The 144,179-nt window shown below is 45.2% G+C and overlaps 2 protein-coding genes and 1 long non-coding RNA gene across 3 annotated transcripts; 1 reads left to right on the forward strand and 2 right to left on the reverse strand.

Moving 5' to 3' along the window:
• Positions 1–2,229: 2,229 nt before the first annotated feature.
• On the reverse strand, positions 2,230–57,386 carry SEPTIN10 (septin 10). The gene is made up of 11 exons (XM_061168839.1): positions 56,874–57,386; positions 36,934–37,002; positions 31,328–31,448; positions 30,716–30,911; positions 23,474–23,660; positions 19,549–19,710; positions 17,855–17,951; positions 16,574–16,742; positions 9,980–10,112; positions 4,216–4,403; positions 2,230–2,375 (listed from the first exon to the last, which is right to left on the reverse strand). The coding sequence occupies exons 1-11, from the start codon at positions 56,898–56,900 to the stop codon at positions 2,360–2,362; spliced, it is 1,365 nt and encodes a 454-aa protein (XP_061024822.1). The 5' UTR covers positions 56,901–57,386; the 3' UTR covers positions 2,230–2,359.
• A 313-nt stretch (positions 57,387–57,699) lies between these two features.
• SOWAHC (sosondowah ankyrin repeat domain family member C) lies at positions 57,700–61,625 on the forward strand. Its single transcript, XM_061210999.1, has one exon. The coding sequence runs from the start codon at positions 57,812–57,814 to the stop codon at positions 58,976–58,978; it is 1,167 nt and encodes a 388-aa protein (XP_061066982.1). The 5' UTR covers positions 57,700–57,811; the 3' UTR covers positions 58,979–61,625.
• A 28,688-nt stretch (positions 61,626–90,313) lies between these two features.
• LOC133074615 (uncharacterized) lies at positions 90,314–101,561 on the reverse strand. The gene is made up of 3 exons (XR_009697206.1): positions 101,483–101,561; positions 99,855–99,936; positions 90,314–90,393 (listed from the first exon to the last, which is right to left on the reverse strand). It is a non-coding gene; the product is annotated as an uncharacterized LOC133074615 (long non-coding RNA).
• Positions 101,562–144,179: the final 42,618 nt, after the last annotated feature.

Here is a 144,179-nt window from a genome sequence, read left to right on the forward strand (position 1 = left end):
TGAAAGAGCTTGAAAATTCAGAGTCCTCGGTACAAAGATTAATGGTTGGCGGTGAAAGGCAGTTCTGTTTTACATGCTTTATGGAAGAAAATAAAACACGTCTAGCTTTATTTTGTTCCCAGGAAATTTATTAACTTCAGCGTCAGTGGATAATACCTCACTCTGCGACCCTGGAGAATTAATAAGCTTTATGAAGAGGAGCTGAGCGTTGTGCAGGCAGACCTCACTGTATTTGCATATCCTGTGCTGATTGGTGCCATTTTTCCAACAGCATTTGCTCACTTCGTGTCTCTGTGTCATGTTTTGGTAATTCTCACAGTATTTCAAACTTCCTCATCATTATATTTGTTACGGTGATCTGTGATCGGTGATCTTAATGTTACTACCACGGCTTGCTGCTTGCTGGATGGTTAGCATTTTTTTTAGCAATTATTAACTAAGGTATGTGCACTGTTCGTTAGACATAAGCTGTTGCACATTTGACAGACTAAAGCACAGTGTAAACATAACTTTTATATGCACTGGGAAACCAAAATTCATGTGACTGACTTTATTTCGATACTCGCTTCATTGGTGGTCTGGACCCGAGCCCGCACTATCTCCGAGGTCTGCCTGTACTGTAATTGTTTAAAAATGTTTTTGTTCTTTGCAGTGCAACTCTTCTAAAATAAAATCTTATGTGGAATCCCAGATATATGAAGTGAATTCAGGATTCACACTGCGGGCGTGCACGTGTGGCGAGTCTTCCTCACAGCAGAGTCACTAGCAGCCCAAGGTGACGGCCCTTCTTTTCAGCTCCGGGTCTGAGGTAGGTTTCCGTGACCTTTTCAACTAGGAATTGAATAACTGTTTTAACATGCCAACAACCACTCTGGCATTTAAAAGTAACTTTATTAAAGTTCAGGATAGCTGTTTATACACAGTTTGATGTAACAGGCTACGAACCACCACCCCTCGCAGCACATCAGTGAGCTCGCCGCGTCGCCTCTGGGCTAAGGCTCAGCGCTGCGGCACTGGCCGGGCTTGGGAGGCCAGGCTGCCTGCCCTCGGGGACTCACCGACTCTCCTGCTCCCACCTTCCAGAGGCTGGGCATTACTGATCCTGAGAAGAAAGTGCAGAGCTTTTTCTGTGATGCTTGTAACTTATTTTACTAAACTGCAGAAATGCAAAAATGGAATTTTAAGTGTTGGTCCAGGTAAGCTGTGCTACAAAATGAAAGGTTTTATTTGCAACTTACGCAAATTCATGAAAAAAATACACTGCTCAGAATCTGACATGGGCTAAGTAAAACATTCTGTTATCTGAAAAATACTGGTAATATACCTCTGTCTTAAAATAATTCAAACATATAATTAAATTCTCATAGTTCTGATAAGATGTTTAAGATCACGGTTTGCAAAAAGAAGAGTTACAGTAATTTAAACGCAGTTTAGTGAATATGTAGTTACATTTTATTTGTCAAGTGTAAATATCAGTTTCATTTAGAATATTCAAGTACAAAAAATGAAAACTTATGACTGTTAAGAAAAAGTTAGAGGCCATTAAATCGTTCTGCAAATACTGAGGCACTGAATTCAAATATCCTTTACAATACGAATTACCTAAATTTTTTATCTTTAATATTCAGATGTTCATAGTAACTTTTTTAAGAAATATTTTTAATAAGATGATTCAACTTTATTATTTATTTTCCCTGGAAGACAGTTTGAAACAAGTATGTAATATAGACTCATGCAAACAGTGTGAAGACACCCAGTTCCAAAGGTACTTATCACCAGAAAAGGGCTTATTTACCTGAGTGTTTCTGCTTTAAACATATTGTTTCATCACAACAACCCATGGACCACAACACTGAAGCACATATTATGTAATTTGATGCAAAAGCTTAGGCTCATGTTACCAGTTGGATAATTGTATGAAAAATTTTAAAGTTCTATAAAACTATTGAGCTTGGAGTTTCAGGTACATAATACATTTTAAAACATATTCCCAAAAGTTTACCTTTAGTATGTACACAAAACGTTCATCTTGGAATATGTATGCAATCAGAGCCACAATATAAACGAGTCCTGTACTTTCAAAGGCACCGACACTCTTGTCACAGCAAAGTGATAGCAAGCACTGGGCAGCAGGAGAAATGATCTCAGTTCATCACAAACCAACAACTTGAACGTCTAACAGTGAATGAGTAACATCATCCAATCTGGCTTATGTACTGACCTCATACTTTAACTGTGGCCATTTGCCAGATACAGAATAAGTGATACAGCAAGTAAAAACAGCAAGAAAATCAAAGCATACTTCTAACAGTTTAATAACTTTGCTTGTGATGATCTTCTGTGATCTGGAACCTTTGTTTTACATAAAAGTGGAGCTGGAAAGAGAAAAAAAACCTTTTGATTGGTACAATAGAAAACCATATAGGAATAGAAATCACTTGTTTTACAAAGCTTTTACAGAAAGAGCAGATGTACATCAAGGATATGATAGGATATCTAGCCATGGGACTCTGGAAAAGAAAAGAAAAAACAAACACCAACATTTCTTGAGGGGAAATTTTTCTGAGCTCTCAAACTATGGGCTTGGCCCTGATTTTGCAAACAACAGCCCATACCTTACTTCCACAGGGTGATTGTAAATGGTTTTTTGCATATGGAATAAAGTCAGGGAGTCCAAATCTAGTAACACTGGACCAAGTTGAGATGATAAGGTAAAAGACCCCTTAGCTTTATAATTCGAGGCACACTGAAAAGAAGTTATAAATTATATTTATACACTTGGTCCTATGGATCCGAGGGTTCCACATCTGAGGATTCAACTGACTGAGGATCGAAAATACAATATTTGGGAAAAAATAACAGAAAGTTCCAAAAAACAAAACTTGAATTTGCCACTTGCTGGCAACTATATACCTAGCATTTACATTCTATTTACATTGTATTAGGTGTTATAAGTAATCTGTAGATGATTTAAAGTGTACAGGAAAATGTGCATAGGTTCTTTGCAAAAATTGTGCCATTTGTATATGAGGGACTTGAGCATCTGTGGATTTTGGTATCCTCAGGGCATCCTGGAACCAGTCCCCCACAGATAATGAGGGTGGTTTATCTTTTGAAATTCAGTGTATTCATTTTTTCTAGGCTCTGGGGGTGGATACATCAACGGACAAAACAGAGATCCACTCCCTGGAAGAGCTTATGTGAAAAGATCATACATGAGAATTCCTTCTTCCCCAAAACCATAAAATCCAGAGGCCAATTAAATCCACCCAAAACCGCGTGGATTTACTTCTCCATAGTTCAAAAATGGAAAGCTGTCATCATGGGCAATGTTGTGTTCTCCTACCTTTTTGAAGGTGACTTAAAATATTCTGAAAATATCAGTCTGAAATACGATGTGGTCGTAAACCTGAGGGCCGCCCTTTGGGGCACGGGAGAACCTGAGCTCCCCACGTGGAGGGGCTGGGTGCTCAACAGAGCGAGCAAACAGGCAGAGTGACGAGGACATTTAAGTGGGAGAAGTAAAGTGAAAAAAAGAAAGGAAGAAAACCTTATTTTCTAAAACTTCGGTTGCGTTGTCTTTAACACATACCCCAGACCTACAAGCCTTGGGACCATCCTCCACCTGCTACCAAGGCCGCCCCGATACACGGGGGCCCTCTCTACCTTCCTCTGCATCTTTACGTCCACCACTCGTTTCACAAGCTCTGACATCAAAGCACAGGAGTTCCAATCGATAGCCTGGTTCCCTTATTAAAATAAAAATTCTCATAAAATCATTATCAGAATTTGTTTTAAAAAAGTAAACCTAAGAATTTTTTTTTTATCAACTGTTATGTCTATGATTCCCCAATATACAGCCTCTGTCAGGCATGAAATGTGACATAACTAACGGGGGGAGGGGGTGGTCAGCAGTTACTAGACATGCCCTGGAGTAGCCAGTGTCCCCAGGTCGCTGACCCTTACGTGTTGTAGCAAATTTTTATTTTGTTCGTTCATTCACTTCAGACTTTTACTCAAGGATGCACAGAGCACGGAACACGTGCCAGGTGCCCTTCTAGCTGCTGGGGAATCAATCAGCACAGCAAGAGGGACGAGCTCTCTGCTCTCGAGGAACTGACGTTTTAGCTGCAGGAGCAGACGGGAGTAAGGAGACAGGGTGAAGCGCCCTGAAGGTCGGGCAGTGAGACAGGCGGGGGGTGGGGGGGCGCTTACTTCTTGCGGTCCTTGTCCTTCCTCACGTTACCACCCGGGGTCATAAAGGGCTGGTTCTGGTATATCTCGGAGGTAGCTTTCTTCTTAGAGAAAGCAATTATTTCTTCTTCCAGAAGTCTTCTCTTCTCCTCAAGCCTCAGCTTCTCCTCTTGGTGGACTCTCTTAAGGTGTTCAAACTTGGCCTGGAGCTGTAAAGTGAAGTGCGGTTCCCGCTGAGGACGTGCTGGGGCAGCCCATGCCCCGGCACCTCCCCACCGCAGCCCTGCTCACGCGGCCTGCACAGCGACATGTGGAATTGCTCTAACTTTAATTTTGAATGAGCTCCCATGCAAAAAACGCATGAACAAAGCATGAACAAAACATAAAAACAGCCTCATGCACAAACCTCAGTTTTTTAAATGTTTGACCTCTTAGAGTTTTTCTTTTGCTCTACATTTTCCCCACAAAGCCCCTTCAAATAAAGTTTCAAAAATCCATTCTTAATAAAAGTGAGGGACAAATTACAGAAACAAGTTATCAAAAAGAGGGAAAAAAAGCCCTTATTTTCCAAATAAATTTACTACGTGGTAGTGAAATAGCTGTTGACTACGCTGGTGACCCTGTTTGGAAAGCAAGTGTCAATTTAAATCAAGAACCTTAAAATCTGTCATGTTTTTCCCACAGTCATTCACCTTCTTGAAATCTAAACTAAATCAAAAAGTCCTGAATTTAGATAAAAGTTTTATACATAAAAATACAGTTGACCCTTGAACCTTGCAGGGTTGGAGACACCAAACCCCGCTGGTTGAAGATTCGAGTGTGTCACAGCTCCGTAAGCACAGACGGTGCAGTCCTGTGGACTCGGTGAGTGAAAAACATCCACGTATAAATGGGCCCATGCAGCTCAAACCCAGGTGGTTCAAGGGTCAGCTGTACTTGCTGGGTTTTACACCATAATTGGGAAAAAACACCTGTGTCTCTAAGAGAGAACATTTTAAAATTCACTTACGCTAAGTACACTCAATGCAGTCATTAAAATGAGTTTTGCCAAAGTTTGTAACAGTACAACATGAGAATTCCCTGGTTTGATTGTTGTGTATCTGAAAAAAGATCTAGAGACTTTAGCAGGTTCCTTACGAATCAGCTGTGTGCCAAGAACACAAGCACAACATCTAGAATCTACATCAAAAAGATAACTTTGTTTTTGATTCTCTGGTCTGGTTAGATAAACTTTCAATTAGTATTTTCAGTTCTGGGCAGCAACCTAACATTTATACAAAAAGTAGGACTTGGTTTCCAGAAAAGATGGCTTATGATCACTGAGGAAGTCATCAGAGGCTGAGGGCAGAGAGAGCAGAGAGCTGTGCTGCTTCCTAATAAAAATCAGATGTTCCAGATACGGAGCGGGCTGGCTAGTGAGCCGGCAACCCTGACGGCAGAGTTTACAGAATAGGGTTGAAACAGATGAAGTAAGGCCCGAAGATTCTCTTATTCCTGAGGATGTCATTTCCAGAGGGATCAGTTCCTTAGTATTTGCTTATGTAAATGGTTCCTTATAAAAGAAGGAACCATGTTCTTTATAAAAAGAAACATAAATAAATCGGTGGTGTAGATACACAGACTGGCAGCTCTCTGAGCACGCGTGCACCCCGTGGATTTGGGAGAGGAGCGGGGCAGCTGGCGGGTGACGCCTGGAAAGAGAGGCCAGAGGGCAGATTTACGTTACGTGAACAGAGATACGTCTCTGACAGACACTTAAACGGAGGGTGCATACTTTATATCCTTAAATACTGAAAGGTTATGGAGTACTTCGTATATCATTTATGAGGTTGACTAAAAATTCCAGGAAAACTATGAAGAGAAAAACGTCTTAGGGGGCAGGGGGAATGTGACTTATTCACATTCTGTGGCGTTCACGGCTTTCGTCAGTGACAGTCCGCTCCACCTGCAGGAAGTGCTCACTCAAGGGCTCCAATATTCACTACGAGGTCTTTACCTCAGACACATTTTCAAGTACTTCTGTGCTGTTGAAACTACTCACGGATGCTCTGAAGCCTCTATGGCCAATGTGGTACGCTGCTGTCTCTTGTAAACCTGCTTCTAAGGACACTATACATGCTGTTGTTCAGTGATCCTTTTTAAAGTATCCATTTTAAAAAGTGAATACCAGAGACAACATTCCTCTCTTGCCAAACTAGTCAGTGTCTTTGACCTGACCTTGACCTCTGTACTTGGCTGGAGACCCGAAAGTGTCACTGACAAGCACCCAGCGCTGCGGCTCAGCTGCACCGAGTGCAAACCTCGCTGCTCGTCCTGGACTCCCCACGTCCAGGTTCTAGTGCAGCTGTACTTGTTTACTGAAAATTATCTAGAATACTTTGAGGAACAGGAGAGGCATAAATGCTAAGTGAGCAATTAACCAAGAAACAGACTTGCATATAAAATTCAGAAGTAGTAACATTTTAATGTTGGTCATGCACTTCACCTGAGGGATAAATATAAAGTGCACTTTTTCTTGTGGTGGGGAAGGGCTGTGCATCCAGAATGATGTTAACAAAAGATGCACAAAAGAAACCATTTAAACAGTATCCTGACATGATATCTGTCCTGTGCATCTCCCTACTCTAGTTACCTGACGTTCACTGCATTTTCAGCTAACTCTGTACTATACATGAAAATCAGCCAAATTCATACAAAAGGTGAATTAAGAGGTATTTGTTTACAACCATATTGCCAAGGATATTTTAATAACAAGGCCATCTAATACAGACTTAAATAACGTTTTGGGTTACCTGCCAGTATCTTATTGATGTAACTAGCTTTGAATGTCCCACTTTGCCCAGTAGAGACCTGGTTTACACCTACCTGTTGTCCAGTGTAACTACTAAAAAGCCTCCTTTCCCTCTAAAACTGCACTTAACTGACGGTAAATTATACGGCCCTCCTTGGTCCTTCAACTGATGGCTCTTTTTTTTTTTTTTTTTTTTAATTTTTGGCTGTGTTGGGTCTTTGTTGCTGTGTGCAGGCTTTCTCTAGTTGCGGTGAGCGGGGGCTACTCTTCATTGCGGTGCACAGGCTTCTCATTGTGGTGGCTTCTTGTTGCAGAGCACGGGCTCTAGGCCTGCGGGCTTCAGTAGTTGTGGCTCGTGGGCTCTAGAGCGCGGGCTCAGGAGTTGTGGCTCGTGGGTTCTAGAGCGCAGGCTCAGTAGTTGTGGCACACGGGCTTAGTTGCTCCGCGGCATGTGGGATCTTCCCAGAGCAGGGCTCGAACCCGTGTCCCCTGCATTGGCAGGTGGATTCTTAACCACTGCGCCACCAGGGAAGTCCTAACTGATGGCTCTTGAGTTAATCATCACTCATGCGAGTGAAGATGACCCCCAGACGCCCTGCACCAGACCTGACTCTAACGTACCAGCCTTGCAGGATGAAACTGGTCATGAGGGAACTTACTAATATTATTGTAATATTAATGAAACAGGCCAGTAATCTGCTTCTAAACCTATATAATTAAAAATTTAGAACTCTTGTGACAACTTGGTTTAAACTAACTTCATTAGTTTTAATATAATGTTCTTAACACGAAACCGCTTGAATCACAAAAATAAACATCTATGAAGCACCTACTGACAAATAATACTTCTCTTTTTCTTTAAACCATTTGGTCACCCTGCATTTTCAATTTCCTTTTAAACAATACGCATTTAAGCAAAATATTCTTATGTGGGGTTTTAAAAATTAAAATTCAACTATAAACCACTTCTACATCTTCTCTCCTCACTGGAGAAACTGAGAACCATGATGTATGAGAGAGAAACTCTTACAAGAGAAGCATCTACTAATCAAAAGAAAAATCAGCACCCTATTTCCTACTCATCACAACTCCTTCCTCAATAGTTGTATTTAAAAATAACTCCAGGGACTTCCCTGGTGGTCCAGTGGTTAAAAATCGGCCTTCCAATGCAGGGGACGTGGGTTCTATCCCTGGTCGGGAAACTAAGAACCCACATGGCACGGGGCAACTAAGCCTGCATGCCACAACTACTGAGCTCGCATGCCACAACTAGAGAGGAGCCCGTGCATGCGCCGCAAGGAAGAACCCGTGCACCGCAACGAAAGATCCCGCGTGCCGCAGCTAAGACCCAACACAGCCAATAAATAAATAAATAAATAAATATTTTAAAATAAATAAATAAAAGTAACTCCAAACTAGGGACTGTTTTCAAATAAGAGACTGAACAAAACAGAACACCCAAATGCAATATGAGACCTAAGATTGAATTCTGGTTCAAAAACAAAAAATCACCAAACAGAAAGCAACAATAAAAGATAATCTTGGGGGGCTTCCCTGGTGGCGCAGTGGTTGAGAATCTGCCTGCCAATGCAGGGGACACGGGTTCGAGCCCTGGTCTGGGAAGATCCCACATGCTGCGGAGCAACTGGGCCCGTGAGCCACAATTACTGAGCCTGCGCGTCTGGAGCCTGTGCTCTGCAACAAGAGAGGCCGCGATAGTGAGAGGCCCGCGCACCGTGATGAAGAGTGGCCCCCGCTTGCCACAACTAGAGAAAGCCCTCGCACAGAAACGAAGACCCAACACAGCCATAAATAAATAAATAAATAAATAAAATTATAAAATGAGAGAGTTGACCTTAAAAAATGAAAGAAAAAAAAAAGATAATCTTGGGACGAGTGGGGAAATTTGTTTGTGCACTGGGGATTAGGAGAGTCTGTGGCATTGCTATTCCTGTTCTTAGGTGTAGTACTGGTACTGTGGTTATGGAGGAAAATGCACCTGAGCTTCAGAGATGCATGAAGTGCCTGCGATAAAGTGTTGTGATGTCTACAACCAGCTTTCAGACGACCAGGGGAACACACACACTAAAGATGGCAAAATGTCCATTCTAAATCTAGGTGTGGGGAGGGACACAGGTACCCCGTACTTTCACTTTCCCGTTGTTTGAACTTTTTCAAAATAAAGATCAAAATTCAAATTATAAACAAGATATATTAGATTATTTATTTTACAAAACCACTTACTACAGGGTTTATTGAAATAGCAAGTACTATAAGGGTACTTAAAATAATAAATTTGTAGCATTAAATTACTTTACAAATAACTTCTCAGGAACTCTTACATCAGCAAGTTCATTTGTATTAACATTTCTGGCTTCTCTTAGAGATTCCTTTTTGCAGCTCATCCTTTTTGACCTTCATCTTAAATGTGGCCATTTATTTAAAAGCAGCCATTGCAGTAAAGTCTACAGAAAATACCTTAACTCAGGTAAAACTAAAATTGATCCTTGGAGAACCAGAAGCAAACCAAACGCACTGCAGACAGTTTTGCGCCCAGGCTGCCCAGACCACCCACCTCCAGGAAGCCTGACTTCAAACTCACAGGCTAGTTAACAGCTTTCAGAGTCATCTACTTCAAACAACAATCCCAAGGACTCAAAACTCTCAGAAAAGGCTTTATCAAGCCACAGCTAAAACACTTCTGGCTCCTGGTTAAGGTATTTAAAACGCTTCTTAGTAACCTAGTCCTTTACAAGTCCTCGATAAACCACTACTTCTAATGGAAGACACCTTGTTCAAAAAGGCAACAATTTTTGTTTCCAGCCTGTGCTTTTTTTGGGAAGTCTGCATCCAAAGAGTATGTGTTAAAATACAATAGCTACTTTTTAAGGAACAACTAGTTTTCAAAACCATCTCCAAATTCTTGAGATAATTATCCCCAGGTTAACAGGACACCCCAAACAAGTGCACATCCCAGCAAACCAGCGTACTTGCCTCTCTCTCAGCTTCTTTCAATACGGCTTCTTTCTCCTTCACACGCTGCACAAACAACTGCTTCATTTCTTCCTCCTTCCTCTGACGTTCACCATAAAATTCGTGTCTTTTGGCTTCGTAGGTCTCCTGAAGACTGAACAGTTATTTGTGGTACTCTCATGTTAGCAAGACGACGTCACAAACTTGCGAACACTCAGACGTCCGGGTTAGGCCCTGTGACTGTCACAGCACATGTGGCTCCAGGGAGCACGGGTCCATCTGCAGGTCCCTGCTTTGCCAGTGCTCCTAGAGGTGCTCATCTCACCCCAGACGGATCCCTCCTTCCACCTCTGTTGATTCCTCCCCTCCCCTTATTGCCACGTCCGATCACCAGGCTCTGGGAGCTCAACCTGAGACCCCGACATCACTTCAGTCCTGTCTTGTTCTGATTTCTACAGACACCGTGTTCAGCCCAACTTGATCTTTGTGCTTGTCTGCCTTCGCTAGTGGAATAATCTCCCAGCTGAGCTCTAGGCTTTGCATTCCTCTTTCTTTCATTTTGTTCTTCCTGCCACTCGTAAGATTTTTCCACCAAAAACAGAGATCTCCTTATCTTTTTCCTCTGCATTAGTTATATTATCTACAGGATAGCAGCACTTCAGAAACTTCACAATCTGGCCCAACAGACCCAATCCCCCTAAGGTTTCAGCTGTACCAAGCTAACCATTGTTCCTAAGACGTGCCACACGTTTCATGCTCCAGCCAGTGCCCACTTCCCAGCTCTCCCTCTACCCACTAGTCCTGTCCCTCGCTTCTCCAGTCTCCCCAGCTGGAATCTACTGTTCCTCCCAAGCACTTGCATGGCTCTTTGTGTATACCTCTTCCTGGCATTTACACCCCACCTGCCCCTCTCTCCTAACAGCTCAGCATCTCTGTAAGACCCAGCTATCCAGTAGAGCCCTCCAGATGTTTCGGTTTCTTCATAAATGTTCATCTAATGACAGAAACTGCAGGGAAGTAGAGCCAGTTTAACCAAGCAGAGCAGGGACTGTCCTGGAACTCCGCGGCCAGTGCCTGCCTGTCCTACTTGTGGCATTTCAGAAGAACCACAGACCTTATATCCGGCAATGCAGGGCCCTTCCATTTCAGCTCACTTGGAGAATATCCCCAAGGTTTAACAGGGAACACAGATTCACTTTCCAGCTGTGTCACAGTTAGAAATTTCTATTACTTATAAAAATATAGCTAAATAGATTTAAAATGTGATGAAATTCAGGAATTTTACTAATCTTATAACTGGAGAAATCTTTCATGGCTAGAACTGTATAAATTTAAGGAAAAACAGGGGAAGAAATGTTACACCATAGCACTTACAGCTGAGCATGAGTGTGGTACTCAGAGCATGTATTCCAAGGAGGAGCAATCCTACACGTTGTCTTTAAGAGCAAAGTTCATAAATGTACAGAATGCCCTAGACAACCACATAAATGCCTCTAATCTCGAGGCATTTTACTTTTTATAAGGCTTTTTGTTTTTCTGTGTTTGTTTTGGTCTCATTTTAAAGAAGCCTCTAAATCAATCAGGCCACCTTCGCCCACATTTCACTGGTCCTACACTGGACTGATAGCCTTTAGTGGCAAACTTAGTTTAAATAATGTATTTAAATCATGTCAAATCAAAGTTTTAAAAAGTTCTCACTAATTTACTTACACAAGCACTTGAGTTGTTCAGGAGGAAAATCAAGCCACCTGGCAAAGAGAAAAGACCAAACACTTGCGGAATAGCTGCTACCAGCAGGGACTGGTCTGGACTCACTAATTCCCGCAGCGCCATGAAGAACAAGCACTAACACTGTCCTTCAGGTAAGAAGACGACACTCGGAGAGGTAAAGTCACCTGCACAAAGGGACAGAGTTAGCAAGTACAAAGCTGGGGCTGGAGCTTGATCAGACGTGCTGCAAAGCCTGTACTCCTAACCAGCATAAATCCCGCCTACAGTGATGCCTCAGCAAAAGGTAAAGAGGAAACACTGCCCCCGCGTGTTCTGCATCCATCACACAGACGCCCACTCTGACAGGTAAACTTACAGAGCCGACTGTAAGGAAAGAGACCGCACTGTCTTTCAAAAGGTGGCAATGAAACTCTGAGAGGGCCTGCGAGGAATGGCTGTGAAACTCATACAACCACTGTTGACTGCCATGGATCTGAGAATGAAAAAGAGCTCTCCTGCTGCCGTGATATTTAATGCAGCATCCTACCCTAGTTGCAAACATCACTGATTGAAGGCAGAACTGAAAACGAAAGAGGAAGAAAATGCATCCTTGACTGCTCGTGTCCAGCAGGAAAATCGCTGGGTCCCCCTCACTCAGGATCTTCCTGAGCTCCAGGTGCAGCTCTCACAGGCCTGATGAGCTTCCACCACAGACCAAGTGCAGAAAGACACAAAGTTTATGACACAAAAAATTATGCCAAACACTTAAGAAACTCTAAAATACCACACAAATCTCCCTTCCAGACTCTTAGGGCCCAGAGCACTTCAGTGATGGCAAACGAGACTGGTTTTGTTCATCTAAAATAACTTGGGGATTTGAGGTTTATAAAAGCATGTTTCATGTAGTTTAAATAATTAAACATCAGTTAATTAAGACTACAGGGGTACACATAATGCCAACCCCCTGGACCTCATGACAAGCATGAGATCAGTGTGGGTACACGGGGACACGAACCATGACTCAGCACAGCCATTCAAGTGAAACAGAGATGGAGCCACTGCGCGGCTGCAGATAGAAAGGCCGGGCCATAAAGAGCAGAGCGCAGCCTAACAGGCTCATGTAACTAACTGTTCTTATTGATAGATACAATACTGAGGGACAGATTTTACATGCCAACCAAATTATAGTGACTATTGTTGTACACATCCCAAATTAAATGGGAAGATTCCTAAGAAAACAGAATACAAGTTCTTAAAACCACACTGGTGAAACCTTCCTAGACCTCAGGCTATAAAGAACTACAGGAATTTTATCAAATAATTTATTCACAAATGAGAAAGCACCAAGAGGAGAGAGATTTTGCTGCGCCTGACCCAAGGAATCCCATCTCATCAGGACCGCAGGCCTGGGAAGGGCAGAGGACCGCCAGCTCCTGGGCAGGTGGGCAGGGCCTCCCTCACACTGAGCTTGAGCCCCGTCCTCCTTGCGTGTCCTCTGCGAGCAGCCTGCAGCCACTGCGCCTGCCCACTGTAGCCTGGCCTCCGCTGAAGAGCCTCCTTTCCCAGTTTTCCCATTCTTCACCTGTCCAGTGGGCAGATGCTCCCCGGAGTGAAGAAATGCGAAAAAACGGCTGTTCTGAGAGTGCCCGCCCACCATCTCTCTCTCCTGTTGTATTATTATTCTGGTTACCTTTGGAGAGCTACTCCTTCCCACGGGATGCATTCTGGTGGGACAGGCCGTCAGACTCACACCCACCCAGCCAGGACACGGGCACATGTCCTAAGCTGGGCCCGCTGGACATCCCCCTTCCTGGAAGGAAGGCTGGAAATGGTTTGTTCATGAATGAAACTGGTTTTCTCCCTTCAAATCTGCAAGCCCTGGCCTGTGCTGTCCTTTTTGACTCAGATGGCGTGTCCTCGTTATTGTCGAAGAACGGTCAAGGGAGCAATTGGACTGTATGACACTGCCGTACTTCCACAGCAAAACCCTCTCACCTGCAGCACGGCCACCGCTCCCTCCCTTCTCGAGACCCTCTTTGCTTGGCTTCCGAGACGTGACCCTGCTGGTTTCCTCCTTCCTCTACCCTAGGCTTCTCAAACCGCTTCTGTCTGCTTCTCCTGCTGACACACATTCAGCGGACTCAAGGCTGTTTCCAAGGCACCTTTCTTTCCAAATGTACTTCTCTCTCCAGGCATCTCACCCATACGCAGTATTCAATTAACCACCTCTTAGTGCCTGTGACTCTGAAGTTCATCCCTTTGGCCCAGCCCTCTCCTCTCTCCTCTGAGCTCCAGATAAACAGCCAAAGTGCCTACGTGACACTGTCACTTGGATGTTTCAGAGGAAACTCTAAGTCCCCAGGCCCCAACTGAGCTAACAATCTCCATCCTGCCCCACAGAACAGCCAGTGCTCCTCCAGAGACACTGCCTCATGAAGGGTACAGCTACCTGCCGAGCTGAAGAAACCACTGATCCAGGCCAGCAGAAGTCTTCGTTTGGCATCTTCTGCTCCTTTACCTCACTGTATCTGAACAGTCACTAAGTTCTTCCAATGTTATCTTCCAGATGTCTCTCAGACACACCCAGCTCTGTCCTTGCTGCTGGTACTTAGCTCCTCAGCACCTCCGCACACCCTCTGACCCCTCCCTCACACTGCAGCCAAGAGTGATCTTTTAAATGCAAATACAGTATCGGGATCACTGCTTCACAGTTTGTGCCTTTCCCTGAGGACAAAGACCAAATCCCCACCAGGCTGCTCTGCTCCTCCGATCTTCCTGCAGAGACTTAAAGATGCCTTTCTCTCTTTGCCTTCCAGGTCTCTGCGTAAGTCTCCTCTGTTTTCCCCAGGTAGTAAAAGCTCAGAACAATACGTGCCTCAAGGAAGTCTTCCCTAATTTTCCAGATTAAATCCAGATGCCCTCCCCCCATGATACACCACCTCTCCTTTCGTGCACATTTCACAACCATAATTCATTGTGCAATTAGTTGTTTGGTTTTGGCCTCCCTCCCCGCGAGAATGTAAACCCCATGACAGCCAGGACTATATCGTCTCATTCAGTATTACCTCACCAGCACTTAGCCTAGAGCACTGCAAACACCAGATGCAGTATTATTCACTGTTGACTCCAAAGTATCATCTCAGCCTTCACTTCTCCCCAAGCTCCAGATTCATTTATGAAATAACCTACTCTAAGTCTTCACCTGAATATTTAATAATCAACTTAAATGTAACATGTCCCAAACTTCTCAATTACCCACCAGGAAATCTACCCCTTCCCCAGTCTTGCTCATAACCATAAACATCACCACCGTTCACCCAGTTTCTCAGGTCGAAAACAGTAACTGGAGCCACCACCCTGGATTCCTCTTTCCTTTACATCCATATCCAGACCATCAAAGAGTCCTGTTGACGTCACCTTCCAGTCCCATGTGGGGACCATGCTTCTCACCACCTCCACCACTGCCACGCCAGCACAGGCCTCTGTCTGCTCGTACTTGGACGCCCACAGCAGCCTCCTGCCCGGGCCTCCTCACCCCACCAGCCCCTGTTCACCACACAGGGCAAGAGCATCTTCCTCTCTGCACCCACGGTGCACACTTAGCCAGTGACCAGCAGGAAGTGTCTGCTGAAGGGCTGAGTGGGAATTTTCATTTAAATGCGATTCTTCGGCTCCATACCCGGAAACTGTGAACCTGCATTTCTGAGTCCTCCACAGGTGACTGATGACCAATCCACCAGGCCCCTGAATCCCTCTCCTCCAGCACACAAGGCTGCCCCGCCCGCTGTCACTCAGGATCCGCGTCTCCTTCAGGCACGTGGGGACCCCTCACCACCCACAGACTTGAAAGAGCGAGAAGTGAAGCCTCCTGGGAAACACGAAGGGAAGCCAATGCTAGGTGCTTTCTCTTCAGCAGAGAAAATCATCGCTTCACCAGAACTGGCCCGTAACCAGAAGCACAGCATGCCCGAAATTGGTGAGGAGGGTGAAGTACATAGAATTCTTAATTTATTACGCTACCAGAGCTAAAACACTCATTAATCTGTAGAATGGAAAAACTTTAAAGTTGAGCCTCATCTATTATTAAACCTTCCTGAAGGTCATGTGCAGTGGCAGCTGGACCCAGCGCTCCCCCCTCCTGTGGTGTTTGGTGCAGACGCGGCCCCAGCGTTCCAGGGAACGGCTGGAACGTCAGTAATGAAACGCAGAGGAACCCTTGGTCCCGTAACAGATTTAGAACAGCGTTGGTCCTGAGCAAAATCGTTTGGGAATGTGACATCAAAACAAATCTGATTTAGTGTGTTAAGGATCAGAGTTCCACCTTTACATATTTTAATGAAAAAAAACAAAAAACAAACACCTCGGGAAGGTAGCAGCATATAAAATTATGAAGCAAGTTTAAAACAACGCTTCACGCTCTAACCACTGAGCAAGTTACGATTCCTGTAACTTTATGGTAATATTTTCAGTCTCATCTCTGTCTCCCGACAAGAACTTTCATGCTTCCTTTACAAGATATTTTCCTAAGTGTAGTCATTCCAAAACTTTCATCAGGATAAAAAACAACAGCTTTGTAGCTGACTTAATATGATTCATAGTCCAGGTTTTTAAAATAATAATCAATACACTTTCACCTTCTTCACATAAATACAAAAATAAAACCAAATAGTGAGAGATTTTTCCTTTGGTTACTCACTTCACCAGATGCTGAAATCCTGGGCTTCTGCCCTATGTCCTCCCTTCTACTTGAACTCCCTGAGTCGGATAAGGACAGAGACTTGCGAGAGCGGCATGGAAAGCAGAGTCATTAATCGTAGCAGGTGGCTCTACGTCATGGTGTGGGAGACTCTCCGTCATCCTGGGCAGATGGAGAGGCCCACCCCACCTCCCTCCCTGGCTGCTCACCTGAGCGGCTTGTTCTCTGGGCCCATGTCGGTGAGGCCCATCTCCTCCAGTTTGCGGCGCCGGTACAGCTCGTAGTGCCTCGTGTGTGTCTCGTCTCGCAGGTCCTCCATGTTCGTACAAATGAGCATCTCCCGGAGCTTGACAAAGTCACAGTGGTTTTCATTTTCCACTAGCCGGAAAACAGAAAACAGCAACACCGATTTTTAATCCTGACATATAATTAGTATTTGTTGAATGGACGAGTAAATGAAAACACATTTGAAATAACCCAAACAGTGAAATGATCAGTCTGATTAACAGCTACGGTTGTTTCATACAAGTAACCAAGGAAGCAGTTCTTGTATTACACACACCGAATTATAGGCGATATGGATTAACAGAGGTTTGCTTAAATTTAGTAGCCAAGGATAAACAGGAAATAGGAAAGAAATACATTCTGTTCTGTACCATATGCTCCGATCATTTCACTAATATTTTGTTAGCAGTTTATAAACCGTCCTCAGGACATTTCACATACCGCCTGAAAAGAGTATGTAATATTTTTTCACTAAAACTTCAAGGTGGTAAATTCTGCACCCTCGAGAACACCATCTGTGCCTGCTGTAAACATCAAATTCTTGTCACACGATGCCGCATTTGTGATCCTGAGTCACATGTTACTGTGACCAATAGTTTTTAAGTACAATTATTACCTTTATATTTTCTATACATTAAAAATGTTAAGTTTTGTCAATATTTTCCACTAATTACAAAATTTGTCAATTTAAAATAAAGCAGCGCTGGGAAACCAGTACCAGCGGAGGTGATCCGTTCCCCATCATGAATGAATGACCCAGCCAGTGCTAAGTGCTTACGCATCGTAGAGTCAGATAAATGCTAAACATTTTTAGTTGGCTGACTGGTTTGTTTGGGAAATAGTTGGCAATACTTTGATGCGTAAAAATATATAAATTTACAAAGTGGGTTATTGTGTCCCAGAATTACCTAGTACTTAGTTTACGTACTATGTTTAAACAATACTATTTACACTCAAATTTTGTTCAAAGTACCCGACCAGTGCTGCCCGCCTTCTGAACGTCCTGGTGCACCTGGGCTGGTAATGTGATCTAAGACAGGAAGTAGGGAGGCTGTGCCTGGCCTCTGCAGACGTGGCTAAAACAGAACAGAGCCAACCCTTCTGACAGCCAATCATAACCCAAAATCAGCATCACCTCCTAGAACGCATTAAATGCCACTTTCAGGCTGTCAGGCAGCACACATATCCTCGTTTAGCTCCTTTACCTTGTACGATGCCCCAAGGGTACTGGCGAGCTTTGACCATCTTATTTCCAACTTTCACCTCATCCATACTTCCTACCACAGCAAACGGCAAGTGTCCCTGGAAAGGAGACAGGACAGCAATCACATCTCATACCAGTAAAAACAGAGAAGAGAAAATTTACTAAATAACAAATGTGTTAAAGCCAAATGATCTGCTGTGCCTCAGCTTTTAAAACGTGCCCTGTGAACATGTGTTCACAACTGTTCACATGTATGCCAACTGTTCTACAGAGTCATCTTCAGGCCCTAGAGAGAGAATTATTTACTGAGCATGCCCCACACGTATTCCTGTTTTGCTGCAAGAATACAAAAACAATTCTAGCACAGGTATCATTTCCCTCATTATTATCTTGGTCCTAAAAGAAAGATAACGTTGAGGAAATCACACACACACACCCCCCCATATAACCAAAGTATATATATATAGTGTATATATACATATATAACACTAATATAAAATAATATTTAAGTCCCAAACTAATGCTAAATACAAATGTTACAGAAATTTAGAGGAGGGAGAGGTCTCTTTGGGCAGGAAGACACAACCCAAACTGGAGACGGATCAAGCAGAATAGGAAGAACTAGCACAGTAAGGAGAAGATTTTGAACAAAGATACAGCAGCTGGATTTAATGGCAGTGAGTAGACTGTCCTGTCTGAAGCTGAGGATTAATTTACGGGAAAAGTCTAATGTAAACAGTATTATGTTTAATATTTAATAATTGACAATATTTAGTCTCTTAATTGTACCCCTCTGAAAACTTATTCCAGGTGGGCACAAAAAACAAAATTAGATATAAAGACAACACACAGGAATTAATATCACTTCCTTTACATTAGTCAGCTTTCTATATATTTAGTTTAAGTATCTTAATATGAACAAAGTATGAAAAAATCAGAAAAGCAAAAGGGGAGAAATGGAACAAACAGCGACTGAATGTCACTGTGTCAGTGACAAAGTGACAAAGCTGTATCCTCACAACCCTTAAGACAGGTATTATTAACCCAATTTCATAGATAAGTTAACAGTCTCAGGGAGGTTAATAATTCCCACAAGAACACATGGTAAAGTCTGACTCCAAAACCCATGATCCGTCAAAATACAAAGTATTTAAGAAATTTGGTAGCCTCAAGTAACACAAAGAACTTAGTCATCCTCAATCATATTAAGTTATGTATAATTAAGATATACTAAATATATTTTATATTAAAATATAAAAAAGTTATGTGAATATTTCATATGTACCTGTGACCCTGTAAGGGAGAATGAGCTTCAATACCAGATTAGAAAGCTCTCCTTAAAGATTTTAAGATCCTAAAGCATTCTGAGGGAGGCTGTAACGTCTTCTCATGTTCTTAAAGACAGGACAGAAAGGAATCTTTCTAAGGCAATTAAATATGGTTCCACAAAAGATGAATCCCGGTCTCACAGATGTATCACTTCATTTAGGTGAAAGTAGGGAGGAAAGAAAAATGCTCAAAAATATATTCTCATTATACTTTTCCAACTCTAGAAAATAAAACATTTCCCTGTACTGGACTCTTTCAAAATTCACCTTGTTTTGGAAGACAGAAGTGAAAATACATTAGTAGCAATGTTACTTATAAATCACTTTTTTCATATGTAAAACAAATAATATTCAGTTAAGAGCTTACATTCATTGAAGCATTGATTTTAGCAATAGTTTCATCATCTGTTGGGAACTGGTATATCTGAACACCATTGCTGACCAATTCACTCATGAGCTTGATCTTAAACTTCTGTAATTCAGTTTTAGAAATTGCATCTGCTTTGGCAATCACTGGTATAATGTTCACCTATTAAGAATAAAGAGAAACAAAATCTCATGATTGAGGATTTATTTTTCAATCCTGAAGTTTTTGCATTCAAAACCACTCAGTCCCTGACAAATTTCCTTGACCTAGATCAGAGGACGGGCAAACTACAGTCCACTCACTGCCTGGTTACATGAATAAAGAGTTACTGGAACCCAGCTAGGCCCATTCATTACACATTACATATTTCCTATGGCCACTTTCATTCTATAATAGCAGAAGTGAGTAGTTGTATCAGAGGCCCATGACCTGCGAAGCCTGAAGTATTTACTACCTGGCCCTTCACAGGAAAAGCTTGCCGACTCCTGACATAGCATCACTGGCTTCATTTTTACCAGATACTCATATACAACCACTCCTACAAATGCTGGCCTTACAATAACTGCTTTTAAAAAGCAGAGCTCTGGCACTTCCCTGGTGACAACAGTGGTTAAGAATCCGCCTGCCAATGCAGAGGACACGGGTTCGAGCCCTGGTCCGGGAAGATCCCACATGCCGCGGAGCAGCTAAGCCCGTGTGCCACAACTGCTGAGCCTGTGCTCGAGAGCCCTCAAGCCACAATTACTGAGCCCACGTGCCACAACTACTGAAGAACCTGTGCTCCGCAATAAGAGAAGCCACCACAATGAGAAGCCCGCGCACCGCAACGAAGAGTAGCCCCCGCTCACTGCAACTAGAGAAAGCCCGCGCGCAGCAACGAAGACCCAACGCAGCCATCCACCCATCCACCCATCCATCCATCCATCCATCCATACATACATAAATAAATAAAGCACAGCTCTTATAAAGTTCATCTTTCGTCTGAATTCAGGTTTAGAAATCTCACATTTTCTTCTCTCAGTCTCTGACAATTCCATCATACACAAAATAAATAAAATGTAAGCCGTGAGCTGAAATCAGCTGCATAATTCACTAAGAATTTTTTATTTCTTAATACTCTAAGCACTAAGTAATCAGGGTGACTGATCTCAGCAGACCTACGGAACAGGCCAAGGGCCTCCTTCTGCCTCTTATTTAAGCAGGTCCCTTTTCCCAATGACTTCATCTGACCTGCACCCCATTGTCAGACTCTTACCCAGATGTTGAAAGAAGGAGATTTTACGAATACCAACTAAAAACGGTCACGACTCAAAGGAATAACTTTCTCAGCATTATTTTTTTTAAATTATTTTATTTTATTTTTGGCTGCGTTGGGTCTTCATTGCTGCACGCGGGCTTTCTCTAGTTGCGCCGAGCGGGGGCTGCTCTTCGTTGTGGTGCGCGGGCTTCTCATTGCAGTGGCTTCTCTTGTTGCGGAGCACAGGCTCTAGGCGCACGGGCTTCAGTAGTTGTGGCACATGGGCTCAGCAGTTGTGGCTCGCAGGGCTCTAGAACGCAGGCTCCGTAGTTGTGGCGTACGGGCTTAGTTGCTCCGCGGCATGTGGGATCTTCCTGGATCAGGGATCAAACCCGTGTCCTCTGCATTGGCAGGCGGATTCTTAACCACTGCGCCACCAGGGAAGTCCCCCATTCTCAGCATTATTTAAAAGTCCTATCACTGGCCCGAGAGGAAGAGATGTGGGGTCCTGAAGACCGACTGACCTGCAACGCTAGTTCTGTATGATTAATGTCCCCACCAAAGAGTGATATCTCCACAAATTCAGGGGTTTGTAGGTTTTTTGGGTTATTAGTTTGTTTTTAGTGAAAGACTTCAGGCTAAGTAGTCATGTCAAGAGAGTGAGCTATCAATGTAATTTTCAGAATGAAAGTGAAAACTAAATATCATAATTCCTTTTCTATTCTTAAATGTATTTTTCTTCTCCAATTTCACACTGATTAACTGTGTACGTTTGGATTTATTGGTCTTAAATACGTTCAAAAGGAGGTAAAGATTTTTCCAACTATCCATGAAATAAACTTTTCAGCAATTGTGGGTAAACAGCTTTGAAGATAAATTAGTCAAAGTATATAAAAATTTGATGCCAAGTTCTTTATTTCGGTATCATAATATTGATACATAGATATTCAATAAATTATGCCAAGTTAGTAACTTCTAATTGATTCCACTATTAATAGCAGAAGCAGGCCAGTGTACATACCTGACGTTAAGCTTTTTGATTGTAGCATATGGCCTGAAACTGACCTTTGCTGAGGCATCTACTTCAAAGACATCCATTCGAATAAACCCACTGCAGCTGCGGACATAGCTACTGGCTACCATCAGGTAAGGAACCGGGCAGCCCTGCCTGGAGGACCCCCCTTCAGAAAGCCTAGACGGCTGAGCCTAGAGCGACCTGCCTCTCCCTTCCCAGCCCCAATTCCCACGCTAGTGCTTTAAAGTCACCACCAAAGGGGGAACCTGTGAAACCCCAGATGCCTCACCCTCAGACCCTGACAGAGGCTGAGCCCAGGTTCACGATCCCTCCCTCCCTCCCTCCCCACTTGCCCCCACCGTGTGGCCTCGAGTGTGCTGTGAACCCTCAGGACCCGTCGGAACAACCCTTGCTCCTCAGAGTCCCCTGATGCTTGTTGCTGGTGTGCATCCTGGGACCCTAAGAACCAAGAGGGCCAGCCCAGCCACGACAGTGGCCCTGGCGGAGGGGGACGTGTCACCACCCGCACAGGAGGTAACTCTCCACGTGGAGGGAGCCGCGGAGCCTTGTAGTAAGAACAAGACACACTGTCGATTTAGTCCACCCTCACACCTGCCTTCGAGGTAGATACTCTCCTGGTTCTGGTTTGAGAGGCAGGGAGACGGACGCTCGGAGGGTAGAAACCTGCCAGGAACAAGGGGCGATTAGGTGGCACAGCGAGTACTGCAGGCATCTCTGCCGCCACCAGACAAGCGCAGCCTGAGACAGAGCTGTGCGCTCTTGGGTTTACGTCCCTTGAGTAAGATGGGTTTCCTGTATCAGACTCAACTATGAAAACAACCGGCTAAATGGTTAGAACATCCGATCAGGTGAACAGACTCTCACATGAGCTTCCTCCGGGCCCGTCACAGACTGGGGACTGCGGTGCTGGTCAGAAGCCAGCCCGTCTCTGCACCGATGCTGCACCCACTGGCCCGCGTGCCTTCCACACCGACTTCCGTACAGAAAGCAGCAGTGGCCAGATGCCCTTGCTTTCCCAGTCCTAGCTCACGAAATGCTCAGCCAGGTAATGGAGCTGCATTCCTCACACCATCAGAGGTCACAGGAGAACCCTGGAGACTTTTTTAGTATAAGACAGTAGTCTTTAACTATCTTTTAAACAAATAAAAAAAATCTGAAGTGAATTAATTTGTGGATACTATTTTTTACAGCTCCCTGAATTTATACATAGCTCATTGGCTCAGAAATTCAAAAATAGGTTTTCTGGATACGGTTGAAATAAAAATGTAATTTACTGTAATATGCGGTGAGACTTTAGACCTTGATCTGCACCAGTGAGCTTCTTCTCACTTAATAGTGTCATACAGTAAAGTTAGTGTCAAACAAATTCTATAGTTAAATGAAAATGAATACCCATATTCTGGCATGCAATTTAATCACTAAAAAAGGACTAAAATTTTATGTTAATGCTTTTTCTTTGCATCTCATCTCCCAAACTGCATTTCTCTGGAAAATATCCTAAAATTGAAAATTATCAAATGTTTTTAAAATGCACAGAATAAGAGTTATGACATATGTACATAGCATAAAGATATTTTAATAGTTCCAAGTAAATGAACTTGGAACTATTAAAATGAACTGAAGCACGATGGTTGGTCCTTTTCCAAACCCACCTTGCTGTCCAGGCTCTTCATGGTCAAGAGATCCAGTGTCTTCAGAGAGTGGCCTGTCGGGGAGATGAAGTAGAGGCACACGTGGATGCGAGAGTCGTGGTAGTTAAAGAGGGAGCGTTTGATTTTCAGCTCTTCTTGGAGATAGGCCTCAAACTGAGCATCAATGTAGTCAACAATTGGTTGGTAGCTGGAAAAACAATTATTTAAATATTTAATACAATATATTCATGATACCTTAATAAGGTATATGCATAAATCTAAAGTTTGAGATCTGTATTTTCACCAGTGAACAGTTACTATCTATGCTAAACAGATAACTTAAGTAATAAAACAATGTGCAAACGTGCAGGTACAAAGGCAGTACTTTGAAACCATCAGAACAACCTGTGCTTTAAACCATTTTATAGAAACAACACTGAACGTACACTAATTCCCTCTCACACTCATTCACACACTGGAGCCCTTCTGGCACGGCTTCCCACACTTGCCAGGCTGCTGAAGGAGGGTAGGCGTCTAATTGCAACCAAACTGGACATGGCATATTATTCTGCTGAGAGAAGGCATGAGTATCAACAACTTAAAAGATACTTAAGTCAAATTCCATGACTCCCTGCTTCTGAAATCGGATCGTGAGGCATGGAAAGCATTAACGTAGTAAGGAGGAAGGGCACACCCACGTGGAAGCGCCTAACTGGTGACGCAGGCATGACTTTATTCTCATTTACTTACAAGCAAGGGAAAGCCCGTCGCAGCCGACACGCGAGTCCTTGCCTGGACCCTCCTCCCGCCTGGCGCGCCTGCCCCCACAGCTGTTCCAGGCTGTTCACCCTTCAGGGTGCAGCTCACAGAACGATGCACTGCAGTCAGTAGTTTGTGAATGGTCCACTTCATTTTGGTATGCTAAATCACCGCCTGTGAACCTCAACTTTCTATGCGTAACTATTCTCATCAGGCAAATCTGGGCTTCCAAGTGAAAAAAGCAGCACACGGATCCTCTATCAAATTCCCTGGACACCTTTACACTTATCTCTGTAGCCCCCAAACGGAGCAGTAACTGTGCAGCTGAGGTAGTAATAAATGTGCACTCAGTGGAACGCCTGGGCCTGCCAGTCCTCGAGGATCATCACCTTCTTCTTTCAAACTCATAGAACTCCTGTTGTCCCCAGGCAGACGGCACGCAGTTGGGGACAGAGACGGGACCTTACGCTTCTGTGCTCTCCACACAACAACACAACGGCACACCTTCACCACATCAGATGTACTATTGGGAACACCATCCTTGAGAAACTGGTCTAAATGTGACCCAACGTGATGCCATCCCCAAAATAATAAAACAGTAAAAATTAATCTGTAAGTACATATTTAACATAAAATTTCCAAAGAAGCTTCTATTAATGACTTAAAATAGATCAATTAGAAATAGCCATAAACATTCCTCTATCTGAATGCTTTGCATAATGCCTGTCATAAATGAGAACCATAAACATTTTTTGTTAAATAAATAATAATATTAGAAATTCTTCCACAGTATTTTCCTCTAGGCTTCCGTTTCCAGTACATTACAGGTTCAATCTTCAATGAAATGAAAGACACTGGCTTAAAATACAAAAACCACCTCCTTTTTCAAAGTACTCATAAAGGGTAAGGAAGTAACCACGTCAAAACCGAAGAGAGTAGAAACAGGGAGGAGAGCAGAGGACCAGAGCGGGCTTGGTAAATGGGCCAAATTCAGCCACGTTCCTTTGTTATTCATAGTCTGAGGCTGCTTTTTCGCTACAAGCAGAGTAGTTTGGACAGAGGCCGTAGGTTCTGCAAAGCTTGAGATATTTACTCTCTGGCCTGGTACACAGAAAAGGTGTACCAGCCCCTGCACTAAAAGCATCAGTGCTAGTTTCATCCGGAGGCCAGTTTGTCAATGTGGTTCTTCGGCTTTGCTCCCGAAGGATTTGCGGGACAAGAAGGAAGAAAGCAAAGTCCAGGTCCACACAGGAGACTGCCTGCCCACACTGGGCTGAGGTCCTCAGATCTATACCTTCAGTGCAGGAATGAGCTAGAAGTAAACCCGCAGTTCCTCCCCTCTCCCCAAGGATCCGAGGGAAGGTTGCCCTAGCACTAAATGAAGTTGGGAAAATAAACGGAGAGGGAGAACCAGCCTCAAGAACTTGTGGCCACGGGGTCAGCCCTCGCACGAATCCACGGCCCGGGTTCACACATGGCCTCTGATTCTGAGAACCTCAAGCCACGAAACTAGGATCCTGAGTATTAACACCCGGAAGGACCGAATGTAAGCAAATCCAAATCTGTTCTGAATATCTCTGCAAATAACTTTTCAAAGACCATGAGAACTCTAATAAAGAAACAACCAAGCACATAGGGGAGAAAAGGCACAATGAATAAGAACCAAAGGAAAAAACAAACATCAGTACAATAACTGCAAAATTGCAATGTACTGGAATTATAAGATATAGTTACAAAATAGAGACAAAAGAAATAGAAATAAAGGCGAACTTGAATATACATGCTGGGAATAGTAAAGTAACAAAAAGTGATCCTACAGATATGAATATGAACCACACAGAATGTACAGATTTGAAAACTATAATAACCAGAATGAAAAACTCATGGATTAGTTTAAAAGCATATTGGACACAGCTAAAGAGAGAATCAGTATACTAGAGTAATATACTGGATAAATCCAAACTAATTATCCAGAAAACAATAGAGAGAAGAAAAAAAAAAAAGATAAAACTATGGAAGAGAGATTAATAAACACAGAAGACATAACAAGAAGGTCTAACATACATTTAACACCGTTTCAGAAGGGGCAGAAACAGCATCTGAAGAGATGATGTCTCAGATTTTTTAAAAGAACTGATGATACTGTTCAGACTCAAGAAGTCAAACAAATCACAATCAGGATAAATTATAAATAAATAAAAACCTAGGTATATCATGGTAAAACTGGAGAACAACAAAAACAAAGGTCTTAAAAGCACTGGAGGAAAATAAGGAGGATACTCTTAAGGGGAAGACAGACTGACAGCTGCCTTCTCAGCAGTAAAAACAGAAGCCAGGAGACAGTGGAATGGTACCTTCAATGGGAGGAAAGAAAATAAATGCCCACCCAGAATTGTATACCCAACTAAAATTTCAAGTATGAGAGTAAAACAGAAAATTTTGGTTAAGAGGGTAGTAAATACTGGCTATATAAAATGATAATAATAATGTCTTGTGTGGTTAGGAAAAAGAGAAAACATGACAGGGTGAGTTGGCAGGGTGGGGGGGAGGTTAACAGAGTTTAACTGTTAAAAATTCCATTTTATTGTCTATTTGTATCATCGAGGACAAGTGCAAATATTAAGTAACCTTAAACCTTGATTAGGTTAGAGATTATGTTTGTAATTTCTAGGGTAACAACTACAAGAATAGAAATCAAGCAAGAAAGGAAAAAGAAACATGGAACTCGCGACAAACAGAAAACTCAAAATAAAATGGTAAATTTAAAGGTAAAATATCAGTAAATATATTACCTGTGAATGGACTAAGCACACAATTAAAAAATAAATATTGTCACAGTGGATTTTAAAAAAGAAAACCATATGCTTGATCAGAAGCACATCTAAAGCACAAGAGTACCCAAAGGCTGAAGTGAAGGAACAGAAGAACACGCCTCCACAAGAAAGTGACGTCTGACAACACAGAAGCCTCACAAGAGGAAAACGTTGCTACATAGTGATAAAAGTGTCTATTCTTCAGGATAAAAGAAAAGAAAAAATTAAAAGTTAATTGAAATTGGAAATATCAATACTACATATCAAAATTTGTGGGATGCAGCCACACTTAGAGGGTAAGTATGGGTAAAGCCATACTTAGAGGATAATTTATAATCTTAAATACATAAGGCTGAGAATCAATGAGAAATCAGAGCAAATTAGATCAAAATCCAAAGAAAAGTAATTACAGATATAAGAGCAGAAATTAATAAAATAGGAAAAACAAGAAGTATGAAATTGATAGGATCGACAAAGCCAAAATTTGAAAAGACCAAGTAAACTTACCACACTTTGTCGAGGCTGACCAAGGAGAAAAGAAACAAGCACAAATAACCAGTACCAGGAAAGGAGGTTGTAGATGTCATTACAGATGATGAAGACAATGAAAATATATTAGAAGAATATTATCAACATCTTTAAGTAAATATATTTGGGAATTTGGATGAAACAGATTCCTGGAAAATTGTAACTTTTCAAAACTGTCTCAAAAAACAACTTCAAATTGTCCTATAATCATTAAAGAAAATTAATTAATAACTCAAAATCTTCTCAGAAAACTCCAGGCCCGGATGGTTTTACCGGCAAGTTCCACCAATCATTCCAGGGAAGAATAACTCTAATCTTACACAAATTTTTCCAAAAAACAGAGTGAAAAACTCCCCAAACTCATTTTAGAAGGCTAACATAACCTTTATTTAAAAAAAAAAAAAAGGATAGTATAAGATACTGGTTGAAAACCCCACTTATAGACATAACATGCAAAAATACTAAAAGGAAAAAAAAAAAATCAGATACAGCACAATATAAAAAGAATACCAAATGGTATCCAAGACTGCCAGATTAATTTACCAATAAAAAGTCAGTTACTGTAATTCATCTTATTAAAGACTAAAGGAGAGAAATTACAATCTTTTCCACAGAATGCAAAAAAAATCTGATAATAATACGTATTCATGATTTTAAAAAAACAACTCTACTAATAATATAAAGGAACTTCCTTATTCTAACTGAAAAAAAGAAAGCAGCATAATTCAGGGCAAAAAGGAAGCGGTCCCTCTGGAGTCAGGGCAAGGCAACGATGCCCACTATCCCCACTGACTCCAGTGGAGTACTGCCAGTCCCAGTGCAGTCAGGCATTAAAATGCGGGAAAGGAAATAAAGACCACTGTCTTCAGCCATGCTGCTGGAGGAGCGGCAACTGGAGCCACACCCCGCCCCCGCCCCCGCCCCCACCCCCGCCCCTGCCCGGACAAAATACATGGAAAGGGGGTTTCAGACACAGGAAAACAGGCAGTAAGAACGCTGATCACTGGGAGGGAGACGAATGAGGGGAGTCTACAGCCTCCCAGCCCACTGCCTGCAGACAAGTTTCTGGGGCCCAGCACAAAAGAGGGCACAAAGCCTGGCAGACCCACTGAGGACGGAGGAGAGACAGGCGCTCAGGGAGGCCAAAGCACTGAGACTTCACCAGAGGGCGCCGGAGAGAAGGCACAGCACCCGCCCCAGGAGAAGGCACTGCCCTGGGGGAGCCCCTGGGGAAGAAGTGGCCTGCAGGGCACGTGAGGGGACTCAGGGCTGTGGACATTTCCTATAACTGTCTGTGGTGGTGGGTAGGAACTACACATTTGTCAAAAGTAACTAAATTGTACACTTAAGCAAACAATGCATTGTATTATTCTATGTAAATTATACAGCAATAGGGCTTCCCTGGTGGTGCAGTGGTTAAGAATCCGCCTGCCAACGCAGGGGACACGGGTTCAATCCCTGATCCGGGAAGATCTCACATGCCGCGGAGCAACTAAGCCCGTGTGCCACAACTACTGAGCCTGCGCTCTAGAGCCCACAAGCCACAACTACTGAGCCTGCGCTCTAGAGCCTGTGCTCCGCAACAAGAGAAGCCACCGCAATGAGAAGCCCGCACACTGCAACGAAGAGTGGTCCCCGCTCGCTGCAACTAGAGAAAGCCCGCGCGCAGCGACGAAGACCCAACGCAGCCAAAAATAAAAAAAAAATAAATTAAAAAAAAAAATTATACAGCAATAAAACTTATTTAAAAAGAAGAAACAAAAGAATTAGAAAGGAGGAATATGCCATTATTTGCAGATTATACTATTACATACATAGAAAACCTAAACAAATTTAGAGACGAGTTATTGGAATTTATCAGAGAATTCATCACAGAAGTGGCTATATGCAAGATCAATTATATTTCCATACACCGAATAGAAAATGAAATATTTGTAAAAGATACCATTTACAAGACCATCAAAACTACCAAATATCTAAGAATAAATGTAAGTGATTTCTATACAGAAAAGGCCTTTGCCTCCTCCACCGACCTGCTTCCTCCAGAAAGCCCACAAAACTGTTTCCTGAAACCTAAAGCAGAACACCCAAGTGTTCTGAACAGGCTAACACATAAAGACAGTCAATGATGCAACATATTTTCCCTCTAAAGCAAACTTCTAGGACCTAGGAAACTACCTCTAATAATGAAAATATATAACTTTCAAAAAGGAGAAAGAACAAAAAGTCATTGCTTTGCCCCAGTCTATTTCCTCCTTTTATAGTTTAAATTTCATATAGAATCTATAATCAATCTTTATAATACCATAGGAGGGGCTTCCCTGCTGGTCCAATGGTAAAGGCCGCCTGCCAGTGCAGGGGACACAGGTTCGATCCCTGGTTGGGAACTAAGATCCCACAGGCCGCAGAGCAACTAAGCCTGCACACCACACTACTGAGCCCACGCACCTCAACAAGAGAGCCCGCGTGCTGCAAATTACAGAGCCCACGTGCTCTGGAGCCCATGCACCACAACTAGAGAGAGAAAACGCGCACGCTGCAACAAAGAGCCTGCGTACCGCAACTAAGACCTGTCACAGCCCCCACAAAAAATAATAAAAATAAATACCTAAATAAATAAAATTTTTAAAAAAGAATAATTATAATACCATAGAAATAATGACAAAAATAGTGACCTAATATAAAATACAAATAAAAATTTCATTATCAAACCTTTCCTGCAATGCTTAATAATGTACCTGGCTAATTTAGTTAGAATTTCACAAAACAATTCATGCACCATGGATTTGGCGATTATATATTTGCCATATATGCCTTGTTTTGTTTTGTTTTTTTTCTCAACAAGACAAGTCTTGCCTGAGAATTAGTTAAAATCACTTAATATACACCAAATTGTCATATCAGGAAATAACTAAAACTATTTTTGCTGAAACACACATTTAAAAAATGTGATTCAAATTACTCTAAAGAAATTAGACAACTGGGTAGAAAAATGTCAATTTGTTAACAATAATAAAATATTGCTTAATTATTTAAAAAATTTAAGTCTGGGAGGAAAGGCATGGGTTTCCACAGTTGAAAATCAAATCACAGCACATAGGACAAGAAGGCAGATATCCTGAAATAAGAAAAACCTATTTTATTACAAGAGGAAAGCATGTACCTCTCTTCTTTGTTTATTTGGTCACCAAATCCCACTGTATTCACGATGGTCAATTTCAATCGAACGTTACTTTCCTGGAGTTCGTATGTCTGTGCTTTAAGTCTAACATGTGGGTAAAAATGTGAGGATTCATGGTCTTCAAAATTCGTATTAAATAATGTGTCAATCAGCGTTGATTTTCCAATTCCAGTCTCCCCTGAAAGAAATGCAGGGACATCTTCACAGGTGCACAGGATGGATGAAGAAAAACAGAACAGTAAATTCTTACAATGGTTTCACGGATCCCAAATATTTCAAATACTTCAAAGGCTGGATTGTCCCTGAAATACATACATGCGAAGGCTGGTCCACTGAGTCACCAGCAGAGCATAAAAATGAATCACGTGTGCTAAGTTACTCAGAACTCTGAAGAAAGCACTGAAATGTTTAAAGAACAAACAAAAAGTTTAAAGCAGTACAGCTAAGAAAACCAAAACTGATAGAATTTAAATAACTGAAAAAAAATCTGTAATCATGATCTTAAGTTGCTAACGTGGGCACCACGCTGCTCATGACAAGAAGGAAGTGAGCACAGGAGCAGGAAGGAAGAATCTAGGGGGGCTGGGCACTTACCCACGCAGAGAATATTAAAGCAGAAGCCTTGCTGAATCGATCTGTTGACTAGCTGATCAGGCAGACTCTCAAAACCAACATGGCCAGACATGGCTAAAGAACGAGTATTTTCTTTTTTTTGCTGAAAGGGAACAAAAACAACGGCAACAATTTTTTAAAGTTTTACTAAAACAGGATATAGGCACATTAGAGATAAACATAATTTATCAGAAAAAAAATTAAAGGCTTTTTGATCATTATACCTCCCCCAAGATACAACTGGTTAAGTTTGTGAGAAACCTGTGTCCAGACCCTCAAAACACGTATTTCTTATTATCTTCCTATGATGAGAGTCCAGCACTACTTATGACATAAAAATATTTGATTTCCCAAAACAGGAAAATACTCAAGTAAACTACGGCATAATCATTCACAAAATGAAGTGTGTAAAAGTCATGAAAGATGTTTTTGATAAATGTTTAAGAACTTAAATTCTCACATTAAAATGTCAAGTGAAAGAGGTACAGTGTGAAATTACAGATACAGTTCCAGTCCCCAGTAACGGCAGAGTAACTTATGTCACACCCACCTCCTTGCTAATAACAACTACAGTCAGTTCCTTCGGTCACTGAGACACACACATCTGCTAGCTTTTCCCGAGGGCAGACCCCGGTCACTGCCGCACAAGCAGACAGAGTGCAGGATGGAGGTGAGAGTCTCACTGGGGTCAGAAGCCAGTGGAGGCAAGGGCAGGCAGGTCAGCTGAAACCTCAGAGGGAAAATCCCAGAAAGGAGGGAGTCCAGCCTTTGCATACACACCCTCAAATCTTTGGCTGAGTGCTGACTGCACACGTATAGGGGAAATGGGAACCGGAAGGAGCCAAACAGAGTTTCCAAGAGGGCCAGCCTGGGGAGCTTGAATTTAAAGTCTGTAAGTTACAGGGGCTCAGTAAACACACAGAACCCTAGATGGGCCTCATTTTAGGAGTGAGGATCACATCCCAGGAATCAGAAACCTCTCTAGTACTGAAGGCACAGCTGAAATAAACCTGCCATAACACAGATCAGTGTGAGCAGCCAGTGACTTAACTGCGCGCTAGATCAAAGGCCAGCACTCCTCAGAAAACAACAGAGGCCAGCGCCTCTACAGTGTACCATCCACGACATCTACTATACAGCCAAAGCACTACATAGGAAGAAGCAAAAAAATGTGATTCATAGTCAAGGAAAAAAACAGTCAAAGAAACGAGATCCACAAACGAGCCAGATGTTGAACTAGCTGATAAGAACTTAAAAAGAACTCTGATAAATATGTTAAAGAAGAAAAATGTGCTCTTTTTCTACAGGAAAAAGAGATGCATATAATGGGTGACGTGACAGGGAATTATAAGAGAAACGTGAAACCGCTCGACAACAATGAAAGGCAACAAATGGAATTCCTAGAATGGAAAAATGCAACATCAGAAATTAAAAAGTTATTGAATAGTATTAACAGCAGATCAAACAATGGAAGGAAACTTTGTTCAATATCATTATCCATGCTAAATATCTATTTATCCAAGCTAAAAATCTCTCATAGAAAAGATAAAACTATAACAGAGCCTCAAAAAACTGGCACAATATCAAATGGTCTAACATACCTATAATCGGAATGCCGGGTGGGAAAGAAATGGGAGCCAGAGGAGGGAGGAAGGAAATGGCTAAGTAATAGTGACTGAAAACGTTCTAATTGTTTCGGCATGAACTCAGAGATCCAAGAATTCTAGCAAACTACAAACGAAAAAATCCAAAGGATCCCACAGCCAGGCACATCAGAGCAAACCATCTACATGTAAGGATGAAGAAAGCTTTACAAGCAACCAGGGGTGGGGAGGCATATTACAGACAAGTAAAACATAAGACGTGCACCAAAAGACGACAGAACAGCACCAGTAAAGCGCCAAAGAAGAAGTGACAGCCCAGAGTTCTGAATCCAATGAAAACACCCCTCACAGGTGAAGGCAAATGAAGACAGCTACATTTGCTAAATGTACAAATGACATTTACGAAATGTCACGACCAGAAATGCTACACGACAAGAAATGCTAAAAGTTCTCCAAGAGAAAGGAAAATGACAACAGACGGAAACTCAGATCTACAAAAAGGATGAAGACTGTCAGAAAGGTAAAAATATGGGTAAACGTTAAGAGAATTTTTTGCTTGTTTTAATTTCTTGAAAATATAGATTGACTGTTTAAAGCAATAACAACAGTGTATTACAGGATTTATGATACATGGAGAAGCAGGATGCATGACTGTGACAGCACAAAAGATGGGAAGGGGAATGGAGTTACACTGTCATAAGGTTTCTACACTATACAGGACGTGCTGCAACACTGAAGGCAGTGAGTGATAAGTTAAAGCCCACATCAATTACTGTTTAAAAAAATAAAAGACCAAACAGGGTTAGCTAGTAAGCAATCATAAAAATACTCCATTAATCTAAAAGGAGGCAGGAAAAGAAAAAAAAATGAAAGAACAAATGGGACAAATGGAAAACACATGGCCACAAATGTATGGACACCAAGGGGGGAAGTGGTGGTGGGATGAACTGGGAGGTTGGGATTGACATGTATACACTAATATGTATCAAATGGATAACTAATAATAACCTGCTGTATAAAAAAATAAAATACAATTCAAAAAAAAAAGTAAAAAAAAAAAAACACATGGCCAGTGGGTAGACTTAAAACAGCTGTGTCTATAATTAAACAGAAGTGGTCTAAGCCAGCTAGCTGTCCAACAGGACCTTCCATGACAATGCTGAGCTGCCAACAGGAGACACCAGCCACGTGCAGACACTGAGCACCTGCAAGTAACGCATGCAACCGAGGAACGAACTTTTAAATTTTATTTAATTTTAACTAATTTAAATTTAAATAGCCACGTGTGGCTAGTGGCCACCATACTAGACAATGTAGGTCTAAACTTTTCAATCAAAAGGAAATTGTCAGACTGGATAAAAGAGCAAGACCCAAATATATACTGTCAATACAGTAACCGACACACTGATGGTAAAATTCATATGGGAAGGCAGAAGACTTAGAACAGCTAGACTGTACAAAAGAACAAGCTGAAGGACTTACAGTACCTAATCTGAGGCTACAGTCACCAAGGAGTGTGGTATTGTGACAATCTATTATTTACCTATTTGTCTACTTAATCAAAATTAAAAACTTAGAGTCATCAAGGAATATGCAAGTCACAGACTGGGAGAAAATAGTATATATATGACAAAGCACTTGTATTCAGAATACATAAAGAATTTTGTAAGATTCAATAACAAGACAACCCATTTAAAAAAAAAATGGGTAAAACACTTGAACAGACACTTCACAAAAAAGATAACAAAATAGCCAATGAGCAAATGAAAGAGTGCTCCACATTATTAATAGTTATCAGGAAAATGTGAAGCACAACTACAATAAGATGCCCCTGAAGAGCCACTAAAATGGCAAAAATTTAAAGGGCTGATAACATCAAGTGTTGGAGATGATGAACAAAAACGGGAACTCTGATAAGTTCGCTGCTGCAAATGCAAAATGGCACAGCCGCTCTGGAAGGCAGGCAGTGGTTTCTTATAAAGTTAAATACACGTAACTGCACAGCCAGAAAACCCCGCTTGCCAGCACCCAAGATAAAGAGCACCCATCCACACAAGGACTGACGCACGGATGGTCGTAGCAGCTTTCCTCCAAACAGTCAGAAGTGGCAAGAAACAAGCAAAGGTCCAACAACTGGCAAATGGATAAACAAGTTGTAGTGAATCCACACGATGGAATCCTGAACGACTGACACATTCCACACGTGGAGAAATCTCAGATGCTAAGTATCTAAACAGTGATTTATTCACTGTGATTTGAGTTTCAAAAAGAAAAAATCTTTTCATATATGCTCATATATATATGAATATGGATGAAGATGTCTCAGAGGGTAGTGACAGACTATTGGGAGTGGACCTGGAGGTGTAGGTGAGAAAGACGAGCTTTTCACTGTATATGGTGGGAGAGTTCCCACGAGGACCCCAAGACTGCTGGCACCGGGTGTACCCACACCTTCTGGTTATTCAAACACTAATCTAGGTGCTGTGGTGAAGGGGTTTTACAGATGTCATTAAGGTCCCAAATTAGTTAACCTTAGAAAGGGAGATTATCCGGGGTGGACCCTTAAAAGGGACAGAGGATTTCCGAGTGGAAGGGATTTGAAGCATGAAGGGGCCTTGCCTTTCCAGTTCCCCTTGCTGTATGGGTCGCAAGGACCTAAGAATGATCTCCAGAGGCTGGCAGCAACCGGCCAGCAAAGAACGGAACTCTGCCGACAACCTGGAAGAGTTGGGGGTGGGGTGGGGTGCGGTCCCAGCTGGGAACCAGCAGCCGACCTCCTGCACGTGAGGCCTGGGTGGAGAAGCCAGGGAGGCATCCTGGCTCTCCCGACCCGCAGGCTGGGAGCTAATCAACAGCTGCTGTTTCAAGCAGCTCAGTCCGTGCCATTTGTTACGGAGCAACAGAAAACTAGTCCACGAACGAGTTGTGCTCTTCGAGTCCCTTTTACCAGGTAAGCCTGTTATCTCTGTGATTTAAAAAGAAGAGAGAATGAAGAAACACACTATGCTTCCCAGCTGGCCGTGAGAGCGTTCAAGAGGATTAGAACAGTACTTGTGAGAGTTTCTATCGGAGAAGCACGAAAGTTGAACTAAACGGCCTATAGAATCCCTCCTGGTTCTAAAGCACGTGATTTTAATGTCATGGAAATAAAAGAAGCTTTTCAAAAATGTGGGAGTGGTCAGCATCATTTAATGAAGAAGAGGGGCTGGAGAAAATGAGGACTAAGCAGTGAGCACTCAGTGCATCAGTCACTAAACAATTGCAGTAGTTTCAGCAAAGCAACGTGTTAGAAGGCAGATTAAGAGTAATTCAAAGTCTGCGAGGTGATAAAATAGAGATGGAACAGACTACAATCACCAATGAGAGAAGAGAGATAAAATGATGGCAGCTCGGTGGCCAGCTCGGTGGTATCAGAACTGGGGGGACCTCAGCACATGTGGGGAGGCAGGCGCTGCTGGAGCACGGAGCTGAAGGAAAGGGATCTCGTGACCCGTGCTCACGGTTAGTTTTCTCTTTCAAAACACGGACAACTCACCTCGTTCACCAAATTAAAGTTACTCCCTCTTTTTAAATATAACTTTTAATACAAATTACCCAAACGCATCCTGTGCAGGCACTCAGAAGGCCCTCAGAAGCACTAAGGTCTGACCTCGCACTCAGGAAGGCTCTGACAGGGCCGTCCTGTGGCGTCCCACCCTGTCATCACCAAGGTCTGCGAGGACGCCCGCTACAGCAGTGCCAGGTTCCCCCCGCCTGCCGTGGCAGAGCTGGAACCTGCATCTGCCTAACGTCAGTCAGGGTAGAGACGCTGTGGACAGTCGACAGTGATGCAGTTCGTCACTGATTTTTAACTTGGATCAACATAACAGTTCATTCATATTCAAGGTAAGTACCAACAAAAGTCTGTCAGGTCTCTCAGTAGTTATTCTGAAACCACAGAGGCATCCAGAGTACAAGGTGGGTCTACTTAAAAGATATACTCACTTTCTCTTCATTGTCAAATACTTGTGGGGACATATGAGCTGTTTTTGTTGCCATGTGAGACTGAAAGAGCTGAAAAAGAAAACACAGATATTACTCCAAAAAAAACCTATATCTAAGTAATGTACTTACATTAAAAAGGAATTCCAATATTGTCATTATCACCAAGCTTTGACTTGTAATCTACACAAGTGACTCATGTTTAAAACTGTGGTTTTCTTGCTGGAAGGATATCTGCACAGGTAAGTAATATGTGATAGTCAACACATGATACACATTATTGCACTTAAACCCGCACACACAAAAATGTAAAACTTATCATGTATAGAACCTCTACCACATGCCCATCACCATGCCAGCTCACGGAGTACGTGCTCTTATTTGAGCCTCAGGACAGATCTGAGCTACACACATTACCACTCCGCGGCCTGCATGAGAAAATTAGGATTCTGAAAGGTTAAGTAACTCACCCTAAACCATACAAGCCAGTAAGCTGTAGGCACAGGTCTACTCTGACTGCAAAGCTGGTGTTCGTTCTACTGTACCAAGTGTAGACCAAGTACTCAGTCACCTGTATGCAGGGAGTGGGGAAGACAGTACCAGAGAAGCTGTGGGAATTTAATTTCCGAGCAACCGCCTCAAGGGCACTGCCGCCCTACTCTGGAGGGCAGTGCAAGACACGGAGGAAACGTGGCCTTTTTAAAAAGTAACAGGAACGTGGATGTAGTAAGAAAAAACGCAAACAGTGCCAATGAGAACACAGAGCAGAATAAGTACGTTCCCTTCCTCCCCTGACTCCCTGCAGCCTCGGCAGTGCTCTCCCCAGAGGCCACCTCCTGGGGGTAGAAGATGCGCGTGGTGGGAACGTGCAGTCTCTTTGGCTCACAGACGTGGCACATAACCCATGCTCTGCAGCGGGTGTTTCCTTTCCACTTAATCTATGGTGGGGGGACTTCCCTGGTGGCGCAGTGGTTAAGAATCCGCCAGCCAGTGCAGGGGACACGGGTTCAAGCCCTGGTCCAGGAAGATCCCACATGTCGCAGAGCAGCTAAGCCCATGAGCCACAACTACTGAAGCCTGCGCATCTAGAGCCCGTGCTCCGCAACGAGAAGCCACTGCGATGAGAAGCCCGCGCACCACAACAAAGAGTAGCCCCCGCTTGCTGCAACTAGAGAAAGCCCACACACAGCAACGAAGACCCAACGCAGCCAAAAATAATAAATAAAATAAATAATTTTTAAAAAAAAGGAATCCACCTGCCAATGCAGGGGACACGGGTTCGAGCCCTGGTCCGGGAAGATCCCACATGCCGTGGAGCACCTAAGCCTGTGCGCCACAACTACTGAGCCTGCGCTCTAGAGCCTGCGAGCCACAACTACTGAGCCCACAGGCCTAGAGCCCATGCTCCGCAACAAGAGAAGCCACCACGATGAGAAGCCCGCGCACTGCAACTAGAGAAAGCCCGCGCGCAACAATGAAGACCCAACACAGCCAAAAATAAATAAATCTGTGACTCTGTTTAAAAAATAAATAAATAAAAAATGAACACTCCCTCTTAAAAAAAAAAAACCTCTCTGGTGCAGGCTGTTTCGGCAGAACGTGAGCTGCCTCACTCCCTCTACAGGACAGCGCTCTGTTCTGTAAACTACACAACATGAGGATGCACTGTCTTCAACTACAGTGAACTACGCTGCAGTGAACAGCTTTGCCCACACAGGGGACGGGGGACAGACCCTGCGGCAAGGGAGGGGCGTGTCTGGCGCCTCGAACCGCCCCTCCCCCCACCCTGGGCTGTGAACGCAACGCCACACAGACACACGGGGCACATCGGGACTGCGTTCTACACAACGCTGACGACCCCCTTCCTCTAGTACTTTCTGGGTAATGTAAGCTTTTGAAGACTGGCCCTGGGACTTAACAGGACACGTAGCGAGTCCAAACCCTGAGCAGCCAACTGAGCGCACTGTGGCGACAGGTGGCTCTGGCCAGTGGGAAGAGGCCCGTATAAGAGCACAGCCGAGGCTCAGGATGAACACACAGGCACTGGCTGTATTTTTACCATTTAAAAAGTGAAAAGCACGTAATGATACGAAGCCCACCAGAACTGGCCTAGTGTGGTTTTAACTGTACAAACACCTCCCTGACTCCCCCCAGCCCCTGTTCTGAGCCAGCACAGAGAGTGAGAGCACTGGGAAAAGAGAGCAGTGATCACGGCCACGCGCACAAAGAGGAAAGACAATGACACTGCGCTGGGTGGGCCAAGAGACGGCCAAGCATCAGGCGAGGTGGCACAAGGTGGGAAGACCCCTGAGCCCCGGAAGGGAGGCCGGATTTCTTATCTGGATAAAGTGAACGGTGAGGGGAAGTTTGCTGGAAACACAACGCTCATCGTCTCTGCGAAGTTACGAAGAGGCGAGAAGCCGAGCAGGGGTAGACGAGTTGCGGGCTGAGGCCTGGAGTGTCCGCCTGGGCTGGGACCTGCTGTCGGGACCCAGGCGCCCCCGAAGCTCCGGCTCAGGGCCCCGCGCAGGCCAGGAGGGAAAGCGAGCAGAGCCTCCGCGCAGCCATCCGCTGCCGTCGGGATGGGAGCGGGTGCCACAACGTCTAACTGAACTTCATAAACTACAGAACTCTAATGAAAATTAATCTTTAAAAAACTACAGTAAGAAAGTAGTTTTGGGGTTTTAATATAATGGAGAGCATATCGAAATTTTTGTGAAATGCTGCTTAGGAAGCAGTTTCATTGATGTGTAAAATTTGCTTAGAAAAAATGATAGGGTTTGTACTCCTTTATGATTAAACTTTAAACTTTGACTAATAAAACCAAGGTTACACTTCTGTCATTTATGTAAGTTCATATCAAATATCCACTTTTGTTTATTCATTTCCTGTGTTTCTGAACACCTGCCAAAAAGCTTACTTAAAATCTCTGTGGATAAATATTTTGATCGGGAAGTAAAAATAAGTCACATAAAAGTATTATAAATAGTTGTTTTTAGTATTTTCCACTGATACTACCTGACTAGTCAAATTTCCAAAACACATTTTAGAATGAAAACAGTTTTTAATAAATTAACATTATTGAAGGTAAAATAACAAAGGGACAAGAGTTGACCCAGTCCCTCTAGTGGCAAACACTAAATTTAAAAAAAACTGGAAGTGGAATTCCAGTCTGCTCCACCACTGACTAGCTTCTTAGCAAATCCTATGCTGGGAACTGGGTCTCAGGAGGAAAAGACACGGCCCTGGATCTTAAGAACTTATCTCAGAGAAAACACAAGCTCATAAAAGGCAATCAAATCTCATTCCAAGGCACCAGGGAAACTAACAAAATCACCATCTACATTGGAGGACAGTCAGTAGCTTTTATTTTAAATACAAGCATACATCATACATACACAAACACACATGTATTTAAATCCCTACACCTACATCCTAGAAAGAAAAACTTTATACAGTACTTTTAACTCCTGCCAAAGTCTAACACATTTTTTAAAAGTTGTAGTATATAACGAATCACAGAAAAAAATGCCAGAACATTTTGGGGAAGATCAGGTTCTCCACCTTCTTCAAAATATCAGTTTGGGGAGTATGGGCAACGCAACAGAGGCTGCACACAATCTGTCCTGGGGTCCCTTGGAGACAGGTGGTAGGTGACCTTCTTCCTCCCGGTCAGTTATGGGGAAAATTCGGTGATTCACAACGGGACCCTAGATTTCCTGACAACTCTTCTGACTCGCCTGGAAACAGTCCTGTAATGCTTCATCACCTCTCTAGGTACAACAGTGAGCTTTGGAGGAACAGAATTATGACTTGGGTTACAATAGTTTCATTTTAACTTCACTTTCTCACAGTTTTTATCTTTGTAAAGCTAATCCAAGAAATAGAACCACAGTTTTCAAATTGTCCTCTGGTACTGCTTGGAGTTCTTTAGGCCAAAAAAAAAAAAAAAAAAAGTAAGAGAGAATGAAGAGCAGCGAGGTCAAAATAGTTATCTGGGACTATTTTATGGGTTTCAAGAGACCCGCGTTCTTTGGCTTAAAACAATACTTTGAAAGAGTCCACAGATGCATTATTTAAAATCATTTTATTAAATCTTCAGCTTAAGTAAACTTTAAAAATAAAGTTAATATACTCATCTAAAATTTTCCTAAAAACAAGTAGTAAAGTTACCTTATTCAAATTGTACAGAAGTTGATTCTGGAAGTGGATACTAATTACAACCAGGGAAAAAAAGAAACAATCCAATTGAATCAATAAGACTGGGCACTGTCACGAGAAGCAACATGCTGGCCTCCTGTCCCTCCAAGACAGTCTTGGTCGAGGGCAGCTTAGGGTAGGCCAAGTTCCATCAAAATATCACTTCAATTTTACCACCATCTCCAATAAACATAAAAGTTAAAGGGTAACTACAGAGTCTCATATGCAGCCTCAAAAGATCATCAAGATGGGAAAATTCTTGATAGTAATTCATATGAAAAAGAGTTAGGGATTTTAAGCTCAAAAAAAACCCTTACAGTAGCTGCTTCAGATACAAATGCAATCTTATTTTGAAATTACTTTCCCCCACTTAATTAGAAAAGGAGTATTTTATATTTATTACAGGAAAAAAACACCCTTTCTAATTGTGTCACTTTAATAACACTACCATGAACACTCCTCCGTGGCAGCCAAACGGTGTGCCCCGCAGATGTCCCTCCAACAAGAACTGCCCTCTGGCTACACAGGATGCAAGGAGCTGACGGCCTCCAGCAGCTGGGCCTGCAGGACTGGACCCACACCACGCCTTCCCAGGAAGCCCTAGCCGAGGCCTGAGCGCGGCGCAGTGTCAGGACCTGGGCTCTTCTGCCCCGCGCAGGCTGCCCTGGCAGGCACTGGGCTGGCCCAGACTCTGCCGGATCCGCATGGCCTCTGAGGGTCTCTCTCTGGATTCTGCTTCCTCCCCTTTCTCCTCTAGGGCGTTACCCTCCCCCACCCCATGCCCCCGCCCCAGTCAATCTCTAACACTCCTGGCTCTTCCTTGAGGACCCCACACACACCTGTACAACCATCGATCACTGTGTACATCTATCTGATAAGTTTTCTCACAAGAAATCCCTAGAATGTAATTACTGGTCAGAGGTGTAAACATATTGCCAAACTACTTACATTTCCAAAATCAGTATAAAAATAAAGTATCACTTCATTATATAGTCATCAATACAGGTGTTAACAACTTTTAAGTGTCAATCTGTTAGGCAAAAACTGAAATCTTAATTTGATTTCTGGTATTCTGAACATTTTTTTTCAGGTTATTGGCCTAAAAAGTACATAGTATATTTTCATTCATCACCAGTTCACATTTTCCCATTTGCCTGTTAGGGTATTCCTTTTTTATTTCTTATTAACGAGAGCTGTTGGATGTAACTCCATGCTTGTCGTGTGTATTACAAATGTCTTTTCTGGATTTGTCACTGATCTTCTCGGTTTCCATAGAGCTCAATCTATCAACCTGTTCTATTACGGGTTCTTCCTTAAATGTAAAGCTTAGAAAATCTTTCCACACTCCAAGTTTTTTAAAAACATGAATCTAAATTTTTTCCGAGTTCTCTTATGGCTTCATGTCTTATACAGAAGTTTTTAAGCCTTCTAAAAATTACTTTCTAGTTCTGTGTGAGGTACTTTTCCCCAATGTTGTTGGCCTGTTGCAGCATCAGGGGACAGCAAAGCATATTCAAACATCTATAGTCTGTTTCATGGAGATGAATCTCCCAAGGGAAAAAGCAGGACCCATGAATGAACTAGAGAGGCTGACCTGACACAGCAAAGAGAAACTTCTGAAGGTCTCAAGCTGTCTAACAAGATGGGATGGGCTGCCCGGGAAGGATTCAGCTGCTGACCCAGGCAAACTGTGGCGCCAGTTCCTGCTCTGATCTTCTAAGATCGCTTTCAACTCAGAATGTATGACCTGTGAGCAAGCAATGAGGAAAAGTATGTGATGTGATGGAGAATGAAGGATGAGTCATGGGAAACTGCAAGTACAGACAAGGTGGATTAAGGAAAGACACAACACAACCACACCTAGTTGATAGGGAAAGGCTTATTTAAATGAAAAGTAGATGGTTTGCATTCCAGGGAGAGGAAGTATGTCCCAGGCAGGCTAGGTGACAAGCCAATCAAAGTTGAGAAGTCAATTACTTAGGACAGGGGAAAGCAGAAGAACTCGTTTAAAGGACTTAAAATTGACAAGGAACATTTGGGGAAGAAAAGAATACTGAAGAATAAGTGGGAAGTCTATCAATATACATTGCTTTTCGTTTATTCCACAAATATACACAGTATTTACTAAAAGACCTACATTTTCAGGACCCCAGGCATTTGAGGCTCAAAGGTGAATAAGTCATATCTTTGCGGTTTGAATTTGAGCACAGGTAGGAGACGTGCATACAACTATGGACAGGGCACAGGAGTGGCTCGTGGTGAAATGACCCCCGCACGGTTAGAGACGGCACTGCCAAGAAAAGGCTTGAGCTGAGCCTTGAGGGAGAAATAGGAATTTTCCTAGCAAAGGAGAAAAGGATGTAAAGGAGTCAATGTGTGCAAAAGCATGAATGCACCCCTGGCGTGGCTGGAAGCTGCAGTAAGTGCAGTGTAACCTAAGGCGGCTTCAGTTTAAGTGCGAGGAGGACAGCAGAAGGCAGCAGGGCGGGACATTCCCTCAGCCTCCCAGTGAGGCCAGGAGCACCTCCACGCCTTTCAGACAAAGGGAAACTGATAGGCCGCAGTGCTTAGCAGGAAAGAAGATTTGAGTTTAAGGTTCCTACGGGCCCCCGGATCCCTCAAGGAGCTTCCACCTAATGACCGGAATCTTTAGTCAAGTGTATAATAAATCTAGGGTAATTTTTACAGGGTTATTAAAAACAAATACAGTGATAGTTCCCATTTCTTTTAAAAAGTGTCCCCTGATTCCATAAGACTTGTACTCTTCCACATTTATACGAGCACTAAAAATCCAGCCCAACTCACTAAGCCAGTCAGGTTTACTTTTCAGACAGAACATAGTTAATACTATAATAGTTAATACTATACTGCTAGTAACAGTTTAGAAGTTATTACCCCATTTTTGTAAGTCATAAAAAGATAAATCTTCAAAAGGAAGGATAAAGTTGCATATACTAAGAGTCTGTACTGAAATACTGGCTACAGGGAATATTTTTACAAAGATTAGAAGCAATAATTATGAAAATTAAGAGAAATTATATGTGATATTAACTGGCAAAAAAAGAATATAAGATTTTGTTGACACCATGGTTACAAGTAAAAATTATTTATACATATGAGCAAGCATGTATAGAGTCTGATTCTAAAGGGAGGAGAATAAATATTTCCTATTCTTCTTGATATCCATTAATATTATCACTTATGTGAATTTAACAAAGACTAATGTAGAAAAAAGAATATGTCTTCCTCAAATATCTATAAAAATGCATTTATTTAACAGATACGAATTAAGTGCCTCCTATATTCCAGGAACTGTCCGAGGCCCTGGGGCTGAATAACTTAATAAAGTAGAAGAAAAAAAATTAAGTCATTATGGAGCTTCCATTCCAGTTAGGGGAAGAAAGGCAAAAATCAAAGTGAAACACATGCTATGACGTGATAGCAGAGAATAATAAATGCAGTAGAGAACAATAAGGCAGCAGAGGGGGATGGGGATAGGAAACGAGGAGGAGGCATGGGGTCCCGGTCAGGGGCACCGTTCTGAACAGGGTGGTTGCAGGGAAGACGGCAGTTCAGCGAAGACCGGAGGGGGCACAGGGAGCAGAGCAGGTGAAGGGGCGCCTGGAGGAAGAGCATCCCTGGCAGAGGGAACGGACACCTGCAAAGATGTGGCAGCTGTGTGCGCTCTTGGGTCCCCGGAACAGCAAGCAGGCGAAGCAGCAGAGGGAGGGAGAGGCACAGTGGTGCCGGACTTCACAGGGTTCCCATGGCGTACTGAAGAACTTGGCTTTGAAGGGCTTTTAGCATAAAGGGACGTGAGTTATCTTTGTAGGAAAAGATTCATTACAGCTACTGTGTTGAGAGGACACTGAAGGATGGCAAGGCAGAAGCAAGGAGACAAGGTGCAAGGCTACTGCATTAACCCATGGCAGTCTGTTAGTGGTGGAAGAGGTGAGATGTGGGCACATTCTGGATCCACCTCGACAGCAGAGCCAATGGAACTTGCTGAAGGCTCAGTGTAGAATGTGGAGCGATGCGGAGAACGGTTCCAAAGTTCTGGGCTTGAACAACGGGGAGGAGGGAGCTTCCCTTCCTGGAACTGGGAAGACTGCAGAAGGAGGGGTTAAGGAAGGCAGCTCTCCTTGGAACTGGAGATGCCTGCTGGACACTCAAGTGAAGGTCCTGAGTAGGCAGCAGGGTGCTCGAGTGGACAGAGCAGAGATACCCGGACTGGAGGTGACAATTCTGATGTCACCCATACACGGCAAGTCCTCAGCGCTGTGGGACGAGGTGAGTCACCCTGGGAGTGAAGGTGCTTAGAAAAGAGAGGCCTCCCAGAACGGAGCCCTGGGGGGACTCGGACTCTTCAAGTTTGGGGCACTGGGAGCAATCAGTCCAACTGACTGAGAAGGAACAGTCAAAGAGGGTGAAAGAAATCCGGAGAAGTATGGAGTCCTGGAAGAAAGCGTTGGAAGAGAACGAGTACCACTCCCATTCCTTGACCGACCGTGTGCGGCTGCTTTCAGGACACAGTGTACACAGAGACCCCATGGGTCGCAAAGCCAAAAATGTTTACTGTTTGACCCGTTAAAGAAAACGTTTACCAACCCTCGACCTAGAAGGATGAGACGGTGAATGAACGAGGAACATGCGGTACAGTCTGTCGGCAGCATCAAGGCCCCTTGAGCCGAGTGGTCACGACATGAAGGAAGACCACTCAGCACGATGCTCCTCCATCGCATTCAGCTGTGAGGACGCAGGAGCGGAGTCCGGCACCGCTTGACTGCAGGCGGCGTGGGTTTGCCGGGGGAGAACGATGAAGCGAGAGAGGCGGCTGAGACGTGCCACGAAGGGACAAGAGGGCGTGGAGGATGTGAGGGGAAGGGAAAGGTGGCGGGATGAGAGAACCGTGGGACCGGGAGCACCTGGTGGAGTGAACAGGAAGAGGGGAGGCATGGTCAGACTGAGATCTCAGGGGTGCCCTTACGGATGACGACAAGGTCAAGGTGCTCCCCACTAGAAGGCGAGGCTAAAGTAGGACACTGAAGGAGAGGAGGCGGGAGGCTGAAATCGGCCGCGATCACACGGGTCACTCGCTAGAGATCCATCAGGCCCTGCGGCAGGAGGCGTTTCAGAGGTGGCTCAACAGAGGCGGTGAGCATACAGTATGCCAGCCCCATGAGAGTCAAAGCCTGGCACTTTCCAGGATGAGAGTGAATGATGGGGAGTGGCGACCACCTCGCCTCGGGGCTCTGTGCTGCCAGGTGTCCATGAGCCACAGGAAGCTTCCACACACAGCCCCCCACCGCCGGTCCCCTCCGCCCTACGTCCCCCACAGAGGCTCCTCCTGTCCAGTCAAGGAGCTTCTGTCTGAAGAAGGCAAAGATTTCCTAGCTACAATACCAAAAGCATGATCCACAAGAGAAAAATGATAAACTGAACCTAATAAACTAAAAAACTTCTGCTGTTCAAAACACACTGTTAAGAGAATGAAAAAACAAGACACATACTTGGATAAAAGATTTGTAAATCATTTACCTCATGAAGAACTTATGTCAGAAATATCTACATATTTTTAAAAACTTGTACAACTCAAAAGACAATAACTCAATTTAAAAAAACAGGAAAAAACTGGAACAGATGCTTCACCAAAGATATAGGGATGGCAAATAAGCACATAAGAGGCTCAATATCCTTAGTCATTAGACAAATGTAAATTAAAACACAAGGTATCACTACATACCTATCAGAATGACTTAAAAAAAAAACTATCTGGCAAGGATGCAGAACCATCGTTAGTGGGAATGCAAATTTTGGCACAAACATTTTGAGAAACAGTTTGGCAGTTTCTAAGGTTAAAACACACTTACCGGGCTTCCCTGGTGGCGCAGTGGTTAAGAATCCGCCTGCCAATGCAGGGGACACGGGTTCGATCCCTGGTCCAGGAAGATCCCACATGCCACGGAGCAACTAAGCCTGTGCGCCACAACTACTGAGCCTGCGCACCTAGAGCCCGTGCTCCGCAACAAGAGAAGCCACCACAATGAGAAGCCCGTGCACCGCAATGAAGAGTAGCCCCTGCTCACCGCAACTAGAGAAAGCCCACGCACAGCAACGAAGACCCAACGCAGCCAAAAAAAAAAAAAACAACACACACTTATACTCAGCAATCCTACTCCTAGATATCAACCCCAGTACAATGAAAACTATTATTCAAATAAAAACCTGTATGTGAATGTATGTATGTAGTAACTTTATTAAAAACTGGAAACAGCGCAAATGTTCTTCAACTGGAAAATGGATGAACAAACTAAACTGTGGCCCATCCACACAATAGAACAGCACTTGGCAATAGAGGGACATGAGCAACGTGATGGATGAATCTCATAGGCACTGCTCTTAGCTAAAGAAGCCAGCTCAAAGGCTATGAGAATCCCATATGCATGACGCTCTGGCAAAGGCAAAGCAATAGGGGCAGAAAAGTGATCAGTGATAGACACTAGGAGGAGGACTGCAAAGAAGCACCAAGGAATGTGCGGTGGAGGATGCTGGAACAGTTCTCTGTTTTTCATTGTGGCTGTGGTTACATGACTGTATGTATTCATCAGAACTCATGAAACTTTGTACTAAAAAAGTAAATTTCACTGTGCATAAATTATAGCTTAATAAAAAAGTTAATAAAGATATAACAAAATTTTTTAAGTAAAAATAAGTAATCAATACATGGGAAAGCAGTAGCTAACAAAAACAGAATATCTGAAGACAAACCAAATGATTTAGATGATACATGTATGATTATTTGTGAGAAGCAATAAAAAAGAAAATATTCAAATATGCAATGAGAATAAAACAGTCTCTCCAATTGTTCAGATTACAATTAAGTATTAGGTTCTTTTGGCTCTCAGAGTCATGTGGAAACTGGAAATTATAATTCTTTTCCACACAACAGAATCTCTGTTACTATATGACAAGCAGCCTATCTTTTCCCAAAACAGAAAGCCCCTAGAAATTGTCTCAATGACCGAGGTCACAAGAGAGAAGGGTTAACATGACATCAGTGTAAATGTATGGCTTAAGAAGGCTGCTGGGACTTCCCTGGTGGCGCAGTGGTTAAGAATCTGCCTGCCAGTGCAGGGGACACGGGTTCGAGCCCTGGTCCGGGAAGATCCCACATGCTGCGGAGCAACTAAGCCCGTGTGCCACAACTACTGAGCCTGCGCTCTAGAGCCCGCGAGCCACAACTGAGCCTGCGTGCCGCAACTACTGAAGCCTGTGCGCCTACAGCCTGTGCTCCGCAACAAGAGAAGTCACTGCAATGAGAAGCCCGTGCACCGCAACTAGAGAAAGCCCGCGCGCAGCAACGAAGACTCAATGCAACCAAAAATAAATAAATAAAAAATAAAAATAAATTTAAAGAAGAGGGCTGCTGGAGCTAACTGCTTATGGTGGCAAGAGATACAAAGGTCGGGAGCACTAAGCAACTGCCAAAGCCATGTGCCAGGGCCCGGGCCAAAGAGGCACCAGCACAGCAGGAGCAAAACAAGAGACAGTCTGTTAACAAATTTTGAGAGAGTTAACCCTCAACCCCCAAAACGGAGATAACAGTACTCGGCTCATGGAGTCGGGAGGAGAAATGTGATAATGCAAGTCAAGCACTTGCCCCAGTGAATGCATGTTAGCATGGGGAGCATTCAGTTACCCCAGTGGTGTCCCATACAAAAATATACCTTGAATACTTTAGTGTTTGCAAAGATCTTTAGAGATTACCAGACCACTAAAAAAGTAAAGATTCATCTAAAGAAGTTGAAAATAATGGTTAAAGTTTCCTTTAGTTTTTAAAAAATATGCATTAAATTTTAAAGCTATTTTTTTCATGATTGGCAAATACAATTGAAAGGCATCTCGTGATGTTTTAAGATTGAGTATATATGCTGAGTCTGAGATGAAGAATCTTCCTGCCTAAAATATTACTTCTCTGCTAATCCATGGCCATCTCTTCCTTTAATACTAAGCTCAATATTGAGTTTTGGCAAAAAGGCCTCACTCTTTATATAAATTTAAAGCTAGTACAAATCACCATCTCACATATAGGTTGTATTTTCCAAAAGTTCATTTTAGTAAGCTTTTTGGATCTAGAATACAGTTTACATAGCAACAACATTACAGTTAAGGTCCTGAGTAGGTTCACAAATGCCTTATTTAACCCATAATGTACAGACGATTTACAGTCTTAGACTAAGTTTTCAAATCCAGCAGCAGACAAAGTACACCTGTTGCCCTATTCCTAGAAAAACTAACTCTAGATCATGCATTCTCAATGGGGGTATCCCCCCACCACAAAGGTGGTAGAAATTGGTTCTTGGGGGACCAAAAAAAAAAAAAAAATCAGTGGTTTGTGGACCTCCAAAGCTCAATCAACCCTATCTGAAAAAATTTATTCTTTAGTACTAAATTCCTCTCATTAGGGAAAACTTAATTAATTGGATCAATTAATTTAATAAGACTAATTAAATGTTATTAATGAACTAAATTTGATTTAAATTTCATTTTTCTCCAGAAAGGGCAATAATGAAAAATGATAATTACTGCTCTAGACAAAGACTGAAACAGGCCACGTTTGCATGCAGCATTTCCCACCTTCCTCCGCAGCCCTCTCCACGCTGCCCTGCGCTCCAGTCTCTTCACCCAGGTTGGTCCTAAATCAACTGCCCACCTGTTTTCACTGCTAATCAAACTCCTTTCTCCGTTCCCCAGTTCTCACCAGGGGTTAGGAAAGTGACCTCTGACTAACTTTCCCTAAGCTAGTTATACTTTCACAAGAGGAGACTTGGTGGGGACAACTCAATGCCTTTGTTTCTGAAGCCCTGAGTCACTGTCCTGCAGACTGAGCATACCAGCTCCCAATTTGCCAATGAGGACAGTTTCCCACTTACACGTACAGGACGGCCCCAGTTAACAACTCATCTTAAAACAAAGCTCCTTTATAACAAAGACATCTTTTAATGTTTGAAAATCATTCAAGCAATCCTGGCTTAATTAATAACGCAAAGTAATAGTCCAGTTAAAAAGTATACACTTAACTAAGCGAAAATAACACTGTGCACAACTACATCTGTCCATGAAAAAACGAGTACAGACCACTCACAAAACATTTATGGTATCCATCAATATACTCTCTACCTAGCATTTCATTACTTATGGCCTCTTTCTACACATATCAATCACACTGTCTGATGAGAACAAAAGGACTCCTCACTGTCTCCATAAACATGGTCCGAATAGAGGGCAGGATTAACCTTGATCCGGTTCTTCAGAGGAGAGTGAAAGGAGACCAGAGAAGACGTCCCACAGTTCTTGCACCTCATCTTTGGTAAGCCCTGTGGTTGTGTGACGCTAGGCTGCCTGAAACTGGCTTGGCGGGGCCAGGGACCCCATCACACCTGGCAAGAACCTGCAGGACCAGCCCGTCCTCCTGGTCCCTCCCCACACACACATCTCAAACAGAAACTGCCTCTTCTCCTTTCCCCCAACCGTAACCCCTTCTTATGCCTCACGATGCATATTTTATTTTTTCAGCATATGTCATAATTTTAATACTTCAGTTGTTTTACTCAGGTCTGACATCCCAGAAAACAACCCTATTCCTCCTGTATAATTTCTACTTCTGGTAATAAGCATTTCTGAAACACATCCTTTGTGAACTAAATGATTACCACGCAACCTCTACCAAACTGCCATATGCTTACATCTCCATCTGTCAGTTGTCTCAGGCCTAGATGTCAGAGTATTTAGGATTGTTTCAACAGGAAAAGATTCCGGATGGCCTTAAATGGAACACGGCTGAGAGGGTGTATCTTTACCCCTCTCCCATAACAGAGGTTCCACAGCCTCAGCCCTCCATGTTCATATGGCACAGCTGCCACTTCCGCTTACTTGCGTCTCCAAGCATCTTCCCTTGTAACACAAAGAAATGGGAGTGAAATTCTGACACCTAGGTTCATTTTCCTCCGCTTCATTTCTCCCAAAGGCTGCATTTCAAAAATCTTTCACATGCTCTGTTTGACTCTACCTTCCTTTTGTAGTCTCAATACCTGGTTCATTTTTTTAAATTTGCCCCAACAATTTAGTTATTCCATAATTTAAATTTTTCTAGTGTCAGAAAAAGCAGACTGAAAGAAATCTGAAAATTCTAGAATGTGGTCAATCATGGCTCCTGAGAGAATATGGTCACCATGTTTCTCAAAACAGATGCTCCAAACACATGGTCTAAAAGTATCCTGTCCTTGGAAAGACACCTGGCAGTGCTCCAGAAAACCCAGGGCTCAGAGCTTCCCTAAGCTGGTAAAAGTCTAACCACACACCTTCATTTGCCTCTGACAGGGAAAGCCTGCAGATAGCCAAAAGGGAGCCTGTACATCCTGTGGCATTATTTAAATTAACCAAAACAAATGAGGAAAAAGAGGCCACCAAAACACAATTCTGGACAACTTTAAGATTAGCACACAAAAGTTCACCTTTACAATGACTAGTTCTGGAACGAATCACATAGTGTAAGGAACTTTGAGTTCTACTGTATCTAAACTGCTTCAGCTAGATCCTCAATGAAGAAATCTCCGGACTTTTTGAGAAATACAAAGAAAGGAGTTAATTTCAAATAAGTGTAACTGCCAAATACAAAATTTCAAAGACAGGAAGAACACTCGAGCAAAATATGCATATTTACTAAAAGTAATAATAAAAAATTGTAAGCATACTAAATCATGATTGGTTTTAAAGGTATTTAAAATGGTAGTTTTTAATCTTGTGGTTTTGTTATTGAGACTGTGAGCTGCTTATTTCTGTGATCTTCAAATCAGTGGTAGACAAAAATTGGAAAAGGTGTTAAATAAAATTTTACAATAAAGCATCATCTAAATCAAACTTCCTCCCAGATATGATCAAAAGAAAGTGTAAAAATTATTCTCATTGAAAAAGCCTTGAGAATCAGGTATTTTGTACCAGGAATACTTAAAATCTTAAGCAGAGAAAATTAATTTAGTATGGTTAAAAATAAAGGGCCAGGGACTTCCCTGGTGGTGCAGTGGTTAAGAATCCACTTGTCAATGCAGGGGCACGGGTTTGAGCCCTGGTCCGGGAAGATCCCACATGCTGCGGAGCAACTAAGCCCGTGAGCCAGAACTACTGAGCCTGTGCTCTAGAGCCTGCGAGCCACAACTACTGAGCCCGCGCACCTACAACCCGTGCTCCGCAAGAGAAGTCACCTCAATGAGAAGCCCGTGCACTGCAACAAAGAGTAGCCCCTGCTCGCCGCAACTAGAGAAAGCCCGCACACAACAACAAAGACCCAACACAGCCAAAAATAAATAAATAGATAGATAGATAAAATAAAAAATAAAGGGCTAATAAATATTCTTGAGAAGAGTAAGTCTATTCTGTAGTAAACTATAAAAACTTAAAACACCCTCTTCCTCCTTTCCCACACACCCAAATAAATAAATAATCAATACAAACAGTTACAGTCTGGAACTGTGTTAGGATCAAAATCAGCCTGGAAAAACCTCAAAGGCTTGGAGGAAGGTGGAGCCTCATTAGAACATAAATGCAGACTAATAGCTCCTGGCTGCCCATAAGAATTTATAACTGATGTGTGTAACATTCAACAAGAATAAAATGATTCAAGGTGAACATACTTCCCATATAAAAAATATTCAACACCGGTCCTCAAAGATGTATAATCATGGCTACGGAGGATACAAAGAATATTACAGGTTGCTTTTCCTGAAGACAGATCATTTAATTGAGGGGGTGGGGGGGAAAATGCAAGGTTCACTAAAATTTAATTGATGTGAAAAGTTAAGTAACAATACAAAACATAAGTTAGGAGGTATTGCGAGGAAGCACATGACTAGTGGCAAACAAGCAGTACGACAGACTGCCACAGGTTAAAGTGCTCTGGGAAAGCTTCAGAGAAGATGGGACAGGAACTCGGTCTTTCATTATCTTATGATGATTACAGGACCTGGACCAGTGGGAAGGGATGTCTCTCCAGATCAGAAACACTGAGGCGGTAATTAACTCCAGGACATAAAAGAGAAGAATTAAAAGTCACAACTTCAAGGTAGAAAGTAAAACAAATAAAGGAAGCTTCTAAGATACAAAAATTATCCTCACTGAATGATAACTGAAAAAGAAACATAAGAGTTCAAAAGTATAGCATCTGAAACAGGAAATGACAGAGGCAGATTGAAATTGAAGAGATCTGGACACCATTTAAAAGCTTTGGTAAGGATAGTCTGAAGAAGCGGAAAATTATGAGTGTGTTTCTCAAGAGACAGGAAAAGGTAGTCAACGTCATGACAAGATCCACTATCAGAGTCAGCAATAAATAACTATACAGTCAAGATCTCTTGAATCATAAAACTTATGCAATTACTAATGGGGGACATGTGGAGACAGTGGCAGGCACAATATGGCCAAAAGCAAACCTCATCATCACTAGCTGTGATTCCTTGAGCATGCACTAAACCTCCCTGAGTCTTTTTAATACAACCTTTGAAAGTCAGTTTCCATTTACAGTTATTACAAAATACTGGCTATACTCCCTGTGTTGTACAACATATCTTTGAGTCTTAATGTCCGCTTCTATGAAAAAAAAAAAAGGTCTGAAAATCTGAAGAGTTTCAAGTGAGATTTAACACAGAGCTCTTTAAAAACTAAAGGTAGAATGAAAATGAAAATACAACATACTAAAATCTGTGGAACACAGCTAAAGCCCTGCTGAGAGGGAAATTCATTAACACCATGTGCCTATATTAGAAAGGAGGAAAAGTCTCAAATCAGTGATCTAAGGTCTCCCCTCAAGAACTTAGAAAAAGAAGAGCAAAATAAACCAAAAGCAAGCAAAGGAAATAAAGATAAGATCAGTAATCAGTTTATTGAAAATACAAAGATAATAGAGAAAAACCAATGAAACAAAGTTCTTTGAAAAGATCAATGAAATTGACAAACTTCTAGCAAGACTGACAAAGAAAGGCAGAAGACGCAAATTACCAATATCAGGAATGAAACAGGAACTATCACTACAAACTGAAGAAATCAAAAGGATTATAAGATAATATTATGAACAACTCTATACGCAGAAATTTGACAACTTGGAAGGAATGGATCACAAAACCACACACCATCACAACTCACCCAATGTGAAATAACATGAATAGCCAGATAACTATTAAGGAATTTAAATTTGTAAGTTTAAAAGTCCCTCTCCGTAAACTAATATATAGACTTAATGTAATATCTATCAAAATCCCAGCAAAATTCTTTGTAGGTAGACAAGACTATTCTAAAATTTATAATGAAAGGCAAAGAAACTAGAATAGCCAAAAATTTTTTTGAAATATAAGAATAAAGTGAGAAGAATCAGTCGACTGTATTTCAAGACTTGTTTATATATCTACAGGAATCAAGACTGCATTGCTAACAGAGACCCCAGAAAGAGATCCACACAAACATGCTCAACTGATTTTTGACAAAAGTGCAAAAGCAATTCAAGAGAGGATAGATAGCCTTTTCAACAAATGCTGGAGCATCCATAAGCCAAAAATGACCCTTGACCTAAGTCTTGTATCTTATACAAAAATTAACTCAAAATGGGTCATAGGTTTAGATGTAAAACAAACTATAAAACTGTTAGGAAAAAAATAAGAGAAAACCTTTGGTATTTTGAGTTAGGCAATGGATTCTCAGACTTGACTGACACAAAGGTACAATCCATATGACGAAAAACTGATAAAATGGATGTTATCAAAACTTTAAAAAATGTTTGCTCTGCACAAGATTCTTTAAGAGGATGAAAAAAACCCCACAAAGAATGAGAAAAAACATTTGCAAACCACATAGCAAGGACTGGTGTCTAGAATATATATTTTAAAAACCTCTAAAATCAGCAGTAAAAAAGAATCCAATTAGAAAATGGGCAAAAGAAATGAAGAGACATTTCACTGAAGAGAATATACAGATGGCAAACAAGCACATGAAAAGATGTTTAACATCACTAACCATTAGAAAAATGCAAGTTAAAACCCCAATATATCATTACATACCTATCAGAAGGTCTAAATAAAAAAACAGGAGCACCAAGCGCTGGGGAGGATGTGGAGAAACTGATCTCGCATACATTGCTGATGGGAATGAAAAACGGTGCAGAAACTCTGGGAAACAGTTTGGCAGTTTCTTATGAAACTAAACATGCAACTGTCATGTGAATCAGAGAACTGACGACTTACATCTTCCTCATGTAACATTACTAAAGCAGCTTTATTCATAACAGCCCAACACTGGAAACAACCTAGGTGTCCTTCAAACAAAGTGTGGTATATCCACCCCCTGGAATACTACTCAGCAATTAAAAGGAACAAACTAATGATACTTGCGACACCTGAATGAACCTCCAGAGGACGCTGCTGAATGAAAAATATCCAATCCCCAAAGGTTACACACTGGGCGATCCCATTATATAACAGTCTCGAAATGACAAACTCATAGAAATCACAGACTGCAGTAGTTGCTAGGGGCTAAGGAGGAGGTGGAGTGGAAAGGAAGCGGCTGTGGCTACAAAAGGGCAGCGAAGGGCCCTGGGGCGAAGGAGAGCTCTGTCCTCACACAGCAGTGTCAGCGTCCTGGGTGTGCTCTTCACTGTGGTTGGCAGCGTGTTGTTATTAAGGAAGACTGGGTAGAGGGTGCTGGGGAATTCTGTTACTTCTCACAGTTGCACAAGAATTTACAATTATCTCAAAAACTTTAATTAAAGGTAAACTTATTGCAAAATAAGCACAGCAACTGACAAGAAATCCACCATCAATTAAATGATTAAACTCTCTCCAGCCCAAGTTTAATTCTGAAGACTGAACTTCACTCTGAACCAAAGAGTTTAAAACACATTTTCCTCACCCACACGTGCACACAAACACAGCAACGGTAACAAGGCAGTCCAGACAGGAAAGCTGAGACCTCCCTAACGACAGGACACAGAGGAAAGAGACCTGGGCTGAATCAGGACAAAAACCCTCCTCCAGGCTCTATCAAACTGGCTGTGTGACTTGGGAACATCACCCAACCCCTCAGGTCCCCACAAGCTAAACTTTTAATCTGGGAGACTGCTTAGACCAGCACTTTTCAAACTTTTTGGTCTCAGGCCCCCGAAGAGCTTTTGTTTACAAGGATTACGACCACTGATATTTATAGTATCAGAAATTAAAACAAAATTTTCAAAAGGCAAGTGGTCCTTCCACAATGTATAGCGTCTGGAAAACTCCACGGCACTCACAAGAGAATGAGAGTGAAAAGGGCAAGGAACAGCTTGGAATGGCCGAGGACACAACTGTGACCATCCCACGGCTTACTCAAATGAGATCAGTGCATAAAAGGGACTTGAAAGGTACAGAACACTGAACAAATCAGCCACATCAGTTCTTTTAACGGAAAAGGGCGCCAAGGCGGGAGAAAAAGGCTCCAATCCCAAGGAGGTCGATACTGGGTAAAATGGGGGGCTTCTGAAGGCCAAGTCCAGTGGGCCAGCCCGCCACCGGCCCGCTCTCGCGCGTTCGGGACCGTTACAGAAACCGCCCCCGCTTCAGACTCAACTTCGGGGAAGACGGGAAGCCCCGCGAAGCCTCGGCCGCCGGGAGGGGCCGTGGCAGGAGGGCGGGGGTCCCGGGGAGGGGGGCGGGGGATCGGGGACTCACCAGGTGCCGCGCCACCTCGGAAGACATGGTCCGGGCGGGGCTGGGCGGGCGGAGGGCCAGCGAAGCAGCTGCAGCCGGCCGAGTGGCGCGTCCGGCGGCGGAGGAGCGCTGGGGGCGGGACGGGACGGGACGGGACAGGGCGGGGCGGGCGGGAGGGAGAAAGGAAGGAGCGGCGGAGGGGGGTCCGGCGGCCTCAGTGACGTGGAGGGCCGGGCGGGATGGCGCGGGGCGGGGTCCGGTCGGGAAGGGAGGGGAGCTGAGGGGAGGGGTCCCGCGGCCTCAGTGACGTGGGGGGCCGGGCGGGATGGCGCGGGGGGCAGGGGTCCAAGAAGGAGGGGAGGAGAGATGAGAGGAGGGGTCCAGCGGCCTCAGTGAGCTAGGGGGCGGGGCGGGCCGCGCGTCTCCACCGCGCCCAGATGCCGCGCGCGCGAAGCGGGCCCGTCACAGGAGTGCCCGGACCTTTTAGAGAACGACCAGTTAGTGCCGGGGAGGGAATGGAGCACACTCGGGACATGAGGAGAAACACGCGCGGAAAAGCGGCCGCGGCTTTTCTGACCGCCGGGGCGGGGCTGGAGCACAGATTGCGGCCGGAGCGGGCGCCGGAAGTGGGCGGGGTCGGGGCGTGTCCCCTGGCAGGAGCGGCCATTGCGGACCGCTCACGGGCCGGAAGTGGGTGGAGCCAGGGCGTGTTCTCCGGGGAGAGCACTGATTGCAGCCTGCGCGGGGACCGAAAGGGGGCGGGGCGGAGAGGAGCGGGGCCAGCGGGAGCGGTAAGGCGGCCAGTGCGAAGGCCGGAAGTGGGCGTGTCCGTCCGGCGGGGGCGCGTCCGCGGGCGCGGCCGGGGGGCGGTGGCGGCTAGTGAGGCAGCTGCGGCGCGCGAGGAGCCTGAGGAGGGGCTGGCCGCGTCGGTCCGGAGCCGGCCAGGTGCGCGACCGCGCATGGAGGGTCCCGTGGAGTGCGGGGCCCGGGACCAGGCCGAGCTGGAGCAGCCCGTCGGGGGCGCCCTGGGCGGGACGCCCGAGCAGCGCGCCCGCTGCCGCCTCAGGGAGCCGGGGCACTCGGCGGCAGACCCCGCCGACCCCTCCGACCCCGCGGACGGCGCCCCGAGCGCGCCCCCGGGGAGGCGGCCCTGCGGCGGCCCCACGGAAGAGGGCGCGCGGCCCGAGGTGCCTGGCGATGCGCCGCGGCCCGGCCGCCCTGCGACCCGGGAGGCGGCGGGCGGCTCCCCGCAGCTGCGGCGCGGCCCCGGGGGCGCGGACGGCGCGGCGGCAGAGGAGGAGGGCGCGGGCGCGCTGACGTTGGACCCGCTGGAGCACGCGTGGATGCTGTCGGCCGCCGACGGCCGCTGGGACAGCCTAGAGGGACTGCTGGCCTGCGAGCCCGGCCTGCTGGCCAAGCGCGACTTCATCACCGGCTTCACCTGCCTGCACTGGGCGGCTAAGCACGGCCGGCAGGAGCTGCTGGCCCTGCTGGTGCGCTTCGCGGGCCAGCACCGGCTGCCGGTGAACATCAACGCGCGCACAAGCGGCGGCTACACCGCGCTGCACCTGGCGGCCATGCACGGGCACGTGGAGGTGGTGAAGCTGCTGGTCGGGGCCTACGACGCGGACGTGGACGTGCGCGACTACAGCGGCAAGAAGCCCTCGCAGTACCTGAGCCCGAGCACCGCCGAGGAGATCCGGACCCTGGTGGGCGCCCTGGACGAGGACGAAGCCGAGAGCGCGGCGGGCAGCGGGGGAGGGCGCTGGAGGCTCTCGAGGGTGCTGCCCTCGACCCTCATCTCCGGCAGGCTCTCGCACGCTCTGGAGGACGGCGGGGACCACCACCACCACCACCACCACCATCACCATCACCATCACCTGGCCGAGGGATTGGCTGCGGGCAAAGCGAAGGAGCCGGGTCGCAAAGCCTCGGGCAGCTCTAGTGGGCGGATGAAACCCAGACTCAACAAAATCCGCTTTCGAACCCAGATCATCCACACCACACCCTCTTTCAGAGACCCGGAGCAGCCCCTGGAGGAGGGGGAGGACGAAGAGGAGGACCGGTCTTTTAAAGGCCACTCATCCTCATTCAAATTGAGACCCAAGTCCAATGTATTCGGGTAAAAATGATTTCTTTTAGAACGTTCTAAGACTTGTTTGTCGTCTTAGGAATAGGGTACTAGGTGTAGACAAGGAAGTGAGACCAGAAAAGACTTAAGCTAAATGCTGCATTCTTACTTCGGGGGGTTGGAAAGGATGGGGAGGAATTCTCCTTAGCAGTATGGCTGCAGTGGATTTCCAAGCGATTCCTCAAACCTTGACCTAGGCCTCTTTTCCCCCTGCCACCTTTCTGCGCTGGAGTCCCTGTTTCTAGGGACTGAAAGTGTATCTAAATCAGGTGCTGAGATGATGATTGAGGGTCCCTTTGATTGAAACATTGCCGGATACCATGCAGAGTAAGGAGCATTGCACATTCGTATCTGTTTTTAATAGTGGCGACTCTTCCAAGAGCAACAGGAAATGCAAATTGTAATGAAGCTGGTAGTGTTTGTAAGTGTGAACAAACCGACATACTACCCTGTGTTTTTACTAATTGCATTTGTTTTTTAAGATGCTACTGAAGGTCAGGTCAGAGTTGAAATGCACAAATACTAATTAGAGAATAATGTGAATACAATTGGGAATCTCTTGGTACCCTACTTGTAAGTAGTGTTCACCTCTTTTCAAAAGCAATTTCAGCTTTGGTCACTGAACTAAAGAAATAGGCAGCATTCACTTTTGAGTTAATCTGTTGTGTGGTTTCCTCTTAATTATCTCTAATACCACTGCACTTAGTATTAAGGTACATTATTAATAACTACACACATTTTTATTTAAAGAAAACACTTTTAACAACCTATGGTACTTTTAAGTAAATATTGCCTCTGGTTCTGATTCTCACTAACTTGTTTTGCTTTTCCAAAAGTCTGAATTTGTCGGAGTTTTTATTCTGGGGGTCATTTAACCGTTGGTTCTACTTGGCATGACCCTATTTGGCAGTGCTTAGAGTTGAATTGCCTACAGAAACTATTTCTGGTTTAGATTATTAACAAAAATTGACGTAAATGTTAGTGAACTGATGCTTCTGTGAAGTAATTATTAAATGAACTTAATGATTCTCACATAAGGTACACTTTTTATTTTACTAATGAAATACATTCATAGTCTCAATACTTTGTAGCAATGTTTTGCAAATGTTTAAAATACTCAATCTTTTCAATTTTCCAGTGTTTCCTTGAATCTATTAGAGACATGGAGTGAAATTATTGGAAAGCTGGCTAGTAAATCTACCCAGTTAAAAATAGCACTTTATAAAAGGGAAAAGAAAATAGATGGGACTATTTCTATATTTAAATGCTGCTGGCTATTGAATCCCTTCACATATAAGTGAAAAAATATCGGTCATTACAATTAAAGACTTGTTTAACTGTGGTTCTTAACTATATTTCGTTCAGATATGTTAGGGTGAATGTCTTTATAATTATTGTTCAATTTAACTCACAGGCATATTAAATTCACTTGTAACAAGATTCAAAACGACTTGTGGGAGACTAATTCCAAAACGTCCTTCTCCCTTGGTCTTTTTGGTCTCATAGTTGCTGAAATATAAGTATTGCAGCCTGTAGTGATGACAGAGTGAGTTAACAGATTGCAGGGTGAATGAACCAATACATGAATTGCACAGAACTGCAGTGTTTAGAGAGTTCTTAGATCTTTAATTTCCAAAGTTGTAGAAATTTGTAGCAAGTTGGTCACACCTCTCTAGACAGCAATTGATTTCGTTTAAAGACTAACGAAAAACATTCACATAAAATATGTAAACTATTGTCCATTTGTGTGCCTTTACTTTTGTTTTAGGATTATGGAAGTGGGATATGTACATTTGAGAAGCACTTTTATCCATACATGTGGGTGAAAATCTAATTTTGTATAAATCAAAATTAGGTTCCTTGAAGGTGAAAAGCAGTCATTTGTTCCGGATCGTACACACATTGCCTGTATCTAGTGCGGGATAAGTTGTAACTTCTCACTGAGTCATCGGTTTCAAGGACGTGTGAAGCCAAAGTGAACCATAAAAACACTGTGGAACCACCTCCCCGTTCCACTGAACAGTCAGTGTTAATCTCTCAAATGTGTATGTTAGTGCCTAATTGCACAGAATCTATAATTTGCTAGATCTTTAGGGATTGAGTCAATACTTAACTTGCTTTTCACATTAAAGAATTCAACTTTTCAGATAAAATATACTTTAAAATTTCAAAAATCATTCCTGGGGGAACTTCTAGCATTCCTTGTCATGATGTACTTGTGTGCAGTAAGTGCAGCATTTTCAGCTACTTAACTCTGTTCCTCTTATTTTTTCAATTTCTAAATTGAGATTATAAAAAACAAGTGATTTGTGTAATTTGATGTTTGTGGAGTTGTGGCTACCATTAATGGAAATATGCACGCCAGTTACTCAGAGGTCGTTGATGTGAAACTGTGGTTAGAAAATCCAGGTGTGTCGGTGTGTTTCTTACAGGTGCACTGGACACTAGTGAATTTGTCACAGCTCTCTTCACTTTTATGGTGTATAAAGTGCAGCTAGCATATAAAACTTGAAAATATGGCACTAGTCTATTCATGCCTGAAATCTTGGAGTCCAGGATGCCTTGTCTCTTACTTTTCAAATAAGTGAAACTTTGGGAGTTTAGAATGTAAAATTTGTAAAGTTTGTTTTGTCAAAATAAAACGTTCACACTAGATTTTTCCTCTGAATTGTCTAAATCACTATAGTCCTTTATATTTTTACCTGTCTGGGGTTTTACATTTCGCACAATGCTTTTTGAAGTTTGCATCTATTTGATCCTTTTTCTATCCCTTAAATCACTGGCCGTATATCCTTAATTTACAGATAAGGGAATGAAGGTTGATGCTGTTCAGGGTCACAAAGTCAATGGCAGTAAGATCTCAAGACTTGGTGCTTTTCCACAACATTATCTTTTCTGCACTTTGAATTGCCAAATTTTGGCAAAGGTGCTGCAGTTGGGCACCAGCGGTGGAGGAATCAGCTTGGGGAGAGGGTAATACCTCTACCACTACCTTAAAAAAAAAAAAATTGCAAATGAAGGGACCGACAAGGGATTAATCTCCAAAATATGCAAACAACTCATAGAGCTCAATATCAAAAAAAAAAAAAAAAAAACCAATCAAAAAATAGGTGGAAGATCTAAATAGACATTTCTCCAAAGAAGACATACAGTTGGCCAAAAAGCATATGAAAAGATGCTCAACATCACGAATTATTAGAGAAATGCAAATCAAAACTACAATGAGGTATCACCTCATACCAGGAAGAATGGCCATCATCAAAAAATCTACAAACAAATAAATGCTGGAGAGGGTGTGGAGAAAAGGGAACCCTCTTACACTGTTGGTGGGAAGGTAAATTGGTGCAGCCACTATGGAGAACAGTATGGAGGTTCCTTAAAAAACTAAAATAGAATTACCATATGACCCAGCAATCCCACTCCTGGGCATATATCTGGAGAAAAGTGTAATTTGAAAAGATACATGCACCCCAATATTCATTACAGCACTATTTACAATAGCCAGGACATGGAGGCAACCAAAATGTCCATCAACAGAGGAATGGTTAAGGAAGATGTGGTACATACATACAATGGAATATTACTCAGCCATAAAAAAAGAATGAAATAATGCCACTTGCAACAACATAGATGGACCTAGAGATTGTCATACTGAGTGAAGTAAGTCAGACAGAGAAAGACATATATCATATGGTATCCCTTGTATGTGGAATCTAAAAAGAGGGGTACAAATGAACTTATTTACAAAACAGAAATAGAGTCACAGATGTAGAAAACAAACATGGTTACCAAGGGGGAAAGGGGGGGGATAAATTGGGAGATTGGAATTGACATATACACACTACTATATATAAAATAGATAACTAATAAGAACCTACTGTATAGCACAGGGAACTCTATTCAGTACTCTGTAATGACCTGTATGGGAAAAGAATCTAAAAAGAATGGATGTATATATGAGTGTAACTGATTCACTTTGCTGTAAAGCAGAAACTAACACAACATTGTAAATCAACTATACTCCAATCAAAATTAATTTAAAAAAATTTTAAAAACCCATGGCTCAAGCACACACCAGCTACCAGAAACCCTCCCTTCCCAGACTGGAGCTTAAGGAAGATGGGAATGCCTTTTTCCATTTTCTTTAATATCCATCAAGCATTGGACATTAATGAATTTATTTCCTCATCAAGGTTGCCTTTGATCTTTGTTTTAACCAAGTTCAGCAGGTGGCAGAGGGACTTGTGAATCTTTGCTGTAACTGTCCGCCATTGGTCCCTCTCAGGAAGATCCTGCTATGATTGCTGCTGGGGCTTTTTGTTGTTGCTGTTAATTTATGACAGCTTATAAAACAAGATAAGTCTAGTTTCTGCTTCTAGAATGACTTCTTTCCTTAGAAGTACGTATCTTAAAAGGATTCATTGAGTAGTCCCCATGAAGATATCTTTGTAATTTTTCCTAGTGAAAGAGTATTTTTTGTTTTGCTAAATACATGGTATTATTTAGAGTTTCTTGTAAATCAATCCTAAAAGTACTTGGGAATTTGCTGCAAACCAGTGTTCCTTCAATGATGAGTCAAATAGTTACTATTAGAGGGCTGGAAGGTGACCCTTCGTGAATCTGTTTTTCAAGATAGAGCAGCAGTGTTGTTTGCAACACTATCAGATTTTTTTTTTCTGAAGAATACTGCTTTCACGTTACCAAACTTTTTTCTCCTCAATCTTCTCTTCAAAGGTCAGTTTTGTCTCAGGAAGTGACTTCCCCATTCAGCTAATAAAGTGTCTGCTTTTCCATATTTATCGGGGAATGAATGACAAGTGTCCCCACAGGCACAATGCCTGGCATGTCGAAGGTACACAATAAGTGTTTTGTTTTAATGGAAAACTCTAAGGAGGTTTTTCATAATGTTGCATCACATGGATAATTTCAACAATATGCATTCATTCCAACTGAATAAAGGTAAGAATTTTTCCTACAATGTGGCTCTACTGCCAGCCAACCCCTGCATCTGCAGCCTAGCCCAAGGAACAATCTATTCCAATCCTGGAGGTAAAATCGGCTTTATTAGGATTTTACATTGTAAGCAATTTAAGAGATTTTCAACAGTAAATTTGATTATAAGAAGTTTTACCTTACAAGTTTATTCAAGTACATAATCCCTAGGAGAATCTGCTTTAACTGGCTTTAAATATTCTAAGTATTATCATGCATACAAATGACTACTTATTCTGTGAAACCATAAAAAGCAAGAGAATAGGGAGATGAAATTTATTTCAGCTTAGAGAACTTTCTAATAATCAGTTTAAACATGCCATGGACTGTCGCATAAGGTAGAACACTCAGCCTTTGGAAATATTTGGTCAGGGGTTACATGAGGACCTGAAAAGCTAAAACAGATCATTTTCAAGCACCCCTGTGACTGATGCGGTATTGAGAAACACTGCTCTAGGCCTTCCACTCTGACCAAAGTTTCAGCCCAAATTTGGCTGACTTAGAATGAAGTTTAATAGTAAAATAGGATCGTAAAAGTTTTTTGTGTTTTTTTTTAAACCAAACTTTACGCTGCTCTGATCAAAGAACCTGGAAGTGCCTGTTAGAATATTCTTCTGGGTCTGTAAGAAACTTTGAGCTAAATACTCTAGAAAGATAATTGAGAATCCTTGAGATTTGTCCAGAAGTTTCCAATATTGATGAATGTGATCTTCAAGTTTTGTCTTCAACCATTCGGGCTGCTGAAACAGAATCCCATAAACTAGGTGGCTTGTAAACAACAGTTACAAGTTGAGTTTGTTTTTCACAGTTATGGAAGCCGGGAGTGCAAGATCAAGGCCCCGGCAAATTTGGTGTCCAGTGAGGGCCCGCTTCCTGGTTCACAGACGGCTGGCTGTTCCCTGCGTCCTCCCGCTGTCGCGTCAGAGGGTCTCTGGTAAGGGCACTAATCCCATCATTAGATGAAGCCCTCCAAAAGGCCCCACTTGCTCACACCATCAGCTTGGGGTTTGGGTTTCAGCACGAATTTTGGGGGACACAAATCTTCAGTCCATGACAGCTTGCATTCACCAGGCAGTTACTTGGTTGCAGTCAGCAGTTCCACGCCCTGCTGCAGGCTGAGTCGGCACCGAGGGGATTGAAAGCTGGCCGAGGGTGTTCTTCGGCTGTAAACACCGTCAGTTCTCCCAGGAGGCAGGCTGTGTACGCCAGGCAAGGTTTTAAGCACTTTATGAAAAGTAAGCTGTTTAATTCTCCCACCTCCCCCCGCCCCAACTCTAGCATCTCCGTTTCGTTGATGAGGAGTCCATGGCAGAAACTGGCTGCTTGCCCAAGTTCACAAAGCGAGTTGGCAGCAGAGCCTGGCCTTGAGCTCAGGCAGCTGGGCGCCAGGCCACGCGGGGACCACGAGCTGTGCCACTTCTCTGGGAGCACAGAAGGCAGGGCTACCACCCTGTGATGCAGAGAGCGCAGTGTCCCTGTGGAAGAAGAGACCAGACAAACCGCAGACAAGCACTAATGGGCGAGACAGATTGGACTTGCACACTTAATATTGTTTCCACACAGGGAAAGAATAGAACTGGACTTTTGGGTGTTTGGTCCTTTCCATCTCACCTAGGGTAAAATTCATCTGCGGTGGGAAAGAACATCTCCTTAGCTCCCAGTGGTGGAGTTGCCAAAATGTGCAGGGTGTGGTTATGTTTCTCTCTTTCCTCTCCCCCAATCTCCACCGACTTGTCTGAGCACTTGAGCTCTAGTGGAAGGGCCCATTCTGCATAACCCTGGGATTATAGGTGGACCTGGAGGAGAGCCACCAACACGGCAACCACTTTCCTTACCATAAATTTCTAAATTTGTAACCCAGTAATTCCGAATTTTGGAATCTCATTTTGGAATAGGCAGACGCTTGCCTTTGCTCTACTACAAAGGGTGATGGTTGAAGATGGTTGAATGTCTTTAAGAACATAATCTTTTTTTTTTAGAAGGTAATTTTCTCTTTTTTTTTTAATAGATTTAATTAATTAATTAATTAATTTAGTTTTTTGGCTGCCTTGGGTCTTTGTTGCTGCACGCTGGCAGCAAGCTGGGGCTACTCTGCCTTGCTGTGCGCGGGCTTCTTATTGCGGTGGCTTCTCTTGTCGCAGAGCACAGGCTCTAGAGCGCAGGCTTCAGTACCTGTGGCCCACGGGCTTAGTTGCTCCGCGGCCTGTGGGATCTTCCCGGACCAGGGCTCGCACCGGTGTCCCCTGCGTTGGCAAGCGGATTCTTAACCACTGCGCCACCAGGGAAGTCCCAAGAACAGAATCTTTAAGGATATCTGCTCATTGCTTGCAAACTACTCTTAAAAAATGAGTTGCTACAACTTTGATACCCAATTAACTATGCATGAACTTCAAATGAATAAAAATGCCTTGCTTTAATTTATTTACTATTTTTATATTTTAAAAAATGTATACTCATGGACAGTTAGAAGAAGAAAGGGCGAAAAGTAAAGACTACTCATTTCTCCGCCACTTTCATCCCCGCGTAACTCCAGCTAACGGTTCCTTCTATACTTTTGGGTATTGGACTTTAATTCAGGCTGGCCTGTCTCCCTGATTTAAAATGATTTACCCAGTTTTTGCTGGGTTATACGGAATGCAGACGTTGAAGAAGTGAGAAAAAGCTGGTATTGGGCTTCCCGCCCCGGGGCGCCCTTGCAGCAGGAGGCGTGCGCACGCCCGCCCCAGGGCTTCCGCCACCGCCGCCCGCGCGCCGGCTTCCGGCCTCCGGCCTCGCTTCCGGCCCCTCGCCGCCCACAGCAGGCCCCGTCCAGGCCCGGCACCCTTCTCGAGCTGCGCAGGCAGCGGGGTCGCTTCCTGCCGCTGCCCCCTCCGTGCCTCCGCCCCCAACCCTGAGCACTTGACAGTTTGCCGCTGCGCGCCCCCGGCTCCCGGGGCCCTGGTTTTCTGGCCCCTGTCTGTTCCCAAGGGCAGATGGCTTCGTCTCGCCCAGCCACCCTGAACGTGCTTCCTCTCAGCAGCTGTTTGAAGACTGAGGAATGAACGGCTCTTCTGGCCACCTGGCCCTCCCGCCGTCTATACTTTGCCCACAACTTTCGGATCTTCAAGAAGGGGATGCATCTGGAGCTGCTTTTCCTCAGACCTGTGCTGCGTGGCGCTGGTGGAGAGCTGCTAGGAGGTGAGTCCGGGGTCTGTTTGAGGCCATGTTGTCCATTTAAAAGCCATCCCACCCTGGTTATCTTCCCCAAGGCCTTGCCCAATGCCTGTTCCTGGGAAAGTTCCTTCCAGGAGAGGTAACGCGTTAACCTTAATCGCCACTAGAAAACCGTGCATTCCTTGATCAAAAAGCTGGAAAACTACCTTCAGAACAAATTTAGCGTCCTGAAAAAACTCCACAGCAAGATTGGTAAGGTTGGGGTGGGGAGAGGAAAGGAGAAGGGAGAGAGGACCCAGGAGAGCCTGAGGTGGGGAGCCCTGGATGGCGATCTTCTCCTGCGCCATCTTTGTGCCTGTTTAAGTCTACAGAAATATGACGGTCGCCCTTCTGTGCACCATCAGGGCTCGGCGTCCCCTGTCAGTCTGCAGGCTCCAGGAGGGAGGCTCTGCATCCCCTGCTCTGGCAGCTGTTTGCATCAAAGTGTTCAAAGGAGACCATGGGGGCCTGGATGTGGTCTGAGGCCAAGATGAAAACAACGCCTCGGTTCAGCCCATCCTACAAAACTGTTTTGCGGGAACCTCCCCTGGGGATGTTCCTGGCGGTCAGCTCCTCCTTCCTCCCTGGCGGGGATAATAGACTCTGCACCGGGTGACCCTTCTGCTTGCGGCGGGTTCCACGCACTTCCTGCCGTCTCTTGCTTGAACACAGGCATCTGTTTATTCAGGTGTGGGCTGTGTTGAAATTAAGCCCTTAACTAACTGCGGAGCAAGTGAACAGAATAGAGGAGTATTTAAGCGAAATGTTGCTGGGGGCGAGGGGGACTTTAAACCACCACCATGTGCCTTTCGTTCGAGGCGAATTCTGCCACTAGTGCAGGGTATTGAGGAGGGAATTCCTAACACCAGTGGGAAGTCGGGCAGGCTAGACCTTGAGGTCATTTTAATTAGAAACTTGTGTGATAAGAGATGCTTATTCTCGCGCTCCAGAAACCTAGCTGCAGGTCACGCTCAGTGTTCGCTAACCCCTGGATCTATGTTGAAGCAGACATTTGTCAGCCTAGTTTGAGTTTGCTAAATAGAAATGAATTGCACTTGTAACATCTTATAATTCAGATTTTTCATCAATTCATGTTGATCTCACCCCCAATTAGTATTGCTTTTAGTATTTTAAAATACTTACTTAGATATAATTGACTCATGAAAAATCTAGATTACTTTCTCCTTGAAAGTGACCACTATTTCTTTACAACTGGAAAATTGATCTGCCATTTACTTGCCATTTAAACGTAGGCAGCTATGTATTTTGAGTTTCAGTAGTTCATCTATAAATTGGAGGTGATAAATCCTGTATGTACAGCCCATCACACTTAGTGGTTTTGAGATTCAAATGATATACCGTGAGGACGGTTTAAAATACTAAATCAAGTACTGACCACATCACAAGTGGAATTAAAGCAGGAGTTCTTTTTCCCTCTTTTCTCACCAAATCAGGCTGTTTTCTTCCTCTTCTAAAATCATAAAAAGGCATAGGGTGATGTATACCAAATTAAATCTGATCTTTACCTCTGGGGAAAAGGAGAACGAAATGGAGAAACTTAACTGTATCTATGGAGTTTTGTTTCTTTAAAAACATCTGAATCAAACATAGCAAGATGTTTAAATATGATAAAGCTGGGTGATGGGTAGACATTTACGATATTTTTCTATATGTTTGGAATATTGCACAAGGGAAAAAAGAACAAGACAGGCATTCTTTGGTCTTCTGTGTCATGGCACTTCCGTTCTCCCTCACTGTGCTGCTTACCTGAACTCATTCACGATAAAAATCTAAGTGATAAAGCATGACTGTCCCTGAGACCCGGCGAGATTGCACGGAAGAGGCCACGGCAGGAGCACCAGCGGGCAGAAGGGGAGTGGGCTGGTCTGCAGGCGGTCACACAACTCCACTGCAGCCCTGTCCAAGCCTCACGTCTCTCCCACTCACAGCTACGCCTGTCAGACCCGCAAATCTGGGGATTTTACTTAGACTGGCTTCCAAACTGCTGCTCGCAGGTTAGGAAGATCAGAGTGAGGTGTGGGCTACAGTGCCGTGTCACCCACAGGCAGGCTGGCCGTGGGGTTCCTCCGGGAGCAGAGTCTTGGTGTGGTCCTTAGCCTCGGGATGCTAGAGCCGTGTGGAGGCACCCATCCCTGGTGTGGACGCGGCTGGGGCAGTGCGGGCCTGGATCCACAGCTGAGGCAAAAACCCAAACTTCTGTATGGAAGTGAAGAAAATGCTTACGGAAAGCACTCAATTCTATGTATACACCGATGACTTTTCAGTAAACTCATCACAGCAGCTGTGTAACGGGTCACCCAGAATGGGACACAAGGCGACACCAGCCCTAGAAAACCCTCTCGCGCCCCTTGCAGTCACTGCCCTCCTCCCAAGGGCGACCCTCTCCTGGCTCGTGACTCTGATGACAAAGATTCATTTTGACTGTTTTGTACTCCTTGTGACTGACTTTTTTGCTCAACAGTATTTGTAAGATTCGTCCATGTTCTCGCTTATGGTGGCAATTGTTTATTCTCCTTGCTGTGTAGTTGTGTGACTGTAACAGTTTCTCTCTTCTCCTATTGATGTCGATGCGCGCTTCTGTTCGGGGCCTCGTGAGCTGTGCTGCTGTTTGCGGGCGGCTGTGTGATGTGAAGCGCTGGTCCTGGTGCGGCGGCGGCGGGGCCCGACTTCCTGGTTCTCCGTCTTCCGGGCGGTGAAGACGGGGCGGCCCCATGGTCCTCTGTTTGGTGGTTTTCTGGGAGGGTCCTCAAAGCACGGCCTGCGGTCGCCCCCTAACACTCACGAGGCCCGGGGGACGGCAGGGGTCCCCTTTCCTGGTTTCTGTCACAGGCAGCTAATCACTAATCATTAAAAAAGGGTGTTTCCTGTTTTCCCGAATGTGGCCACATCGGTTTACATGTGTACGCTTCCCTCACTTATGTTCACATTCATATTCTCATACTTTCTGCTAAACTCATCCTTTTTCCCCCAAAGCTGTCTACCTTTTTTTTTAATGTGCTAATTATTTTATTGTTTTAAATTACATGGAATAGATTTTCTTTCTTTTCTCTTTTTTTCTTTATTGACATATAGTCGATTTACAGTGTTGTGCCGATCGCTGCTGTACAGCAAAGTCTGTCTGCTTGCTTTATACCTTTTTCTGTTTCACACGTTTCACCAACATGACGACGTGCTACCTTTGCACAGCGGCACAGCTCAGGTGGTACATTCAGTCTACTTTTAAACCGTAGATGTTTTTAAACCTTGAAAAATTTAAGTGAGATCATTATTCCTTTCCCTCTAGAGGAATCTCATGTTCTTGGCAAGCAAGTTGGCAATTATGTGTCCTACTAAATATAAATCCTACTGATTAGCTACTAGCAAATACAAACATTACTTGCCCTAAAGTAGTTTTTTGAAAAATAAATTATATTGATTTTTTATTTTACTGGGCCTTATTTCCACAAGCTTGAAAAATGATAAATCTCTACCTTAATATAAAAATTAGCTTTATAAATATTTACTAAATAGAGAATTTATTTTAAAATCTCAATCCCACTTGGTCCTAATTTGAGTGTTAAGTATGAAAATATTTGTATAAGTGTGTATGTGTATATATATATTTTTGCTGATATTTATTCATTAAAAGTCATTCTGAGCTCATACAAGGAGAGCAGCAGTGTGCTTCCCGCGTTGAGGGAACAATGATCCAGGGTCCCAGGCTCTGCCCTCAAGAGACCCAGTCAGAAGTGAACCAGAACATGCCCCCAAATAGCTGCAGTGCAGGAACGGGTAAGAAAAACATCTATGTGGCTTATACAGACAAGGTGATGCTCAGATTTACAATGTTGACTGAAAACAATTACACGACCTGAAAGTTGAGAGTTCTGTTTTATTTGGCAGATATTCTTAGGACCTCAGGCCCGGGAGGCAGCATCTCAAGTAACCCTGAGAGAACTGCTCCAAGGAGGCGAGGGGAGAGCCAGGTTATATAAAAGTTTTGCAACAAAGGACAGGTAGTCTGAACATCAGAAGATTATTGTTAACTAAAGAAAACCAGATATCTCAGTGAATTTAGCACTTTTCTCTGTATGGGAAGATGCAAGAGTCTGGGCTCACTGAAATCATTCCTTTGATACGCACCTCAGCTCTCTGGGGCCAGTATCCCCTGTTTTCACATCCCGAGTTTCCTCAAGGCTCACCAGAGTGGCTGCAGTCTGATGGCTGCTAGATGGCAGGTATTCTTTGTTTCCTTCCTGAGTCCCCTCAGGGCTCACCAGCTCATGGTTGGAGGGCTGCAATTGCTGATGACTGTGACATCCTTTCTTTACTGATATGGCGGGCAATATTTTATTTCTCAAGAAGATGAGATCATTTCCATCTGGAGGATCAGGGGAGACTTGTGGGGTAACAGCTAAAGATGTATAAGGATGGAAAGTTTCCAAGATTAAACACTTGAAATATATATTTTGAAAATACCCTGAGAGCACTGGTTCTCTGAAGGTTGTGTGAACTGTTGACTCGTGGTCATCGTCGGATTGCAGGTACCATCTCTTCCAGCTCTTGCTGTCCACATATGATGTTAACGCAAGTTCATGTGCCCGATGTACAGTGAGGCCAGACAAACTGAAACGTCGGAGTGTGGAGCAGAGAAAGGTTTATTGCAGGGCCACGCAAGGAGACGAGGTGGCTCTTGCCCTGAAAAGCCTCGAGCTCCCTGAAGGGAGTTGGCGGGGGGTGGGGGTGGGGTTCGCAGGGTACGTGATCCGCTCGTGCACGATTCTCTGATTGGCTGATGGTGAGGCAGCAGGGTGATGTCACAGGGGTCACAGTATCAGTCCTGAGGCTCCAGGAGGCCTGGGGCTGTGCGCTCATGATCATCAAGCAGTTCTTCCATTGGTGGGGGGGGGGGGCAGTTCACATCTGCAAAACAACTCAGGAGTGGCATCGACTACTGTTATCCAGGTACTTCAGAGAGGAGCTAACGCAGAGGATATGGGGAGGGCCCCAGAGGGTCCTGCTCGGTTACAGTCAAACAGCTGAGGCAAGGGACAGCCATGTTGCCACAGAGCTGAGACTCAGACCTAAGCCTGCAGAGTTTCAGCTTAATACTATTGCCTCCACTTAGACTATTTTCTGTGGTTTGGATGAATTACCCTTTCTTATAATGGGGTATTTTGAGAAGTCATTCGTAGTCCGAAATCTTTTTAGAAAGTGAGCTAAATATACAGATATCAATTCATAAGTTTGATGACATCTGTCATAACTTGCCAAATCCTTAATTTGGGAAACCCTAGATGTATGTTGACTTGTGTCCTAAGTCCCACCACTGCTAATATGAGGGTTGAAAATCAAGTGCTCAGGAGAGAAGCTACAAGTTCATTAAGGCATTGGTGATCATTTTTGCATAATAAAGATTGTTTCTGGTCTTTGTCCTGGGTTCCTGGCATGAACCTCTAAAATCCCTTGAAATTTCCTGAGTGATAGTCTTTGTTACGCTAATGGAGTGACCCCTGGTGGGTCCCTAGACAGGTTCAGGATGGGAGCTGGTCACCAGAAAGACCAACCCTGTGATTAGAAGGTTGGGACCTTGAACCCACTGACCTTTGGGGGAAGGGATTGGGGCTGGAGATCGGGTTCGGTCACGTGACCAGTGATTTGCTCAACCCTGCCCACATAATGAAACCCCAGTCAAAGTTCTAGACGGACGCCCGGGCTTCCCCGTTTGGTGTGCAGGGAGGGAGAGAGGGCACAGAAACTCTGCATGTGGGACTCTCCCTGATCTTGCCCCCATGTGTCCTTTAAAGTAACACTGCCCTCCTAAGTCTCACGCTTCCTGAGTTCTGTTAGCTGTTCTAGTGAACCGTCAAACCTGGGAGGGTCACGGGAGCACCAAGTGTGTGTGGGGCAGCCTGTGGAGGACCCCGCCCTGAGCGTGAGGCCCACGCTGACCCCTGTGGCTGGAACTGGGTGTGGGCAGCAGCCAGGTGGGAGGAAACAGGTGTCACGTTATCTCTTCGGTACGTGCTGTCCAAGGTGAAGTACACAGGCACCATTTTGGATTTCTTTCCATTCCAGTTCCTTTCGGCTCCAAAATCTTAATAAGTTGCCATAAACTTATTGTCATTCCTTTCTACTGTGCGCACGCTCTGTGGAAGCCGGGGCGGGAGAGCTGCGTCAGGGCCCTGGCAGGAGTCGGAGGGCACATTCAGCTAAAGTTTGGGGAAAGACTTTCGAGTGAAGTAATGATTTTTAAAAGAATAGACAGGAGGAAGGGAACCAGCAGGGAAGGCTGAGGCTCTCAGGGAAGCTGTCCCCACCCTTGGGCCTGTGGAAGAGCTGCCCCCCGGGCCTGCCCCCCAGAAGGACATGTCACTGCCGTCCAGCCCTCGTCTCCCTCCTGCAGCGATTCTCAGGGGCGGGTGGAGGTGAAGACAAGGCTAAAAAGGAAACTTGGCTAGAGCATGAATCTGGGGGCAAACGGATGGTATCTAACAGCACAGAAAATGGGTGTCGGACTCAGCCTAAGAGACAGCTAGCTTCCCAGACTCCCACCGACTGGCTGATTTTCAGAGTCAGCGGACGTGTGCTTCTCCTGTAGCTGAGAGTTGATTCTATTTAATTCTCTTAAAAATCTAGTTTGTGCAGCAGCTGATACCATATGAGCGCCATTGTAGAAATACGGATTAACTGGTGGTTTTGATTGCAGTTTGTCACCTTTTCCGGGAAGTTTTTGGTGAGCTGGCTACATTATATGTTGCGCGTTCCCTGTTGCGTTTCCCCTGTGATACTGTGATTCAGTTTTTCTACCTGCCTGTTTTCCTACTGCATGGTAAGCTTTTTCAGGGCGTGGATTTTCTCATGTTCCTTTCTGAATAGTCAGCACAAAAATGTAAGCAAGTAACAAGAGACTGTAAGTTGAATAAGCTTACTTGAAAAATAATTAAAATGTTCATAAATAAAATGTATAATAATTGAAATTTAAACAAAAAATAAACTTAACGGACAGCCTTACACCAGGAGAGGAAACAATCAACTGGAAGACACATTTAAAGAACTTTTCTAGAATATAGCTCAGAGACACAGATTTTATTTTAGTGTAAAAAAGAAGTTAAGACCCAGAAAGGATAGGATGACATCAAAGGTACATGCATTTAGGATTTCAGTAGGAGAGAATAGAGAGAAAGAAGAAGCAATATTTAAAGAAATAATGGCTGGGAATTTTCCCCAGCTGATGGAAAAACACCAGTCATTGACCAGGAAGTCCAACAAACCACAAAAACCCAGACCTAGAGACATACTTAAACTGACGAACATGAAACAAAGAGAAGACATTAAAACAAACCAGAGAGAAAAGACAGATCATCTCTGGAAAATGGACAGTTAGGCTGAGAGCTGATGTCTTGATAGCACAGTAAGCGCCAGAAGGTGGGGGATGATGGCTATAATATTAGTTATTTGCAAATAATATAAAGTCACAGCCACAAATGAGAACCCATGAAGAAATAAAAAACTGGTGTCCATGAAAAATTAATCAGTCGATCTAAGAAAGAAATGGAAAATTTTATTCGAGTGAAATTTGAGGATTATAACCTGGGAAGAACATCTCAGAAAGCTCTGAGAATTCTTCCACCCATTAGAAGTCAAGGCACAGTCAAGTTTTTTGAGACAGAGGGCTGTACATCAAATGACATTACTTATTTATTTATTTATTTAATTTTATTTTATTTCACTTGGCTGCCCCGCGCGGCTTGCAGGATCTTCCCGACCAGGGATCGAACCCAGGCCCCTGCAGTGAAAATGCGGAGTCCTAACCACTGGATCTCCAGGGAATTCCCTTCCAATGACATATCACTGACAGTTTACATAATCCAGATCTAAGCACAGTCGTGGTGGGCCATGTGAGCGCTTACAAGATCAAGACGGAATGTTATCTTTTAAGGAGTTGTCTTGTTGATGCTGGGAGAATGTTACTCTTTATGGTAGAGCAGGTATTTCTGCTGATGGGGAGCTTTGGTGGATGCCTAATGCAGACACATGATGCACAGTGAGGGGAGAGAGGAGGCCAAAGGGCAGGGAAGAATTTTTTATGTTTAAATTTTTCTTGTCTTGCCATAAAATATGAATTTTATTTCACACTGGTAAACAATCATGATCATCTCTTTCTCATTAAATATTGCATTGCTGATACGTTTACTTATTTTGTCATCTGCCAGCGCCCACTTGCACATAGGCTATGGCAAGAGCCTAAATGTCATTACCAGTTTATGGAGAATCCTGAAACTGACGATGTTTTATCCTGAGTTTTTCTGAAATTGCAAAAAGAACAGTTTTTGATTGTTTGTGATCTAGTTCTTTAATCCACTTTACACAACTTCAGTGTTTAGCAGAAGCGAGATAACTATTTGGCATATCGTATTTTAAAGGTTTTTTTTTTTTTTTGATGTGGACCATTTTTAAAGTCTTTATTGAATTTATTACAGTACTGCTTCTGTTTTATGCCTTGATCCCTTGGTCCCGAGGCATGTGGGATCCCAGCTCCCGGACCAGGGATCGAACCCTCATCCCCTGCACTGGAAGGCAGAGTCTCAACCCCTGGACCCCCAGGGAAGTCCCTCAAATTTTAATCGTTTATTTTTCAATGATCCGACCTTGTCAAGTGGTGGGTGAGGACGTTTTACCCACTGCTCACCGGTGGAGCCACACAGCACGTCCTGAGAGGGAGCTGCACCTGGACTGGGCCGTCTGACCCTATCTGAGCTGAGGAAGAAACGGAGATGGGGGGAGACAGTGGAAACCAAAAGGGAAGACGGGTGGTTCTCACTCCCGTGGTGGGTGCCAACTGGAGGTCATGCCCTTCCCTGCTGCTAAGTCATAAACGTGGATGAGACCCAGTCTCTACTCTCCCTACGACTGGAAATTGATACGTAAACAAAGAATCGTACTACAGTTATTACGAATCCGATGATAGTTTAGAATTCTCATGGTTTCTTATCTCACTGAGAAGGGCATACCAAGATACAGTTTTCCTGTTAACAATTATTATACATCAACTCCTGATACGATGCACTAGAAAAACACATGGCGGCTATGAAATCTCTGCCAAAGGTGCATGACCTGAACGGAGTCATTAGGAAACAGCTGACCAACCCAAATGGAGGGACTTTCTACAGTGTACTGAAATGTAGTCTTCAAAACTGTGAAGCCTGTGAAAGACAAAGACTGAGAGCTGTTCCAGATTAAAGGAGACTCAAGAAATACGACAGCAAGTGCAGCACAGGAGCCAGGCTTTTCTTTTGCTAAAAGGACGTTATTGATGCCGAAAGCTCAGTTTCTGTGTGCACTGGTGCTGAATCAAATCTTGGAGAGAGTTTTGGGTGAAATAGAAAAGGAGAGCTTTATTACTTTGCCAGGCAAAGGGGGACACAGCGGGCTCCTGCCTTGAAAAACTATGTGTCCCCCTCCTTGGAGAAGATAGTGAGAAGTTTTATAGTAATTGTTCAAAGAGGGTGTGGTCAGCTCTTGGACATTCTTCTGATGGGTTGTTGGTGAGGTATTCGGGAGTCGGCATCATCAACCTTCAGGTCCAGCTGGTCTGGGGTCTACATGCTTGTGGGCAGCATAACTTCGTTAAGTTAATCGTTCACTTCCGCCACCTGCAGGGGGTTTCAGTATCTGCAAAACAGCTCAGAGATATTGTTGTGTCTCTCTGTTGATGGGGAAACAGGACCCTGCCCCAAGGCTGCTCTTGACTGTTTGTTTCTCCCTGGTCTCACATCCCTTCCCTCCCCTAATTAACAACTGCTTGAATCTGCCCATTGGAACTCAGGGAAGGTCACGGGGGCTGGAAGAAGTCTGTCTCCTGTGATCAAAGAAATGAGGGGGGGGCCTTCCCTGGTGGCGCAGTGGCTAAGAATCTGCCTGCCAATGCAGGGGACACGGGTTCGAGCCCTGGTCCGGGAAGATCCCACATGCCGTGGAGGAACTAAGCCTATGCGCCACAACTACTGAGCCTGCGCTCTAGAGCCCGCAAGCCACAACTACTGAGCCTGCGTGCCACAACTATGAAGCCCGCGTGCCTAGAGCCCGTGCTCTGCAATGAGAAGCCACCGCAATGAGAGGCCCCCGCTCACCACAACTAGAGAAAGGCCGCGCGCAGCAATGAAGACCCAACACAGCCAAAAAAAAAACACAACATACTACTATTTAAAAAAAAAAAGAAGAAAAGAAAAGAAATGGGGGACACAGAAAGGCTTTGTGCCCAGGAGCCCCACAGGGCCCTGCTCAGTATCATTATTAAGCTAAATTGGCCAAATCTGAATAAGGCCTGTAGATTATAATGGTATTGTGTGATGATAATTTCCTGGTTTTGGTCTTTGTTCTGTGGTTATGTAAGAGACTGTCCTTGCTTCTGGGAAATACACACTAACTATCTGCACTTAAGGACATCATGTCTGCAACTTACTCTCATGTGATTCAGGGAAAGAAGCAAGAGACAGAGAAAGTCAGGGCAGGTGTGGCAAAATGTTAACATTTGAAGAATCAGGACAAAAGATGTATGGAAATTCTTTGTGCTCTTATTGCAACTTACAGTTTTTTAAAAAAGGTAACAGAATAAAACTATTATTCAATGAAACTATTATTCAACTATTATTCAAACTAAGATAAAGCATTTCAGGTATTGGTAGCACTCACTAGAAGCAGGTTAAGTCCATTTAAAGCGGAAGACACTGGGTTGCTCTCTGAAAACATGAGATTTAATATTCCCTGGAACTTCCTTTTTTATGTCCCATAAATGCAAACTCAAGTTCCAAATTCCTCACCAGGTGTGCAAGTCATGTGTTTGGACTGAGTGTTTTGTTATTGTTTTTCCTGAACCTGCTTTTGAAGGCACCTCCAGAGTGGGACTAAGCCACCTGCCAAAGGTAACAGTGACAGGACTGGGCCTTCTGTGCAGCCTCTTCCATTGACTCGTTTAAAAATCAGTCCAGGGCTTCCCTGGTGGTGCAGTGGTTGAGAATCTGCCTGCTAATGCAGGGGACACGGGTTCGAGCCCTGGTCTGGGAAGATCCCACATGCCGCGGAGCAACTAGGCCCGTGAGCCACAACTACTGAGCCTGTGCGTCTGGAGCCTGTGCTCCGCAACGAGAGGCCACGATAGTGAGAGGCCCGTGCACCGCGATGAAGAGTGGCCCCCGCTTGCCACAACTAGAGAAAGCCCTCGCACAGAAACGAAGACCCAACACAGCCAAAATAAATAAATAAATAATAATTAAAAAAAAAAAATCAGTCCAGTTAGACTTAGCTTTCACAAATGTGTTAATCAAATCAATTCCTGAGTCCCCATGTACTGTATAGTAGGTTTGCACAGTGATAAAAAAATGTTTTAATGGAATCTCAGCAACAGGGTTTCCTTTGTTTAATTCTCATTTAGATTCTTTTTAAAAATTTTTACTTTCTTTTTTAATTGAAATTTATTTGACGTATAACATTGTATAAATTTAAGGTGTACAACATGTTACTTTGATACATTTATACATTGTAGCGATAATTAGCACCTCTATCACATTGCATAATTATCTTTTCTTTTTAGTAGTATTTCAGGATCCCTTTCCCAAAAGCAGGTAAACTCCAGCCAGGGTGGAGCTGATGACTCACTGCGGTCCACAGCAGGGCTTTTTAGTAGTAGTTGAACTTAAGAATCATTTAGTTCTTAGCAAGACTGATGGTTATAATACGCTATTGCTGTCTGTTAGATTCTTTTAATGGCTCATTTATGAGGGCTTGGTCTCAGCTACTAGGACTGGTTCTCCTAAAAAGCACTAAACTGTTAAAAACCACTAAAACTGTTAAGAAACAGTTCAAATGCCTAGGGTGTTGCATTGTTGAGATGATGTTCTCGTAAGACTCCCTGTTTCTTCTGCCAGCCCTCTGCGACGGTGTTTCTTCTGCCAGCCCTCTGCGACGGTGTTTCTTGCAGTAAATAGAGGCTGGAGACTTTTTCCCACCTCCAGTGGTGCTCCCGTCATGTTCCAAACAGAGCCTGGACCCAGAAGATGACGCTGCTGGCCAAGCCCCTTCCCGGCAGACACAGAGCAACCTAGCACAGCACCCCTGGGTTTTCTCTCCAATATTCTTGGAAAGTAGAGCTTGTTGCCCAACGCTTAGGACGCTTCTGTTGTCACATCGACCGTTCACGTCAAAGTGGTTTCATCTGCAGCATCTCTCCCTTTGTAGGGATTCATTCAGATTTTTTCAAGTGCATTTGTTCTCTACCTTCTGAATTGAAAGAGTATTTGTACTCAGTGATGGATTTAAGCATTAGGCCAAATCTGCTCGAAGAAAAAACCAGACATTTCTCCAGAGTCTTCTGTAGCCTTCACTGAAACAGTGATCTGACTTTGGAAACTCTGTGAGGGAATCAGTTGTAATCTAGAGGCTCTGACCTGCCTTTTACAAAAGGTCATTCATGTTTTCTAACAGTGCAAGGTTAAGAGGGAAAGAGAACCCAAGGAACTTCCTGCTCTTTTTGTTGTTGTTGTTATTGGGGATGTGTGTGTGCCAAATCCAGCCTGATGGCTGAGCTTTTTTTTTTTTAATATAAATTTATTTATTTTTGGCTGCGTTGGGTCTTCGTTGCTGTGTGCAGGCTTTCTCTGGTTGCGGCGAGCAGGGGCTACTCTTCGTTACGGTGCGTGGGCTTCTCATTGCGGTGGCTTCTCTTGTTGTGGAGCACGGGCTCTAGGCACGTGGGCTCAGTAGTTGTGGCTCGCGGGCTCTAGAGCGCAGGCTCAGTAGTTGTGGCGCACGGGCTTAGCTGCTCCGCGGCACGTGGGATCTTCCCGGACCAGGGCTCGAACCCATGACACCTGCATTGGCAGGCGGATTCTTAACCACTGCACCACCCGGGAAGTCCCTGTTTATTTTTTTAAATTAATTTTTATTGGAGTATGGTTGCTTTACAATGTTGTGTTAGCCTCCACTGCACGACAAAATGAATCAGCCATTCACATACAGATATCCCCTCCCTTTTGGACTTCCCTCCCATTTAGGTTACCACAGTGCACTAGGTGAGTTCCCTGTGCTAACAGCATGTTCCCATCAGTTGTCCATTTTATACATAGTATCAGTGAGGAACTTCCTGCTCTTAAAGGGCTGGGAATTTTCTTTTTTCCTGCCCTCTATTTTTTTCTGAAAGGGTGCATTAAGCATAATGGAGGGTTCACAGGAATACTTAGGAATTATATGATTCCTTGTGTTTTCAAGGCCCGAATCTCCTTTGGTGTTTAATCTTTCCTCACAACAGCTCTGAACAGGAAGCATGTATTACAGGATCCCTTTCCCCAAAGCAGGTAAACTGCAGCCAGGGCGGAGCTGATGACTCACTGCGCCCACGCAGGCCTTGTCTCCGCAGTCTGTTCCCACCCCCAACTCCCGCTGAGGGCTGCTCCTGTGAATCGGTCCCACTCGGCCCTTTCTACATGGGGCTTCAGATGCCTGCTCTCTGTTTCCATCCTGTATGACTGCTGTTTACTGAACAGTTATTCCAAGTCCTCAAGCCTAGAGACTGAAGCATCTGTTTTTCTAAATCATGCCCAGGTGTGGCGGGAAGGACTGACTCAGACGGCGCCCGTCCACACCCGCCTGCATCCTGCTTCCAAAGCAACCTGACAATCTTATGACACTTAGAGGCGGTTACTTTTATATGGGGTTTACCAATGGCTAGAAATTGAGGCTAAATCTTCTAGAATTACCTTAAAAATAAGATGGGGAAGAAAGGAAATACTCGGGATGCCTAAGAAGTATTTAATATATAACTGGAAATAATGGCTTCCAAACATGGGTTCAGCTGGGTATACACCCAAGAGAATTGAAAGTAGGGACTTGAAACAGGGATTTGCACACCAGTGTTTATAGCAGTGTTATTCACAATAGTCAGAAAGTGGAAGCAACCCAAGTGATATCAGTGGATGAATGGATGAACATGATGTGGGCTATACAGTGGAATATTATTCGGCCTAAAAGGGAGTGAAATTCTGACACAGGCTACAACATGGATTAATCTTGAAGACATCGTGCTAAGTGACATAAGCCAGACACAAAGGGACAAATACTGTATGCTTCCACTCATGTGAGAGCCCTAAAGGAGCCAGAGTCACAGAGCCAGAAAGTAGGATGGTGGGGGCCAGAGTCTGGGGGAGTGGGGACTGGGGAGCTGGAGTTTAACGGAGACAGAGTGTCAGTTTTGCAAGACGGAAAAGTTCTGGAGGCGGAAGGTGGTGATAGTTGCTCAACAATGGAACGCACTTAATGCCGCTGAATTGTTCACCAAAAAACGGCTAAAATGGTAAATTATATATATATACTATACTATACTATATTATATATATTTATCACACTAAAATAATATGGATTAGGGAACAAAGGGACAGCAGTCACGTAAATGGCGGGGTCAGGCTTTCCGTTTCTCAAATAACCTTTCTTTCTCTTCCTTTGGCTATTTGAAATACATTTTAAAAAGGAATTCAGATTATTAAAGGGAACTGAGTATTGGCCACTTAATGAGTGATTGAGGGTATTTCAGCCAAAATGTTCAGCAGTATTTCAGCTGCTCTTTGGCAGCTGAACATTTGGGGCAGGCAGGAGTGTTCTGCCGTAAGCAGGAAATAAAAGCCCCTTGTGTTTGAACCAGATGGCACTTCACTTAGAGCCTGGGGGAAATCTGCTGAAGTTACCTGCTAAGGTCATAAGATACCATCTTCCCACGCTAAGCCCCAAGTGTCCCGAAGGCTGTCATCAGGGACTTGTTCTTTCTTCTGGGCAGACTGCCTCACTTCTAGCTTTGCTTTTTCCTCACTTTGCTTTCAGACATCATCATCTTTTTTTTTTCAAAGCTCTACCGCTAGCATCTAATTGAGTGATTACAGCCACTTAACGAAACCATATTTACTAATCACCTGCTGTGGACCATAGTGCTAAGTCTTCAGTGTGTACCAATAAGTACAAGACAAGGCTTTTGGTCTCAGGGACTTACAATCCAGGTAAGGAGGACAGTCACAGGCACACAGAAAGGTAACTAACAGTATCGGTGCTGAAAGTGAGATATGTGTTTATGGAGGGGTTGTGTTGAGAAGGGAAATCACGAAATGGGAGGTATTGAAGGAGACAGAGCCAGGAATAATATGCCTGGAGGGATGATGGAAGGGTTGGTCTTAGCAACAGGACAGTAGGATGCATGTACTCCAGGTCTGCAATCTGCATCTCATTTGGGGAGACAAAATGAGCAAAAAGTGTTTACTACCCAGAAGTAGAAGATAAGGTAGGAGATGGGAACTGTTGTCTAAAGATAGTGGATCCTGAGAACTAAGACATCAGCTTGTAGGAAATGGTTGGCTCTGGGTGGTTTTTATGTTGTTGCTAACTTTGCATTTTGGAAAATGTTAAAAATAGAAGGTATATGAACCCCAGTGTCCCCACAAACCAAGTTCCACAGTTATCAACGTTTTGGTGAAACTGTCTTTCATCTATTTCCCTACCCACTTTCCCCATCTCATGTTATTGTGAAGCAAACGCAGACATCAAAAAAAGTGTTCATAAGCATTGTTGAAATGTCTAAAATTGCGTCTGGTAATTCTGTAATATAAATTTGCCAGTTTTCTACAGATAGTAAAAATAAAAGAACTTACTGTGCTGCCAGGTTACACGTCACCAGGGTGTGTGAATGTGAAGGACATGGGCTTGTGTAATTTGGAAATTCCTGGTCCTCTATGAAATGTTTGGATTTTTAAATTCTTACTAAAACTCAAGATTGAAAAGATGCGTTTGTGTGCACGTGCACACACACACAATCACAATACTGTTACACCTAAAATACTGGCAAGAATTCCTTAATATCATCAAATACTCAGAGTGCTCAAATTTCTCCAATTTTCTCATATTTCTAAATAGTTTGGTTGTTTTAAAAATTAGGTTCATGCATTTGAATCAGTCATTATGTCTCTTAAATCTCTTTTAACTGATAGGTACCCCCAGTTACCCATCAACATCTTTTTTTTTTTTTTTTTTTGACGTTGAAGAAACTGGGCCATTTTTGCTGTCGAGCTCCCACAGTCTAGATTTTGCGAACTGCATCCCCATGGTGTCATTTAACATGATCTTCTGTCTCCTTATTTCCTGAAAATTGGTGTCCTATCTAAGGCTGAGTCACACTCAGGCTCCATTTTGGCAAGAACACTTTTCACAGCAGACCCACAAGAGCTGTTGTTTGTACGTAGCGGGTGTGGAAGATCAGTGCCTGCCCGGATCCGTTATGTCATTAAAGGGTCAAAATGTTGACCTTCTAATTGTGTCATTCCTGCTTCAATTGTTAGCTGGTCTACTCCTGTAAAAGGAAACTTCTTCTCATCAATTATTTGGTTACCCTGAGGTATATAGTTCATATAGGAAAAGAAGGGTACATGCCTGGGTTTTCCCTTTATTTGCAGGTTTTCCAAACAACAAAATGGTTTCCTAGCATCTTCCAGAGGCGACCAGTGATCTGTACAAAGACATCATGATGAGCTCTGAGCTTTAACACATTTACTGGGCTTCTGCCCTCTGCAATTATTTCTTATGCTCTAATTTTCATATTATAAGCTAACTTGAGAGGGTTTTTCTGACCTTTGATTGGCTCTCATATTGGCTGATAGCACCTTTGACACAACTCTTCTTTTTCCCAATATGACAATATCTTCCAAGTTCCTTGGTACACTGTCTTCCGCATACCTGGAATCGGACATTTCTCTAAGGCAGCCTAGTTTTTTAGTGAGAAATGCTGTAAGGACCTCTAAGGTGCTCACTGCTCTTGGGCTTATCATTGTTTCTAGGTCTTTCAGAGGACAGTGCTACAGAATTCTTTTTTTTAAAATTAATTCATTTATTTTTGGCTGCGTTGGGTCTTCGTTGTGGTGCCGGGCTTCTCATTGCAGTGGCTTCTCTTGTTGAGGAGCATGGGCTCTAGGCGCGCAGGCTTCAGTAGTTGCAGCACACGGGCTCAGTAGTTGTGGCTCGCGGGCTCTAGAGCGCAGGCTCAGTCGTTGTGGCGCACGGGCTTAGTTGCTCCGTGGCATGTGGGATCTTCCCGGACCAGGGCTCGAACCCGTGTCCCCTGCATTGGCAGGTGAATTCTTAACCACAGTGCCACCAGGGAAGTCCCAGAATTCATTTTCAGGAATAAAATATATTACTAGCTGTAAGACTTAGATCAATAGGATTTACTTCTCTGAGCCTCTGTTTTCTCATCAGCAAAGTAAAGATGAGTGACCCCTGCCATCTCATAGGCTTGTTACAGGAATTTAACAAGGTAGCACATGCTGCGATTAACTCAGATGTCCCTCTGCACAGCTTGGAATGCAAGTCACAGGCTGTAGTTTGATTTTAGACCAGTTGTGCATAAGCTCTTATGTGCTCTTGGAAGGTGATAGCCTCGAAGTGCAGTCTATCTCCTTCCTTTCCTTCCTTCCCCTCCCTCTTAGTGCACACAGGATACCCCTCATAATAGGGGTCCTTAGGGGAGTCCCATCGACCTGTCTTCTTTGGGGTGCAGCCAGCAGTGGGTGGATGGGGGCTGGTGGTCAGGAAGACGTGAAGGCTGAGAGCACCTGCCCCGCCGTGGCCCCTCCTAAACGCAGAACTACCACCTCCGTGTCCCCAACTTCTCGCTGACCAGTGCTCTCTTGACAGATTTTTCTTAAACTCTCAGAACTCAAAAGGTCGTTTCATCATTTTCCTAAAATATGCGAGGGATGCCTGGTCCACTCTTGTGAGACCCGGATTTTTTGGTCCTTGCGAAGCAGCTGGCATTTTCTCTTTAAAGTAGAAAGTAAAAGCCAGTGTGATGCCTTGTACAGCCCCTTTCCAGCAGAGGCCCTGCTCCAGGAGGCCAGCACAGAGCCAGGGGCTGCTTCGGGGGTGGGTGAGGGCCAGACCTGGCCCCTCAGGACAGTGTCTACTCAGTACGTGATCCCAGCAGGGAGGCAGGTGGCCTGCGGTTTTCAGACACCTCATCTCCAGGTCTCAACCCCATCCCTTATCTTCAACCCATCCCACCTACTGTGTAGGCTCTGGGCTTTGATTCCCAAATAGAATTCCCATAGAATCTGTAAAATTAGAGCACCATTTCATTAATTTTGATTTGGAGTTCTGAATTTTAGACTATTTAAAATTAAGTAAGACACTTGAACCCACAGATCAACCATAGCTTCACTAAAACTGGGGCAGTAGACACTGTACCCCTGGGTGAGGCACTAGGAGGCTTTCAGCACCACTTATGTATAGTCTGCTGGAAAAGATGGAACCTAGTCTCATCAAGCCTGTAATACTAACTGCCCCTTATAGGAAATGGCAGGGACAGTGAAACAATGTAAATGACATCATGAGGATGTCATCAATCAATCCAGAATGTGGGAAACTCCAGAGGACAAGCGACCAGGTCCTCCCAAAATTAATGGCGTAAAAAGGGAAGGGAAGGATGGTTACAAAAGAGACTTAAGGGACAGATTAGCCAAATAAACTATGTGGAATTTGTTTGAATCCTGATTCCACTAGAGCGATTGTAAGAATAGGTTCTTAAGACAATATGTACAATATGAAAAAAACTTAATTTTGTGACATATGATAATAGTATAGTGGGTATGTTTCTTAAAAACTTTTTATCAGTTACAGAGGCATACTACAGTCTTTATAGGAAAAAAGGCATGATATAAGAGATTTGCTTTAAAGTATTCTGAAACAAAACAAAGTACCAGTGTTTGTGGGGAAAAAATATAAAAATAACATGTGCAAGATGTTGATTTTTTGAAGCTGGGTGGTAGGTTTAAGTAGGTTTATTATATTATTCTCTCTGCTTTTTATATGTTTAAAACTTTCTATAATAAAAAAGTTTTTTAAAGCATAAAAAACAGTAAAAATAAAAAAGTGAGAGAGGGAGAGGAAGGGAAGCTTTCACAATATGGTCTAGGTGGAGACAGAGGTGCCTTGTACTCTGGTTCTATCAGCCAGATGGCGAGAATTGATGAATTCGGGGTATATTTGAGGGGAGTAGAGAGCTGTTTTCTAGTGGTATTAGGAAAGGGGTGAGGATGAAGAATGTCACCTGCCTTATCAGTAAACAAAGTATGCTGTGGTCATCAAGCCACCAGCCACTGCAGCCGCCTTGACTGTGCACCCTGAGGAGATTCAGGATGGAGAAAAGCAGGATATTGGCCCTAGATCCTTAAGGTGCACATCAAAGGAATGATTTCAATGAGCCCAGACTCTTGCATCTTCCCATACATAGAAGAGCGCTACATTCATTAACAGTAATCTTTTGATGTTCTGACGACCTGGTTTCTGTTGCAAAAGCTCCTATGTATCCTGGCTCGTTCCCCCCCACCCCCAAACCTCGCCAGCACTGCCTTGCCTCTACAGAGAAGTCCCTCAGAGCCCTCTGAGAGGCTGCATCCCGGGCTTAAGTCCTCAGAAGTCGGCCAAATAAAACTTAATTCACAACTTTTAGGTTGTGCATTTGTTTCAGTCGACGGGGGGGAATTGATTATGATTCCTCAGTTTTTGGCTGCGGCTGCCGGAAGGATGGCCATGAATTTGTTGAAGAAAACTGGGAGGTGGAAGAGGTAGGCAGAGCTCTGAAGTTCGGTTGTGACCGCACTGAGTCTGAGATGGGATTAGAAATCTCGGTCCCCAGGTGGACATCCAGCCCTGGAGCTCAGGGGAGATACACACTTAGGACTCATTAGCCAGTAGATAGCATTAAAACTAGGGGATTGAATAAGTTCACTAGGAGAGAGCATGGTTAAAGAAAAGTAGTTTGTGTTAGAGCTAGAATTTTCCAGAATCTCTAAGATGAATACTAAGAAATCTGAGGCAAAAAGGAAAATCAGTCTTCTGCAGTAACACATTCAGACCACAGGAGCTTTGTGTTGGCTGGTGTCTGTACACCCACAGGCATCGGGAACTCTTGCTGGGAAGTCACAGCAGTGCTGCCTGGATGCAGCCTGGGGTGGAATGTAAGCCTGCGGTCATCACTCCACTTTCCAAAGAAGCAGTGCTGTCATCTAAACCTGGACCTTGTTTCCTGTCTGCTTCCCTGGCTGCTTGTCAATATTTGATTTTCAGATCACAGGACCCCGTATTGCCAAACCCCAAGCCTGTCACTTAAAACAAACAGAAGAGGAAGTCAACAGAAACCGCTCTGATCAAACTGTTGACTTGGGAAACTTGTCCTTGGTTCTTTGCTCCTGCTGGTCCCCGCCCACCCCTAGGGAGAGCGATGCAGTGCTAACTGAGCAGCTTTTGTTTGTTTCCCGACTGTGTGGCCCCAAAGGACAATGCCGCATTCACAAGCCAGTGGGACCCCAAATGGCAGTGCAGATGCCAGCAGCAAGGTTACTGTTCAGTCTGTTGGCAGACTTCTCCCTGGTGCGTGCCTGCACGGGCTGTGAGTTTAATTCCCTGACCACTGTCTCTGAGCCTTGACTGCCAGGAGTGTAGGGTCAGCCTTCCAAGGTAAAGAACTTTAGAGGCGATTGGAGGAAGGAGGTGGGGTTCACGTTGCAAATCCTCACCAGTTTAGTCGGTAATTTCAGCTCCTTCTCCTAGAGCAGCGGGTAGTCTATGAATTGGCCAAGTGGGCAATCAGCCACGGTCAGTGGGTGATGCCTCAAACTCACCCTTTTAGCCAGAGATTTCCTTCTCTGTGTAAAGCCATTAGTAAGTGAGACCGTGCCTTATTAAAATAAATCCAGGTCCCCCCAAGTTTCTATCTGAAAGGAGACCTTCCAGGTGAGGATGGTGGGGAGGTGAGGAGACAGCTAGGGCTGGTCATGTAGACAGAGACAGAAGACACGGGATGTGCAGACTTGGAACAACGTTCTAGGTCCTGGGAGTTCCCCCACGAGGCTGCCTTGAGTTTCGTGATCTACATGCCTGTCCTTATGCTCAAGTCCTTTTTTCCCCCTTCAGCTGGTGTAAGTGGATTTCTTTTTTTTTTTCTTTTTTTTTGGCCATACCACGTGGCATGCGGGATCTTAGTGCCCCGACCAGGGATCAAACCCGTGCCCCCTGCAGTGGAAGTGCAGAGTCTTAACCACTGGACCGCCAGGGAAGTCCAGATTTCTATTACGTAGAGTCAAAAAGTCCTTGATGCAGATTTGGTGAGTCAATTAGGACAATGGGTGTCACCTCACACTTCTGAGGCCACAGGTGCTCCTTGTGCTGGCAGGGCTGGGGAGGAGAGGAGACCCCAGTCTCAGAAGAGGCCCCAGGTATGTGGGGAGCCCTGCGGGACCTGCCAGGGACAGCCAGCAGGTTCAAACCTCCAGTCCGTGCACCAAGCACAACCATTCTGTTTCATGGCTTTAGTGGGAACCCCTACACCACAGCGCGGGGCTTCTCCACGTTCAACGCGAATGTGCATCACCTGGGAGCCTTGTTGAATGCGGATTCAGTAGGTGTGTGGTGGGGTAGACACCCCTAACTCCTAACCAGCACCCAGGTGACCTAAGAGTAGAGTCGCCTGGCCAGGTCACCTTGGCCCGGACCTGCCTCTACCCTGATTAGAGCCAGCAGGTTTCTGCTGCTTCACTTAGAACCATGCTTGTTAACTGCTACTTTCACCCCATACACAAGAAGGCAAGACACAGTGCTCACCATAAATGAAAGTCTTACGGCTTTTGTTGAGAACTAGAAAATGAACACCTGACTGCCTAAGCATTCAAAAAAGGGGGGGATGAGAGTTCCCTGGCGGTCCAGTGGTTAGGACTTTCACTGCCTTGGTCCTGGGTTTCAACCCTGGTAGGGGAACTAAGATCTGCCAGCTGTAGTGCGGCACAGCCAAAAAGAAAGGAGGCAGGGGAGGGAAGCTTCTTTCAAGCTGGGAACAGAAAGCTTGGAGATGGCTTGGAGAGGAGTAATTTACCCGTCTCCTTGCCTCAGCACAGGAGTCCTAATGATCAAGGGTTCCTGAAAATGGTGCTTGAAATGCATCACAGGGGTCCAGTGTTTAAAGATATTGTGAATTTTATACTTACCTAAAATAATTTTTTTTTTTTTTTTTTGGTAAAGCATCTGACTAATTCCTCATTTATCTGTTCTAAAATTCCAAGTTTTTTTATATTCCATTTTCTGAGAGCTGAATTCCAGAACACAAATTTCCTTTATGGAAATCAACCCCCTCGCGTGTTTACTTGGGCAGAGATGAACTTGGGGACCCGTGACAGCCCACGGGGGCTGTGACCCCGCCCTCACAGCATGTCACACTGATGTGATGACATGACATGCAACCGTTTGTTGCAAAACAGTTGTGTCCTTTTCTTAGGGCAAGGCTGCAGTGATCCTGAAGCTTCCCGGAACAGTCTCGGTTCTGGATGTTCCTTGCAGGGCACTGCTGTGTGTGGCTTTGATTTTTCAGTTGATTCACAAACATTTGTGCTTGTTTGGATTTTGTGGGACGCAAAAGTCAGGGAGATGATGGAAATTCATTATACATTCTAGTGGTGTGACAGCACACATGGTAGCAGCCAGGCTCAGGAAACAGCCTAAACTGCACAGACTGACAGTGGGAATTTGATCTGGGGAATTTGGAGCAATGTCTGAGGAAGCCCACAGAACATGGTGGAAGGCAAGCTGTCCCAGACATTAGCAATTTCAGGAAAGGCAGAAAGGACATTGAGAGGGGGTGAATCCAGGTGTCCAAGAGCAAGGACCACCATGTGAGCTGGAGCCACCGGGGCTGCCTGGTGGGGCTGGGGCCCTGGGGGAGGAGCTGCCCAGCCAGAGCTGCAGCACAGATGAGACACAGCCAGAGGAGCAGGGGGGAGGGGGAGGAAGGGGAGGGGAGGGGCCCTGCCTCCCTCCTCCTCCTGCCAATCTCCTGCCAGTACCTCCCCCTGTCCAGTCCTACCTGGGAGCAGACGGCAAATAGCTGGCACTCATTTGTGGCTCAGCATCTGTTCTCGTGTATTCGCCTGTATTTAACTCCTGTTTGATGACGTCATGGGTCCAACCACCAGGATTCGCTCTCCTTAATGTACCCTCTCCCGCCAAGTGGAGAGACACAAAGTCCCAGCAATCTCTGGATCCATCTCAAAGTCCAGGATCTCTGGTGATGCACAGCCCCTTCTGTCAGATCCAGATATGGCTTCAAATGTGGTCTATGAAGTGCACGGGTTAAGTACCACCCATTTTCCTTATCTAAAAGAATAAGCAAGAGGTAAAGCAGAAATATAGGTGCGTGTGTATGTGTAATTTTAACACTTACTGACGTGTTATATTTTATATTTATTTATTCATTATATTTTACTCTTTAAAACTACTACAGTTCTCATTTCTGTAACTGTCATTGGGTTGATATGGTCACCTTTTTGTTTTTCACCCCCCATTCCAAGTTCCCTTTGCCATCGTATGGTTGACATTCTCTAGCTGGTGGGATGACAGAAACGTTTGCTTCTGAGTAGTTCGACGCGTCTGTGGTCCTCCCTGTAGTTTTCCCTTAGATTTTACTTTGGGACATGGAAGTATTAAGAAGGACCCACTAAACCCCTGGACGCCCCAGCTGGTCGTCTCTTGTCCCCACGATCTAGGGCCAACCCCCTGTCTCCAGGGAAAGCCAGCTCAGCATGTCCCCTTCTCTATCTGCCTGGTGGGTCAGTGGTGTGAGGAGCCCCGAGTAGCCAGGTCTCAGCGTGAGTCAGCGGCACCTCGTAGCCTCTGACGAAGACTCCCCCCCTTGACAACCAAGAACTCTAGGCCTCCAGATCCAGTTTTCAAGGCTGGAAATGGTTTACCAGGTGATGGTGAGAGGGTCCCTATCATCTCTACCCTGACCCCTGCACCTGTGAACCCTGCTGTGGAAGAAACAGCACATATACCCTCCTTGGCGCAAAGCATTCGGGGGCGGCACCCAGCCTTGCTTCCCAGCTGGTTCCCTAACCAACCATTTATAAGACTGGGCTCAGGCAGGTCCGGGAGGTTAGGGTCCCATAACAGCTCCTCCTGCTGCATCGCCCGCCCTCCCTCAGCCCAGACTCAAGCCCTCGTGGAAGCTCCTTGTGTCCATATGAGAGGACATGAAAGCCTGGCTCTGGTTTACAGGTGCTTCTGCACAGCCCGCTGGACCGGCACGGAAGGGACTGCGGCTGCACTCAGACCCTCTCCAGGGCCTCCCTGGAGGACAGCGTGGAGAGAGAGCTTCCCAGTGGACGGAACTGTGAGCGCCGTGCCCAGCTGGAGAGAGAGCCGGCCGTAAGGACCTGCACTGGTTCGTAGATGGCGGCTCATGGCTTGGCCGGTTGGTTGGCGACTCTGGCAGGGAGCCTGGGGAGTGGGCAGAGCACGGTGATGTCTGTGTCCCCTGTGAGAGCTTCCAACGGCATCCACTACAGAGGAGGCTTTCAGAAGTCAGGTGAACAAGATGACATTAACGTGTGACTGTTAGCTCCCCACGCCCCCACTTGCTCAGTTGGCCCCCTGTACAAAGTGGTCATAGCGACAGGGATGAAGGCTGTGCGTATGGACAACCCCTCCCCAAGGCTGGTCTGGCCACTGCTGCTGCTGAGCGCCCAGCCTGCTGGTGGCAGAGCCCACGCTTCTTCCCCGAAAGGGCGCTGCTTCCAAGAGGGGGTGGTGACAGGCCAGCTACGTGGTCGTAGGTTGATTGCATTAGACCCCTTTCCTCCGTGGACAGGGTGCCAGTTTGTCCTCACTACAACAGACAACTCTTCTGGCTGTGGACTTGCTTTCCCTGCCTGCAGTGCTTCTGCTAACCCCACTATTCTTGGATTCAAAGAATGTTCTATTTACCATCATTGTATACTGCAAAACCTTACTCTGACCAAGGGACTCTCATGCATCAAAAGAAGTCAGTCATTTTCACTTGATGGTGATTCCTGCTGTGCGTGCACAGCCGTGTGGCTTGGTGGCTCACACAGCACCCAGTTCATGATGGCAGCTTGAGTGCCTGCTGATCTGGTGTCCCCTGGTCAACTTTTCAGTCTCTAGACAAGCCCAAGAGGAAACCTCCAGCTGTTTCTCAAAAGCATGGATTACAGTTCTTGGTAGAATAAAATCGATGTGCTCTGGGTGGTAGAAACAGGGGTCTTTTGGCTTTCCAGAGGTTCACGTTGACATATTTCAGTGCTGACTCAGCCCTCAAAAGTCTGGTTGTTTCCTTTCCTAGATGTACAGTCACCTGGTAACTGACTGTAAGGTCAGGTCCCTGTGGGGAGGGCTCCGAGGAAGACTCAGATTATTATATTTCTGACAGTGCTGAGGATTCCTTTCTAAGAGGACCTGGCCTCCTCTTCATCAGGGTTTGGGGCTCCTGTGAGCTGACAAAGGTCTGGGAGTCGAAAGAGAAATAACTTCCTTTTTTGGTCACTCAGTCATGCTTCTGCTGACCTAGAACTTTTCTGCTTGTGTGGATGAAGTAACCTTGGTAGGGTGCCCTTCCATTTCAGAGGTGACTGTGATCTCTGCAGTTCAGACAGTCTTCTCCCCTTTTGCACATCACAGTAATTGCACCCATGTGTCTGCTGGACCCATTGCTGCAGGACCCCGCCATTCCTGCTGATCAGAAAGCCCATTTCAGTGCAGAGGCTCCCGCTGTCATTCGCACAGGGCCTTTCAAGGCTCCTGGTTCTCTACTCACCAAAGCATTTCTCAGAGCCTTAATAAAGGGGAGTCTCCAGGTCCTCCTGGGAGACAGTCAGGTGGTGAGGAGGTGGGCTGCACAAAATAATTTCTTTTCAACTTTCTCATATTCCTAAATCTTTGGATTCCTTCCTTGACATTATCCCAGGGCAGTTCTGGCTTCTCTTGTTAAATGTAGACTACCGTCGGGCCCACATTTCAGTCAACCAACCAACCAGATTGTTAGAGCCAGCACACAAAGTCCAGGATCTTGAATAATAGTCCCCATTATCCAGTGCAACATTTCTTTCCATCGCAGGTGACCGTGGACATAAACTTAACAAAATCTTGAGTTGTTTTGGTTTATAAGTTATCTGGGAACAGACCTAGGATGCATGGGTCCGACTGTAACTATGGGTTTGGAAGTAATGAGCAGAGGTGAAAGTAAGTCTTCAGGAGGATAGGCATTTCCTTAAAAGACACTTACCTCAGGTGAGTGGCCTCAGGTGCTGTGGAAGGCGTGTTGCTACTGATAAGGAAGTCTCTGTGGATTTGGGGTACAAGGTTGTCAGACTCTTACAAACCCATCCAGATGTCCTCATCTCAATCTCAAGGTCCTACGTGCCATACTAACAATTTCTAACCCTTCACATAAGAGACTTTACAAGGCTGAAGGCTGAACTGTCTTGTGATTCAGAAGCTTGCACGACTAGATTTTGGGTCTAGTCCTCAGCCTGTGATATAAAAATAAGAAATTCTGTTAGGGCCTCCATGGGAGTTCTGTTTCTTTGACCAGGCCTTGACTTGAGCCAAGAGTTTAAAGCCCTGAGCTTAGCTTTTTTCTCTTCCTGAGCCCTGTAGTGCAACATGAAGAAACCAGTCCTTCTTCACTTCTACCCTTACCATCATTGCTACCGCCATTACTACCATCATCAACATTACTACCACCATCACTACCCTAACTATCATTGCTACTGCCATTACTACCCTAACCACCATTACTACCGCCATTACTACCATCACCGCCATTACTACCGCCATTACTACCATCACCACCATTGCTACCACCATCACTACCCTAACTACCATTGCTACTGCCATTACTACCCTAACCACCATTACTACCGCCATTACTACCATCACCGCCATTACTACCGCCATTACTACCATCACCACCATTGCTACCACCATCACTACCCTAACTACCATTGCTACTGCCATTACTACCCTAACCACCATTACTACCATCACCACCATTACTACCACCACCACCCTAACCATCATTGCTACCACCATTACTACTACCACCCTCGTTACAACCATAACTATCAAGTATATTAGCTACTTCATGTCCCAAAGTCTTGCTTTCCACTGGCCTTTTACCTTGAGTCAGCACAGATGACATTTAAGCTCAAATAGGTAAGCAATCACAGAATTCCTGAATCTCAGAATTCCTGGGGCCGCTTCTGGGGTCAGCCGGGAACCCATCTGAGCCCGAGCAGACACGTTGGTGGCGTGGTCATGGGGTGCAGTGTTTGTCCTTGATGATGAGCTAGCTGTATGACCTCTCTGGGAGGCTCTGGTTTGTACCCTGGAGCTGTGTCATTTCTGTCCCACCCCACTCCTCTGAGTGGCCGGGAGCCGTACATCCCGACTCCCACTGCTTCCAGCCACAGTTCTTTGGAACTGGGAGGACACCGGAGCAGCAGCTTATGAATGGCTGGCAGTGAAGGGCTCTGCCCAGACAGAGTCAAGGCTCTCATTTGAGAATTAGGGTGAGGCCGGCCCTGCAGCTCCTAGGATTGGGAACGTTTGGGGTGCTGAAGAAGGAGAGGTGACACATTCGTAGGATGAGAAGCGTAGAGGTGGAGGCTGGGGAGACTGTCAGGAGACGGGGCTTCACCGGGTGCCACCCTCCCACCCCACCTCCCACCCCGCGTGCATGGGTTCCCTGAGGGGCCCCTGTAGCCTTAATTTAAATCGAAAACAAGCAAGCAAAAGCAAAACCAACAAAACAAAACCCTGCCTTTCACTTGAACTGTTTGCATGGTCTTGGCCTGGGGAAAAAAGAACACCTCTGGTGGCGCAGTGGTTGGGAATCCGCCTGCCAGTGCAGGGCACACGGGGTCGAGCCCTGGTCCGGGAAGATCCCACACGCCGCGGAGCAACTAAGCCCGTGGGCCACAGCTACTGAGCCTGCGCTCTAGAGCCCGCGAGCCACAACTACTGAGCCCGCGTGCCATAACTACTGAAGCCCGCGCGCCTAGAGCCCGTGCTCCTCAACAAGAGAAGCCACCGCGATGAGAAGCCCGCGCACCACAACGAAGAGTAGCCCCTGCTCGCTGCAACTAGAGAAAAAGCCCACGTGTAGCAACAAAGACCCAATGCAGGGGCTTCCCTGGTGGTGCAGTGGTTGAGAATCTGCCTGCCATTGCAGGGGACATGGGTTCGAGCCCTGGTCTGGGAAGATCCCACATGCCGCGGAGCAACTAGGCCTGTGAGCCACAACTACTGAGCCTGCGCGTCTGGAGCCTGTGCTCCGCAACAAGAGAGGCCGCGATAGTGAGAGGCCCGCGCACCGCGATGAAGAGTGGCCCCCGCTCGCCACAACTGGAGAAAGCCCTCGCACAGAAACAAAGACCCAACACAGACAAAAATAAATAAATAAGTAAATAAAAATTAAAAAAAAAAATTCGTTAAAGACCCAATGCAGCCAAAAATAAATAAATAAATAAATTTATTAATTTTTTTAAAAAGGGAAAAAAGAGCACCCCTAATACACTGTTGTGTGTATCTAGACTGGAAAAAAACTTTTCAGAATCAGATAGCTTATGGTTCAAATTCATGGCCTTGGGTGGCTTAACCTCCCTGCACCTTGGTTTCCTCAACCGTAAAGTGAATAATTCTGTTTGGAATGCCCTTCCAGACCTACCCATGTGCATTTGCCAGCCCATTCTTCAAAGTAGCTCAGGTGATACCCACAGCCCTTCTAAGTCCTATGGCGTCACCGGCCTCTGTAGATCCATCCTACTCCACCTCGTACACGCATTTACATGCCTTCCTATCGGGGCCGCGTCCAACCTTCCTTTTCCCCAGCAAGCGCAGCAGAGAGCCTCTCGGGGAGCAGGTGTGGAATGAGTGAAGCATCCACAGTCCGTTAGAGCCACTTTCTTTCCTTTAATTTTCAACTCCTTTTCTTAAAAGTAAAATCCCAAAGGAAGCCTGGCTTCATTTGTTCAGGTGCCTAACATATACAATCATTTCTGAAGTGTATCTCATATGATCATTAGTTAGTAATTGTAAAGTTCATTTACCCTCTGGCATTAATTAATGTCATGTGAGTCTTCTGGGTTTTCTTCAGCTCAAATTTTAGTGAATGAAGAATAAAGCCTGAAGGGGATGGAAAGAGATAAAACATGGTCTATGATTCTGTTAAGAAAATGGAAAGAATTTAGAAAAGTAGGAAGATTCATGGGAGGAATCAAGATCCCCAATGGAGAAATAAAAAGGCAGATGGTAAAAATTAACTATAGGCTGAGGTTGATCTTTGGTCCCATTATTTCAACATTGGGGCCAAGAAAATCCGTGATGTGATTTGAGAGAAGAAGTCATTTCAGCTAAATTAGAAACACCCTCTGGATAGCCTGCTCTCATGAATGGTCCAAAGCTAGACCTCACCTACCTGGTGACGGTTAATGGCCAGCTCTGTGGGGACACGCAGGCACCCTGCATCTGAAATGCCAGACAGATGTCTGTTAAGTGGAACGGGACACACCCACCTTCTTTCTCTATATTTCCATAGAAGGAACATCATACATGTGTGCAGAGGGGTGTCCAACTTGAAATAAATGTTTAAATTGGTTATAACTTCATGGCTGGTGTGGGTGACTTTTAATAACTAAGAATGGCATTGTATTACAGGAGAGGAAGAATGCACTCTCAGAAGGGAATCCAAGTTGACTGAGGTCTCCAAAGGCATGATTAGCCGCGTTTGTCATTAGTCACTTGACGTAAAGTCTTACCCAAGTTCATAACTTTGAAATTAGCACAAATCAGAATTCATGTTGTATAAGCTGATTCGCCCTTTCTCTCCTGAATAAAGTGATTTCATTTCTAACAAATATAAATCAGAATCGCACTGTTCTCTCCTTATTTAAACAGACACCATGATATCTAGTGCTAAGATTCTTTGAGAATAATGTTGAGTCACAGTGAAAGGATCGTATTAAAGCTGTTCAAATATTGAGCAATGGGGGCTTCCCTGGTGGCGCAGTGGTTAAGAATCCGCCTGCCAATGCAGGGGACACGGGTTCAATCCCTGGTCCAGGAAGATCCCACATGCTGCAGAGCAACTAAGCCCATGCGCCACAACTACTGAGCCCATGAGCTGCAACTTCTGAAGCCTGCACGCCTAGAGCCCATGCTCCACAACGAAGAGTAGCCCCCGCTTGCCGCAACTAGAGAAAGCCCATGCACAGCAATGAAGACCCAACGAGCCAAAAATTAATTAATTAATTAATTTAAAAAATTATGCTTGTGAGATTCATCAACATCAATGTATGTCTCTGTAGCTGGTTTTCATGGCTGTCTAGTATTCCGTTGTATTCCACAAATCATTCAGTTGTCCGTGGACACTTGTGTATTTCAGTTTGGGACTGTTATAAATAATGCTGCTCTAGATATTCCTGTCCATTTTTCAGCCTGTGTGTACACACGTTTTAAAAAAAAAAAAATTTATTTATTTATTTATTTTTGGGTGCGTCGGGTCTTAGTTGCCACACACGGGGTCTTCGTTGTGGCTCGCGGGCTTCTCTCTAGTTGTGGCGTGCAGGCTTAGTTTCCCCATACATAGCATGTGGGATCTTAGTTCCCTGACCAGGGATCGAACCCACCTCCCCTTCATTGGAAGGCGGATTCTTAACTGCTGGACCGCCAGGGAAGCCCCTGTGTGTGCACACTTGTGTTAGATATTCCCAGGAGTGGAGTTGTTGGGTCACGGGGCATGCACATTCCACTTTAGTCAGAAAGGCCACTTTTCCAAGGCAGTGGCATCCGTTCACCTTTACAGACAGTGCACGAGGGTTCTAGGACCCCCAGCCTTGTTTGCACTCGACGTGGCTTGGTGTCCTTTCTTCATTTTAGCTATTCTGGGAGTAAAGTAGTAGCTCGTGTGGTTTTAATTTGCGTTTTGCTGAAGGCTAGTGAGGTTGAGTGCCTCTCCATGCATTTATTGCCTGTTTCGGGTGTCTGTTTTGTGAAGTGCCTGTCCGAGTCTTCTGCCCAGTTTTTCTGCTGGGTTGTCTGCCTGCTTCTCATTAACGTGTTAAGACTATGTTGCAGATACTTCCTCACGCTCTGTGTGAGATACCTTTCACTCACTTAATGCTGCTCCATGGCGGTGAGCGCAACCATCCTATTTTATTAATTAATTAATTAATTAATTAATTAGGCTGCACCAGGTCTTAGTTGCAGCATGCAGGATCTAGTTCCCTGACCTGGGATCGAACCCGGGCCCTGTGCATTGGGAGCGCAGAGTCTTAACCACTGGACCGCCAGGGAAGTCCCCAAACATCCTATTTTAAACATTAAATATTGAGTCACTGTACTTGAATTTAACAGAAAAAAAACTGAAGTAAAATGGAAGGAATTGCTGAATTTCAGATAGATGTTTCCTCGCCATAAAAAATACTAGTTTCTAAAATAAAGCTGCTAAAATTAAGAAAAGGGTTTATGGAAAGCATTAATAGGCAGCGGTTATTTTTGTTTGTTTGTTTGTTTGCTTTGGCTGCACCACGCGGCATGAGGGATCCTAGCTCCCCGACCAGGGATGGAACCTCCACCTCCTGCGCTGGAAGCTCCAAGTCTTAACCACTGGACCGCCAGGGAAGTCCCAGCATTTATTTTAAAATAACTCTGTTATAACTTTGGATAGTATCTACTAATGCCTTGATTTGAAGGAGGTTAACTTCTCACATTTCCTTTCCTCCTCTCTCCCAACCTCCTGAGTTTGCCAGCTTTATGCTGTCGAGGTTTACATTTTCTTCTGAAACCACACTTTCTACCGTGGAACAGTCTTCACTGTGTTTACGTGGAGTCATCCTCTTTGCCAGTCTTTTTACCGTGGCCCCTCCCTCCGTTGATTTTCTATTTTAATTCATCTCTTGGTTGGTTACACTTCATTTTCAGTGACATTTTTAAGTGCCCTCAGGTGCCGATTTCCTCTGATGCTGGAGAACGTCTGCTACCTTCAAACTCGAAAGACGAGGTGGCGAAGCCGTGACCCGAGTACGTCCTGCAGCGTCTGCCCACCAGCGCGGGGCGCAGCCTGCCCGCCTCTGCGAGGGCTTTGAAGGCTGTGTAGGAAAACGGTCCCGCGGATCGCTGGCCCTCGGGCACCCCTCAGGCTCCAGGCAGCAGCCCTTCCGCGTCACTGGGAGCGGACTGCTTGGTTCCTATGGGAACGCAGGCGTCTGGGCGGGGCAGGGGGAACCACAGGGGCCGAGGAGGAAGCTTACGGCTGCTTCTCCTTCCATAAACATTTACAAACGAGGAGGTTCCTCCACGGAGCAGCCGTCAGGGTCCTGCTTCTTGTGCGGAGTGCCCTGGAGGACCTCCGGCAGGCTGGAGGGACCACGCTGCATGGCGCTCCGGCCCCCTTCCAGCCCTGGTCCCCCCTCCGCCTTCCTCCTCCCACCCGTGAGGCCCTGGGCGCTCGGGTGAAAGCGGGGCAGGCTCTTCCTCAGCATCTCAAGGCCCTTTGCGGGACGCCCTTCCCCAGCATTACCCCCTTACTGGGCGCGCTCTGCCCTGCCCTCCCTGCCCAATTCAGTGAGTAACTGCTGAGTGCAGGTTAGCTGTGGTTCTCACAGCGAAGCAGGGGATCCGCAGGCGGGTGTGGGCAGGCACATCCGACACACCCTGCCCGGAGTCCGGGCCCTGCCACATCGTCGCAACAGGACAGATTTTCTGCCTATTCAGCACAGCCGGGGAGGAAGCACAGGTTTTGCCCTAAGCCCTGAAATTACCTTTGTCAGAGCAGAAGCCAGAGAACTGACGTGATGTGAGAGGCTCAGGAAATTCCAGCTGAAGGAGAGGTCGTGAGCCTTCCTATGGAAAGAAAAGCATTTTTCCTCCTAAAATAAGGAAGCCAGCAAGCTTTCACCAACAGGAGCACAGGCACACTGCCTTAGGCTCCTCGGTGTTCATCCTGTCTTTGCAGGGCGGCTGCTTCTCCTGTGAGCCCTGGAGTCACCGCCCACAGTGGAGGCTGCCCTCTGGGCATCTGGGGACTCGCGCCTGCAGAGACGCGGCCTCGTTTCTTTGGCGTCTGTCTCTCTCATCTTCTCTGTGAGATCTGAATCTGAGCAGAGGGGGCCGTTGTCTTTCAGAAGCTAAGATGTCATCTCTGAGTTTCTCTGCCTCTGCTCTGCTCCTCACTAAATGGGGCCCCATCCCTTTATGGCACATTCTCCTTTTCCGAGGCAAACACCCCGATTTGCAGACGGCCTTTGCGCATGCCCTTCTCATCGGCACCCGCGCTCCTCCATCGGGAGCTCTCCTGGGCGGCAGCCCCTCTGGGCACCTTCCCTGACTCATCCCTCTCCTGCGCTGCAGGATGGCTCACAGGACAGCAGGCCCTCACGGCCCCAACACCTGGATGGAGCACTCAGGTGCCGTCACCCAGCTTTCAGACTGCACCCGGGCCCCGCCCGAGGTTTCTTTGAATTGGTCGTCTCAAGGTCAAGCCTAGCCTGTTTCCAGCCTTGGCCCCACGGTCTGCTCTTTCTCTCTGTGATGTGGCTCATCTTTCACCTCTGCCCTGATGTCAGCGTGTAAGAGTCAAGGCCTGTCCTCTCCGATCACTCCTCCACGGTAACAGCGAACTGAATTCTGCCAGGATCAGCAGAAAGTTTCCTGAAGGTTTATGGGTCACAGGAAGTGCTTTTAATAGCAAAGCACTTAAATCCACATGGCTCTTGAGCTGGGCCTCAGCCAGGATTTTCGCAGCTGAGCTCCCTGTCCTCCCTCCCGTTTCTTCTCCTCTTTTCCAGGAACTCCCTCCCACCCCTGGACTCTTCCCCAGGCAGCCTCCATGCCCACGTGCACCAAATCCTGACCCAGAAGTTTTACCAAGTCATTTCCCCAGATAAAGTCAGTTTCCTCCCAATGGAGAACTCTGGTGTCAGCTGTGTAGATGAAGCAGCTTTTATTTCCTTACCAGAGCAACTGCTACTCTATCGTATAACTATCCATTTCTGTGTCTCCCTCTGAAACCAGGCTGGACTCTCCTCTTTCGATCCATGCATCCGCAGCACCTGGCAGGGGGACTTGTAAGCACCCAGTAAGTCCAGCTGCTGAGAGGCAGAGAATGGCTGACCAGAGGACAGCCCTCCGGGGATGCACCCCGGGGTTCCTGTCCAGCAAGAGCCTGCGGCTGGGGATGAGGGGCTTTGGGGGGATGTGCAGCGTTGCCTAGCAACATTTCCTCACTCTCCTGTCACTCAGAACGTACAGACCAAACGATTCTTAGGGCAAGACTAGCTCTTTGATCTCACTTAAAAATAGGTACGATCTTTCCTTTTGTCTCCGCTCAAAATCCATAATTCTTAAAGGACCCCAAGGGTGAAAAGTATTGAGGATCTCAGATACTTACACCCAGGAATCTACTTCATCAGAGGGTTAACTGTGTCAGAGGATATTGGGAGGCCATCCAGGGGCCCACAGCCTGTCTTCCGCTCCCGGAGGGACAAATCCCGTCCGTGGTGGCGGGTGTGCTTCCGGCCTGGAGTTGAACCGAGTGCTCACGTGGTCTGGCCTGGACCGGGACAGAAATGCCTTCCGGATGGGCTTACGCAGCCCAGGAAGAAAACATCCAGAACCTTCCTGCGAACTTAAGTTCCTTGAAGATTTGCATCGAAAATGTTGCACATGAGTCAAAAAGTAGTAAGGAATGACCAGATTTCCCTGGTGCCGGAGACACAGTGAACACTTGGTTTTTCCTTTTCCTCTTTCCTTCGGGCTCCCAAGGGAGCCTGGACCCAGGCTGCAGAGTGGGGCCCAAGGGGCTCTGCGGGCTTGTGGGTGCAGGGAAGGCCCCGCTGCCCCGTAGCCCTGGAGCTGCAACCCACCGAGAGCGGGACCCCCCAGGTGGACCTGGCACAGTAGGAGCACAGCCTGTGGATAAACCTGGAACCTTCCACCACTCAGCTCTCAGCCAGCAGCTGCCGAGGGCCCGCCCTTTGCTGACCCGGGAGTGACAAAGGCAGAGGTGCCACCACACTCGGTCTGGTCAGCCGCACAGCCTCCGCGGCCGGTCTGTTCTGGAAACTGGCTCGTCGCCCCAAGGGAAGTATAAGGGTAGGTCCCGTGACACAGCACTTTCATCAGCGAATCAACACATAACCTTGTTTTATGTGCTTCTGTTTAATTCACACTTTTTTTAAAATTAATTAATTAATTATTTTTTGGCTGCGTTGGGTCTTCGTTGCTGCACATGGGCTTTCTCTAGTTGCGGCGAGCGGGGGCTACTCTTCATTGTGGTGCGCGGGCTTCTCATTGAGGTGGCTTCTCTTGTTGCGGAGCACAGGCTCTAGGTGTGTCGGCTTCAGTAGTTGTGGCATGCGCGCTTCAGTAGTTGTGGCTTGCGGGCTCTAGAGCGCAGGCTCAGTCGTTGTGGCGCATGGGCTTAGTTGCTCTGTGGCATATAGGATCTTTCTGGACCAGGGATCGAACCCGTGTCCTCTGCATTGGCAGGTGGATTCTTAACCACTGCGCCAGCAGGGAAGTCCCTGTGCTTCTGTTTAAAGACACCTTATTTAATATAAATTGTTGATTCATTAACACTGAACTCTCAGTGACAGCCCCATAACTCGGGCCTGAACGAGACTCATCCCACACGTGCATCTTCTCCCTGCAGCACATCCCAGCCTTGCTGCCCTTAGAAGCCCCAGACAGCACCCCAGCAGCATGCTTGGGGCCGTTTCCAGCAGCATGAAATGTGAAAAACATGTGGAAACTAAATAGGCCACAGAAAGGGCACTTGCTGACAGTGTGACATGAAACAGAAAGCAGAGCCCTGTTTGTTTGACCTCAGCTGGGAACGTGCAGACAGGTGACACATTTCTCTCCACTCTGAACGTGTGCACAAATGCCCACGAACACACGGTGAGCGTTAATTTTGGGTTACAAATTAGTTTTGGAGAGCAGGTAAATTCACAAATACAGAATCTGTGAACAACAGGATCGATTGTGTATGTATGTATGGATGTATGTGGCATATCTATCAAAGTGGGACGTCTATGCACACATGGGTACATGTGACAACCGTATGCATATGTTTGTCTGTCTTTAAAAAGTAAAGCTTACACTCTTTGTACCACCCACCTCACGACGAGGAGGCATGGCCCTAAAGGTGGCCTCCATCAGCGGATTGGAGCAAACTTCTGGTTACTTGGTTTTCCGAGAGAAATTTCCAAATCTAACCGTCCCACACCATCTCAATCAGACTAACCCTGCTTGTATCCTGACTTAGTGAAACAGAATCGGGTTTCACTAAGTCCTAGAGCCCAGGAATGTGAAGGCGGATTTTATAGTTTTCAAAGTTCATAGTTTGAGAATCACCTGTGAACGTTCCCAGACAGTGGGAGACATCAGCCTGGAAACTTTTTCTGACCCCGGGGGCAAGAGGCAAGCCACAGCCCTTCCTCCCCGCCCCCAACTTGTGAGCAGATGAAACCAGTCTGAATTTGGCTCCGGGAGAGAAGAATGTGTAGGACTGGGAAGACAGCCGCAGCTCCATTTGGAGCTGGGTGACCTGTGTCACACACAGGTGCTAACATTCACTTCCCTAAGGAACTGGGCCAATTGTCTGACTTGGGCATAGTCTAAGAAGACACAGCCTTTAAAAGACACACTATGAAAATTCTTTTTCATTCATCAACTTTTACTACACTTGACCTACCAAAGTGACAGTTATTTAAAACCTGTTTTAAAGAGTTCTCCAGACTTTTATTTTAAAGTGTAATGTAGGGGCTTCCCTGGTGGCGCAGTGGTTGAGAGTCTGCCTGCCAGTGCAGGGCACACGGGTTTGAGCCCTGGTCTGGGAAGATCCCACATGCCGCGGAGTGACTAAGCCCGTGTGCCACAACTACTGAGCCTGCGCTTCTGGAGCCTGTGCTCCGCAACAAGAGAGGCCGCGATAGTGAGAAGCCCGCGCACCGCGATGAAGAGTGGCCCCCGCTTGCCGCAACTGGAGAAAGCCCTCGCACAGAAACGAAGACCCAACACAGCAAAAATAAGTTAAATAAATAAATTAATTAAAGTGTAATGTAAAAAACTGTATAAAGAACTAGATTTTATAATGGATTTGTGAATAAAATACTCAAGGTTGTTCGCACTGAATAAATACCTTTTTGATAGTTATATTCACAAATATGCAACTATGTGAACTTTAATTAGCAGCTCTCTTCTTTTTTCTGTTTTTCACTGGCTTTTTACTTGGTGCTTTTACTTGTGTTGCACTGATGGTCTGTGTTCTGTGAACAAAGTAAATTAACAAGTTTTAACAGTATTAGTACTAGGAGCTGATTTTTGCCAACTATGACAGAAGAATACTGTAACCTTGAAAGGCATCCAAACAGTTTTACAGACCTAATTCTATAAACCTCAGGTTGAAGAAACCCAGAGAGCAAGCTTCTAAAAAGTCTTGAGTATATGTATACATTTGAAAGAAGTGCCCTCAGCTCCAAACCATCATTATGTCAACGCGGCATAAGCGGGGTGGCACATTCTTCATTCACCCTTCAATACGTTCACCAAAAGTCAAGTGCAAGAGCAGCATTAGTAATGACCAAACTAGCAGCAACCTGGGCATCTGTCGACAGTGGAGCGGGCACGAGTGCTGGAACATCCGCGCAGCGGGGACCGCACAGCCCTCGGGTCGGGAAAGAGACACCCCGTGGAGCTCTGTTCGCACGACACGGAGGAGGGGGGGACAGGCAAGCCCCTTCGAGGGGCACTGAAGCCGGGGAAGGAGAGACAGGAGGGTCTCCAAGTTTCTGGGCGTGTTGGATTCTGTGCTGCTTGTCCCTGTGTCTGTACCTCGTGAAAACTTCCTTTAGTTGTGTGCTTACTTATGCACTTTACGCAATTTGTATTACATTTTAAAAAAATTTATTTATTTTATTTATTTTTGGCTGCGTTGGGTCTTTGTTGCTGCCCGTGGGCTTTCTCGAGTTGCGCCGAGCGGGGGCTACTCATCGTTGCGGTGCGCGGGCTTCTCATTGCGGTGGCTTCTCTTGTTGCGGAGCATAGGCCCCAGGCACGCGGGCTTCAGTAGTTGTGGCACGTGGGCTCAGTTGTTGTGGCTCGCGGGCTCGAGAGTGCAGGCTCAGTAGTTGTGGCGCACGGGCTTAGTTGCTCCGCGGCATGTGGGATCTTCGCAGACCAGGACTCGAACCCGTGTCCTCTGCATTGGCAGGCGGATTCTTAACCACTGTGCCACCAGGGTAGCCCCTGTATTACATCTTATAAAAGTTTACTCAGAAAAGAAAAGCAGGGCTGTGAAGAAGTGTGTGGCTGGAAGCAGGGATCGATGTCAAAGATGGAGAAAAATCAAGTGGCATTAAAGAGGAAGGGGAGGAAGTCAAGGACTGTTCACTGTGACGATTTTGAAAGGTGAAACACAGAAACTCTGTAACTCATAGAGGCTGACCTGGAGAGTCATAGCCGGGGTGCGGGGCCCTGGCGCCCCAGAGTGACCGCAGGGGCCCCGCCGTCCTCCATCGTGTGCTCGGGGAGGCTCGCGTGGCTGTGGTCTGCTTCCCAGGGCCACGTCTTCATTCGTTTGGCCGTCAGAGGTTCACGGAGCTCTTCCTCCTCACTCCTTCCATCCACCTCAAGCCCAGTGGAGACAAGACCTCCCTGGGGGGATGATCTCTTCTGTTCTCTGAGCAGAGATGGCCTTTTTCCCAGTGCTTCCCAGACCTGCCTGTCCTGGGTCTTAGGATCACCGAGGTGCTTGCCAAAAACATGCTCCCAAGGCTGTTTCCCGGAGACTCTGATTTGGTTGGTCTGGGGTGGGATCCAGGACCCCAGGCTCTTTTTCCAATCAGACAAGTTTAGGAAACAGTGCTCTGGTGCAAAGGACATTCTTTGGAAAAGAATAAACACATTACTGTAAATAGTGAGATGATGTTTTGAAAATAGTCCAAGATATTGTAATGATTTTACAATTTCCTGTAGGGGAAAAGGAGAAGGGGAGTCCTGCCAATGCGTGCAGCGGTAAAGTTGCTACATAAAAATACAGGCTGCCCAGTTAAACTTGAATTTCAGATAAACGATGAATAATATTTTAGTAAAGTATGCATGAGATGTCCTTAGACTGTTTATCTGAAATTCAGACTTAGCTGGATGCTCGGTATTGTTATTCGCTAGATCTGACCACCATCCAGGAGGGGGTTGAGGACCCCGAGGACGGTTGCTGGGGCCATTGCAGAAGGGAACCGGCAGGTTGGGTGGGGTCAGAGGGGCAGTCAGAGGCTCGTATGATGACGGGAACATTGATTGACTGTTACGTAAGCACTTCACGTTATATAGTGGATTTACCGCTTCCCCTAACCTATGATGTCAGGTTTATCCTTATCCCCCTTTTACAGATGGGAAACGGGGCAGATAGCTGTAACTTGGCCCAAATCGCAGCAGTGAGGAACCCAGGCAGTGTGATCCGTGCCCTTGGACCAGCTGCCAGCCTGGTCGCCACCAGGGAGAGGCCAGGGTTCTCAGAAATGGGGCTCTTCACCGTGGGTGGTCCCTGCCCCGGCCCCGTCCGTCCTGTGTTCGGCTAATACTGACTGTGTACCTGCCGTGTGCTGGCCCAGGGCTCACAGTGGTGGGACGGGGGTGCTGGTTCTAGAACTTTGTCAGAGATTCTGAGCTCTGAATTCCCCTCCCTCCGTGGAAGGTGAGGGCCCACTGGTCTGGCTCCTCTCTCCCCGGATCTTTCTCAAACCTCTGGCTGCCTTGCCCAGGGCTGGCCACCCTCCCGTCTGCTCCCACTGTGTCTCATCCATGTGTGCTCCTGCCACTGACCTGAGAACTCAGAGCAACCCTTGGTCAGGGAAGCAAGAGGCATCGGCCGGCCCCCTCCCCCGGGCAGTCTGAGGACTGAGGAGGGTCCCTGGAACCCACTGAAGACCTCACAGTGGGCGTCAGTTTGGGACAGAGGCATGTCTGGGAGGACTTGGTGCCCAGCAGGAGGCTGCCCATCCCCGGGTAGACGTTCCACCTTTTCGGAAACGCGAGACATCCTCCTGGAGCGGTGGTCTTCCCAGTTTCATCCCTGCCTTTACAGCAACTGGTCTTCCTTCACCCTCCCTCCCCCCAGCCCCACCCAGGCAGCGAATGAAGGCACAGCATTAAAACGTGACTCTTACAGGATCGTAATGAAGGAAACACAAATCACAGCCGTGGGACTGTTTTTCACGCGTCAGACTGACGAGCATGCCAGAGGTGAGGGCCCGCAGTGCTGGTAGTGATTGGAGAGGCAGGTTCTCTCACACCCGGGAGAGGGTGACCTGGAACACATTGTTGGAGGGCATTGTGGTAACATCTATGAAAAGTAGAAGTACACACACCCTTTGACCCTCTTGGAGGAAGTCACCATACGGCATAACCCAAAATATCTGCCTAAGGGTATTTACTGCAGCACTAGGTGTAACAGTAAAAAAGCCAGAAACGATAAACCTCAATGTCTGTCAATGTGGAAATGATTAAATAGTCTGTAGTTTCTTTGCAAAATCAAATTCCACTTACTATTAAAAGGAATGAGCTAGAAAGCTCCCCAAGACACCTTTCTTCTTTTCTGCATCTGCCGTTGAGGAATTCATCCCACAGTCACCATAATTACAACGTTCTGGCCACAGTGCTGGGGAAGACGCAGTTAATCCCAAGAGCCTCAAAAGCAGACACCGGGAAAGTCAAGGAAGGTTTAGAGACATGTGAAAACTGTGTGGAAACTGAGAGAAGTGAGGCGGTGGTTGGAGGTGGGTGAGGGGACCGCAAGATCCATTTTAAATGGGAGAAACTTGAATATGGAAAAGCCAAAGGGAAGAATTCAGCTGCAGTGTGCTATTAAGTTAAAAACAATAGCCACAAATGTGTGTATACACACATATCTGTAGAGTGTAATAGGGCATGTATAGTTTGATCCCATTTGTGTAAAAGTTTAGAGGCTAGTCATGATGGTATATACATAAACATTTTCTGGAAGGACACATAAGAAATTATTAATATTGGTGACCATTGTTAATTATTAATAGTGGTAACTATTATTATCTTTGGGGAGAGCTGGTGGGGTGGAAGAGAGGTGTGATTTTTCTTTTTATTTTATACTTCTGCACTCTCTTCTTCCTCCCCCAATCAAAATTCTAATTTTCAGGGTGATTGATGTCATCTTAGTAGGAAGAGGAAAGCAATTCTAGTGAAAGGAATCCAAGGAACCCAAGCTAAGAAGTAAAGTGTAAATAACCCCCAGTCACCCCAGTAAACTGTGCTGAATCCCAAAGCGGGGGGAATTTTGGGAATGTGGCCCATCGCTCCCCTTCCTGGGTGCTGGTGTCACTGTGACTTGTGCCCAGATGAGCATCCAAATAATCCGGGATCAGCTGCAGGGTGGGGTTACCTGGGGACCTTCAAAACCACTAATGAGCTCTTACCACACCTGATCAGGTAAACTCATGGGGTGGGGCCCAGGTGGCACTCTTTTGAACACTTGACTCCCAACCCAGCTGCTTGTGAGAATCACTTAGGGGGTGAGAAATATTAACATCTGTATCAGTCTACTCGGGAGGCTGTAACAAAATGCGACAGGTTGGGTGGCTTAAAAACAGAAATTTATTTTCTCATAATTCTGGAGGCTGGAAGTCCAAGATCAAGGTGTGGGCAGGGTTGGTTCCTTCTGTGGCCCCTCTCCTCGGTTTGTAGGCGGCCATCCTCTCCCTGCGTCTTCAAATGGTCCTCCCTCTGTGTGTCTGTGTCCTAATCGCCTCCTTGTATAAGGACCCCAGTTTTACTGGATTACATTCTGCCCTAAAAACCTCATTTAACTTGGTCACCTCTTTAAAGGCTCCGTCTCCAAATACAGTCACATCCTGAGGTCCTGGGGGTCAGCTTTGACATACGAATTTTCAGGGGACACAATTCAGCCCATAACACTGTCCAAACTGCATTTTAGGCCAGTTAAGTCAGAATCTCTGGAGGTGGACATGAGCGTGTTTTCAACCACAGATGAGTCTGATGTGCAGCTGAGGCTGAGGTACGCTGACCCACAGGGGGACAGGGTGACAGGGTGACAGGCGCAGGAGGTGGGCTCAAGGGACCAGCAGGCAACCGCACTTTGTAACCGGCAGGTGTGTCCCCAGCGAGAGCCTGGATGGTGCTGCTTAGTGTGGCCGTCGGAATCGAGAGCTATAGCTGTCCCCCCACCAACTGCGTCTTTAAATCCATTTTTTCATCTCCTCCGAGTTTGGAATTCAGTCTTGGAGGAGCTCAGTGAAGCGTGCTCTTAATCAGAATTACCAGATCGAATTCCCTGAGGCCAGAGTGATCAAAATATAAGTGAGTTTCAGATAAGCTAATGACATCACTGAAAAGAGCCAGGGCACGTGACAAGTCCAAAGAGTTGACTTCCAGAAGGGAGGTGAGGAGGCCATACCCCAGGCAGCGTGCCCCTGCCCCGTCCCATTGCTGCCGAGCCCCATGGACCTGTCTGTGTGAGGATGTAGTGCCAGGAATCGGGGAAGAGGCTAATGAGGTGAGACGGACCCTCCCAGCGCAGAGGTGGTGATGCCATCACGTCAGGGAGCTAACCCAGCCCCAGAACTGCTCCACCTTTGAACTTGTTGTTAGAGGACGTAAGACATTTCTTAGTGTTTAAACTGTTGACCTGGGATTTTGTTTCTTGCAGTCCAGAGCGTCCTAACCTGACACAGCTAATTACTGCCAGGCAGTGGTTCTCAGTTACAGCGGCTGAAAATTACACCCACTTGGTAGCTGTGAAGAAAACAGAACAAAACAAAATCCCACTGATTTCTGAGTTCCACATCCAGAGATCCTGATTTAATTGGTCTGGAGGGAAGTAAAGGCACTGGGAATTTGAAAGGTGGGATGGGGCTGAGAGCCACTACGCTAACGTCAGGAAATTTACACGAATGGGGATCCAGAAGCTGCCTCGGAATCTTTCAAGCCAAAAGCTGAGCAAAGATGGGGTGAAACAGAATGTGGGCCTGTGCCTCTTGTCCTGGACTGCTGTCAGGGCCGAGCAGGAACAGCTTATGCCCGTGCGGTGGGCAGTCCACAGGGAGCTGCCACAGAGCTACCTAGGGCAGGTGTGGACCCAGGATCTGGATAAAAATGACCTCATTTCCTTATCAGTCGGAAGGGCCAGTGTGTGTGCTCCGCGTGTGCAAGTGTGTGATACACGTGCGTGTGTGTGTGTGTGTGTGTGTGTGTGTGATACACATGTGCATTGTGTGCGTGTATGCGTGTGTGCATGTGCTGGTGATGGGGAGATGGGGTTTGCACTTTATTTGGAACTGGGGAAGCACAGGCTTTCAGGAAGAAAAACCAGGGGGACTGAAGGCCCGACCGTGGTGTGAGCCTGCACCAAGCCTGACCCCAGGTGGCTGGTGTGGGGTTGTGTGTGCGTGGAGGGGCACTGAGGTCTCCCCCCTCGGCAGTGAGGTGGGCTCCGCTCCTAACTCTGAGACCATGGGATGGCTGTGTGCCGCCTGCAGACACAGCAGGGATGGGGACACACAATGGGACCTTGGGGACGGGAAAAACCAACATCCCAGAAACAGCTCTGGGCGGGGGACCCCGTCCCTGTGCGGTGGGAGTGGAATTTTCACTGTCAGTCTAGACGGTGGCCATTGCGGTCAGTGGGATGTCGACCTGTAGGTCAGCGGCGGGTCGTCATCAGGAGGACCCGGCCATCTCATTTCCTTGGCCGACTGCCTCTAAGGATTGTGACCAGGACAGATCACCCTTCCTTTATTTTCCTAGTTAAATAAGAAGCAAACAGTGCTTTCTCTTTAACTATCCCTTTAAGGGTTGCCCACGGGATGGCCTGGGTGAGGATGGCCAAGCCTGACTTTTGGATGGTGATGATCAGGAAGGGGAGATTAAGTCATTCGATTGTTGGAAAAGTCCTGAGTGGCAGTCTGGTAAAACGTGGAATAACATCGTCCCCGCCCTCAGAGAGCTTATAACTCGTTAGGGAAAGCGGACTGCGATGGAGAAGGGTACCAGGAGTGGTTAGAGGTCCAGCTGTGTGACCCTCAGAACAAAAGCCCTGAGCTGGGGCGCCTGGAGGGGGAAGCAGCTTCCCGAGGAGGCCAGACCGGGGGGGTGACAGGTGCGGGGACTGGGCCAGGGGAGGACGGCGGGCGGACAGCCTGCAGGGCCACGGGCGGTGCGGTGGGCGTGGGGTGGCCGGGATGCGGAGGACTTGGGGGCCCAGAACCGGGGCCCCAGGGAAGGTCAGACACCAGCTCACACGCCCGAGGCCAGGCAGCCCCTCCCTCCGCTGTGTCCGGACTGGGAGAGGCCCAGCCTGACCTGCAGAGTCAACATCGCTTCCAGAACATTGACCTGGTCACCTCTGTGTCCTGTTAGGCTGTTGGCCTCGAGCCCTGCGGTCAGTGAGCGTCCTCCCGGAGTGCTGGCGGACTGAGCGATAAACGCACGGCTTCCGGGGCGGGACGCGGCTGGCTGGCTCCCGTCCACGTCCTGACCCCTGGGGCCCGGCTGGGGGACCCTGCTGGGGGCCGCAGTGGCCCTTTCCCTCTGAGTAGAGACCGCTTCGTGTTCTTCCCTGTGTCTCTTCGCGATAAGTGCCAGGCCCACAGGGGGTTAAATTCAGTAACCTTTCACTTCTTCCCCCAACTTTATTAGAGACAAAACTATACATATTTTTAAGACATCATTTTTTTGAATAAGTAAATATATACATGAACAAAATTGTAAAGTTACAGTTTTGGGGAGAAAGAGAAAAGCAAGCTTCCTTCTCTCCTCGGCTTTTCCTTCCATCTAGTTCCCTCAGGCAACCACTACTAGGCTCCTTGGGAACCCTGCGAGAAACATTCTGTGCTCATGGGCTTCTGTGCACGCGTGTTTTTCGCGCTATCGGCATTACGCAGTGCTCGCGCTCAGCACGCCGCTCTCGTCACTTACCAGACACCCTGCGGCTTTCCTGTATGGGTGCACCTAATCCTGCTGCTTTCTTCTTAACAGCCGTGCGCTGGTCCACGTGCAGAGGCACGTGATTTATTCAACCAGGTGACCACTGGGGAGCTTGTAAGGGCAGACGACGTTACACTGAGTAGCTGTTAAGACATAGTTTTGTACTTGCACCAGTGAAGGCTAATCACTGAAGAGAAGTCCTGGGTCTCAGGATGTGTCTCTTTCAAATTTGGGCAGTTAGCGCTGCATTGCCTTTGTAGAGGCCACACCAAGTTACGTGTAGTTTGCAGAAGCCGGGCAGGGTTTTTGGTCTTACCAGGCCCTCATAGCGCTCTGCTCGGGCTGTGAGGGTGGGACCCCTGAAAGCCCCTGTGGCTCGACAGGCTGGCCAGCTGGCGGGACGCCCCTCCCCACCCCCGAGACCAGCAGTCGCAGGTCGACGGGGTCCCAGGGGCCTGTCAGGCTGGGCGCCTGGGCGCTGGGTTCTGGTCTGTTCGTGGGAAGGGTCACCTCAGGGTCACAGAACAGGGGGAACCGGTTCCCAGGGCCGGGAAGGGACGGTGAAGGAGGGAGGAGGATGGGAGAGGGGTGACGGGCCGCTGGCCAGCGGGGGAGGGGGGGAACTCGGGAGAGCAGATCAAGTCTGGGCGGGGGGAGCGTAAACCGTGGGGGGAATTTGGCGTTTTAAAATTCCTGAAGAAATATCAACAGAAGAGTAATTTTTTAGAGGGATTCGTGGTTAATTTTGTGAATTTTGGAATTTCCTTGTCTCCCAGCCTCTGGCCGTCACATCTCAATACTTTTTTTTAGATGGTTTCACCAGTTTTGCTCAGTCCCGTGGTAACTGGGTGTCTGTCTCAGGGCTTTTGCGGTGTTAGGGGCAGCCTATGAGAAGGGTTCCAGGGGCCCTGGAGTTTTGCTAGAGCAAGTCAAGGCCCTGAACCAGTGACCTCCGGACGGCTGTGAGGAGGCTGAATGGCTTTTTAGGAGAAGTCGCAGCATCAAGCTCAAATCTTATTAAGCAAACCGGTTTCAGTGCTTAAATGTAAACACACCCATATGTGAGGCAGATAAGGCCTGCTTCGTTTAACCGTAAACCTGCCGGTTTGAACAGGAAAGAGCTTGTACCTGGGCTGCGCCTGTGTAAGGAAAATTGCTCACAGGCTCCTCCGTGTTTTGCAGCCGACGGCTACCCTTTAGAAGCAGCCTCCCTCCCGCCCAGGACGTGCAGCCCGTGTGCCTGGCCCCCTTTAGGCTCAGCACATGCGCTTAAGTTACTTGCTCGGCTGTTTGTTTACATTGGTTTGGACTCCAGAATGCTTAGTTTACAGGGGTCACAATCCAGAATTATCATTATTTACTTTGCTGCTTTCATTGCCCCGGCAGGGGTTCCTTCAGGTCCACTACCCCTCCTCACCTTTCCTTTCAGCAGCACAAGCTAGTTAGGGTCATCTGGTCGTTTCCTTGCCCCGTTCCTGGAATCAGCCCCATCTCCAAGAAGCCCTGGTTCCGTTTTGTGGAGAATGGTGTCTCTGTCTAAGTGTCTCTAACATTTCTTTTCAAATCCATGTAGGACAAAACTACGGGTTAGCACGTAAATGTAAGCTGTTCATCTTTACCTTGCATTGCTAGCACTGGGGTCAGTAGGCCCGGAAGAGGGCAAGGGTCAGCAGGAAGTCACTCGTGGAGAGATTTTTAAGTAGCTGTAGCATATTTTCAAACCTGCTTCTCATTAGCAGTGACAAAATCCAGCCACACCCTGGACTTGGCGGCATTGCCTCTTCCCTCTCCTGCACTCGGGTCCGGTAAACTCTAAAATTCCTTCCTTCTGAAAGCCCTCTCTTTCCCCCCTCCCCCAATCTCTGCTCCATTTCTAAAAGTATGTTCTTGTACTTGCAGGGAAATTTGATCCATATGGGCTGGATCATCTACACTTAACTCATAAAAACTGCTCTTTTGTAAGAGTTATCCCACCGCCAAGTGTCTGTGAACAATAAAATGTTTTCCCAAGAAAAAGTGACAGCTGAACTCCCAAAATTCACCCTCTCTCCCTGACCTAAAATTTCGTTCAATTTAACCAGCAGTTATAAAGTGTCCTAATCTGTATCGGGTACGTATTGGGGTATAAACATAAAGGCCATCTGGTTCCTGGTCTCCAGGAGTTATTAGGCTAATGAGGGAGAGAAATGTGCCGATGACAAGACTCTTACGGAGCTGAGGATGGTCCTGGCACAGGTGACAGAACCTCAGCGGCACTTGAGGCTGGCGATGAGCTAAGGGTGAAGCAGCGAGCAGGCGACTGAGCCCCTCCGAAGCCCGGCCGCCTGGCGTCCGCCTGCGGCTCCCCAGCAGCAGGGCACCCATCGGGGACCACACCCTGAGCGCCGTGCGGGAGCTGTGCCACCCCGCCTGGCTTTCCTCCCTTCACCCACCTTCCTCCTTCCTGCACACGCCGTGACCAGCGGGTTCACAGCAGTGCCTTTGCGACTGTCCCTCCCCAGCTCAGCCTTGGCTTCGCTCTTTGCCTGACTGTCGCACCAGAGCGGGGCCCCACCCCAGGGCGGACGGCATCTGGTTCTGCAAGTTTTACAATGTTCTGAGCCACCAGCAGTGTCTTGCTGCAAGGCAGGTTCTTCACAAACAGCCGAGCAGAGGCCTGGGGTCTAAGCGTTACAGCAGCTCTGCCAGAAGCCCAGCAGATGTGTTTAAAGAAAAACAGACCTACTGTCCAGCAGCAGAACCAGCCACGGTCAGCTCCTGATGACTGGGAGAGAAATTTCCCTGAAATAACACCTGACAATGGTGGTTTCAGCCTAAAGGCGGGAACCTGGGGGAGAGCCACCCAGGGGCGTGGTCCTGTGATCAGTCACTGCTGAGCGGCTCCGGCAGGACGGCGCCAGGCGGGGCCGGTTTCCAGGCTCTGCTCTGAGCTGGACCAAAGCAGGAATGCTCAGTTGACCTAACACTTGGCAGGGCTACTGTGCCTTAGGCTGGGACCAGTTCAGGTCTGGAGCGATCCTTGTGGAGCACTTTCCAAGTTCTGCCAGCCCTGGAAGTGGGACTCGTGGCTTCCTCAGTGATCTCGGGTCCCAGCCTGTGGCTCCTCCTGCGCTTCCCCTGCCTCTTGGTCAGGGGGCGGGTGGAGATGGGGGCCAGAGCAGCCCCAAGGAAAATCTGTACCGTGAAACTGAGCCGTGGTGGGTGTCCTGGGGAACACAGCCTTATTTCTGAAGCTGAGTCCCCCGAAAACTGAGTTCTCCTACTGCCTTTATGATTAATCTCTCTGTCCATAACTTTATTCCCTTTCTTGTCCCCTCTGACCTCAATCCTGTGCTCACTGAACACTAATCAACCAAGGTCAGGTGACTAAGGTTGCTGGCATTGATAAGATCGTACCTAACAATCGTACTAAGGAAAACTGCTGGGACTTCCCTGGTGGTCCAGTGGCTAAGGCTCTGCACTCCCAGTGCAGGGGGCCTGGGTTCGACCCCTGATCAGGGAACTAGATCCCATATGCCACAACTACGAGTTTGCATGCCACAACTAAAGATCCCACGTGCTGCAATGAAGATCCCGCACATGGCAACGAAGATCCCGAGTGCCGCAACTAAGGCCCGGCAGAGCCAAATAAATAAATTTAAAAAACCCTGCTGCTGTCGATATATCATCATTAACATACACACTCAGGTTGTTTCTCCAGGGCAAGATGAGCTAACAGACCCCTGAGCCATGAGCCACCGGAGACATCTTGACCCCTGAAACCATGATTAAGTAATGTCACAGAAATGTCACAAGATGATGAGCAATCCCAGCCTCTTTGTTCTTCCCGTTTAAAACACCCCCAACTCAAAGACCAGGCTGGAGTGGAACTGAGGCTTGTCTCCCACTCCTTTGGTTGGTGTCCTGTTAATAAATCCTTGCTGCAAACTCCTGTCATCACAGTTTGGCTTTCTGCACTGCAGGCACAGGAGCCCTTGCTTACTTACAAATCCACCCCCAACCTCAAGCATCCTGGAGAGTTTGTGATCAGTTTTCAATTTCCGCCTCTCAAGCCCAAATCCACCTCCTGCAGGCTTACTGCCCCGGGGAAAGTGGCCTTTCTCTTCTGGATCAGGTGCTGGTCAAATGCGGCCACAGAAAAAAGCCAGCACCATGGCAGGTGTTGTACAGCCCCACCTCTGTTTGCATCCGGAACAGGCATATCCACAGGGACGGAGAGAGAGTCTGGGTGCCTGAGGCTGGGGGTTCCAGTGAAGGGCTGTGCAGTGTCTTCCTGGGGGTCGGTGCACAAGTCTGGGCATAGACCAAAGCCCACTGAACCGCACACTTCAGAAGGGTGAACTTTATGGCATGTGAATTACATCTCAGTAAAAAATGTGACAGCAGAACTGAGAGACACACAATAGAAGCTGAGCACCTCATGCTGCTCTCCTTGTGGGAAAGTCCCTGAGTTTTGCTCTTGCTTTTGGCTCAGCTGGAGGCTACTGGCCACGTGGGAGAAAAGCCTACAACTCAGGAGGGACGGGGTCCCTCTCCCTGCGCTGGCTCTTTGCCCTTTCTTCTTCCCTAAGTCAGAACCTGGGTTTCTCGGAAGCTGTGAAGTGGCTGCCTGAGTTAATTCGCCTCCAAAGCTGCAGCACAGGGGCTCCGTCTGTCCTTCAAGGCCCTTTAACTCCCGTCGTTCATCCAGGTTTGGGCCAACTTGTGTGCGACTCACTGCTCTGGGCACTTGGGATACGTCAGATCTTCCCACGGTAGTCAAGAAGACAGAAACACGGTAAACATTTAAGAAAGTAAATCATGGGGCATATAAGAAGGTGTGAAGTGCTAGAAAAGAGAAAAGCAGAGCAGGGTAGGGGGTTGGGAACACAGGGTAAGGGTGCAAGTTTAAACCACTGGGTGGGCAGAGCAGACCCACTGAGAAGGTGTCATCCGAGCAAAGAGCACGAGGAGACCCGAGAGAGCCCTGCAGGGAGCTGGGCAGGAGCTGTCCTGCCGAGGCTCGGCCCCAAGGCAAGAGCTTGCCAGGCGGCTGAGGTGCAGCCAGTAGGCAAGGAGGCCAGGAAGCCGGCAGAGGGCACAGCTCAGGGAGGCACCACAGCTATTAACTGTGTCTTCCTTATTCTGTGTTTTTGATGCTTTGACATCTTGGGGCCTTGCTGACCCTGGAGGGACTGCTCCTCCCAGGTCAGCTCATCCCCAGAGACAATAAACATGCAAACCACCCCATTCAGAGCCCACTCCCAGCCCCTCCTCCATAGACTCTGACCGTCCAGGCCACTGCTCCCCTGGCCTGCTCACCCCGAGGCCAGGAACCAGGAAACTCGGGGCAGCTTATTCAGTCATTCAAACCTCCCAGTCCCTACACCATTACCAGCCTTGCCTGCACCTTCCTGTGGAAACCACAGTAAAGGCTCTTGGCCACATTTTCCCATAGAGGCAGCCTCCGGACTGGCCCTGGGGCTTCCCCACATGGCCCTGTGTGGCGTGCCTCCTGACTCTAGGGAGCTGTCAGTATAAAATCTTCCTTCATGGGGCTTCCCTGGTGGCGCAGTGGTTGGGAGTCTGCCAGCCAATGCAGGGGACACGGGTTCGAGCCCTGGTCCAGGAAGATCCCACATGCCACGGAGCAACTAAGCCCGTGCGCCACAACTGCTGAGCCCACGAGCGACAACTACTGAGCCCACACACCTAGAGCCCGTGCTCTGCAACAAGAGAAGCCACCGCAATGAGAAGCCCATGCACCGCAACAAAGAGTAGCTCCCGCTCGCCGCAACTAGAGAAAGCCTGCGTGCAGCAAAGAAGACCCAAAGCAGCCAAAATTAAAATTAATAAAATTAATTAAAAAAAAATCTTCATGACAGTGATTCCCATGTCTATGTGTCTTACCATGCCTCATGAAAACAAATCCCGGGTCCCCTTAGAAGACGGGGTCTTTGGCTGCTGCCCCGAGAGAGATGCGACCCCTGGGTGGTTCAGAGCAGAGGAGGCTGTGGCGGACATGCTGGTTGCTGGGCTGAGAAGAAACTCAGGTCTGCGTCGTCCTGGTGATGACAGTGGTGCTGGGCCAGGGTAGGGGCTGCAGAGGTGGTGAGAGATACAGACCAGATGCGTCGTGAACGCAGAGCCTGCCCAATTAATGTGAGGTGTGGAAGAAAGAGGAGTCCAGGTGACTCCAAGTTTTGCCCTGAGCAAAGGAGGGATGGCACTGGCCTGAACTGAGATGGAGCAGGTTTGGGGAGGAATTTAGCTCTGGGAATGCTGCCTTGGAGAGGAATATCAGCTCTCCAAGCAGAGATGTCAGGTAAGCTGCTGGATACACGAGTTTGGAGCGTGGAGGACAAACTGAGCTGGGTGTACTTGGGAGTGGCCAGCAGGTGGGTGGTATTTCAAGCCACAGGATCTGAGGAGACTGCCCAGGGAGAAAGAGGGGTAGCCCCGGGAAGCCCCAGGCCAGCCCAGGAGGACTGGGGTGCAGTGTCGGGAGGCCACCTGCATCAGGGAACCAGGTGTGATCACCTGTGTCACATGCTGCTGAGGGGCGAGCACTGAGAACTGACCATGAAATTTGGGAACACACAGGCTCTTGTTTTGAGTAGGTCGCGGGAGGAGAAAAATGGCAGGAAATGAGAGGACCAGGTGTGGGAGGACTCACCTGCACGTGCCCTGAAAGCTCAGAGCAGGTGTGGCCTCGGAGAGACACGGTGACCCAGGGGAGACGGGCGAACCTCGCTGGGGCCGGGTGATGTCTGCAGAATCTGAGCCTCGGAGCTGGGGCTTCAAGGAGGAGGGATCATGGTCTGGAGTGAGGAGCCCTGCCCGGGTCGTCCCAGCCAGAAGAACCCACGTGACTCCACAGTTGCACAAGCTACTGGGACTCGGTGGGACTGGGACTCGGTGGGGCTGTGACTCAGCTGGTGGCTCTCAGGATAGCAGGGGTGTTCTACCTTCCAGGCTCACTTTGTCCAGAGGAAAATGAATGGGTTGTAAGGGTTGAGGAATGATGGACTGAGGCCACGGAGGGACTATTCTGACAGTTTCATCGAGGAGGTTACTTCCTGACTTGTGACTGTTCTGGTTAGAAAGTGGGATAATCATTCACACTCCAGCGATCCCAAGATCACGGAAGCAGATAAAGACCCAGAGAAATCAAAGGCAGCCTCTGTCCTTGCGGTGCCCAGCCCATTGCTGGTGAGTGTGAGGCCCAGGAAAGGAGGGAGGGAATTTTTCTCCAGCCTGGCTGTAGAATCACTCTCCTGATTGTCTTTCTGCTGGTACAGGGGTTCAACTCTTCCAACGTATTTTAAACCAGAGACAAAAGGCAGCAAACACGTTGCAGAGAACAGGGAGGATGGTCCACGCGAGATGAGCATGTGTGCAGCGTATCCTTGCCTGAAGGAGCCCCGTCAGCTCTGAGAGCCGCCCTCCTTCCCTCTCACTTCTGTCCCTTCCTTGACCCTCCACCCTTGCCCCTTTGCCTGCTCTTGGCTACTGCGTTTCCCCCTCCTCCTCAATCCACAAGTTAGTGCGCTCACCACCAAGAAACACGCATTTTCTCAGTGGGTGTTCTGGTCATGATTCAAGACGAAAAATTGGTGTTTTCCTTCAAGAAGTTCAAAGTGGTTTTCAGGCTTCAATCTTTTCACGACTCGTAATTATCAGGACTATCTCCAAGAGGCAGAAAGGAATGCAGAGATGCTAATTGTCGGCTGTATATTTATTTATTCATTTATTTATTTATTCTTGGCTGCTTTGGGCCTTCATTGCTGTGCGTGGGCTTTCTCTAGTTGCAGTGAGCGGGGGCTACTCTTCGTTGCGGTGCGCGGGCTTCTCATTGCGGTGGCTTCTCGTTGTGGAGCACGGGCTCTAGGCACGCGGGCTTTAGTAGTTGTGGCACGCGGGCTCAGTAGTTGTGGCTCACGGGCTCTAGAGCACAGGCTCAGTAGTTGTGGCGCACGGGCTTAGTTGCTCCACGGCATGTGGGATCTTCCCGGACCAGGGCTCGAACCCGTGTCCCCTGCATTGGCAGGCGGATTTGTAACCACTGCACCACCAGGGAAGTCCCTCCCCCACTGCCCATTTAATCATCCTTTTCTCCTAAAATGCAAAGCTCTCTGGTCTCATGGTTTTGAAGTGTCAAAAAAATATCTAAATGTTCATGTGTAAATAAAGCAAACAAAAACGTCTTGGTTTGAGCCTCTCAGACAAGCCAGGCTCTCCATAGCTCTGTGCAGGGACAAAGCTGAGCTGGGGTGTCCCATTGAGAGTAGCTCAGGGCAGCCCTGGGCATCTGGTACCAGGCACCAGTGGTGTGAACACCCTTGTGCGAAGGCACTTAGGTCTGGGCTTAGAAAAACCTCCTTGGCATCAGTTCTGAGAAGCCCTTCTTTGTGTCTCCAAAGCAAGACCTCAACCCCTCTGATTCCTGCAGACGCCCATTTGCCTGGGACACTCTCAGTTTATACCTGTCCTCTCGGCTCAGTTATTAATAGCATGCCTCTCAGTCTAAGAAGGACCCCAGTTCAGAAGAACATTTTACAGCCACCACACTTACTCCTCACTGCCTCCCTGGGTCTGGAGGAGGTGGTCACTGCTGACGTGCTTAAGTCCACTGATGGTGAAGAGAGAATTTATTACAAACCCTTGGTTCCACACGTTGACCTTGAGAACACATGCAGGATCTCCAGGCCGTTTGCCAAGCCTCCTGCAGGATCACAGGACCGTTGAGGCTGGGGTGGGAGATTTGTGACCATCCATGCTCACTGTCAGAGAGAAATCTGTGGACCCCTGGCTCTTTGCCCACCATTGCCACCAGTCCCTCCCCAACCTGAAACCAAGCAGGACTCTGTAGGGCCTTCCCCCGGTGTCACCTGCCTCTTGTTTATAGAAAAGCTTTAGCCTCCTAGACCTTCCCCAAGTTTCAAAGAGCAAATTTAACCAGAGAAGTGAAAAAAAAAAAAAACAGAAACAAAGGAAAGCAGTCAAGCAAGACAAAATAATAATAGTTTAGCCATAAAACAAAGTCAAGCACCTTTAGTTCCTCCTCAGGGGCTGTAGATAGTAATGTCCTTGAGCTGTTCTGCAGATACTAAAACCCCCACCAGGTGGAGGAAGTTAACTGCATGCTGCCCACCAGCACGGAGACCCCAGACCGGCTGGAGCTTAAGGATTGATAACGCTAACCCCTGTGACCTCACCTGGTTACCTCACCAAGCCACCAATCAGAAAATTGTGCACGAGCTGATCACATACCCTGAGATCACACACTGTCTTTAAAAAACCTTCCCTGAAAGCCATCGGGGAGTTCGGGTCTTTTGAGCATTAGCTGCCCATTCTCCTTGCTTGGCCCCTGCAATAAACTCTGTACTTTCCTTCATCACGACCCAGTGTCAGTAGACTGGCTTTATTGCACACGGATGAACAGACCCAAGTTTGGTAACAAACCCAACTCCTGTTAAGTATCACCTAACGAATTCCAAAAAAAGGTAGTTTTTTAAACCTTTTGTTATTTTCCGAAAATAAAATAAGTGCTCATGGCAAAAAATTATAAAAGAGATAAAAAGAAAACAATATGTTAATAATCACCCATAATCTACATTCTATAAGACAGCTGGGCTGGAGTGTTCCAAAAGTCACTGTCATGGGGAAAAAGTGGAGTGATTGTTTCTAGATTGAAAAAGATTAAAGATTACCTAGTAAACAGTTGCAGTTGGTTTGGGGGGACATTTCGAATATGGATAGGTAACCATTATTATGGGGTTATTTTAAACATTCTTAGATGTGATAATGGAACAAAAATGTGTGCACACACATGCACACATACACACATGCACACACAAATATGGCAAAATGTTAACTTGTGGTGAATCTGGTTAAAGGCCATATGGGTATTCATTATACTGTTCTTTTAAACTTTCTTCCTCATTTGAAAAATCTCAAAATAAAAAGCCAGAGCTATATCCACCCATAACCATTCCACTGAAAGGTAGCCACCTTTTTATATATTTACATATATCACAGATATGTTTTAATTAAAATTCAGTTACATGTACATAATTTGGTAACCTCTTTAGAGCAATGTCTACATTTTATTTTTAAATAATTAAAAAAAATAAAATTGAGTAACACAATTTTGAAATCTCTTATTCTGACTCTTTATTGTAAGCATTTTCTGCCACTAAATATCTGTAGAAAACATAACTCTCAATGCTGCCCAATATTCTGCCATGTGATTATGTCATAATCTACTCGACCATTTTCTGATTTAGTTGGCTCCCACACTAATAAATAACTCATTATAAACAACTTCACATAAATCTTTGTTTGATTTTGTTTATCGTCTGTACTTGACAGAATGCAGGTGGCCGGTGTCCTTTCTAAACCCATGGTAGAGTTGCCTTTATCAATACACAGTTTCTTTTTTTTTTTCCAGAACAGTTTAGATTTATAGTTAAATTAGGAAGATTGTACAGAGACTTCCCATACACCCCACACTCAGTTTCCTCTATTGTTAACATCTTACACTATTAACATTTGTTACAATTTATGAACTAATATCGACATATTATTATTAACTATGTCCATAATTTTTTTTTTTGATTTCTCTACTTTCTCCCTAATTTCCTATGTAGTTGGCAGGACTCCAAGTCTGCTCTGAGCTGTGACAATTTCTCTCAGTCATTTCTTCTTTTTGGTGGCACTTTTGAGGATACTGGTCAGGTATTTTGGAGACTGTTTCTCAGTTGAGATTTATCTGATGTTTCTCTCTCTTTTTTTTAAAAATAAATTTATTTATTTTATTTATTTATTTTTGGCTGTGTTTGGTCTTCGTTGCTGCGTGCAGGCTTTCTCTAGTTGTGGTGAATGGGGGCTACTCTTGGTTGTGGTGCGCGGGCTTCTGATTGTGGTCGCTTCTCTTGTTGTGGAGCACGGGCTCTAGGTGCATGGGCTTCAGTAGTTGTGGCACGTGGCTCAGTAGTTGTGGCACGTGGCTCAGTAGTTGTGGCTCATGGGCTCAGTAGTTGTGGCTCACAGGCTCTAGAGCACAGGCTCAGTAGTTGTGGCGCACGGGCTTAGCTGCTCCGCGGCATGTGGGATCTTCCCGGACCAGGGCTCGAACCCGTGTCCCCTGCATTGGCAGGCAGATTCTTAACCACCACGCCACCAGGGAAGTCCCGATGTTTCTCTCTTTATTAAAGTTGGATTTTGAGTTTTGAGGAGGAAGGCCACAGAGGTAAAGTGCCATTTTCATCACATCATATCATATGAAACGTACATTCTATCAACATGACTTATCACTGTTGATATTGACCTCAACCACGTGGCCAAAGAGAGTGTTTGTCAGGTTCCTTCACTGTGAAGTTACCCTCCCATCCCCTACCCTTTCCACACTGTCTTCACTGGAAGGAAGTCTCTATGCAGTCCATCCTTAAGGAGTGGGGAGTGAAGCTTCACCTCCTTGAGGGTGGAATATCTACATACAATATTTTTTTATTTTTTTTATTTAAAAAATTTTTATTTTATAATATATTAGAGCATAGTTGATTAACAATGTTGTGTTAGTTTCAGGTGTACAGCAAAGTGATTCAGTTCTACATATACATGTATCTATTCTTTTTCAAATTCTTTTCCCATTTAGGTTATTACAGAATATTGAGCAAAGTTCCCTGTGCCATACAGTAGGCCCTTGTTGGTTATCTCTTTTAAGTATAGTAGTGTGTATAAGTCAATCCCAAACTCCCCATCTATCCCTCTCCTCTCTTCCCCCTGGTAACCGTAAATTCTTTCTCTCAGTCTGAGTCTGTTTCTGTTTTGTACATAAGTTCATTTATATCATTTTTTTTTAGATTCCACATATAAATGATAGCATATAATATTTGTCTTTCTCTGTCTGACTTACTTCACTTAGTATGAGAATCTCCAAGTCCATCCATGTTGCTGCAAATGGCATTATTTCATTCTTTTTAATGGCTGAGTAATATTCCATTGTATATATGCACCACATCTTCTTTATCCATTCTTTGTCGATGGACATTTAGGTTGCTTCCATGTCCTGGCTGTTGTAAATAGAGCTGCAATGAACATCGGGGTGCATGTATCCTTTCGAACCATGTTTTTCTCCATATATATGCCCAGGAGTGGGGTTGCTGGGTCACATGGTAGCTCTATTTTTAGTTTTTTAAGGAACCTCCATACTGTTCTCCATAGTGGCTGTATCAGTTTACATTCCCACCAACAGTGCAAGAGGGTCCCCTTTTCTCCACACCCTCTCCAGCATTTATTGTTTGCAGATTTTTTGATGATGGCCATTCTGACTGGTGTGAGGTGGTACCTCACTGTAGTTTTGATTTGCATTTCTCTAATAATTAGCAATGTTGAGCCTCTTTTCATGTGCCTGTTGCCCATCTCTATGTCTTCTTTGGAGAAATGTCTATTTAGGTCTTCTGCCCATGTTTGATTGGGTTGTTTGTTTTTCTTGTTGTTGTTGAGTTGTATGAGCTGTTTGTATATTTTGGAAATTAAGCCCTTGTCGGTCACATCATTTGAGGAGCTTTTAAAAACTGATGATGCCTGGGCTCCAAGCAAATGGAAGCCAAATCTCTCTGGGGGGTAAGACCTGGGTATCTGAGTCCCACAGGTGATTCTAGCACCATGAGGGCTGAGAGTCACTCTCTAGGCAGCGAGATGACGCAGTTCCCCCACTAAACTCAAGTTCTGTGAGAATCTGGCATCCCAGGGATCCAGACACTAACTGATGCGGTCATGGTATAGAGTTCTGATGGGATGTAATCCATCATCTAATCCAGTCTCTCTAGTTTTCAGAGGTGTAACTAACCCCAAAGATGTTACGTTCTTACCAAGGTCACCTGATTTTGCTCTTGTGCCCAGATGATTGGGGAGATTCCTTAGTCTGGGACCCTGTGCCAGGGGACTGTGTTCCCTCCCCTTGACTGTCACTAGACCAGCCCCCAAAGAGGCGGCTGTTCCAGGACAGGTCAGGAATGAGCTGCCTTTGCCTCTCCTGCCCTGACCCTGATACCTCGCTCACATTTGATAAACACCCGTCAGGTTACACACACTGGCCCAGGAGGGCTAATGCAGATGCAATGACATTGCACAGAATTTGCCACCCTGATCAAAATGCCGGCTGCCCCAAAACAAAATGGGGGAATAAATGCCTGAAATATTAATTTCATTACTAGTACTTCTTCACAAAGACTTTTGAGTGGATGCTGGATGATACTTGAAAGGATATTTAAGTCCTGCTGCAGAAATGGGAACTTTCTTTTTCTTTTTCCTCACTTCAGCTTTTTCCCTTTGCTGCTTCCTTTGAAAGAGGCACAAGCAAACATGTTTCTTCAGCAGCTACAAGCTGTCATACCAGAAATTCCACCCCTGAGGCTTATGGAACATGAAACGTGCAATTTGTTTCCAAAGCACAGACTCATAAAAGCAACAGATTGTGCAGGGACACACTGGTAAGAGTAGCTGACCTCAGCAAAGACCCATCACAGAATGACTGCCCAGCGGGCACCTTTTCTAGCCCGCTTCGTCCCAGAGGTAAGAGCAGTGTTGACAAGCTAGAGCCAGACCCTGGATGGAGCTCACTACCAGTGCTTCCCCCGCAACTATCAGTCACCTTTATTTTATTCTCCATTTTTTCAGTATGTACTTTACTTCGTATATAAAATCTATACCCCACAGTAACATGTTCTGGGCACCCACTGGCATCCCCTAGTCTCGCGGACGCAGAAGACATGGGCCACCATCATAACTGAGAGTCTCCTTGGCAGCCAGCCAGCCCGCCTGGTTCCTGCCGGGGAGGACCGCCCCCAGCTTATCCCAAACTCAGCCTTTCTCCCAGGGCCAGTCTCACCATGCAACCCATTCAAACTCAAGAATCGTGTGCAGACAGTTAGCTTACCGAGTGACCCTTTAGAGGCAACTGCCATGTTGTTTTCCACAGTGGCTGCAGCTTTTTACTTTATTATTTTATATGGCAGAAAGACATGGCAGATTTTGGATACACCCCATTTTGTTTATCTTTTCACCCGCTGATGGATATTTGAATTGTTTCTAACTTTTGGCTATTGTGAACAGGATTGCTATGAATATTAGTGTGCAATTTTTTGTTTGGACACATGTTTTCAATTCTTTGTGGTATATATCTAAGAGTGGAGTTGTTGAGCCATATGGTAATTGTATTTTTATTTTTTGAGGAAATCACAAGCTATTGTACCCATAGGCTGTACCATTTTACATTTCCACAAGCAATGTGTAAGGGTTCCAATTTCTCTACATTGTTGCCAACATTTGTTATTTTTAGTTTTCTTTATTATAGGCATTCTAGTGTGTTTGAAGGAGTATGGCATTATGGTATTAATTTGCATTTCCATCATGACTAATGATGTTTGATATCTTTTCATGTGTTGTTGACTATTTGTATGTTTTATCTGGAGAAGTGTCTATTCAAGTCCTTTTTGCATTTTAAAAATTGAGCTGTTTGTCTTTTTGTTGATGAACTGTAAAAGTGTTTGATATATTCTGGGGAAAGACTCCCATCAGATATATGATGTGGAAATATTTTCTTCCATTGTGTGGGCTGTCTTTTTACTTTCTGGATAGCATCTTTGGTACACAACTGTTTTTAATTTTGAGGAAATCCAATTTATCTATTTTTTTTCTTTGTTGCTTGTGTTTTGGGGTCAGATCTAAGAAAATTGCTAAATCCAAGGTCATGATTATTTATCCCCATGGTTTTTTTAAGAGTTTATACAATCATTCCTTGGTATCTGTGGAGGATTGGTTCCAGAACACCCTGTGAACACCAAAATCTGTGGATGCTTAAGTCCTTTATATAAAATGGTGTAGTATTTGCATATAATCTAAGCACATCTTCCTGTACACTTTAAATCATCTCTAGATTACATATAATACATATTACAATGTAAAAGATATGTAAATAGTTGTGAAGAAAACAAAAATACTATGGAAATAATTGCTGGCATGTGGCAAGTTCAAGTTTTTTTTAATGGAACTTTCTGGACGTGTGTTTTGTTTTGTTTTCTATCCAAAGCTGGCTGAATCTGCTGATGTGGAACGCACAATAAGGAAGGCTGGTTTTCCATCTTTCCTCATTGCTCTGCGTAGAGGTTCCAGTACAATATTGAGTGACAGTGATGAAAGCCAGCATCATGGCCTTATTCTTGATTTCAGGAGTAAACCTTTAGTTCTTCAGCATCAAGCATGACGTTTGCTGTGGGTTTTGTATAATGTTCTTTATCATATTGAACAAATTTCCTTTTACTCTTACTTTCCTGAGTGTTTCTATTATGAAATAGCATTGGATTTTGTTTAAAGCTTTTTCTGCATCAACTGATATGACCATGTGTTTTTACTTCACGTAATTATTGTGGTCTGTTACATTGCTTGGCGTTAATATGTTGGACAACCTGGAATTCTGGTGTAGAGGCACTTGTGGTGCGTCATCCTTTGCATGTGCTGTTGGTCTCATATTGCTATTATTTTGTGGAGGATTCGTACATCTATATTTAGAAGGGATTCCTGGTCTGTAGTTTTCATTTTTTAAGATGTATTTGTGTGATTTGATTAGATTGGTGTTGGTGTTAGTGGCTTAGAGGGTTAGGGCTAGGGCTGAAGCTGGTGTTAAGGGTTATGGTTAGGATTTATTGTTAATGGTTTTGGTTATGATTTCTAGTTTCTGGTGTCTGGTTATGGTCATAGATTCTGGTTCTGGTTTACGGTTTCTAGTTTCTAATTTCTAGTCTTGCTTCCATGTTCTCGTTCTGGTTCCGTTTCAGGTCTCAGGATTGGGAAGGGGCTTGGGGTTAAGGGCTAAGGGCTAAAGGCTAGCGGCTAGGGTCAGGGCTCTGCTCAGAGCTTGGGCTTGGGCTTGGGCTCAGAATAGAGTTTGGGAATTAGGATTAGGACTCTTGCTGGGTATAGGGGTTTGCGGTTCAGGGTTAGGGTTACGAGTTAAGGGCTTCAGAGTTCAAGGTTTGGATTCAGGGTCCAGGTTCGGAGTTTAGTGTGCGGGTTTGGGTTCCGTTACAGGTTATCTTGCAGGGTTAGAGTTAAGGGTTAAGGGTTAGGGTTAGGGATAGGGTATTAGTTTGGGTTATGGTACGGTTTAGGGCATGAGTTAGGGTATGGGTCAGGGCTAGACTGGGGCTAGTGTTTAGGTCTGGGGTTGGGGTGAGAGTTTAGGGTTATTGTCAGAGCTGTAGAGTCAGGGTGAGGGGGTTAGGGTGAGGCTAAGGGTCAGGGTTTAGACTTTAGAGGTCAGAGTTGAGAGTCTCAGGGTCTGGGATTAGGGTAGTTAGGGTATAGGGTTAGAGGTTGGGGATTAGGGTTCTAGGTGAAGGTGTTAGGTTTTGAGTGTTAGGGTTAGAGTGAGCTTTAAGCATCACTGGTCACTTCCTCCTCTTTCCTCTCCTTTTCCCTGAAGCCTCCTGGATGGACATGGTTTGCCCGGGGTCACACATGAGTCAGAGAGTTGAGCTGGATGTCTGTTTTTCTGCCCCTCAGTCCCGGGCTCTGTAGAAGAAAGAAATGTCTGTTCTGGTCACTGACTGTTTCACATCCAACTCAACCTTAGTCAAGGGTTGTGAGGCCTCAGAGGTCAGGCAGAGTTTCCCTCCACCCTCTCACCTGAGAAGGGTGGAGCTGACCCCACTCTGTCTGGGCAGCCCAGGTTCCAGCACAGCCCTCACACGTGGGACACTCAGTGGACACATGTGGATTTATACAGGACGGGGTGGAGTGACCTGCCAGCCCCCAGATGCTGCCGCCTTGAAGGCTGGTGGGGCCCTCCTGGGAACTGGTGGAGCATTTGTCCCGTCTGGGTGGACATCAATAGACAAGCACGTCTCAGCCAGGGCAGCCCTTGACTCTGACCATCCAGGAAGGCATCTGTGGTTCTCCAGCTCAGGCCAGCCTGGGCCCTGTCAAGCCCCCTTGGCCAACTACTGAGCTGACCGTGCTGCCGGGCAACTGAACAGCTACCCTTGGGATGTTTCAATTCCCTACATCCCTGTGGGTGAGAAAAGGACCTCCTCCCTCGCAGCCTCTTAGCCTGTCAAGAGCAGTAGTGCCCTCTAAGTGCTTGCTGTGACCCTGGCCACAACAGCGAGACTACGGACCGTGGTCCTGCAATCCTTTGGCCTTCCAGTTGTAACAAGGTTTTCACATTCATACTCATTAAGAATTAAAGATATGGGAGGAGCTGGGCCTCCCACTTGACAGTTTCACACTGAGGACACATCGTCTTGGAGAGTCATGTGTGTCCAGGGCCCGGTCCCTGAACCTCTGGAAAGGCAGCCAACTCTGCATTCCATGGTATGGAATAATCCTTGAGCCTCCCCCTGCTTCACTGAGCAAGAGTTTCCTTACCACCCTAGCATTTGGTCTCTGCTCTTTGTAAAGGAGAGAGAAGAGACTGGAAAATGAGCAGACTTCTTCTTTGGAGATGGGTGATTGATGTGGCCAGGGGACAGGTGTGATTCCCGGGCTCCCACCCTCCAGGGGCAGGAATGAGGTCTTTGTTTCTTCTGAGGACACACGGGCTATTCTGGGCCTGTATCTGAGATTCAAGGACCTGATTCCCAAAGCAGGAGCCTTGAGTTTACCACCGTCAGCAACCTTGCTTTACAGCAAGCGGAAGAGCTTCTTGTCATCCTGGGAGGACAGCAAGGGCCCTGGATGGGTGGCCGCAGCCCTGACCCTAAGTGGATTCCTTCCTTCCTTGGCCTTCAGATCCCACAGCTGTGCAGTGGGCTGTCAGTGACAGGGAATCTTCTGCTTTCCTCCACCCAGCATCTGGTGTCATGGCCAAGCCCAGCACTGCCACTTTCCTTTGGGAACTCCTTTTTACCTGCTTTCTGTCCAAACAGCTCCAAAAGGCCGACCCTACATTTCACCCACCTTGAAGATGGGTTGATGATCTAAATCTTAGCCAATCCTGAGTTCCATCCTCTGGTTCCTGTGTTGGGTTCCAGGATGAGAATGGGACCCAACCTGGACCAAAGGCATTTAAAGCTGTGATTTTCATGGAACCCAAGGAAGCAGAAATCCTGTCTGGTAAAATGGATTTGAGTTGGTGTCAGCCTGGAGTTGCTGGAGGCCCCGGATGCGGTGAGAGAGACTGTGCCTGTGCATGGGGACCCCACAGTCACTTAGCAGGACACAGGGTTGGAGAGGGACAGGTCACACTGAGAGGGTACGAGCCCCTCGACCTGCCATGTCCAAACTCACTCTTAAACTTGCCACTTGCAAGTACTAATTTGTTTCTAAAATTTAAAAAATATAAACTTATTTTATTTCAGTAAACGTGTCATTTCCTTGGAATCAAGAAAGTCCTAGGTGCCACATCAGAAGCAATACTCCTGAGACTTTCTCCATATGGTCCCCTCACTGGGTGGGGCCTGGCTGGGGAGGTGAAGACACTGGGTGGGCTCAGATCTTAGGGGAGCTGCCACACAGCTCTGTCCCTGTTCCTTCCCTGTCCCAGGAATGAAAACCCCAGAGTGACGAGAGGAGAACCAGCAGAGGAGAGAGGTCCCTGGATGGCTAATTGGTTTGTGTGTATATATTTTAGGGTACATCTGGTTAATGTGTGTTTTCACTAGGAAATCGCCCATTTCCTCTTGGTTTCCAGTTTGATGCAATAGTTTCTCTTATTTGACTTTTATTTTCTCCTCCCTAGTTTTCTACACAATGGTGACATTAATGAATAAATAAATATCAATACCTTACTATTAACCAAAGTCCATATTTTATTCGGGTTCCCTTCATTCTACCCTTTTCTGTTCCAGGATTCCATCCAGGGTATTATATAACATTTATTCATCACGACCCCTGAGGCTCTTCTTGGCCCTGACAGTTTCTCAGACTTTTCTTGTTTCAGTGACCTTCCAGGAGTAAGTCACTCTGTGGCGCCCACACCTCAGGAGAGTGGGGTCAGCTCCACCTCCCTGGTGGACGGCCAAGCGTCTCTATCAATTATTGGGAACTCTCTTGCATAGGAGATTTCTGTTCAATCACATTTATAAAAAACCTATGCCATCATTTATTTTTACCAGCGTGGACACCTGGATATTTACTTTAAGCTTTTGGTTATAATTCAGCACTGCGGGTATTTGGTTGTTCAGTTTATTCTTGCTTTGGCTGTTGACACCTCTTCTCATTGGCTCCTGTTTCCTTTGACATCACTCCTCACTCCATCTATGGTTTTTTTTTTTTTCTTGGTACTTCCTTACTTTCTGATAAAAGATTCAAGATTATCTTGGCATGTATATCTACCATCTCAGTCTTAGTATCAGCCATTTCTTCAAAGAGCTCTGATTCCTTTTATTAGAGGATGGTGTTAAGAACTTACATTTGGGAGCTAAATGTGCTCAGCTGACAATGCAAGGAAATTTACGCATGTATTCCAACCTATGTGCGTGGCTGTCGCTCAGGGAGTGCCACTCCAAAATATGCACAATGGCGTAGCAATTTTTTCTTTATTGGGGTATAATTGCTTTACAATGTTGTAAAGCGTTTCTGCTTTACAGTTTCTGCTGTACAATGAAGTGAATCAGCTATATGTATACCTGTATCTCCTCCCTCTTGAACCTCCCTCCCACCCCGCCATCCCACCCCTCTAGGTCATCACAGAGCACTGAGCTGAGTTCCCTGTGCTATGCAGCAGGTTCCCACTAGCTGTCTGTTTTACACATGGTAGTGTATTTATGTCAAACCTAATCTCCCAATTCATCCCACCTTCCCCTTCCCCGCCATGTCCACATATCCGCTCTCTACGTCTGCATTTCTATTCCTGCCCTGCAAATAGGTTCATCTGTACCATTTTTCTAGATTCCACATATATGCGTTATTATCCGATATTTGTTTTTTTCTTTCTGACTTACTTCACTCTGTATGACAGATTGTTTGGAATTAAAGTTACTTAAGAAATGCACAGAGCAAGAGGGACACTCTGACCCTCCTCTCTATCTCCCTAAAAGCAGGATAAATAAATAAATCTCCCATGTGAAAGGTGTAGAGCCTATGTAAACAAACACTGTTACTTCTTTAATTTAGTACCCTGAGCCCAAACTCTGCTTAGATTCTTCACTAATCGAGCACCCAAAACCTATGTTTCTTTGGCCTGTCAACTCCTCAGAAATTTATAGTTTCTTGGTCTAAAAGTATAAAAGCTACCTGCTTTGACTACTTCTTAGGTCCTACTTCTATGAGACCTCTGTGTGTAGGAATTAAATTTGTTTCTTTTTCTCCTGTTGTGTCGATTTTATTATTAGTCTAGCCACAAGAACTCAAGAGGGATAGGGGGAGAAATTTCCCCCTCCCCAACGGTATATACACCCAATTATAAAGATTTCTATGTGGAACTGTCTGTATCCATATCAAGCTAATGTGGAGTTTATAATAATATCTCCAACATGATCCATTATCACGTTTCTCCCCTTGCTTATCGGCAACTTCCCACTCAAACAGTAACAAACCTGGTTCCCACCGTCTTTCATTCATTTAATTCATTTCTCATTCTATTCCAGATCACAGATACAGTGGTTTCAGCATTCTTAGCTCCTAGCCCCATGGGAAAGACCTTCATAAAATAGGGTCCAGTGTTTAGGTACAGCTCATTTTGCCTTTGGTCTACACATTCTGTTTATTTCCAGAGTTTCTGAGTCCAGCACCTTTTACCCCACCATCGACAGTGAGGTTTTTTCGTACACTTCTAATGCAGTTAGATTATTTGGCATATTCTATATTCCATCCCATGACACTCCCACTTCCTTGATTACTAGACTTGAATAGGTTCCAGTTGACTCGTTGGGCCGTAAAAATCTATGGGTTTAGACAAATGCATAGTGGCAGAGGTCCATCACTAAAATATTATATAGAATACATCTAACCCCCCATGTAATCTGTTTACCATCTCTTAGTTTGCCTTTCCAGAATGTCATATAAATGGGGTCATACAGTGTGTATGTAGCCTCTTCAGACTGGATTCTTTCACTTGTGAAAGGAAAATCAAAATGGAATTGGTATTGATAAGAGAGCTCTTTGGAATGGAGCTGGAAGGCCATTAAGAAACTGTGACTTATCACATCTCAGCCTGAAAGGAATCTGATGTTTTGACCAGGTAAAGTCATCCAGAACATCTGCCAGAAACTTATTGATGTAACAGCCTATATACTTACTGTATCCTTACCTTAAAGTAGTTCATGACAGTCTATCTACTTAACAGACCCTTACCCTAAAACAACTCATGATTCCTTAAGGACAAATATTTTCTGACTCAAGTCAGAGTCAATCACAATTATTGCCAGACGGCTTTTAACAACGTTATTGTCTTTTGTCTTTATAAGCCCCTGACTCTTTCTCTTGTCTGGAACACTCTCTAAGGGTTACTGGAATCTGTGTCTCCCAAATGCAATTCTTTCTTTTTTTTTTTTTTTAGATTTTTTTTTTTTGATGTGGACCATTTATAAAGTCTTTATTGAATTTGTTACAATACTGCTTCTGTTTTATGTTTTGGTTTTTTGGCCACGAGGCATGTGGGATCTTAGCTCCCTGACCAAGGATCGAACCCACACCCCCTGCATTGGAAGGTGAAGTCTTAACCACTGGACCGCCAGGGAAGTCCCCAAAATAAACTCTTTTCCTGTTTGTAGTCTCCTGCATCATCATCATCATCATCATCATCATTATTAGGTTGGCACACTTAGCATTATACATGTAAGATTCATCCATGTCTTTACATAGGTTGATGGTTGATTTCTTTCCATTTCTAAATAGTATTCCATTGCATGTTGTATGGGAGGAAAAATAATTTTCCCTCTACACTTCTAGGTTCTTGGTTGAGATCCCCCCTGTAATAAAAGGCAGATTAACAGGAGAAAAGCAAACAGGAGTTTAATAACATGTATACCTCTGGTACAGTTGGGAGATAATCAGGAAAACTGAGTAACTCCCTGAAATGGCCCAAGCCATACCTTAAATGTCATCTTCAGCTAAAAACAAAAGAAAGATGATGCAGGATGGGGGAAACCAGTTAACGGAGGCTATCGGGCAAAGCACAGTAAACAAGAAAATGGTTGTTAACGCAGACTTAAGTTCAGGCCTTCTCCTTTGATAAGAGTTTCTTGAGATATTTATTCTTCTATTCCTGGTACTGAGAGGGAGACACCTTTACACATGGACATTTGCCTTATAAATGTAAATTTCCCTCCCAAAAGGGCAGCTTCTACTCAGTTTTCAGAGATTCTCCTGTGTCTGCTGTTTTTAAAAATTAATCATCCCCAAATAATCCTTACGTCAAAGCGGTATATTTTGAGGTGTTATGTCCTGCTCCCCTTAACATAGACATATGCCAGTTTCAGAAGGACATCATAATTTCTTTAAGTTCTTAGCCTTTATGAATAGAGTTGCTGTGCATTATTGCATGCTAGTTTTTGTTTGGACACTGTTTTTCAAAGCAGTTGTCTAAATACTAGGGGCTGGGTGTTGGATCCTCAGGTCGTCCTTGTTTATTAGCTTTGGAAAAAACTACCAAACTCTCTTTCCAAATGTACATACATTTCACCAGCAATGAAGGAGTGTTCCTGCCATTCTTCACCCTTCAGTTATCGGTATTGTCTTTTTCTTTTTCTTTTTTTTTTTTAGTTTAGTAGTTTTGATAGGCGTGCAGTGGTATCTCATTGTGGTATTAATTGTAATTTCCTAATGGTATATGATGGTGAGCATATTTCTGTATGCTATCTGTATATCTTCTTTGGCCAGGTGTCTGTTCAGCTCTTTACCTACTTTTAATGGGATTGTGTTAGAGGTCTTTGCATATTTTGAGACAAATCCTTTATTAGATAATGGGTTTGCAAATATTATTCTCCCAGTTTGTGACTTGTCTTTTGATTTTCTGAATAAGGTCTTTCACAAGTAGAAATCTTTCATTTTACAAAGTCCACAATATTACTTGTTTTTCTTTCTGGTTTGCCTTTTTTGTTGTGTGTTAAAACTCAAAGCTCATGATCTACATGACCAAACCCAAGCGCATGTCAGTTTTCTTCTGTTTTCTTCTGTAGATTTGAATAGTTTTGAATAGTCTTCTAAGGGTTTACAAACCCACTGCTCTCCAGGCCTCTCAGGAGTCGTGTCACTTTTTGATAATGGTGGTGCAGCTTTAATCCGAGTGTGATGAATCCAAGGCTTTATCCCAGCCAGTTTGACAGATGAGTGCATGGTGAGTAGTACCATGTGTGGGCCTATCCCCCTTGCGGTCAGCTGGTTCTCAGGCCCTGTTCTCTCCAGGTTTTAAGAAGGACTCCATCTCCGTGTCGGAAAGGATGTAAGGCTACTTCAGTTGGATAGGCAGACCTGCTGGAAGCAAACTCATGAACAGAAGTTAGTATAGTGCTCAAAGCTTTAACATAGTTAGCAACAGCTAGGTCTTTCAGAGCATTTACAGATACCCCTGCCCGGGCAGACACCTAGAATGGCCTACCATGCAGTATTTCAAAGGGGCTTAATTTAAGCCTGCTTCTGGGAGCCACTTTGATCTGTAGCAGGGCAACTGGCAAGGCCTTATCCCAAGTTAAATTAGTTTCTTGACGTATTTTAGCAATGTTCCTTTTCAATGTATGATTCATTTTCTCAGACCACAATCAATGAATGAATGAATCCATTCATTGACTGTGGTCTTCAGGATGAATGCAGCTTCCAATCAATTCGCAGTGCTTTAGACACTTGTTGGGTTATGCTAGAGACAAAAGCAGGCCCGTTATCACTCTGAAGGGTGTTAGGTAGTCCGAACCGGGGGATAATTTCCTTAAGGAGGTCTTTAACCACTTCGGAGGCTTTTTCTGTCCGGGGGGGATATGCTTCCACCCATCCTGAAAAAGTGTCCACACACACTAGCAGGTACCTGAAGTTTCCTGCAACTCGAGGCATTTGAGTAAATTCTATTTGCCAGTCCTCGGTGGGGCAGGTCCCTTTGGGCTGAGTCCCCGTCTGGGGAGGTCTGACAGCAGTTTTGGGGTTATTTTTAGCACAAATCATGCAATTCCAAGTGACTCGCTGGATAGTCTTTTGTAGGTGAGGTCCCATTATATACTTTTGAATCCATCGCAGGGTGGCATCTCTCCTGTAATGGGTACTGTCATGAATGTGCTTCAGCACAGTGTCCAAGAGGGCCTCAGGAATCAAAACAGTTCCTTGTGCATTACATTTCCAGCCAGGTGAGTTATGGTCAAGAGTGAAACCCCACTCTTTGGCCCTCTCCTTGTCCTTTTCTGAATACATTGGCTGATATTTTGACAAGTGGATCTGCAGGCGAAGTGACCCTATCGTGGCTTGTTAACCCCTTTCCTTTGCTGCTTTCTTTGCAGCTTGGTCAGATAATTGATTGCCCTTTATTATATGAGTCTCACCCTTCTGGTGGCCTGGGCAGTGCATTACGGCCACTTGTGAGGGCTTCTGGACTGCCCCTAATAGTGACAGGATTTCAGAAGCATGTTTTATGTCTTTATTGTTTGAGGTGAGAAGCCCCCTTTCTTTCCAGATCGCCCCGTGAGCATGCACCACAGAGAATGCGTAGTGGGAGTCTGTGTTTATATTTACTCATTTCCCTTCAGCGAGGAGCAGGGCTCTTGTCAGAGCAATGATTTCTGCCTTCTGCGTCAAGCTCCCTGGGGGCAGGGCTTTTGCCTCAACAATCCTTTCAAGGGGTACCACTGCATACCCAGTTCATCACCTACCTTGGTCCACGAAACTGCTTCCGTTGATGACCAATTCCATATCTGGCTTGGCCAGGGGTTGGTCTGTTAAATCCAGTCTGCTAGAGTACACTAGCTCGATGGCATGCAGGCAGTCATGCTCTGGGGATTGTGCAGCATCAATCGGGAGCAATGTGGCTGGATTTAGGGCTGAAGTGACTTGGAGTCTTACGTTGGGGCTGTCCAGGAGAATGGCTTGGTACTTTCTCGTTCTCCCAGAAGTCAGCCAATAGCCCCCTTTCTGCTCCAGCAAAGAAAGGACATGGTGAGGAACATACACTGTGGAGGATTTGCCCCAGGGGAAACTTCTCAGCTTCCTGAAGTACGTCACAAGTAGCTGCTACAGCTCGAAGGCAAGGGGCCTCCCCTTAACAGTCTGTTCTAGGTGTTTTTTTAAACATCTTTATTGCAGTATAATTGCTTTACAATGTTGTGTTAGTTTCTGCTGTATAACAAAGTGAATCAGCTATATGTATACATATATCCCCATATCCACTCCCTCTTGTGTCTCCCTCCCACCCTCCCTATCCCACCCCTCTAGGTGGGCACAAAGCACCGAGCTGATCACCCTGTGCTATGCGGCTGCTTCCCACTAGCTATCTGTTTTATATTTGGTAGTGTATATATGTCGCTTCTACTCTCACTTCGTCCCAGCTTACCCTTCCCCCTCCCTGTGTCCTCAAGTCCATTCTCTATGTCTACGTCTTTATTGCTGTCCTGCCCCTAGGTTCTTCAGAACCTTTTTTTTTTTCTTTTAGATTCCATATATATGTGTTAACATACGGTATTTGTTTTTCTCTTTCTGACTTACTTTACTCTGTATGACAGACTCTAGGTCCATCCACCTCATTACAAATAACTCAGTTTCATCCCTTTTTATGGCTGAGTAATATTCCATTGTATATATGTGCCACATATTCTTTATCCATTCATCTGTCGATGGACACTTAGGTTGCTTCCATGTCCTGGCTATTGTAAATAGAGCTGCAGTGAACATTGTGGTACATGACTGGTTTTGAATTATGGTTTTCTCAGGGTATATGCCCAGTAGTGGGATTGCTGGGTCGTATGGTAGTTGTATTTTTAGTTTTTGAAGGAACCTCCATCCTGTTGTCCATAGTGGCTATATCAATTTACATTCCCACCAAAGTGCAAGAGGGTTCCCTTTTCTCCACACCCTCTCCAGCATTTATTGTTTGTAGATTTTTTGAGGATGGCCATTCTGACTGGTGTGAGGTGATACCTCATTGTAGTTTTGATTTGCATTTCTCTAATGATTAGTGATGTTGAGCATCCTTTCATGTATTTGTTGATAATCTGTATATCTTCTTTGGAGAAATGTCTATTTAGATCTTCTGCCCATTTTTGGATTGGGTTGTTTGTTTTTTTGTTATTGAGCTGCATGAGCTGCTTGTAAATTTTGGAGATTAATCCTTTGTCAGTTGCTTCATTTGCAAATATTTTCCCCCATTCTGAAGGTTGTCTTTTCGTCTTGTTTGTGGTTTCCTGTGCAAAAGCTTTTAAGTTTCACTAGGTCTCATTTATTTATTTTTGTTTTTATTTCCATTTCTTTAGGAGGTGGGTCAAAAAGCATCTTGCTGTGATTTATGTCATAGAGTGTTCTGCTTAGGTTTTTCTCTAAGAATTTTATAGTGTCTGGCCTTACATTTAGGTCTTTAATCCATTTTGAGTTTATTTTTGTGTATAGTGTTAGGGAGTGTTCTAATTTCATTCTTTTATATGTAGCTGTACAGTTTTCCCAGCACCACTTGTTGAAGGGGCTGTCTTTTCTCCATTGTATATTCTTGCCTCCTTTATCGAACATAAGGTGACCATATGTGCGTGGGTTTATCTCTGGGCTTTCTGTCCTGTTCCATTGATCTATATTTCTGTTTTTGTGCCAGTACCATACCGTCGTGATTACTGTAGCTTTGTAGTATAGTCTGAAGTCAGGGAGCCTGATTCCTCCAGCTCCGTTTTTCTTTCTCAAGACTGCTTTGGCTATTCGGGATCTTTTGTGTCTCCACACAAATTTTAAGATGATTTGTTCTAGTTCCGTAAAAAATGCCATTGGTAATTTGATAGGGATTGCATTGAATCTGTAGATTGCTTTGGGTAGTATAGTCATTTTCACAATATTGATTCTTCCAATCCAAGAACATGGTATATCTCTCCACCTGTTGGTATCATCTTTAATTTCTTTCATCAGTGTCTTATAGTTTTCTGCATACAGGTCTTTTGTCTCCCTAGGTAGGTTTATTCCTAGGTATTTTATTCTTTTTGTTGCAATGGTAAATGGGAGTGTTTCCTTAATTTCTCTTTCAGATTTTTCATCATTAGTATATAGGAATGCAAGAGATTTCTGTGCATTATTTTTGTATCCTGAAACTTTACCAAGTTCATTGATTAGCTCTAGTAGTTTTCTGGTGGCATCTTTAGGATTCCCTATGTATAATATCATGTCATCTGCAAACAGTGACAGTTTTACTTCTTCTTTTCTAATTTGGATTCCTTTTATTTCTTTTTCTTCTCTGATTGCCGTGGCTAGGACTTCCAAAACTATGTTGAATAATAGTGGTGAGAGTGGACACCCTTGTCTCGTTCCTGATCTTAGAGGAAATGCTTCCAGTTTTTTACCATTGAGAATGATATTTGCCGTGGGTTTGTCATATATGGCCTTTATTATGTTGAGGTAGGTTCCCTCTATGCCCACTTTCTGGAGAGTTTTTATCATAAATGGGTGTTGAATTTTGTCAAAAGCTTTTTCTGCATCTATTGAGATGATCATATGGTTTTTATTCTTCAATTTGTTAATATGGTGTATCACATTGATTGATTTGCGTATATTGAAGAATCCTTGCATCCCTGGGATAAATCCCACTTGATCGTGGTGTATGATCCTTTTAATGTGTTGTTGGATTCTGTTTGCTAGTATTTTGTTGAGGAGTTTTGCATCTATATTCATCAGTGATATTGGTCTGTAATTTTCTTTTTTTGTAGTATCTTTGTCTGGTTTTGGTATCAGGGTGATGGTGGCCTCATAGAATGAGTTTGGGAGTGTTCTTTCCTCTGCAATTTTTTGGAAGAGTTTGAGAAGGATGGGTGTTAGCTCTTCTCTAAATGTTTGATAGAATTCACCTGTGAAGCCATCTGGTCCTGGACTTTTGTTTGTTGGAAGATTTTTAATCACAGTTTCAATTTCATTACTTGTGATTGGTCTGTTCATATTTTCTGTTTCTTCCTGGTTCAGTCTTGGAAGGTTATACCTTTCTAAGAATTTGTCCATTTCTTCCAGGTTGTCCATTTTATTGGCATAAAGTTGCTTGTAGTAGTCTCTTAGGATGCTTTGTGTTACTGCGGTGTCTGTTGTAACTTGTTTTTCATTTCTAATTTTATTGATTTGAGTCCTCTCCCTCTTTTTCTTGATGAGTCTGGCTAATGGCTTATCAATTTTGTTTATCTTCTCAAAGACCCAGGTTTTAGTTTTATTGATCTTTGCTATTGTTTTCTTTGTTTCTATTTCATTTATTTCCACTCTGATCTTTATGATTTCTTTCCTTCTGCTAACTTTGGGTTTTGTTTGTTCTTCTTTCTCTAGTTCCTTTAGGTGTAAGGTTAGATTGTTTACTTGAGATTTTTCTTGTTTCTTTAGGTAGGCTTATATAGCTATAAACGTCCCTCTTAGAACTGCTTTTGCTGCATCCCATAGGTTTTGGATCGTCGTGTTTTCATTGTCATTTGTCTCTAGGTGTTTTTTGATTTCCTCTTTGATTTCTTCAGTGATCTCTTGGTTATTTAGTAACGTATTGTTTAGCCTCCATGTGTTTGTGTTTTTTACGTTTTTTTCCCTGTAATTCATTTCTAATCTCATAGTGTTGTGGTCACAAAAGATGCTGGATATGATTTCAATTTTCTTAAATTTACTGAGGCTTGATTTGTGACCCAAGATGTGATCTATCCTGGAGAATGTTCCGTGTGCACTTGAGAAGAAAGTGCAATCTGCTGTTTTTGGATGGAATGTCCTATAAATATCAATTAAATCTATCTGGTCTATTGTGTCATTTAAAGCTTCTGTTTCCTTATTTATTTTCATTTTGGATGATCTGTCCATTGGTGTATGTGAGGTGTTAAAGTCCCCCAGTATTATTGTGTTACTGTCAATTTCCTCTTTTATAGCTGTTAGCAGTTGCCTTAGGTATGGAGGTGCTCCTATGTTGGGTGCATATATATTTATAATTGTTATATCTTCTTCTTGGATTGATCCCTTGATCATTATGTAGTGTCCTTCCTTGTCTCTTGTAACATTATTTTAAAGTCTATTTTATCTGATATGAGTATAGCTACTCCAGCTTTCTTTTGATTTCCATTTGCATGGAATATCTTTTTCCATCCCCTCACTTTCAGTCTGTATGTGTCCCTAGGTCTGAAGTGGGTCTCTTGTAGACAGCATATATATGGGTCTTGTTTTTGTATCCATTCAGCAAGCCTGTGTCTTTTGGTTGGAGCATTTAATCCATTCACATTTAAGGTAATTATCGATATGTATGTTCCTATGACCATTTTCTTAATTGTTTTGGGTTTGTTTTTGTAGGTCCTTTTCTTCTCTTGTGTTTCCCACTTAGAGAAGTTCCTTTAGCATTTGTTGTAGAGCTGGTTTGGTGGTGCTGAATTCTCTTAGCTTTTGCTTGTCTGTAAAGCTTTTGATTTCTCCATCAAATCTAAATGAGATCCTTGCCAGGTAGAGTAATCTTGGTTGTAGGTTGTTCCCTTTCATCACTTTTAGTATATCATGCCACTCCCTTCTGGCTTGTAGAGTTTCTGCTGAGAAATCAGCTGTTAACCTTATGGGAGTTCCCTTGTATGTTATTTGTCATTTTTCCCTTGCTGCTTTCAATAATTTTTCTTTGTCTTTAATTTTTGCCAATTTGATTACTATGTGTCTCGGCGTGTTTCTCCTTGGGTTTATCCTGTATGGGACTCTCTGCACTTCCTGGACTTGGGTGGCTATTTCCTCTCCCATGTTAGGGAAGTTTTCGACTATAATCTCTTCAAATATTTTCCCTGGTCCTTTCTCTCTCTCTTCTCCTTCTGGGACCCCTATAATGCGAATATTGTTGCGTTTAATGTTGTCCCAGAGGTCTCTTAGGCTGTCTTCATTTCTTTTCATTCTTTTTTCTTTAGTCTGTTCTGCAGCAGTGAATTCCACCATTCTGTCTTCCAGGTCACTTATCAGTTCTTCTGCCTCAGTTATTCTGCTATTGATTCCTTCTAGTGTAGTTTTCATTTCAGTTATTGTATTGTTCATCTCTGTTTGTTCTTTAATTCTTCTAGGTCTTTGTTAAACATTTCTTGCATCTTCTCGATCTTTGCCTCCATTCTTATTCCGAGGTCATGGATCATCTTCACTATCATTATTCTGAATTCTTTTTCTGGAAGGTTGCCTATCTCCACTTCATTTAGTTGTTTTTCTGGGGTTTTGTCTTGTTCCTCATCTGGTACATAGCCCTCTGCCTTTTCATCTTGTCTATCTTTCTGTGAATGTGGTTTTTGTTCCACAGGCTGCAGGATTATAGTTTTTCTAGCTTCTGCTCATGCTGTTGGATCCTGTTTGCTAGTATTTTGTTGAGGATTTTTGCATCTATGTTCATCAGTGATATTGACGTGTAGTTTTCTTTCTTTGTGACATCTTTGTCTGGTTTTGGTATCAGGGTGAGGGTGGCCTCGTAGAATGAGTTTGGGACTGTTCCTCCCTCTGCTATATTTAGGAAGAGTTTGAGAAGGATAAGTGTTAGCTCTTCTCTAAATGTTTGATAGAATTAGCCTGTGAAGCCATCTGGTCCTGGACTTTTGTTTGTTGGAAGATTTTTAATCACAATCTCAATTTCAGTGCTTGTGATAGGTCTGTTTATATTTTCTATTTCTTCCTGGTTCAGTCTCGGAAAGTTGTGCTTTTCTAAGAATTTGTCCATTTCTTCCAGGTTGTCCATTTTATTGGCGTATAGTAATCTCTTGCTTGTAGTAATCGCTCATGATCCTTTGTATTTCTGCAGTGTCCGTTGTTACTTCACCCTTTTCATTTCTAATTCTGTTGATTTGAGTCTTCTCCCTTTTTTTCTTGATGAGTCTGGCTAATGGTTTATCAATTTTGTTTATCTTCTCAAAGAACCAGCTTTTAGTTTTATTGATCTTTGCTATCATTTCCTTCATTTCTTTTTCATTTATTTCTGATCTGATCTTTGTGATTCCTTCTGCTAACTTTGGGATTTTTTTGTTCTTCTTTCTCTGATTGCTTTAGGTGTAAGGTTAGGTTGTTTATTTGAGATGTTTCTTGTTTCTTGAGGTAGGATTTTATTGCTGTAAACTTCCCTCTTAGAACTGCTTTTGCTGCATCACATAGGTTTTGGGTCGTCGTGTTTTCAATGTCATTTGTTTCTGGGTATTTTTTGATTTCCTCTTTGATTTCTTCAGTGATCTCTTGATTATTTAGTAGTGTATTGTTTAGCCTCCATGCTAAACAATACACTACTTGTATTTTTTACAGACTTGTGTTTTTTACAGACTTTTTCCTGTAATTGACATCTAGTCTCATAGCATTGTGTTCAGAAAATATACTTGATATGATTTCAATTTTCTTAAATTTACCAAAGCTTTATTTGTGACCCAAGATATGATCTATCCTGGAGAATGTTCCATGAGCACTTGAGAAGAAAGTGTATTCTGTTGTTTTTGGATGGAATGTCCTATAAATGTCAATTAAGTCCATCTTGTTTAATGTATCATTTAAAGCTTCTGTTTCCTTATTTATTTTCATTTTGGATGATCTGTCCATTGGTGAAAGTGGGGTGTTAAAGTCCCCTACTATGATTGTGTTACTGTCGATTTCCCCTTTTATGGTTGTTACCATTTGCCTTATGTATTGAGGTGCTCCTATGTTGGGTGCCTAAATATTTACAATTGTTATATCTTCTTCTTGGATTGAGCCCTTGATCATTACGTAGTGTCCTTCTTTGTCTCTTGTAATATTCTTTATTTTAAAGTCTATTTTGTCTGATATGAGAATTGCTACTCCAGCTTTCTCTTGATTTCCATTTGCATGGAGTATCTTTTTCCATCTCCTCACTTTCAGTCAGTATGTGTCCCTAGGCCTGAAGTGGGTCTCTTGTAGACAGCGTATATATGGGTCTTGTTTTTGTATCCATTCAGCCAGTCTATGTCTTTTGGCTGGAGCATTTAATCCATTTACATTTAATGTAATTATCGATATGTATGTTCCTATGACCATTTTCTTAGTTGTTTTGGGTTTGTTATTGTAGGTCT

Source organism: Eubalaena glacialis, chromosome 14, assembly GCF_028564815.1.
Source record: "Eubalaena glacialis isolate mEubGla1 chromosome 14, mEubGla1.1.hap2.+ XY, whole genome shotgun sequence".
Lineage (NCBI taxonomy): Eukaryota > Metazoa > Chordata > Mammalia > Artiodactyla > Balaenidae > Eubalaena > Eubalaena glacialis.

What these genes read in the sequence shown, in the direction of transcription:
- SEPTIN10 (XM_061168839.1), bottom strand. Translation starts at nt 56,900, where the DNA reads ATGTCTTCCGAGGTGGCGCGGCACCTG. An exon ending in CCGAGGTGGCGCGGCACCTG is followed by an intron (nt 37,003 to 56,873) that starts GTGAGTCCCCGA and finishes TTTCTTTTTCAG; the next exon opens with CTCTTTCAGTCTCACATGGC. An exon ending in CAAATAAACAAAGAAGAGAG is followed by an intron (nt 23,661 to 30,715) that starts GTACATGCTTTC and finishes TTGTTTTTCCAG; the next exon opens with CTACCAACCAATTGTTGACT.
- SOWAHC (XM_061210999.1), top strand. Translation starts at nt 57,812, where the DNA reads ATGGAGGGTCCCGTGGAGTGCGGGGCCCGGGACCAGGCCGAGCTGGAG.